The following is a 144,179-nucleotide window of genomic DNA, read 5'->3' as shown; positions in this document are numbered from 1 at the left end:
TTTAAGAGGGAAAATGAGTCACTACTTAACTTGCTGTTTCTGTTTTGGAATGTTGTCACAATATGACAATATTTTATCCACTTTATATATAGTAATATATATAAATGTCATATTCCAAAGGGAAAGCCATCCATGCTGTGCAGACTGCTCAGTGCAGACGACTCAATCGGCTGAGGATACCTTCAGGAGGATGTCAGCAGAAGAAACATCCACGGCAACAGACTCCTCCTCCGGGGCCAGGCCGTCCCGGCCAACCAGAAGCCGCGCCTCCATGGCCGCTCCCACAGCGATCACCTCATCCGGAGGCGCCGAGTTCAGCAGCTCCACGTCCGGGAACATCTCACGGATCATTTGTTGGAGGCGAGGGATCCTGGACGATCCGCCACAGAGAACCACCTAAAACAAAAATGGCCGCCCAACTGCCAGAATTCAGATTTACAGATGCTGTAAATTCCAGCTTGTTTACCAGCTGGTAAACAAGCTGGTTTTTCAGAGTGGAAAGTTGAGTGGAAAGAGAAATGGTGCTAGAAGCACTTATTAGGATCCAACTATGCAAACAATCAAAGAACTGTGTGAAACTGTGAATGCCTCGCAGCATGAACAGACCAAACACCTAGCTAGGTACTAGTCAGGTTTAGCAGTAAACGTCTTAAGCGCAACTGATAGCCAAACAAGGTCATTTTTCCCTAATTGATCAAAATTAATATAATCTTTGAAGTACATCACAACATTTTATTTTTTCTTTCAACATGAAGCTGTTATTTTTTGATGTGTTTTGCATGAAGCTGGGCCTGGGTCAGCCTGTCTCACCTTGTTGATGTCTCCAGCAGAGAGTCCCGCCTCGTCCAGCAGCGACCTGATTGGCTGGATGCTTTTGTTGAACAGTGTGGAGCAGAGCAGCTCAAATCGAGCTCTGTGGGAAACGAACCAAAAGGTCAAAGCATAATGAAATGAAACAAATATAAACTTTCCCACGACGCCCTCGCTGACAGCTCACCTAGAAACGGTGCACTCAAAGTCTACGCCATCATGCAGAGAATCAACGAAGCAGTTGGCTGATCCCAAGGAGGACAGAGAGTGCTTGGCCATGTCTGCACTGTTCATGAGCTTCAGCAGTGCCCGCGGGTTACTGCTCACATCGTGTTTAAAGGTTCTGCACAACAACACAGACGGCTTAGCCCAGTGAAAACCAGCTTGGTTCAACGCTGTGCTACTGGACCCTCAACTACTGAGAAATCATTCCATCCTGGAGGCCTGGACTCTATTAAAGTTTTACATTTTACCTAGTCGCCAACGTTTGCCTGTGATGTATGTAGTGCACCAGTTTACCAGAAATGGTCTGCGCTGTGAGAGAAGGGTCCATTAAAATGAGGCAACTGTTAATATTAATTTAATATTTGAAAGTGTAACCAACAGACTGAACAGCTTCCTTCATTGCCGTCACTAAAACTACAGGCAGACTACAATTCTAAAACAGAGCAGAAAATCAACATCATTCACTCCTTCTGTTTACTGTTTAGAAATTCTACCATAGGGAATCCAAGTGAGTAGGAGAAAGCCCAAACTGTTCTGTAAACCAGAATTTTTTTTATGGAATTGCACAGGAAGGCACAGGCTAGCGACATCTGGCTGCCATGACGGATGAGAAAAACTGTCCAGAGAAAAGAGGTTCCTGGTATCTAAAGCAACTCTCCTACATTATACAGATGCCCTCTGGAATTATGGGAACATCTCCAGTCCTAAGGACCTGGTGGTGATGTTGAGATGCAAGTTCTTATTGATTTGAAATATTTCTGTTATTAGCTTATTAACCCATCAAGATTTAACCTTCAACCTTAGCAAAGATACAGACCCACATTTTACAAATTATCAAAAAGATAATTATTTTGGTCATAAGATTCTAAAAGTGAAACTAACACTATAAAGATTCACTATCCTATATTGCTGGCCTGATATAATATTTTGAGTTTTCATTTCAGTAAGTGTTTATTTCAACATGAGCAGAAATAAACACTTGATATGCATCATTCTGATCAAAGGAACTTCAAAATAAAAGCCATTAACTGAACGTTCTTCTCTGTGTTTAATGGACCTGACTGGTGTTGTTGTTTGTGACGGCAGCTACCGTTTGAACTCTGAGGCCAGGTGCTGGGCCAGGGCCTGGGTGAAGCTCTCCCCCCCGATGCTGTGGTCCGTCCGGGTGGTGACCACCCGCAGCATCCCTCCGTTCACCTGCAGCACCGTCACACTCAGGGACGTCCCTCCAAGTTTATACACCAGGACGTGACTGGGACAAAACCACAAGGCCAAACATCAACACACACTCTACCCATGAGGAAGACGATCCATTTAGAATTCAGATCAGACTCAGTTAGCTTAACCTCATCAGAACTCAAGTCATTTCAGCACAGCTCAGATAAATGAAGAGGCTGAGCAGCAGCCAGTGACGCCCGAAGCAATTTAGCTTTTAAGAACGACTGTGGAGGGACCCTCACTGGCCACTTTATTAAGTACCCCTGCTTAATTGCTTGTTAAAACAGATGTCTAATCAGCCTTTTGAATTTTCCTCTGTTTTCCAGGCGTTCTGCAGACGTTTCCACCCTGTACCTGTTCCCAGAGGAGTAGTCCTGTCCCACGTTATAGGCCAGCAGAGCAGCAGCGGGTTCATGGATCATCCTCAAAACATGGAAGCCTGCAGCTTCAGCTGCCTCTCTGCAAAACAACATTTTGAAGCATATTCCAGAAAACTTCCAGACTGTTTTGCCAGTAGGCAAACAGTCCCACATTTAACTGCTGTAGATTTAACTACAGCAGTTAAATCTACTGCTGTCAATTAAAGAAAGATGAACACCATGAATTTGTCCCCCGAAGCCATAAAGCTTGGTGAAAAACAGTAATGAAATGGAAATTAATGAAGAAAAAAAACAAAATTCTTACCTCAAACTACGCTTCTGAGCATGTGCAAACTCAAAGGGAACAGTAATAACGGTGTCGGTGACATCAGAGCCCAGAGCTGACTGAGCCGTTTCTGGGGAAAAGCAAAGGAGTCAGTTGATTGGCTGTTGGGTACAGACAGGGTGCGTTTAATTTACGCTACCTTTCATCTTCTTGAAGATGAGCTTTGCAACATCCTCTGGTGCCACAAGCTCTGTATGCTCTCCACAGGTGATCTCATAATATGGCATCTGTTCTCTGTTGATAACCTGCACATACCAACCACAAGTCAGATGGAGTTTCAGCTTTGTCTTTCTTGGCAAAGCAATTTTAGGAAAGAAACCAAAGTCCTATTCCAAGTAGAGAGTGGCAGAAGACATAAAAATAACGATAAGTAAAAAATTTATCACCAGTCAAAAAAAGAAGGAAACAGGTGAATGTGTGCCTGATGATGGGATGTTTTACATGGCAGTAGCTAGCATAGCACAAGTCAATTGATGATAATAGATGATAAAACTGGTCTGTTGTTTCTTTTAATGTTTTTGTCACTCTAGCTCTTATGTGGGTTGAAGAGTGGCATATGATGGAAAAGTTTAAATAATGAGAAAAATCAATAACCAAAAAATAAATACACAAATAGACTTTTTTCTCTTAATGTGGCTGCCACAACGTACCTTGCATTTGGTCTCTGCTTTATTTGTTTGTGTCACAGGATCATCAAACCTAAACCATCAAGACACAGAAAAGAACTCTATTATTGTCCAGAGCTGTTGTCAAGAAGCCGTTCTTCCCCCCAGTCCAGCTAAATAAAGCTCGTTACATAACCTTCGCTGAAAAGACGACTTCAAAATGTTCAATAAATATTCATCACAGAAAATTATTTGTCATTTCTAAAGAACTGCAGGTTTTTTTCTGTTTTAGGCTTTTAAATAAACAATATATATATATATATATACACTGCTCAAAAAAATAAAGGGAACACTCAAATGACACATCCTAGATCTGAATGAAAGAAATATTCTCATTGAATACTTTGTTCTGTACAAAGTTGAATGTGCTGACAACAAAATCACACAAAAATCATCAATGGAAATCAAATTTATTAACCAATGGAGGCCTGGATTTGGAGCCACACAAAATTAAAGTGAAATAACACTACACACTGATCCAACTTTAATGTAATGTCCTTAAAACAAGTCAAAATGAGGCTCAGTATTGTGTATGACCTCCCTACAACGCCTGGGCATGCTCCTGATGAGGTGGCGGATGGTCTCCTGAGGGATCTCCTCCCAGACCTGGACTAAAGCATCCGCCAACTCCTGGACAGTCTGTGGTGCAACGTGACGTTGGTGGATGGAGCGAGACATGATGTCCCAGATGTGCTCAATCGGATTCAGGTCTGGGGAACGGGCTGGCCAGTCCATAGCTTCAATGCCTTCATCTTGCAGAACTGCTGACACACTCCAGCCACATGAGGTCTAGCATTGTCCTGCATTAGGAGGAACCCAGGGCCAACCGCACCAGCATATGGTCTCACAAGGGGTCTGAGGATCTCATCTCGGTACCTAATGGCAGTCAGGCTACCTCTGGTGAGCACATGGAGGGCTGTGCGGCCCTCCAAAGAAATGCCACCCCACACCATTACTGACCCACTGCCAAACCGGTCATGCTGAAGGATGTTGCAGGTAGCAGACCGCTCTCCACGGCGTCTCCAGACTCTGTCACGTCTGTCACATGTGCTCAGTGTGAACCTGCTTTCATCTGTGAAGAGCACAAGGCGCCAGTGGCGAATTTGCCAATACCGGTGTTCTCTGGCAAATGCCAAGCGTCCTGCACGGTGTTGGGCTGTGAGCACAACCCCCATCTGTGGACGTCGGGCCCTCATACCATCCTCATGGAGTCGGTTTCTAACCGTTTGTGAAGACACATGCACATTTGTGGCCTGCTGGAGGTCATTTTGCAGGGCTCTGGCAGTGCTCCTCCTGTTCCTTCTTGCACAAAGGCGGAGGTAGCGGTCCTGCTGCTGGGTTGTTGCCCTCCTACGGCCTCCTCCACGTCTCCTGGTGTACTGGCCTGTCTCCTGGTAGCGCCTCCAGCCTCTGGACACTACGCTGACAGACACAGCAAACCTTCTTGCCACAGCTCGCATTGATGTGCCATCCTGGATGAGCTGCACTACCTGAGCCACTTGTGTGGGTTGTGGAGTCCGTCTCATGCTACCACGAGTGTGAAAGCACCACCAACATTCAAAACTGACCAAAACATCAGCCAGACAGCATAGGTACTGAGAAGTGGTCTGTGGTCCCAACTGCAGAACCACTCCTTTATTGAGTGTGTCTTGCTAATTGCCAATAATTTCCACCTGTTGTCTATTCCATTTGCACAACAGCAGGTGAAATTGATTGTCAATCAGTGTTGCTTCCTAAGTGGACAGTTTGATTTCACAGAAGTTTGATTTACTTGGAGTTATATTGTGTTGTTTAAGTGTTCCCTTTATTGTTTTGAGCAGTATATATATATATATATATATATATATATATATATATATACACACACACCTCACTGATAGTTGATACTGCTCAAATCTGTTAGATACATACATTAAAAAAGGAAGAAAAAAGTGATTGCTGTAGCTTTATAGGTTTATAGGGAAATTAATGTGGGAGATTTTGAGTTTTAATTCATTTAATAATAATTCAGATTTTGGCCTGCAGGTCTGATCAGAGCCATTGTTCTACTGAAGCTACATAAGCTGCAACAAAACACTCCTCTGGTGACCTACCTTCTCCCCAGAACCTGCTTCACCTTAACAACTGTGTTGGCTGCGTTTCGGACCTGACCTTGCTTTGCTGCTATTCCCACAATCTGCAAACGAACAAACAGCCCACATGGAATCAGCAAGACTGACACGGCTTCAGAACACCAGAAAAGACACAAAAAGGATTCTGTTGGCAATAATTTTAGGAGAGTAAATAAGATTGAAATAATGAAAATCAGATTGAAATGACTCACCTGCTCAGTATCTCTGTAGCCCACCACAGCTGGAGTGACTCTGTCTCCTGCATCGTTAGCCACCACATCAGCACGCCCATCCTAAGACACACATTTTACTACATTAAAACAAAAAGTAAAAACAGGAAACAAAGAAGACATCCTTATGGGGTCCGGCAGGCTTATAACACACTGGGGAGACCCTGTGTCAGAAGTGTAGCTTGAGTATATGACAAGAAATAATCTGATGACAAAAATACTTTGATACAATGAGGTTTTATGAGCTTATTGAGCTAAGCTTTTGAAACCAAAGCAAGGGGAACAGGGTAGAATACTTTGACAGGAGACAGCGACAGTAAAGAGGACAAGGATTTGAAAAGATATAAGAGTTAATCAGCTCTAGGGACCAAGAGGAGCCCTTGCCTGCACACTGCTGGATAATGTACTAGTTGCACATTGAACAGGATTATGGACACATTGTACACATGTAGTGGCTGCTGGTCATCTTCTACACGGATGTTATTCAGTCTGTCCCCTTTTTGTCCAGAACTGTGTGGTTTGGCTCATCCACAAAGAGGACAAGTCCAAACTGTAGAGACCAATCAGGTCTGCAGAGAGGGTCAGCAGGACTGACCAGCCCTCCATCCAGGACTGGAACAGGTCAAGGGTCAGGCAAAGGAAAACTTGCATCTCTGCTAACCCCACACATCCCGGACAAAAACTGTTCAGATTTTTATTTTCAGGCTGACGCGATAGAGTAAAAACCAGCCATTCATTATTTCTAACACACATATACATACATATATACACAGACATATATATATACATGCATACATACATACGATATACATATATATATGTGTGTGTGTGTGTATGTTAAATGCATTCACTGAGAGCAAAGCAGAACTGGAGTCAAATTTCTTTTGTGTGCACAAACTTGGCAAATAAAGCAGATTCGGATAAATATGTATCTGTTATTACAGGTAGTTTAAAAGTATGAATATGAATGTGTAGATCATATAACATCATCATATAGATTATAGACTAATCATACATATATAAACAGTAATAGTTCGCTGGAAGCTGTTATGGATAACAAATTATAGGTAGTAATATTTACAGACAGCTTATAGGTAGAATATATAATCAATCAAATAAATGAGGTAAATGATCAGATTTAAGAAATATTCACTTCTACCTAACTCCTTATTGAACTAGAAATGAATGATTTTTAGTTTTCGTCAACTTCAACAACGAACCTGGATTTATTTTTTTAAGCATACATGTTTCAAAATTAAAAAGTTATGTCCTAATTAAGAACACATTACCATGATAAGCTAAATGCCTTATAAAAAGGAAAGGTAATAACGTGACAGACTCTGAAGCAGTGACTGACGGCACTACCCTCCCAACACGGCGACCTCGTCGACGTGTGGAACTGCTAGCGTGTAGACATTATATAACTCCCCTCTGAGCTGAACTTGGCGGGTCTTCCACAAACCTGGACCCCCTCGCTCCTCTCTGATCTTCTAGCCTCTTGGTTCTCCCAACTTATCTTCTCCTCTGAAAGACCACTAGACTGCTGCTGCTAACGAATACATTTTACCACGACGCCATCCATCATTACCGGAACTGACATCACTGCTCCTCCTCTCCGCGAACAGCAACGTGAAGCTCAGCTCTGAAAGATTTTAAGTGGTAAAAGACTGCAAGCCGCTCACCTTAAACACGGCCACACAGGCACAAGTATAACCAAAATGAATCCCAATCGCAGACATGCTGGAAAACATGGACTTCCTCTTCTTCTTCTTGAGGAGTTTATCGGCGGTTTAACTTGCACTACCGCCTCCCTCTGGTTTTGTTGTGAATTACTGCCCACGTGCCACTTACATAATCATTGTACATTCCTTGTCTTTCCACTTTAGTATTCTTTATATTATCTTAGTCTAGTTGCCTTTAATAAACAATAAACGCAGCATCTTCCTCTCCCTCTCATATTCACTGGATGTTCTGCTGTTTTGTTTTTCATTGGCTACTTTCCCATAAGTAGTTTCAAAATTAGGCTGCAGTCAGTGGCCAAAAATCTACACACCCATGTTAAAATGGCAGGTTTGCAATCACAAAATGAGTAAAATATTTTTGAAACGTTTTGCACTACAGTGCAGAATTAAAATTGATTTTCTTGAAAATAAAGTGATTGAGGCAGCATTTATAGCAACTGTAAAATCTGACCTATGTTTGGACTTTTCTGATTCAGCCAAACTTCCTGAATTATCAAAAATATTTACTACATCTAAATGTTCAACATGTATGTTAGACCCAGTCACTGACCGAATTATTTAAGGAAGTATGCCCTTTGATTAATGTCCAGAATTTAGATATGATTACTCAATCCTTATATATATACCACAGGTTTTTAGGATCGGTGTCATTGCATGTATTTATGAGACAATACAGCTATAAGGCAAGCGAATGGATCTAGGCAGTTCATTAGCTTGATTTCAGGTCTTCCAGAGGGGCTGAGAGTGAATACATCATGGTGGCTTCATTCATGAAGAGCCTTGTCAGCGACGGACTTTGGCTCGCAGAGGATCTTACATGGTGAGAGCACTATTATAATATATTTTTGTGTTTTGGCCTGATTCCTTATAAGGCAAAGAGAAGATTTAAGCTTGTTATGTGTCAAAAATATAAATGGAATGAGAAACAAGAAAAAAAAATCCTTTAAAGTGACAAAGTTTGCATTTAGTTCGTTGAACCACACAAAAGTGATTAAAATGCTTTCTGTGGTTGTGACAAAAGACACCAAATGAAACAGCTTGTGGGTTCATTTGCTAAAACCTCTCACAGTTCTCATGGCACACGGTTCTGACAATATTCTTGTCTTTTGATATTTCCATGAAGACAAAAAAATATATAATTTTGATGTCTGAAAATGTTTTTAACTGAAATTCATGTTTTTTGTGGATTGTTTGATTAAATGCCAAGATCAATGTCAAGTAGACACTTTTCTGTTCTCACTGGCCGACTGAGACACATAATAGTGAACTTTTACTATGGCCATATGTTACACTTAACACCATTATTTTGTGCTCAGACTAGAACTTGCCACTCAAAGATATGATGACACATTATCCAAAGACTGTACATAAAGAAAACTGATTATTGTGTTCGTATTGGTTCTTTTCTGACCACATGAACATGAACAGTCTCTGGTGGAAGGTGGAAACACTGCACATATTTCTTCTCTGGTGAAATGACAGTAATATATTTTTTCTAGTAATGTTTTTATGTAATACAACCATACTTCAATAAATTGTGCATTTTACATGACATTTGTAAACATTTGTGCTGCCACTGCACCCTTACATTATGCCCATTGTTTTTCTGGAGTTTTGAAAGTGAAATCAAGTATGAAGTACACAGTATGCCAACTACCTGCAGGTCTTCATTCATGACAGAACTGAACAAATTATAAGTGAGGCTACTTCATGCCTGATAGTTGGCAAAAGGAACGCACAGTAAGTCAGAATATACATTGTTTCTTTATGGCGTATTTCCATTTCAATGCTGATGTAACAGAGTCCAACACAACCTCTTTAACAGTGTTCCTTTTAGCACCCATGCTCTGGAACAATTCGACACTTCAGGATTTTCAGGTAATTCTGAATCTTATTTGAATCACGACGAAAGCAATAGAGGAGATCGTAGTCGTTCATGAGTCGCCATTCTGCCCTGTCGGATGCCAGTAGAGCCTCCGGGGAAGCCAGGTTACCAAGAGAACTGCTTATTACTCCCAGCATCTGCATCTTAGGCATAAGAACACACATTATTACTTCAACTTTCAAACCAATACCAAAATGCTCTTATTGATAGTAAACCACATATAATACAATCATAAAAGCTTCTTAGTGTCTATTTGGGATACTGAACAACTTTCTTCAAAAAAAATATCACGTTCAACTCATCTGTCTTCAAAAAACATGGTTTGGGAAAAAAACAGGTAAAGTAGTCTACAGCTCTGGTGATCAGGTGGAAGAGATGAGTTAATCTCAAGAACTATCAAACAGTAACAGCTACAGTATATGCACAGAAGCATTTTGTTCTAAAATAAATGACTTTAGGAACCAAAAACCAACAAAAACATAAACCATGCAGTGCCCTCTATGAGAGCTCTCATAAGAAATACAAAGCCACAGATCCAACCTTTTACCCCCAGAACTATTTTCACCAGGTTCCTTTGAAACTATTTATATTCCATGTAGATATAGTTTCCTTTGTCTTGAAATATCAGTGTTTCAGTGATTTACGTGTGAAAGGTTTTACTATGTTGTCTGAATGACTAAATGTGCTAAAGAAATTGAAGAAATTATATTGATAGAACATAACTTTAGTAATATGTTAAATTATGAAATATAAATCATATATGGTGATCAATACAGTGATTTCCTGCTGGTAACCTTTAGTATGTAAGCAGCTTTGGATAGTTTGCTTACATTATTGGTATCTATCAGAGTCTAAAAAGTGGTTGAAAAGGAATAGAATCAATTTTCTTTTCTTTTTTTTTTGGCTGTTCAGCACTGTGTGGTGCCACATTCCTCAGAGTCCTTTGCTAAAAATGCTTGCCATCCTACAACTGAGTTCTAAGAGACAGAAACAGAACCTTCAAAATGTTTTATCTGGTCGGGTAAGTTTAGCTTTTTGGGTGGATGTTTCTGTTTGCAGCATGATGTGCCACATTTATCTTAGTTTTTTTCTTTTTTCATTTTGCTTGGTTTTATTGTCACTGGGTTCAGTTCAACAAACATAACCAATGACCTTCAAATCTCCCAATGACTGCCTGATCGGAATAAGAACGTTGGGAACAGGTTTACCCGTCATGTAAGCTAAGACTAGACTGTCACTTCCATCAGTGAGCCAACCATTTCATTTCACAAAACATGCACTCACTATTTCTGTTCTGTCTTAGAAGTTGAACTCTGAGAGGTTGGGTTATTCTGAAACTTTGATATCAACCATTTTCCTTCCCTTCAAATTAATGTTTGGTATTGGAATTCATAATTGTCCACAAAGTCTGGAGAAAGTAGCAAGATACCTAATTCATTGTAAATAATATTTCAAATGTTCATTATTTGCTCATAAAACCTTCCCCTCTTTCTCCCACATCAGATTGCGTAGAGTAGAATTATTGATGCATTAGTCTATTTTTTGGTGGTTTCTGTTCTTTTTACTTATTTATTTCATTGGGACAGGAGTGTGATTAATGAGAAAATAAAATATCCTGTTAATAAAAAGGTTCCTGGTCTATTTTAGTGATGTTAAATAAATCTTAATTTGATAAGTATAAAGAATCTCCTTACTTCTCTCAATCTGTAAAAAGGCAGCTCAGAATCATTCATCTTGGTTTGTGATGTAGATTATGTGCAGGCATGTACCTTCTCAACCACTTTCTGCACACCCCTGTGTAGTTCATGCACCATGTCACTCATTTCCAGAGACTTGTTTGAGCTGAAGTTGTTAAATTCATGGTGCTGAGCCATGTTCTGATGAAAATGCCACAGAGGTTCCCGCCACGCAACCAGGAGCTTCAGAATCACCTCGGTCAGTTCCTCTCTCTGCAGAGCAGCAGGACATGTGGAAACATGATAAGATACAAAAGTCAGGAGGGCTTGTTCATCGTCACAGCTGTATGCAGTAACTGCTTAAACCGCTGCATTGAAAATCAAAGGGGGAAGTAGCACAGTTGTGTGTTGCAAAAGGTAATAACTGAAGGGGAACCCAAAAGGTTACATGACGTTTCACTATGATGTAGACAGCTGATGTCAGGAAGAGGAAATAAGTTCCAGAAAGGTTAACTCACCGCTATTCTCTGAGCATTCTCTTTGCCATTTGGAGTTAGGATGGTAGACGTGTGGCAGTTGCGACTGACCCGGCCAATCTGGTTCTTACTGGGAAGGAAGTAGAGTTCCTGATGGAGTAGACATGAATGAGAATGTCAAAGGTCAGGCTTCTTCTAAATGCCATCTGTGGACAGAGTACGCAAGTGATTAATATTAGTGATGCTTTCTGTTTGTGTGTATATGTACATGTGCATCACTGAATAATAGCAAAAAGAGCAATGGAAGATGGGTTACAGAGAGCATTTTGCATATTGCAGTCTATGGTGCTGTACCACAGCAACATATTACACAGAGATGTATTCTGCTCCTCTCAATGCTTTTCTAAACCTGCTGAACTGACATCATTAGTGATGTTTGGTCCTTATGGCCCTCATGACTGGAATAAAATAAAAAGGATGGAAGAAAATTACTGCAGCTAAAATTTAAGTATTGTCTGTTTTTTTTTCATACCATTAGCTTTTGGTATCTTTTCCAATTTTATATTTGTCTTATTATTTTCACTAAACTTAATTTTATTTTCTATTTTGTAATTTATCTACCTGTGATGTGTTTGTTGCAAAGCACTTTGGTCAGGCGAGGCTGCTGTAAATGTGCTACATAAATCAACTTTGACTTGACTAGAATACATTCAGTCAAGATAATCAATTATTACTATCAAAATTCAATTGATCAGTATTGCTAGTTTCACTGCAGTTTAGAAAAGCAGCATGGTATGCTACAAATACCCTTCTGAATATAATTTGAAGTGTGATCTGATGATGTCATTCTCAAATAGGCAAATATGCAAACAGACCCTTGACACTGGATTTAATTCTCAGGTGTGGGTGAATGTCTCTCTCTGTTTTGAAAGGCATGCTTTTTACTCATGCACAAAGTGTGACTTCATTCCATCTACTAGGTGAGATTAGATTTTTTGTTACAGACACCATCAGCTTTGTTGCAGCACCCATAAGAGCATTACAGTTATGAGCCCAGTATGGTCAGAACTGCATCAAATTCTCTAGTGACAACAAGGTCTGTGTTTAAAAAAAAAAGAAAAAAAAAGGTCTGTGTTCCTATGTGGAGTTTCCTTGGCGATGCCTGTTGCTGTGTTAGTCTGCCATATCAGCAGATTTCTCTTATCAGCTGATGGTGAGCCCACTGGGACCATTTTCAAACAAGTATGAGATCTGGAAAGCACTGCAGATGGCATCCAGAAGGTTAAAAACTTATATAGGTCATACTGTCATTCAAAAAATTACCATATCGATTAGCATTTGTTGTATTCTGTCTTGTTGTCTTTGATCACCTAAGCTATATTTTATGTTTAAATGTGCATATAGCTAAAAGAACAGCTGAGATATTTTTGATTTACTTGCTTAAAGGTTATTTTTCCAGATCTCTTAGACTACTTCATGTTGTAAGCAGGTTCTGTTTCAGTCAGTTTTTGATTTCACGGGTCCAGCTGTAATCAGGACTGGGAGTGACAAAGAAAACTGAAGTTAGTTTCCATTAAATGTAGTTAATAATAGTAAATTGAGCAATGAGGTCATTCCTTTTTCATGTAGGACCAGGTTGGTTTGGACAACTAATTTTCTCAACTACATAAAATCAGAACTTAAAAAAGAGGTTTTGGGATTTACTCAGGTTATTAAAATTAATTTACAAATCTTAAACTTTTAAACATGACTAAAAAACAAAAAAATGAAAAGAATTATGAGGGGGAAGATACTGTGTATTTATTTAATCCTTCTCTAACAAAACCTTTATAGGAATGATAACATGTTTAGTTCCCCCTTAAAGCAGAGTAATGTACTGTATGTCCTAAAATCACTTCATAACTTCATTTAAACCTTCTTTTTAAATTATTGGCAAAGTAAAGTTCACCAGCAGACCAAACTGTATAATCCCAACCAATCACTGGCATAGCCAGCATTACAGGACTGTTACATCTAATAGATAGATTGAGTAGAAATGCACTCTGGACACAACTAATACACTTAGAACGACAGAATGCAAGTATGTCAAAGAGACTCTGGTACAAATCATTAAAAATCCTCAGGAAATAAGAAAAAGTCTTACAAATTCAGAGTGGAGGTCATTTGAAATGCCATGCATCCTGGCTGAGTGCTGGATGACCCGGTCAAACAGGTTGGCCAGGGAGAGGAAGTGGCATCCAGTCTGGCCGTTGGTGCAGCTGGATGCTGCTCTCATGCTGCTCAGCCTGCTGCAGAGTGCCAGGTAGATTAGCACCACCAACAAGGGGGACACTAAGAAACGTCAAAGAGAGAGAAAGATGAGGAAAAACAACAAAGACTGGAATATTAACAAAATTCACACCACAGTGATCCTCTGAGAATATGGACAGTGAGTAAATGAATTAATTGATATATTTTCTCCATATTTTCCATATTAAAACCTAAATTTGCCTCCTTTTTTTCAAAATATTAAAATGGATTCTACAGAAAGCAGCAAAAAAAGACAAAACCTCATGCAGTAACGGACTGGGAAATTAGACGGGATGTGAAGAGACAGACAGAAATCTTTTTCATGCATGATACCTGCCTGGTCTGATGTGTGCAGACATCCTGTAGATGCAGAAGAGTTTCCGTCTCTGGAGCAGAACTGAATGCTTCAGTTTCAAGACAGCAGGAGCTTTATATGAATCCTCACTGATAATTTGGCTGGTAACCAAAAATAAGGAGGGGGATGTTAAGAAAGGATGGGGAGGAGAAGGAGAATGGGGGCATCTGAGTGATCAGTCAGATCACTATGAGCCCAACCCTAAGAACAATGAGTCATTTTAGTACAGTATCTTTTGTGATCTTATTATTTCCAGTGGTTGGAAGCATTGTAATCATGCTTTCTTTCTTCGTCCTTCATGTCCTTTAATGTCTGTCCCTCAAACTCACACAGTATGTATGATGCATACAGGTTAATATCCTATGGCCTATGTTTTTATTTTAATGCTTATGAACTTTGACCTAATGACCCTGTCTGAGCCCAGAGGTAGCTATCCTGGACTTGTTTTCTGCAGCTGAAAGAAATCCAGACTGTCTGTAATTCTGTCCTTGGTGTAAAAATGATGACAGAACTGTACTCTGACCTGTTCATGACTATCTGTACGTACACTCTCATATCATGTACATATTCATAAACCTGATGGTTGTGTATGTATATGTGTGTGTACCATGTATTTAATACTTCGTGGGGACCATTTTTCTGACACATATTACTTTGTGGGGACCGAAGCCTGGTCCCACAAGGAGAAATGCTGATTTTGGATTAGGGTTTAGGTTTAGGACTAAGGTGTGAATTGAGTTCAAATTCAAAGTTAAAAATACTTTATTAATCCCAAAGGGAAATTAAATGTTGTAACTCATTGATTTAGATTCTTCAAAAAGTTATTGAAGATGGTGATGGCTGTTGGCAGGAAAAATCTGCAGCTGTCTGTACTGCACTGAATCTGAAGAAGCCTCTGACTGAAGATGCTCACAATAAGTATACAATAGGTTTATTCCTCTGCCTCCACCAACCACACCACTTCAGTCTCCATCCAGGTCCCAACAGGGCACTCTTTCTGGTTTGTTGTTCTGTGTCTCAGACAGGAAAATGTTTTGGAGTGAAATACTTGCATCTACCCCAGAGCACAAGCAGGTCAGCCATGTTGGTACATTTGGAGGAAGAAGAGAGGAAGCTTTCAACTCTGAGACGAGTATCCAGGAAACTTGTTTTTGAGATCTTGACTAATCCGAGCTACAACAGTGCTTTGTCCACAATTCAAATCAGTAAACCCACCAGCCCAGCAGTTCTCTCTTTAAGCTCTTTTTAGAACCCTTTCTCCTTTCTTTCCAAAATAAAGCTTTACTTCATTATTAGGCCCGAGCAGCAAAGCGCTGCGAAGGCCTATTGTTTCTGTACTGTTTCTTATTAGGCCCGAGCAGCAAAGCGCTGCGAAGGCCTATTGTTTCTGTACTGTTTCTTATTAGGCCCGAGCAGCAAAGCGCTGCGAAGGCCTATTGTTTCTGTACTGTTTCTTATTAGGCCCGAGCAGCAAAGCGCTGCGAAGGCCTATTGTATCTGTACTGTTTATTATTATTAGGCCCGAGCAGCAAAGCGCTGCGAAGGCCTATTGTATCTGTACTGTTTATTATTATTATTATTATTATTATTCTTATTATTCTTCCACCCAAATGAATTGCCTTTTTGGGGGCTTTATCATATTCAAAAACTCACCAAACTTGGCGGTCGCGACTAGAAAAATTCAAAATTTTGAATTTTAAGGTTGTCACAAAAATCGCAAAAAAAATTGCTCAACGGCGGCAACTAGCAATTTTCTGTTGACACAATGGTATGAACGTACTTCATCGTAGAGATATGAAATTTGGTACACTTGTAGAGCTCACCAAAAGACTCAGAACTTACATTTAATGTTATAAGCCAACTATCACAGGAAGTCGGCCATTTTGTATTGAAAGTCCATTTTTTACCTCGATTTTGACGTTTACAGCCTTCGTATTTGATCGAACTCCTCCTAGGGATTTTGATTGATCGGCTTCAAACTCGGTCAGTCTGATCATAAGGCATGTCTGATTTAAAGTTATCAAATTGGTGAGTTTTGGAGCATGTTGAAGGGGGGTTAGCAGGGGTCAAAGTTCACCTACTCGCCATGAAACACGAAACTCTTATAGTTCCTATACAAAAACACAGAGAGGGACCAAACTTTCATTGATTGATTGTCATCGGGTGTCCTAAAATACCCTGTGGTGAAATTATTTTTTTAAGTAGGCCACGCCCCCTGAGAACAGGAAGTGTCATGTTTTACTGTGAACGGCCGCTATCTTAGCCCTTTGACCTAATCAACATGAAACTGTGTCCAGAGACAGAAGACATGTTGGTGTGTTGAGTAATCCAACCCCGACCGGCTGCGATGAAGCAGGTGGGCGTGGCGGCGTTGTGAACGCCGTCGAATTTCGTTTGGCTCTGAATTCCACAATTTCGGGCCCCGCTCCTCCTAACTCACTAGGATGGATCCTTATCCACCCACCGACAGGAATTCATAACAAAATTTGGTGGGCGTGGCCTAATTTCTCTATAGCGACCCCTAGAGTATTTTAAATGAACAGCCCCATGCCATGCTTTATCCTAGAATTACGAAACTTGGTACACATGTGTATCTTGTCAGGACGTACAAAAAAGTCTCTTGGAGCCATGCTCTAAACCCAACAGGAAGTCGGCCATTTTGTATTGAAGGTCCATTTTGGACCTCGAGTTTGACGTTTACAGCCTTTGCATTTGATCGAACTCCTCCTAGGGATTTCGATTGATCGGCTTCAAACTTGGTCAGTCTGATCATAAGGCATGTCTGATTTAAAGTTATCAAATTGGTGACTGTATGAGCTTGCTGAAGGGGGGTTACCAGGGGTCAAAGTTCACCTACTCGCCATGAAACACGAAACTCTTATATTTCCTATACAAAAACACATAGAGGGACCAAACTTTCTGGGATTGATCGTCATCGCGTGTCCTAAAATACCCTGTGGTGAAATTATTTTTTTACGTAGGCCACGCCCCCTGAGAACAGGAAGTGTCATGTTTTACTGTGAACGGTCGCTATCTTAGCCCTTTGACCTAATCAACATGAAACTGTGTCCAGAGACAGAAGACATGTTGGTGTGTTGTGGATTCCAACCCCGACCGGCTGCGATGAAGCAGGTGGGCGTGGCGGCGTTGCGAACGCCGTCAAATTTCGTTTGGCTCTGAATTCCACAGTTTCGGGGTGAGCTGCTCCAAACTCACTAGGATGGATCCTTATTGACCCGCCAACAGGAATTCATAACAAAATTTGGTGGGCGTGGCCTAATTTCTCTATATCGCCCCCTAGAATATTTCAAAAAATCAGCCCCAAGCCATGCTTTAGCTTAGAATTACGAAACTTGGTACACATGTGTATCTTGTCAGGACGTACAAAAAAGTCTCTTGGAGCCATGCTCTAAACCCAACAGGAAGTCGGCCATTTTAGATTGAAGTTCATTTGACCTCGATTTTGACGTTTACAGCCTTCGTATTTGATCAAACTCCTCCTAGGGATTTCGATTGATCGACTTCAAACTTGGTCAGTCTGATCATAAGGCATGTCTGATTTAAAGTTATCAAATTGGTGAGTTTTGGAGCATGTTGAAGGGGGGTTAGCAAGGCTCAAAGTTCCCCTGTGATCGACTGTGTAATACAAAGGGCTTTGTCATGTGTAGGGCAATGCTGCCCTCTGGTGTCGAATTACTGAAATAATGAAACTATTTCAGTAATTTCAGTAATTCGACACCAGAGGGCAGCATTGCCCTACGGAATGACAGTTCAATGTTGAATTATAGAGGAAAAAATTAAATAATTTGTAATTCTAACACAAAAACTGACAGAGACACCAAAGTTTGAGTTATTGATCATCCTCGGGTGTAGAATAATATCCAATGGTTAAATGATGACATCACGTAGGCCACGCCCTCTGACAACAGGAAGTCTTGTATTTTACTGTGAACGGTCGATAGCTTCTGCACCAAACTTTGCACGAGTGACCCTGGTGGGATCCTTGACGACCCTATGTCATCATATTATGACGTCATCTAAGCCCCGCCCCCTCAGAACAGGAAGTGCCGTTTTTTTACTTGGAAAGCTCCGTTTATGGCTCTCTTGACCTAATCAAGATGATTCGGATGATAAACTCTGTCAATGCTCGCTGCTGGCTGAACCGTGTGGGCGTGGCCAAATGGCGAATATCAGTCCCTCGCCATATGCATACGTTTGGCTCTTATTCAGGCATGGATCATCCGATTGGCGCCAAACTGGATATGTATGACCTTTGTTCACCTCTAAAGAGCCCAACGGGTTTGAAATGTAATTTGGCTCCACTGCGCCCCCTAAGTTAATACATGGGTTGTATCTCCTCGACGCATCGACCGATCTGCGCCAGATTTTTCGACAGTCGTCGGGGAGCGCCGCCGAACGCATTCACGCCTGTCGCCCGGTGGACGGGCGGGGAAAACGCGCGACAGCTTCTGCGGCGGCTAGCGGGCGGCGATGCTGGAAACTGCGGCAGAGCTTCTGCGGTGGGGAGCGGGCTGCGGCTCTGGAAAACGTGCGAGAGCTTCTGCGCTGGCCGGAACCCCCGCGGTGGCCAATAGGCCGGAGCGGCGCTTGCTGCGAGGGCCGCCCGAGGCTGCTTGCAGCTTTAATTATTATTATTATTATTCTTATTATTCTTCCACCCAAATGAATTGCCTTTTTGGGGGCTTTATCATATTCAAAAACTCACCAAACTTGGCGGTCGCGACTAGAAAAATTCAAAATTTTGAATTTTAAGGTTGTCACAAAAATCGCAAAAAAAATTGCTCAACGGCGGCAACTAGCAATTTTCTGTTGACACAATGGTATGAACGTACTTCATCGTAGAGACATGAAATTTGGTACACTTGTAGAGCTCACCAAAAGACTCAGAACTTACATTTAATGTTATAAGCCAACTATCACAGGAAGTCGGCCATTTTGTATTGAAAGTCCATTTTTTACCTCGATTTTGACGTTTACAGCCTTCGTATTTGATCGAACTCCTCCTAGGGATTTTGATTGATCGGCTTCAAACTCGGTCAGTCTGATCATAAGGCATGTCTGATTTAAAGTTATCAAATTGGTGAGTTTTGGAGCATGTTGAAGGGGGGTTAGCAGGGGTCAAAGTTCACCTACTCGCCATGAAACACGAAACTCTTATATTTCCTATACAAAAACACAGAGAGGGACCAAACTTTCATTGATTGATTGTCATCGGGTGTCCTAAAATACCCTGTGGTGAAATTATTTTTTTAAGTAGGCCACGCCCCCTGAGAACAGGAAGTGTCATGTTTTACTGTGAACGGTCGCTATCTTAGCCCTTTGACCTAATCAACATGAAACTGTGTCCAGAGACAGAAGACATGTTGGTGTGTTGAGTAATCCAACCCCGACCGGCTGCGATGAAGCAGGTGGGCGTGGCGGCGTTGCGAACGCCGTCGAATTTCGTTTGGCTCTGAATTCCACAATTTCGGGCCCAGCTCCTCCTAACTCACTAGGATGGATCCTTATCCACCCACCGACAGGAATTCATAACAAAATTTGGTGGGCGTGGCCTAATTTCTCTATAGCGACCCCTAGAGTATTTTAAATGAACAGCCCCATGCCATGCTTTATCCTAGAATTACGAAACTTGGTACACATGTGTATCTTGTCAGGACGTACAAAAAAGTCTCTTGGAGCCATGCTCTAAACCCAACAGGAAGTCGGCCATTTTGTATTGAAGGTCCATTTTGGACCTCGAGTTTGACGTTTACAGCCTTTGCATTTGATCGAACTCCTCCTAGGGATTTCGATTGATCGGCTTCAAACTTGGTCAGTCTGATCATAAGGCATGTCTGATTTAAAGTTATCAAATTGGTGACTGTATGAGCTTGCTGAAGGGGGGTTACCAGGGGTCAAAGTTCACCTACTCGCCATGAAACACGAAACTCTTATATTTCCTATACAAAAACACATAGAGGGACCAAACTTTCTGGGATTGATCGTCATCGGGTGTCCTAAAATACCCTGTGGTGAAATTATTTTTTTACGTAGGCCACGCCCCCTGAGAACAGGAAGTGTCATGTTTTACTGTGAACGGTCGCTATCTTAGCCCTTTGACCTAATCAACATGAAACTGTGTCCAGAGACAGAAGACATGTTGGTGTGTTGTGGACTCCAACCCCGACCGGCTGCGATGAAGCAGGTGGGCGTGGCGGCGTTGCGAACGCCGTCAAATTTCGTTTGGCTCTGAATTCCACAGTTTCGGGGTGAGCTGCTCCAAACTCACTAGGATGGATCCTTATTGACCCGCCAACAGGAATTCATAACAAAATTTGGAGGGCGTGGCCTAATTTCTCTATATCGCCCCCTAGAATATTTCAAAAACTCAGCCCCAAGCCATGCTTTAGCTTAGAATTACGAAACTTGGTACACATGTGTATCTTGTCAGGACGTACAAAAAAGTCTCTTGGAGCCATGCTCTAAACCCAACAGGAAGTCGGCCATTTTAGATTGAAGTTCATTTGACCTCGATTTTGACGTTTACAGCTTTCGTATTTGATCAAACTCCTCCTAGGGATTTCGATTGATCGACTTCAAACTTGGTCAGTCTGATCATAAGGCATGTCTGATTTAAAGTTATCAAATTGGTGAGTTTTGGAGCATGTTGAAGGGGGGTTAGCAAGGCTCAAAGTTCCCCTGTGATCGACTGTGTAATACAAAGGGCTTTGTCATGTGTAGGGCAATGCTGCCCTCTGGTGTCGAATTACTGAAATAATGAAACTATTTCTGTAATTTCAGTAATTCGACACCAGAGGGCAGCATTGCCCTACGGAATGACAGTTCAATGTTGAATTATAGAGGAAAAAATTAAATAATTTGTAATTCTAACACAAAAACTGACAGAGACACCAAAGTTTGAGTTATTGATCATCCTCGGGTGTAGAATAATATCCAATGGTCAAATGATGACATCACGTAGGCCACGCCCTCTGACAACAGGAAGTCTTGTATTTTACTGTGAACGGTCGATAGCTTCTGCACCAAACTTTGCACGAGTGACCCTGGTGGGATCCTTGACGACCCTATGTCATCATATTATGACGTCATCTAAGCCCCGCCCCCTCAGAACAGGAAGTGCCGTTTTTTTACTTGGAAAGCTCCGTTTATGGCTCTCTTGACCTAATCAAGATGATTCGGATGATAAACTCTGTCAATGCTCGCTGCTGGCTGAACCGTGTGGGCGTGGCCAAATGGCGAATATCAGTCCCTCGCCATATGCATACGTTTGGCTCTTATTCAGGCATGGATCATCCGATTGGCGCCAAACTGGATATGTATGACCTTTGTTCACCTCTAAAGAGCCCAACGGGTTTGAAATGTAATTTGGCTCCACTGCGCCCCCTAAGTTAATACATGGGTTGTATCTCCTCGACGCATCGACCGATCTGCGCCAGATTTTTCGACAGTCGTCGGGGAGCGCCGCCGAACGCATTCACGCCTGTCGCCCGGTGGACAGGCGGGGAAAACGCGCGACAGCTTCTGCGGCGGCTAGCGGGCGGCGATGCTGGAAACTGCGGCAGAGCTTCTGCGGTGGGGAGCGGGCTGCGGCTCTGGAAAACGTGCGAGAGCTTCTGCGCTGGCCGGAACCCCCGCGGTGGCCAATAGGCCGGAGCGGCGCTTGCTGCGAGGGCCGCCCGAGGCTGCTTGCAGCTTTAATTATTATTACGATTCTGCCCCCCCAAAGAGGCGCCTTTTTGGGGGCTTTATCATATTCAAAAACTCACCAAACTTGGCGGTGGCGACTAGAAAATTTAAAAATTTTGAATTTTAAGGTTGTCGCAAAAATCGCAAAAAAAATTGCTGAACGGCGGCAACTAGCAATTTTCTGTTGACACAATGGTATGAACGTACTTCATCGTAGAGACATGAAATTTGGTACACATGTAGAGCTCACCAAAAGACTCAGAACTTACATTTAATGTTATAAGCCAACTATCACAGGAAGTCGGCCATTTTGTATTGAACGTCCATTTTTTACCTCGATTTTGACGTTTACAGCCTTCGTATTTGATCGAACTCCTCCTAGGGATTTCGATTGATCGACTTCAAACTTGGTCAGTCTGATCATAAGGCATGTTTGATTTAAAGTTATCAAATTGGTGAGTTTTGGAGCATGTTGAAGGGGGGTTAGCAGGGGTCAAAGTTCACCTACTCGCCATGAAACACGAAACTCTTATATTTCCTATACAAAAACACATAGAGGGACCAAACTTTCAGTGATTGATCGTCATCGGGTGCCCTACAATAACCTATGGTCAAATGATGACATCACTTAGGCCACGCCCCCTGAGAACAGGAAGTGTCATGTTTTACTGTGAACGGTCGCTATCTTAGCCCTTTGACCTCATCAATATGAAACTGTGTCCAGAGACAGAAGACATGTTGGTGTGTTTAGGATTCCAACCCTGACCGGCTTTGACATAGCAGGTGGGCGTGGCGGCGTGGCGAAGTGACCTGTAACGCCGTTGCCATACGTTTGGCTCTGAATTCCACAATTTCGGGCCCAGCTGCTCCAAACTCACTAGGATGGATCCTTATCCACTCACCGACAGGAATTCATAACAAAATTTGGTGGGCGTGGCCTAATTTCTCTATAGCGACCCCTAGAGTATTTTAAATGAACAGCCCCAAGCCATGCTTAAACCTAGAATTACGAAACTTGGTACACATGTGTATTTTGTCGGGACGTACAAAAAAGTCTCTTAGAGCTATGCTCTAAACCCAACAGGAAGTCGGCCATTTTAGATTGAATTTCATTTGACCTCGATTTTGACGTTTACAGCATTCGTATTTGATCGAACTCCTCCTAGGGATTTCGATTGATCGGCTTCAAACTCGGTCAGTCTGATCATAAGGCATGTCTGATTCAAAGTTATCAAATTGGTGACTGTATGAGCTTGCTGAAGGGGGGTTACCAGGGGTCAAAGTTCACCTACTCGCCATGAAACACGAAACTCTTATATATCCTGCACAGAAACTCACAGAGACACCAAATTTTCAGTTATTGATCAACAATAGGTGTCCTAAAATACCCTGTGGTGAAATGATGACATCGCTTAGGCCACGCCCCCTGAGAACAGGAAGTGTCATGTTTTACTGTGAACGGTCGCTATCTTAGCCCTTTGACCTAATCAACATGAACCTGTGTCCAGAGACAGAAGACATGTTGGTGTGTTGAGGTTTCCAACCCTGACCGGCTTTGAGATAGCAGCTGGGCGTGGCGGCGTGGCGAAGTGACCTGTAACGCCGATGCCATACGTTTGCTTCTAGATTCCACATGTTTCGACCGAGCTGCACCAAACTTGGCTTGAGTGATGCTGGTGTGATACCTGAAAATTCTATGTCATCAGATTATGACGTCATCTAAGCCCCGCCCCCTCAGAACAGGAAGTGCTATTTTTTTCCTTGGAAACTTTCATCTATGGCTCTCTTGACCTAATCAAGGTGATTCTGTGTTGGATGACAGATAGGAAGTTGGTCTCGCTTGCTTTAAAGTGCCAAGAGTTTTCAATGGCGGCAACGCCGTTCGTATACGTTTGCCTCTACATTCCACATATTTTGACCGAGCTGCATCAAACTTGGCCTGAGTGATCCTGGAGGCTTGCCCGTCAATCCTACGTCATCACATTATGACGTCATCTAAGCCCCGCCCCCTCGGAACCGGAAGTGCCGTTTTTTTCCTTGGAAAGCTCTGTTTATGGCTCTCTTGACCTAATCAAGGTGATTCTGTGTTGGATGACAGATAGGAAGTTGGTCTCGCTTGCTTTAAAGTGCCAAGAGTTTTCAATGGCGGCAACGCCGTTCGTATACGTTTGCCTCTACATTCCACATATTTTGACCGAGCTGCATCAAACTTGGCCTGAGTGATCCTGGAGGCTTGCCCGTCGATCCTACGTCATCACATTATGACGTTATCTAAGCCCCGCCCCCTCGGAACAGGAAGTGCCGTGTTTTTCCTTGGAAAGCTCTGTTTATTGCTCTCTTGACCTAATCAAGGTGATTCTGTGTTGGATGACAGATAGGAAGTTGGTCTCGCTTGCTTTAAAGTGCCAAGAGTTTTCAATGGCGGCAACGCCGTTCGTATACGTTTGCCTCTACATTCCACATATTTTGACCGAGCTGCATCAAACTTGGCCTGAGTGATCCTGGAGGCTTGCCCGTCGATCCTACGTCATCATATTATGACGTCATCTAAGCCCCGCCCCCTCGGAACAGGAAGTGCCGTTTTTTTCCTTGGAAAGCTCTGTTTATGACTCTCTTGACCTAATCAAGATGATTCGGATGATAAACTCTGTCAATGCTCACTGCTGGCTGAACCGTGTGGGCGTGGCCAAATGGCGAATATCAGTCCCTCGCCATATACATACGTTTGGCTCTAATTCACACATGGATCATCCGATTGGCGCCAAACTGGATATGTATGACCTTTGTTCTGCTCTAAAGAGCCCAACGGGTTTGAGATGTAATTTGGGGAAAATCCGCGACAGCTTCTGCAGCGGCTAGCGGGCGGCAGTGCTGGAAACTGCGGCAGAGCTTCTGCGGTGGGGAGCGGGCTGCGGCTCTGGAAAACGCGCGAGAGCTTCTGCGGTGGCCGGAACCCCCGCGGTGGCCAATAGGCCGGAGCGGCGCTTGCTGCGAGGGCCGCCCGAGGCTGCTCGCAGCTTTAATTATTATTACGATTCTGCCCCCCCAAAGAGGCGCCTTTTTGGGGGCTTTATCATATTCAAAAACTCACCAAACTTGGCGGTGGCGACTAGAAAATTTAAAAATTTTGAATTTTAAGGTTGTCGCAAAAATCGCAAAAAAAATTGCTGAACGGCGGCAACTAGCAATTTTCTGTTGACACAATGGTATGAACGTACTTCATCGTAGAGACATGAAATTTGGTACACATGTAGAGCTCACCAAAAGACTCAGAACTTACATTTAATGTTATAAGCCAACTATCACAGGAAGTCGGCCATTTTGTATTGAACGTCCATTTTTTACCTCGATTTTGACGTTTACAGCCTTCGTATTTGATCGAACTCCTCCTAGGGATTTCGATTGATCGACTTCAAACTCGGTCAGTCTGATCATAAGGCATGTTTGATTTAAAGTTATCAAATTGGTGAGTTTTGGAGCATGTTGAAGGGGGGTTAGCAGGGGTCAAAGTTCACCTACTCGCCATGAAACACGAAACTCTTATATTTCCTATACAAAAACACATAGAGGGACCAAACTTTCAGTGATTGATCGTCATCGGGTGCCCTACAATACCCTATGGTCAAATGATGACATCACTTAGGCCACGCCCCCTGAGAACAGGAAGTGTCATGTTTTACTGTGAACGGTCGCTATCTTAGCCCTTTGACCTCATCAATATGAAACTGTGTCCAGAGACAGAAGACATGTTGGTGTGTTGAGGATTCCAACCCTGACCGGCTTTGACATAGCAGGTGGGCGTGGCGGCGTGGCGAAGTGACCTGTAACGCCGTTGCCATACGTTTGGCTCTGAATTCCACAATTTCGGGCCCAGCTGCTCCAAACTCACTAGGATGGATCCTTATCCACTCACCGACAGGAATTCATAACAAAATTTGGTGGGCGTGGCCTAATTTCTCTATAGCGACCCCTAGAGTATTTTAAATGAACAGCCCCAAGCCATGCTTAAACCTAGAATTACGAAACTTGGTACACATGTGTATTTTGTCGGGACGTACAAAAAAGTCTCTTAGAGCTATGCTCTAAACCCAACAGGAAGTCGGCCATTTTAGATTGAATTTCATTTGACCTCGATTTTGACGTTTACAGCATTCGTATTTGATCGAACTCCTCCTAGGGATTTCGATTGATCGGCTTCAAACTCGGTCAGTCTGATCATAAGGCATGTCTGATTTAAAGTTATCAAATTGGTGACTGTATGAGCTTGCTGAAGGGGGGTTACCAGGGGTCAAAGTTCACCTACTCGCCATGAAACACGAAACTCTTATATATCCTGCACAGAAACTCACAGAGACACCAAATTTTCAGTTATTGATCAACAATAGGTGTCCTAAAATACCCTGTGGTGAAATGATGACATCGCTTAGGCCACGCCCCCTGAGAACAGGAAGTGTCATGTTTTACTGTGAACGGTCGCTATCTTAGCCCTTTGACCTAATCAACATGAACCTGTGTCCAGAGACAGAAGACATGTTGGTGTGTTGAGGTTTCCAACCCTGACCGGCTTTGAGATAGCAGCTGGGCGTGGCGGCGTGGCGAAGTGACCTGTAACGCCGATGCCATACGTTTGCTTCTAGATTCCACATGTTTCGACCGAGCTGCACCAAACTTGGCTTGAGTGATGCTGGTGTGATACCTGAAAATTCTATGTCATCAGATTATGACGTCATCTAAGCCCCGCCCCCTCAGAACAGGAAGTGCTATTTTTTTCCTTGGAAACTTTCATCTATGGCTCTCTTGACCTAATCAAGGTGATTCTGTGTTGGATGACAGATAGGAAGTTGGTCTCGCTTGCTTTAAAGTGCCAAGAGTTTTCAATGGCGGCAACGCCGTTCGTATACGTTTGCCTCTACATTCCACATATTTTGACCGAGCTGCATCAAACTTGGCCTGAGTGATCCTGGAGGCTTGCCCGTCAATCCTACGTCATCACATTATGACGTCATCTAAGCCCCGCCCCCTCGGAACCGGAAGTGCCGTTTTTTTCCTTGGAAAGCTCTGTTTATGGCTCTCTTGACCTAATCAAGGTGATTCTGTGTTGGATGACAGATAGGAAGTTGGTCTCGCTTGCTTTAAAGTGCCAAGAGTTTTCAATGGCGGCAACGCCGTTCGTATACGTTTGCCTCTACATTCCACATATTTTGACCGAGCTGCATCAAACTTGGCCTGAGTGATCCTGGAGGCTTGCCCGTCGATCCTACGTCATCATATTATGACGTCATCTAAGCCCCGCCCCCTCGGAACAGGAAGTGCCGTTTTTTTCCTTGGAAAGCTCTGTTTATGACTCTCTTGACCTAATCAAGATGATTCGGATGATAAACTCTGTCAATGCTCACTGCTGGCTGAACCGTGTGGGCGTGGCCAAATGGCGAATATCAGTCCCTCGCCATATACATACGTTTGGCTCTAATTCACACATGGATCATCCGATTGGCGCCAAACTGGATATGTATGACCTTTGTTCTGCTCTAAAGAGCCCAACGGGTTTGAGATGTAATTTGGGGAAAATGCGCGACAGCTTCTGCAGCGGCTAGCGGGCGGCAGTGCTGGAAACTGCGGCAGAGCTTCTGCGGTGGGGAGCGGGCTGCGGCTCTGGAACACGCGCGAGAGCTTCTGCGGTGGCCGGAACCCCCGCGGTGGCCAATAGGCCGGAGCGGCGCTTGCTGCGAGGGCCGCCCGAGGCTGCTCGCAGCTTTAATTATTATTACGATTCTGCCCCCCCAAAGAGGCGCCTTTTTGGGGGCTTTATCATATTCAAAAACTCACCAAACTTGGCGGTGGCGACTAGAAAATTTAAAAATTTTGAATTTTAAGGTTGTCGCAAAAATCGCAAAAAAAATTGCTGAACGGCGGCAACTAGCAATTTTCTGTTGACACAATGGTATGAACGTACTTCATCGTAGAGACATGAAATTTGGTACACATGTAGAGCTCACCAAAAGACTCAGAACTTACATTTAATGTTATAAGCCAACTATCACAGGAAGTCGGCCATTTTGTATTGAACGTCCATTTTTTACCTCGATTTTGACGTTTACAGCCTTCGTATTTGATCGAACTCCTCCTAGGGATTTCGATTGATCGACTTCAAACTTGGTCAGTCTGATCATAAGGCATGTTTGATTTAAAGTTATCAAATTGGTGAGTTTTGGAGCATGTTGAAGGGGGGTTAGCAGGGGTCAAAGTTCACCTACTCGCCATGAAACACGAAACTCTTATATTTCCTATACAAAAACACATAGAGGGACCAAACTTTCAGTGATTGATCGTCATCGGGTGCCCTACAATACCCTATGATCAAATGATGACATCACTTAGGCCACGCCCCCTGAGAACAGGAAGTGTCATGTTTTACTGTGAACGGTCGCTATCTTAGCCCTTTGACCTCATCAATATGAAACTGTGTCCAGAGACAGAAGACATGTTGGTGTGTTTAGGATTCCAACCCTGACCGGCTTTGACATAGCAGGTGGGCGTGGCGGCGTGGCGAAGTGACCTGTAACGCCGTTGCCATACGTTTGGCTCTGAATTCCACAATTTCGGGCCCAGCTGCTCCAAACTCACTAGGATGGATCCTTATCCACTCACCGACAGGAATTCATAACAAAATTTGGTGGGCGTGGCCTAATTTCTCTATAGCGACCCCTAGAGTATTTTAAATGAACAGCCCCAAGCCATGCTTAAACCTAGAATTACGAAACTTGGTACACATGTGTATTTTGTCGGGACGTACAAAAAAGTCTCTTAGAGCTATGCTCTAAACCCAACAGGAAGTCGGCCATTTTAGATTGAATTTCATTTGACCTCGATTTTGACGTTTACAGCATTCGTATTTGATCGAACTCCTCCTAGGGATTTCGATTGATCGGCTTCAAACTCGGTCAGTCTGATCATAAGGCATGTCTGATTTAAAGTTATCAAATTGGTGACTGTATGAGCTTGCTGAAGGGGGGTTACCAGGGGTCAAAGTTCACCTACTCGCCATGAAACACGAAACTCTTATATATCCTGCACAGAAACTCACAGAGACACCAAATTTTCAGTTATTGATCAACAATAGGTGTCCTAAAATACCCTGTGGTGAAATGATGACATCGCTTAGGCCACGCCCCCTGAGAACAGGAAGTGTCATGTTTTACTGTGAACGGTCGCTATCTTAGCCCTTTGACCTAATCAACATGAACCTGTGTCCAGAGACAGAAGACATGTTGGTGTGTTGAGGTTTCCAACCCTGACCGGCTTTGAGATAGCAGCTGGGCGTGGCGGCGTGGCGAAGTGACCTGTAACGCCGATGCCATACGTTTGCTTCTAGATTCCACATGTTTCGACCGAGCTGCACCAAACTTGGCTTGAGTGATGCTGGTGTGATACCTGAAAATTCTATGTCATCAGATTATGACGTCATCTAAGCCCCGCCCCCTCAGAACAGGAAGTGCTATTTTTTTCCTTGGAAACTTTCATCTATGGCTCTCTTGACCTAATCAAGGTGATTCTGTGTTGGATGACAGATAGGAAGTTGGTCTCGCTTGCTTTAAAGTGCCAAGAGTTTTCAATGGCGGCAACGCCGTTCGTATACGTTTGCCTCTACATTCCACATATTTTGACCGAGCTGCATCAAACTTGGCCTGAGTGATCCTGGAGGCTTGCCCGTCAATCCTACGTCATCACATTATGACGTCATCTAAGCCCCGCCCCCTCGGAACCGGAAGTGCCGTTTTTTTCCTTGGAAAGCTCTGTTTATGGCTCTCTTGACCTAATCAAGGTGATTCTGTGTTGGATGACAGATAGGAAGTTGGTCTCGCTTGCTTTAAAGTGCCAAGAGTTTTCAATGGCGGCAACGCCGTTCGTATACGTTTGCCTCTACATTCCACATATTTTGACCGAGCTGCATCAAACTTGGCCTGAGTGATCCTGGAGGCTTGCCCGTCGATCCTACGTCATCACATTATGACGTTATCTAAGCCCCGCCCCCTCGGAACAGGAAGTGCCGTGTTTTTCCTTGGAAAGCTCTGTTTATTGCTCTCTTGACCTAATCAAGGTGATTCTGTGTTGGATGACAGATAGGAAGTTGGTCTCGCTTGCTTTAAAGTGCCAAGAGTTTTCAATGGCGGCAACGCCGTTCGTATACGTTTGCCTCTACATTCCACATATTTTGACCGAGCTGCATCAAACTTGGCCTGAGTGATCCTGGAGGCTTGCCCGTCGATCCTACGTCATCATATTATGACGTCATCTAAGCCCCGCCCCCTCGGAACAGGAAGTGCCGTTTTTTTCCTTGGAAAGCTCTGTTTATGACTCTCTTGACCTAATCAAGATGATTCGGATGATAAACTCTGTCAATGCTCACTGCTGGCTGAACCGTGTGGGCGTGGCCAAATGGCGAATATCAGTCCCTCGCCATATACATACGTTTGGCTCTAATTCACACATGGATCATCCGATTGGCGCCAAACTGGATATGTATGACCTTTGTTCTGCTCTAAAGAGCCCAACGGGTTTGAGATGTAATTTGGGGAAAATCCGCGACAGCTTCTGCAGCGGCTAGCGGGCGGCAGTGCTGGAAACTGCGGCAGAGCTTCTGCGGTGGGGAGCGGGCTGCGGCTCTGGAAAACGCGCGAGAGCTTCTGCGGTGGCCGGAACCCCCGCGGTGGACAATAGGCCGGAGCGGCGCTTGCTGCGAGGGCCGCCCGAGGCTGCTCGCAGCTTTAATTCCATATACTCTTTCCGCTTACCATACAGACTCAGCATGTGCATCATAATGTCTCAATCCTTTTACACTCTGTTGCTGAAGGTTTGTTGTACTAAAAGGATGTCATTACTTCATTAAAGACGATTATGTGATTCAGTCTAAAAAGCTTCATCTCATAAAAGCATTGATTTGTTTGGGGGATTGAAAGCAGTACATTATCAGGGATGTTTGATAATTGATTGCTGATTCCTCATGTGACCAAGCTACATGTGCAGACAAACCACACTTAGGCTTCCATGGAAAGCTGTGTTGTCAGGCAGTTCTTCTCATGTTGTCATTTTTAGACTGACCTGCAGAGTTAAGGGGTCAAAGTTTCATTCATGAATGCCCATAGGACACTACAGTCACTGGATCTGACCTTTCAATCCATATTTACAGAAACCAAGTTTTTCTGGTAGACAAACAATTAAAGAAACCTTATTGATGTGCTGGAACAATGGTGATTTGAAAGATATCTTTTGGTTAAAATCTTTCCTGAAATAAATTGAGTCTCAAATACTATACTAAAAGTTTATAAATGTTCAGAACTTTGGAGTAAAGAGTAAATTATTGGAGATTGTGAAATGTTTTGCTACTTAGAAACTGAACTTCCAAAGTTGTCTTATAAACAAACACACACACGCCCCCACGCCCACACACACACCCCTACATACACACATACATACACACACGCACACACACACACATACATACATACATACATACATACATACATACATACATACATACATACATACATACATACATACATACATACATACATACATACATACATACATACATACATACATACATACATACATACATACATACCAACCAAGGGCGTAGGTTTGGTCTACGCTTTGGTGGGACCTTACAACTTACTAAACTAATCAATGTAGATTTTCGTTTATTTATTTTGTTTTTGTTAAAGAATACATATGTTTGTTTTTTTTTTAATTAATATGGCAAAAATTGGTCGGGACTATTTTATATCCCTTGAATATTGGTCGTGACATGTCACGACCGTCCATACCCAAACCTACGCCCATGATACATACATACATACATAGAATAGAATAGAATAGAAGTACTTTATTCATCCCAGCAGGGAAATTACTTCGCAGTTACAGCATAGAGACAAGACAAGACAAGAGACAAGACACAATAACAACGTCCGGTGTGTTGAGTCTGGAGTTTGGCTGTGGCAGAGCTGATGACGTCACAGGCCACCGCTGCATCAGCTGATGGGGGAATGTAAACAGCGATCAAAATGGCGGATGTAAACTCCCTCGGTAAATAACACGGCCTCATTCCCACAGCCAGAAGTTCAATGTCCGGGCTACAAATCTGTTCCTTCACGTTAACATGACCGGGATTACACCACCTCTCACTCACATAAAGTGCAATCCCGCCGCCCCTCTTCTTCCGACTCTTGGAATAGTCCCTGTCCCCGCGCACCAAGGAAAATCCAGGGACCTCCACGCTGTAGTCCGGAATAAGCGAGTGCAGCCAGGTTTCCGTGAAGCAGAGATACTGCACTCCCAGTACTCCTTCTGCTTTCTAACCAGCGCCGTGAGTTCGTCTGTCCTATTTCCCAAAGACCTCACGTTCCCCACAATAATTGCCGGTATCGCTGGCCTGCGCCGTCTCCTCTTCTACCTCCGTTTAACTCCAGACCCGCAGCCCCGTCGTCTCCTCCGTAACTCCTCCGGGACCACAGGCCCGTCTCCGGGCAGCAGCAGAGGCCCACACAGCGCAATCAGCCGTTCACGCGAGCAAACAATGCCGCTACTCCCCTCGGCAAGGTTCTCCGCAACCAAGAGTATAAAAAGTAGCAGAAGAACGCGGAGAACATCGACAGAACCACATCCAGCCATTGTAGAAAGCCCAACGGATGATCCATGGGTTCTTCAAGCACGGATACATACATACATGCATACATACATGCATACATACATGCATACATACATACATACATACATACATACATACATACATACATACATACATACATACATACATACATACATACATACATACATACATACATACATACATACATACATATCTTTTGTGAAATAAAGATGGTAAGATGCAAAAATGTGAAAAGAAATGTCTTTTTCGGCCTCGTCATTATCTCTGATGAGGCCGCTTACAGGGAGGAGGTAGACCGTCTGGCTGAGTGGTGCGACAAAAACAACCTGCAGCTGAACACCGAGAAGACCAAGGAGCTTATCGTGGACTTTAGGAGGAACGCTGACCCACATCCACCCATCCACATTAAGGGGACAGTGGTGGAGCGTGTGGACAACTTTAAGTTCCTGGGAGTCCACATCTCCGAGGACCTGACTTGGACGACCAGCTGCTCCAAACTCATTAAGAAGGCGCATCAGCGCCTCTTCTTCATGAGGACCCTGAGGAAGAACCACCTGTCCTCAGAGATCCTCACGAACTTCTACCACTGCACCATTGAGAGCATCCTCACCAACTGTATTACAGCTTGGTACGGGAACTGCTCTGTCTCCGACCGGCAGGCGCTGCAGAGGGTGGTGAAAACTGCCCAGTATATCGCCGGGGCACCGCTCCCTGCCATCAAGGACATCTACAGGAAGCGGTGTTTGAAAAGGGCCGGGAAAATCACAAAGGACTCCACTCACCCAGCACACACACTCTTTTCCCTCCTGCCCTCTGGGAGGCGTTACAGAAGCCTACGGACCAGAACCACCAGGCACCGGAACAGCTTCTTTCCCACATCTGTCACGCTTTTGAACGCCTCCTGACATAAAACATAAACTATAAGGACTGTACTCCCCTATCCTCTCATACAACAATAACACATGGACTATCCTCACACACACACACACACGCACCCACACACACACACACACACACACATCACTGACTGTTTTCTTCACACACACATACAACCTGTAAATTTTATCTGCCATTACTTATCTATAATCCATTCCCTAACATTCTTGTATATTATGTATAATCTGTGCATATAGCTCCCATATTTATATTTATACACAATATCTATATCTCTTGCTATAACCCCTTATAGTCCATACATACATAGTCTTGTACATCTGTAAATAAATATTTATATCTCGTAGAGCACTTCTGGATAGATGCAAACTACATCTCGTTGCTTGTACTTGTGACAGTGCAATGACAATAAAGTTGAATTCTATTCTATTCTATTCTATTCTATTCTATTGTTTCATAATTGGTTACTGTATTATATTTTTATAATGTAAAGCACTTTGAACTCATTGTTGCTGAAATGCACTCTGCAAATAAATCTGACTTAAATATTGCTGTTAATTTCTGAGAATGTGACTCCCGGTAGTTGGAGGGTGTTAGTCACAAAGTCAGTGCTCCTGCCATAATGAACAACTTTCCTGGAAGAGCTGGGAAGACTGCCTGTTGATTATTTATTAAAGTGTTTATGCTGTTATGTTTGCTTTATATTTCTGTATGTCACTGACAGGTGGACAGTGCCAGACAGATAGTCATCATGTAGATAATCATCGGGTAAATCTTCCATGCATTTGGACTTATGTTTGTTATTAGTTTGTAATAAAAAACTCATTTGACTCATCCATAGTGTATTCTAGAAGCTGAAGGTTGGCATTTTGGGTCATTCAAATCTAACGAAAACATTTTTCTCCAGCCGATGCAATCTGTGCCAGTAGGTAGATCAACACCTGTTTACTCTAATAAACAGACTATGTTGACATTTTATTGTGTGCTTTGATGATTTTTGAAACTTAAAAATTGGGTCTCCAAAGTACCCAATTGGTGTACTTTGATGTACAAAGTACATCAGTGTACTTCCCTCTGGGTGTATTATGGGGGTTTTGTTCCTTTCTCTGGCTGAGTCTGATTACGTTGACATCGCCAATGTGCTTTCATCTCTGCTTATGTTTTCCAAACATGTACTTTTCATTGCTTTTCACGTTGATCTGGATATTCATCCTAGCCGAACGGATTTGCACATCATCTTTGGATATTATTTAAGTGTGCTTCAATTCATAATACAAGTCAATAAAAACAAACAAAACACTGGCTTTCGTTCTGCTTTCATACCACCCCGAAGCGGCAGGGGGCAATAATTTTAACATTCGATTTGTACTCGCCAGAAAGACAACGTCACCGCGGTAGATTAAATGGAAAATGGCTGCAGTTACAGAGGAGCAACAGAACTCCCCAATGAGAAAAAGTAGCGACCAGTTAAAAGAGAAGGTTTCTCATAGGAATGGAGGAGTTCCTGGTGATTTGGGGGAGCAGGAGGACTACGGACTTTCTGGAGTCATGGAGAAGGAGCAGAGCGACATCCTGAAATCCTCTAGGAATGTTTGTGAGCTGCTGGAAAAGATCCGAGAGGAGACCGAAGCTTTGGAGAAGCAGGTCGGTTGGCTCAACTCTGAGTAAACACAAAAGTAAACACAAGTTTATGACAATATAAAATCCAATGTGAATGTCTCCTTTTTTAATTCAGGTTGTGAATGTTTGCAGTTCTGGTCCTCCTAAAGTTGCAGCAGCTCTTTCTGCTGCAGTGGAGGTCAGATGTTCTCTGGACGAGCTGCTGCAGAGAGAGCAGCGCATCTCCAACAGGCTGCAGCAGGTAGAGCTCATAGAAACAGCGATAGACATAGTTTTAGGTCAAAGTGTGCAAAGGTCAGATTTAAACCTGAGATTATCGTGTGAACAGTTCCCACTGATTAATGCTGCTTTTTCACCTAGAAATCTTACCACAGTCTGTCCAGTTGGTTCTATGTATTTTCGTTCTGTTTTTTACTAATGATTATTTCAGCAATCGGTTATTTGACGATTAATCAATTAGCTGGATAAAACAATTGCCTCATTCTACAGATTTGTCGTTTAACCACTTAAGCTTTTTCTACATATACATTATAAGAACTAAGTTAAAGATGCAAATAAACAAATAACCCAGTTGTTTTTTGAAAATGATAAAATAGTCATTTTAACTGCCTAAAAAGCAATAACTGCTTTCTTCAGTGAGTTTGAACCAGGTGAAGTTAAACATATTTACAGACAAAGATGTTTTTATTTTAAATGCAAAATGTTTAAATATTGTTTACAGTTCAGGGTTAGTTACAACTCTGGATGTGTAGTTTTTTTTTTAGTCTGCACATTCCAGTTAACGATTAATCAATTACTAAATTATCCATCTATCCATTTTCTTACACCTTTATCCTGTTGGAGTCATGAGAGGTGCTGGTGCCTATCTCCAGCTATCAATGGGCGGCAGGTGGGGTCACCCTGGACAGGTTGCCAGTCCATCGCACATAGAAACAACTACTAAATTAATTGAGGACTACGTAATTAATTGACTCATCATGATTAATCATTTCAACCCTAGTCGTGTTATGTGTGTTTTGTGATGTTTGTATTTATGATGATCTTGTTGCTCTTCTCTAGCACCTACAGGGGACCAAGCAGTGGATGGAGGATCTGGGCCAGACATGTAACCATGTGGACTTCATAGAGAGATCCATGAAATACCTGAAGTGTCTTCACCACATAGAGGAGCTTAGGTACAGTAAACCAGGAGAGATGGTTAAGAACCTGGATTAGTCATTAAATACAAGGAGAGTCAGCCTCTTTTAGACTAGATCCAAAAAGTTCCTTTTTTTTCTCGTCGGTCCACAGAATATTTTCCCAGAAGTCTTGGGGGTCAACAAGGCTCTGTATTAGAGACAAAGAATGAATATTATGGTACTGTGCATGTGGGAGAAAACATTGTGTGTGACTTTGTCTCCTGATTGAGTTTAGGAAACAGTTTTGTGCATCACATGTAAGGTGCATGTGTGTGGTGTCTGTGTGTGCTGCTGTGTCCACAGTGCTGCAGTCCAGCAGTCTCTGATGATCAACAGTGTGTGGGACGCCATAAAGGGAGTAGAGAACATGGCAGCCCTGGACTGTGGTCTAAACCAATCCCAATGTTCCCATCTTTGTGACTTTCTCTGGAAAACTCTTTGTTTCTGGCATAACATCATCAAGGATCGACTGACCAGGTAGCTCTACCTCAAAGCCCCGATACTCAGGAGGTCAGATTCTTCAGAAGTCTGATTCTCCTTTTTATTTCTGTCACAGTGATTTTGAGAAAGTGTTGGCTCAGCTGCAGTGGCCCATCATCACACCTAACCAGTCAGTGACGACGCCTGCTAACTACCAGGAGCTGAGCAGCCAGCTGGAGGGACTGCTGTTGCAGCTGCTGGCTCTGCAGACCTCGTATCCTTTCACATGTACAGAGCTGCTCAGTACAAGTCATTTTAACTGCTTAATATTACAGAATATTACATCAAAAACCACTGAATGCAGAAATGTGGGAAAAGCGTGTTTAATACCTGGTTAAATGTTGTTATTGTCAGAGGTACTTTTAGCCTGACCTCATCAGAACTCTGATTTATTGAATCCGACTGTATCTTACATTTTAATTTTAAGTTTGAGTTTGACCATGAAGCAGAGCCTGAACTGAGTAGAGATTGTTCATCTCAACATGGCACACAGGTCAGGTAAATACGTTGGGTTGTTAGGAAAATGAGGTATAACTCAGAGTAACTCCAGCCTCTAGTTGGCAACAAAGGCTGCCAACTAGAGCAGCCTTTGCATATGGAATATGAATCATAAGTCAACTTGGCTGCATCAAAACCAGTTACATCCGAGTCTGAGAACTTCCATTACTGAGACTCCAGGGGGCGCCATCCACCTCTTCATGGCATAGCAATCCTCTTAAAGTAGCTGGACAGCAGTCCAACTTCCTTGTGCACACTTTTCTGCCTAACTTTTTTCTTTCTCTCAACTTTCCATACATTCCGGTCCACTTCTCTGTAAACAGTCAGTTTCTTTAGCAGTGGGTGTTTATGACTGACTGTCCATGTAGAGGACTAAATAACCTGTTGTACATCTGTCAGTTCATAAATGTGACTATAACAAAACATTTTTTTAATAATAAATCTTTTATTGTTCTTAAGTAAAAATGTAATTTTATAAGAATTTTTAAAATGAGTTTTGAGTTTAATTTAGCTAGTAGTAATAATCAACAAAACTAATGCTGTGTGAGTGTAAAAATCTCTCTTTTGAATTGATTTGAATGAATAAATGAACATTCAGTGATATTCTAATCTATTGAGATTCCCCTTTAACAGACTTAAATTATTAAATGCTACAGTAAGTAATTCAGCTATTGTTCCTGATGCTAAGTTTAAATCATAAAGCCTTTAGTAGAAACACTGACTGCAGTCAGCTTCCATCAGGCCGTTGGTTTCTGTAACCGCCCCTCAAAGCGATGACCTCATATCTCAGAGGGTTTCAGCCTCCACTCAAGGAGCGCCGCCTGGCTCTTCATCCACCCTGTCCCCCGCAGCACCGTCCCTCTGTCTTCCCATTCAGATCATGCTGCAGCCGCTCAGCAAGAGGTTCAGATACCACTTCTATGGAAATCGCCAAACCAACTCCATACACAAGGTTTGTCCTGCACTGAACGCCCAACGCACAGCGGAGCTGATGTCATAACCCCAACTCCTCTCCCTGGTTCCTTCATGTGACATTTACTCTCAGAATGAAAAGTAAAATAAACTTGAAGTCTTCCTCCTTAATGACCTATATGTTTAGAAGAAGTTCTACCAAGTTGCTTCCATATTTTTTTGCTGTTGCTTTGTTTTCTATTTGTGAACTGTAAGCTAACTGTGAGACAATTTCTGTGGATTGGTTCTAATCTTCCTGTCAGTTATTTTCTTTCCATCTCGACCTACAAGTGTTTCTGTGCTTTGAAACTGGAGTTTAATTGACTTTTTTTTTATACTGCAGCTGAGTTTCACTTACATATTTATAATTAAAGAATCTTTTTTTTTACTGTTGAGGAAATGAAAATGCAGTAGACTGAATATAATAAAAGGAGTTTTAATGTTAATATGCCTTTCAGGACTCCTCCTTTAAACACTTTCCTGTTTGGTTTAGTACCTTCTTTAATGAAGCACTGTGTGTGGGGAAATGAGCCGTTTTAGTTCAGCTCTACACTAACTAGACTGGTTCCCTGCTTTAGAAGAGTCTCATGTCTATGTGTGTTCCAGCCAGAGTGGTACCTCACTCAGGTCCTGAAATGGATGGAGAACAGCGCCACCTTCATGGAGGAAAAGATTCAGCCAGTCTTTGACCGGTCCGGACAAACCGTCAGTGCCAAGGTATGTTGATTATAAAAGAGAGAAATAAAATGGATCCAAATCTGGCACTGAGATCAGTTCTAGCTTAGCTAGCAGTGCTTACATTAGACATGTGGAAATATTTTCTGAAAACCTAGAATGGAACTGCAGGTACTGATTATAAATGTAATTATTGGGGTGTGCTGTGGTGGCGTAGGGGATAGCACGACCCACATTTTTAGGCCTTGAGTCCTTGACGTGGCCGTCGCAGGTTCGATTCCCGGACCCGGCGATACTTGCCGCATGTCTCTCCCCCTCTCCCTTCCCCTTTCCTGTCAGCCTACTTTTATATAAGGGACACTAGAGCCCACAAAAGACCCCCTGGAGGGGAGGAAAAAAAAAAAGGAATTATTTATTCCTCTGTCAGACCGTTGTTGTTGGTCTCGCTGAATTTAAATGTTTTTAATGGTTGGACTGCTTGATTGTTAGATGTCATACAGCTAAAACTGTACAGCTATCTACTCTTGGAAAGTAGATCTTTGATCTCAACAAGTCGTTTCAAAAATGTTTAAATATATTTATTTTAACTTTAACACATGATCTTTTTGTTATTAATCTATCCAAATTAAAACATTAAAGTTCAAGTTCTTGTTTTGCCTAAAATTATAATGTATAACTTTAGGTTTTAACATCAGAAAGTTTCATCTACAAATCCTCTGAATTTAGAAAAAAAGGAACAAAGTCTCCTGATGGGTGAGGAGAGAAGCAATTTGTTGGCTCTGTCTGCCTGCAGGTGGTGCTGTGTCAAGGCCTGGTGTGTTTAGTCCAGGAGAAGGTAGCCAGTGATGCCTCTCGAATGCTGTATGATGATGGGCTCTTCTGCCACCTAGTGGAGGAGGTGCTGCAGTTTGAGAAGGACCTGAGAAGCCATCATTCCTACCCGGCAATGCTGCCCGCTCTGCTCCACATCCTGCTTGATGACGCCTTCCTTCAGAAGTGGCTCGCCGTGGAGAGGAAGAGTGAGTTCTTAGCTGACTGCTGTCCATCAGTTTTTTCCTCTTTCGCTGTGTTTAAAGCCGTATCTCATCACTCAGTGCTCATGTTGCATCCTGTCTATGTAGGAAACAACTCTGACATCTGCTGGAAAATTCTAAATCAAACAGTGATGTACTAGTTGATCATTTTTGCCCATGATTCAGTGATTTTAATGTCTTTGTCCTATTTGTGGTTTAGAGATGATGTTATGAACCAGAACACCAGGCAACATGGAGCGTCCTCCACGTTGCCTGCATAACTACCTGCGCTTTTCTCTCCGTTTGCTCACAGTGGCTGTGGAGAAGATGGACGCTATGCTGTCAGCTGAGGGAGCCTGGACATCTCAGTACAAAGACATCAGTGACATGGATGAGCTGAAGGCACCAGAGTGTGCAGAGACATTCATGACTCTCCTGCAAGTCATCACAGGTATGACTTCATCATGTTTTCACACATAAAGTAGAAGCTGAGAAATGTGTTGGTATGGCCAGGGGTGTGTAAACTCAAAACCTCCTCAAGCTGGTCAGTTATCAGATATAGACTCATCCAGAATAATTTATAATCTGCACAAAGGGTTTTTGCTCATTTTGATAATTATAGATAAGGTAGAAAAGCAACAGGAGTAAGATTATTTTGAAGCAAATCAGTAAAAAGTGTCCCATTCTGTGTTAAATGGACAGTATTATGTAAAATTGACCTTTTTTGTTATACATCATGTTATGTTATTCCCTCATTTTGATTCATACATGCACGTTTGAGAAATCCTTTAATCTCCATGGCAACCATTCAGCTGTGCTAAACTCCTGGCTGGACCTAGCTCCGCCTTCAAAGTTTCCAAGCTTCCTCCTGACAGAGCAGCCCTTCACAGTAGCTTACCCACTCAGCTCCTTCAGACTAGCTAGCAGCAATTAGCAAACACTTGGTGGAACTGCACATCAGCTGAGCTCATTATATAACTACCTCTCAGTTCAATGCTGGTAAAATGTTGTTAAAGGGTTAATAAAGGAGCCATATTGTGATGACTTCATGAAGACGGAGTTTCAAAAAAGCAGGAGACGGAGGCCCAATTTCAAGGTGCTAAATCATCAAGTGACATTTCATATAAGTCATATTTGATATAAATAGCATTTTTATAACAACCAAAAGTAACATAGTTACTTGATTATGTTATAAAATGGCACTGTGGGCCTGGAAAATACATAAATTCTTTAAACCGCTCCTGACCCAGAGATAAAAAATGGATAAAGTTTTGCCAAAACTAAAAGCCACAATAAGCTCATTTGAAAAGAGCACTACAAATGTAATTATAGTATAGATTCCTCCAACAGTTTTTGTCAGCTAATTGTGTTTGGTTGCAAACTTACAGAACGTTATCGGGCCTTGCCCAGTCCTGCAGCACAGCTCAGGTTTTTTGGGCTGCAGAAGGAATTGGTCGATGACTTCCGCATACGACTAACTCAGGTAAGGATGACTCTGGATGTCAGCTATCATAAAAAACTTGTTTCATAACGCTTTGAAAAACATAAAATCATGATTCAGCAAGAAAACTTCACTGGCCTTCGAGAGAATGGGTCAGGAATCAGACACTCTGCTCTGCAACATCAGGAACAACCAGAATGTCCAACATGAATGTCCCACCACAATAAAAGTTGTTTTCTTTTATTCCCAGGTGATGAAAGAAGAGTCCCGCTGCCCACTGGGGGTCCGGTACTGCGCCATCCTCAATGCAGTCAACTACATTTCAACCATTCTGAGAGACTGGGGGGACAATGTGGTATGTATGGGTTTATGTGACTGCAGTTCTAGCAGAAAATTGTGTTCACCTCTTAATGATGAGCTTTTGAGCAGAACAAGAGCAGTAAAATCATCCTGAGTTTTACAAGTAAAGTATTCGCTAAGCATGAAGCCAGAGCTGCAGAGGAATGACGGAAACTGAAGGCTGCAGAATGTGTGACTGCTTCCTGTGTGTGTGCTCCAGTTTTTCCTCCAGCTGCAGCAGGCTGCGGTTTCTCTGGGACAGCAGGAGGTTCTGGGCAGCCTGGAGATGACAGAAGTCGGGCGTCTGGCCTCCCTGGAGGGGTCTCTGTTCGATGGTCTGCTGTCACTGCTGGATCGACTGAAGGGAGACATGTTGGGAAGAATGCTGCACTTTCTAATGAGAGACACGGCTGAAAAAGCCCAGCCATACTGTCAGGAAAGGTGAATCTGTTAATGTGCCACACACAGTCACAAATCTGGTGGTTTTTGTACTGGTTAATGGACTTTTTTTCAATATTTGACCTGGTTTTTATTGCAAATGTTTTTCAAAATAAAGGTTAATCAGAATAGATGGATATTGTGTTTTTTCTCCTGTTGTAGATGGTTGTCCATTCCACCTCCTCAAGACCAGTCTGCCATGTCCCTGTCCAGTTCAGCGTGTCCCATGATGCTTTGCGTGAGGGATAGACTGTTGAACCTTCATCAGGTCCTGAGTGTTTCTCTGTTCCAACTCGCCTGGCAGGGTTTGGCAGAGAAACTGGACAACTTCATTTACCAAGAGGTGAGAGCTGTGATGTTTCTGTTTGTGATATTCACAGCTTAGCTGTTCTCATATGGTGAGAGACTTTACTATGCCCACAGTGCTTCACACTGATGCACTCAGCTGTTTTATTTCACTGTTTTGGACATTTCCTGGGGGACAGCAGGGTGAACTGGTTTTATTGGACTGTACTGGTGGCATAATGCACACAGAAGACCTCATGTTTAGGTTTAAAAAACGAATAATGAAAAGTCTACTACATTTTGACTCTTTATGTCTGTAGGACTAAACAATGGTAGCTTCTTGTTGTCTGTGATTGGAACTGTTCAGAAATGTTCAAAGATTTCAGTAAAGATTACATCATAAACAAAACAATAGCCAGTGTTTGATCACAGAGACGACAAATTACAGCGTGATGTAAAAGTCCTCTGTGCAGATTGTCTTGTGACCAGTGGTGGGAAGTAACGAAGTACAAGTACTTCGTTACTGTACTTAAGTACAATTTTCATGTATCTGTACTTTACTTAAGTAGATTTAATAATGGGTACTTTCTACTTTTACTCCACTACATTTTACAGTAAGTATCTGTACTTTCTACTTCACTACATTTCTACAAAAGTGTTGCGTTACTCGTTACATCCAAGTCGCACTTCTCTCTTTTTGTCCGTTAAAATATGAAGTTCAGGGACTTTAAGGTGGCGCCGTAAAATCCAAGCAATAACGTGACTTAGTGTCTGTTGTCACCCATCGCCTCCCCCTTTACTAGCACGCGGAGCTCCAGACATGCGCAGTGGTTTCCTCTGAGCGGGAGAAGATGTCTAACTAATCGATAATAGCTGCATAAATCATAAGATATGACGACATGTAAAACCAGCAGCGCTTCGCTTTCACAGACGGTGGGACTTTGTCCAACTTTTAGCGTCACTTGGAAGGAAAGCTTAAAGAAAGGTAAGATCTGTGGACGTGATGCTAGCAAAGCTAGCTGTACTGAGACACATGTTGCATCTGCGATGAAAAAAAGTTGTCACTCATGCGCTGAATTATTGTGTGGATTCAGGAACGATCCGATTCTTCTGGACGGATCTTTACTAAGGTTGATGGGACTGAAGCCTCACTGAGAGCCGTTCTTTGTTCTTACACTGCAATAGCTATATATATATATATATATATATATACACACACACATTTATTTAATTGCCGAATAAGTAAAAGTTGAACGTATGAACACAGAGCATGCTCATTGATTGATTTTGTCTCCTGTCATGGTGGCAAACATGCAGTGGGAGGGAGGATGAGAACAGTCATGGTGCTCCTTCTGCTTGTTGCGCCGTTGGACAGTGTTCATAGTGTTGTTGCAATTACAGTTAATTGCTATGTTTCATGGTTTAATGGTGCAGACAGTTGTGGTTTCTGACATGGGCAATATGGGCAACCGCCCAGGGCGTTATTTTTATAGGGATGGCAGGCGACCTCTGCGGATTGTAGCACAGCGATGAAAGCAAAACAGAATGAAATGAGTTGTAATTGATACTGGTTAAATATATTTCAGCTCTAAGTATTTATATCTAGGTGTTTTTATGGAAATGTGGATCTTTCAGATCAATCTGAGAACCAATTTTGATAGGTGCACTTCATTTTATTGTGTCATGTAGCGCAGGGCGCTGGTCTTGGTCTCGTGTTCAGTGGTCTTGACTACAACTCTGCTACGTGGCTCCTCGATTGCATGTCTTCCCCCCCACACCTTCGTTCCATCCCCTTTCAGTTGGATTTCTTTCTAAATAAATGTCACTAATGAAGTTCATGCTACGTTAGGACAGGAAATAAGATGTTTCCATCCCTGAAATTATGATGCATAGAATCACATATCTAAGTTTAAACTCTTACAGAGAATAAACACAATAAGAACATGTTTAATCTGTGACATTGTTTATTAAAATGGCACATTTATGATGTATTCAAATTAAATACTATCGGCACACTTAATGATATTAGCGATTAGGTTATGTATTCAGCAAGTACTTTTACTTTTAATACTTAAGTATTTTTAAAAGCCAGTACTTTTTTACTTTTACTTAAGTAAAATGTCAGATCTGCAGCTCTCGCTGGAGCGGTTCGCAGCCGAGTGTGAAGCGGCCGGGATGGGGATCAGTGCCTCCAAATCCGAGGCCATGGTCTTGAGCCGGAAAAGGGTAGAGTGCCTTCTCCGGGTCAGGGGGGGTGTCCTGCCCCAAGTGGAGGAGTTTAAGTATCTCGGGATCTTGTTCACGAATGGGGGAAGAAGGGAGCGGGAGATCGACAGGCGGATTGGCGCAGCGTCTGCTGTCAAGCGGGCGCTGTACCGGTCCGTCGTGGTGAAGAGAGAGCTGAGCCAAAAAGCGAAGCTCTCGATTTACCGGTCGATCTACGTTCCCACCCTCATCTATGGTCATGAGCTTTGGGTCATGACCGAAAGAACGAGATCGCGGATACAAGCGGCCGAAATGGGTTTTCTCCGTAGGGTGGCTGGGCTCTCCCTTGGAGATAGGGTGAGAAGCTCAGTCATCCGGGAGGGACTCAGAGTAGAGCCGCTGCTCCTTCACATCGAGAGGAGCCAGTTGAGGTGGCTCGGGCATCTGGTCAGGATGCCTCCTGGACGCCTCCCTGGTGAGGCGTTCCGGGCACGTCCCACCGGGAGGAGGCCCCGGGGAAGACCCAGGACACGCTGGAGGGACTATGTCTCTCGGCTGGCCTGGGAACGCCTCGGGATTCCCCCGGAGGAGCTAGAAGAAGTGGCTGGGGAGAGGGAAGTCTGGGCCTCCCTTCTGAAGCTGCTACCCCCGCGACCCGACCTCGGATAAGCGGAAGAAGATGGATGGATGGATGGATGGAAAATGTTAATGTGGTACTTTGACTTTTACTTGAGTACATTTTTGCCTGTGTATTTGTACTTTTACTTAAGTACATTTTTTGAGTACTTTCTCCACCACTGCTTGTGACAAAGTTATGAACTTTTGCAAACAACAACAGTCCAAGATGTCAATGTGTAGATTTTGTAAAGCTGGCAGAGCCATACCCCACCAGACCTTTATCTTTATTAGTTTCAAAAGGTGAGCAGAGAGACACAAGGTGGAGCAGAGGGTTGTTGTCTCATCTGCCCTCAATAGACGTGGGGCCTGGTTTTCGGGTCAACTATACAGCCTGTTCCATCCGTCTCTCCGCAGGCTGTATGTCTGGGTCAGAACTCTGTGCTATCTGCTGGGCTGGGACATCTTGTCTGAGCCAAGAGGCTAGTTGCTTCTTCTTTACATAACAGAAAATGTTTGAAGCCAAGAGCGGTAGTCCAGTTTTATCAGGATTATGTCCATTGGCCTTGTGGAGTGATTTTCTTTCCCAAAACATTTAAATTCTTAATAAATTCTATTGAACCGTCAGTGCAGGTATTTTAAGCCACTTATTAGAGGGGCAGTATTATATATTTTCTGGGCACACAGAAACATACATCAGTCATGTTTTTTATTATAGCCCATTCAGCAGAAGGCAGTTCAAAGTGCTTTACGTTATAAAATTACAAAGTCATAAATGCACCACGTGATAAACCAGAAAATATTACATTACAAGCAACTCTAAACAGGTTGGTTTTAGCCTTTATTTAAAGGAACTCAGTATTTCTGTGGTTTTGCAGTTTTCTGGAAGTTTATTCCAGAAAACTCTGTGGTGCTTCTATGCACCACAAATTCCAGATCTGGAATTTGTGGTGCATAGAAGCTGAATGCTCCTCCTCCATGTTTGGTTCTGGATGCAGAGCAAAACCAGAAGACCTGGGAGGTCTGGAAGGTTGATTCAACAACAGCAGATCTTTATAAACTAACAGTATTTTAAAGTCTATTCTCTCAGTGAATGACTGTAGAACTGGGTGATGTTCTCTATTTTCTTGGTTTCAGTCAGAACTCTAGCAGCAGCGTTCTGGATCAGCTACAGCTGGAGGGTTGATTTGGTTTTTTTTTCAGATAAACTTGTAAGACTCTGTTGCAGTAATCAATGCAACTAAAGATAAACACATGGCTGAGTTTCTCTAGCTCTTGCTGAGACATTACTCCTTTAATGATCCTCAGGTGATAGCAGGCTGACTTTGTAACTGTATTTTTGTGGCTCTGAAGGTTCAGGTCTGAGTCCATCACTACAGCCAGATTTCAGCCTGATCTCTGCTTTTCAGTTGTGATTACTGAAGCTGTGTGTTATCTCTACATGGTCCAAAGATAATAACTTTAGTTTTGTTTCTTTTCAGCTGGAGAAAGTTTTGGCACATCAACACATTTATCTGTTCCAAGCATCTGTTCAGTGATTGGATGGGTTCACAGTCACCTGTACCATCTGCATAGATATGATGATTAATCTTATATCCTGTTATAACCTGAATTAGCGAGAGCATATAGATATTGAATGAGTGGGGTCCTAGGCCTTCAATCAGAAGTTGCCTATTGACACAAATAAATCCCTGTTTTTTCTGTAAGATCAGAGCCAGTTGAGTACCAGAGAGTCCGACCCAGCTCTCCATTCACTTCAACAATATAAGATAAGATAGGTCCAACAGAACCATCACTGTGGTTCTTCCACAGTCTGTGTTTATGTGAATGTTATTGAACACTTTGACGAGGGCAATCTCAGTACTGTGGTAATCATGGAAACCAGACTGAAAGAAATCAAAGCGGTTTGTCATCGTTGGGAAGCTGTTAACATCTTTAAGTGCTTATTAGTGCTACCAATAATTTCATGAATTGTTTCTGTCTGCCAGGTTATTTTGTCTAATCACTTCAGTGATGGTGGAGCGGCTCAGCTTCAGTTCGACATGACCAGAAACTTGTTCCCTCTGTTCGGCCATTACTGCAGAAGACCTGAGAACTTTTTTAAGCAGTAAGTGTTTGACAGCGGCTCGGCTTTAGCCCTAACGCTTTGCAGCACAACGTCCCACTGACCGGGATCCAGAGACGGGAAAGGGCAAGAGGGCCAACATGAGATCTTCCTGGTATCATGACAGTTAAATACTAGAGCTACACAATGCATTAAATCGGCATCAACACATTACCAGTGCGTTTAATATCATAGTTGCAAAGGGCTGCTTGAATGCAATATTAAGAGGGACTATATTACAATTGTCAGAGCCTGTTTAGTCGGTTATTATTGCTAAAGAAAGAGGGCTAATCACAACTGATGTCAGTGTTACAATTTTCTGGAATCATATAGCCCTACTAAAAATACTAGTGGTTCACCAACTGCAGTTTTCTGGCTGATTGCCGAACTTTAAAAACTCTGACCTCCCGATTCAGTGTTTTTTTTTTGTATTTAGTTTGTATGAAAAGTTACTAAATATAGCAGCTAAGTTAACAACAGCGGGGTGACTGATTTTAACTGCAGACATGATCTGGCAGTAGTCTGTCAGTCGGCCCTGTCTCATGGCAGAGCAGCCACTGATTGTCTGAAAATCAGCCACTGATTTTCAGACCTTTGTGAAAGATTGATTTCTTTGCTTTTGTTTGTTGATAAATGTTTTTGTGGAACCAGATGTAACTGTTTTTTTTTCCCGTCTTCCTTTTTGTCTTTGCAGTGTGAAGGAAGCGTGCATTATTTTGTGTCTAAAGGTTGGCTCTGCCATTCTCCTAAAGGATCTCCTTAAACGCTCTGAGCAGGAAGCAACAGACTTTGAAGATCCTTCACCAGAGTCTGCTCTGAATGAGTTGGGAGTTTTCTGTTTGGCACCATGCGATGTGTTAATCCTTCTCAACCTCAAAGCTTTACTGCCAGGAATATAACAATGGCTGACTGTATTCCTGTTATGTGGAGCATGGATCAGATGAGCTGAAAGACTGGTGTCTCATTCTATGTATTTTCTTGCACTCTTAAATCCAAAACATTGGTTCTTACATTAGAATTAGAGTTAATAAATTCAGATTCCTCTAAGGTAATGTTTGTCTTTGAGTCTTTTTGACATGATGGTGGTTGTTTCACTTATCAAACTTCATCAGAGCAGGTTCACAAACCAATATAACAAAGGTTGTAACATCACAAAATGAGGACAAAGTGAAGCGCTGTGAATACTTTCAAGAAGAACCGTATGAAATGCACAGTGCAGTATTTGCTAGCATTGCCTTTAACTGCCTTGGTTAAACTTTACGGGGGTTCCTTCCTCACGCTTGTCCCATTAGTTTGCAGGATTTCTGACCCATCTTAATCTTACTCTGGCTTTGAGATGGCCTCGCCAAAACATCAACCTTGTCCTTGGGCCACTCTGCCTGAACGACATTCTCCATCTGGAATACCCATTGGTATCCTGGCTTTGACTTCATAGCTGATGTCTACAGATGTCACTTCAATGTGTCCACATAATGTTCTTTCCTCAAAATGCCTATTTATGAATCTATTTTATGAAGTGCACCAGTTCCTCCTGTAGCAAAACAGCCCCACAACATGATGCTGCCACCACCATACTTCAGTTAGAATGGTGTTCCAGGCAACAATCATCCCCATGTTTCCTCCAAATGTAACAATGGTCATTATGGTCAGACAGTTCCACTTCAGTCCCATCACATCAGAGGACATGTCTCCAAAAATGAAGCTCTTTGTCTCTATGGACATTTGCAAACTGCAGTCTGGCTTTTTGCTGTTTCTTTTGGAATAATGGATTCTTCCTCTGGTTCCTCTGGTTGGATGGTTGGACATTCCAATCATGTCTATGAACAGATGAATGCTTCACCTTCAAGGAAAATTGTTCCCAAGGATGAACCAAACTGGTGCAACTCCATGAGTCTCTTCCTGATGTCTTTGCTGATTTCTCTTGAATAGACTTGTGTCGAACCAGAAAGTAAAGTGTTGCAGCTGTGGCTCCAATTAACTCAGATGTGACTTCTGGGTAGTCCCACATTGCTTAAAGAAACAGTAATCATTCTACATGTAAACTCTGATATATTCTTTTTCCCATTATTATGGCTTTTAATGAATAACACAGGTCATTCTAACCAACCAAACTTTTCTTGTTTATGGTCTAAAGTTAATTTAGACATTGAGAAAAATGTCAATGTCTAAATGAATGAAGAATGTGTCTTCATTCTATCTACTTAAACTGGTTGCAACTGTGTTAAAATATGTAAATATATATATATATATATATAGATATACTCCTTCTAGCAATACACTTAGTCTTTTATTTCTCAGTTTATTTCATTGTTTTCTTCAGCAGACATTCATTTTTAGGTAAGCCCAAGCTTCATATAAGCCTGGCAGATTTAGGATTAAAATAATCTTTTTAATTTTATCAACATCTTTCTTCTGACTGCAAGTAATATTAAGTTTTTACAGTGGCCCAGCCAGAGTTCTGACTTGAGTCTGACCAAGAATCTGTGGAGCGAGGTAAAGATTAGAATGATGGCACAGATTTATTTTAACCTCAAGATAAATTATTATTGTACCAGTGGAAAAAGACAAAAAGCTATTCACTCATTATAAGAAGGGTTTAATTGCTGTAATGTTGATAAGCATTTTCTTCCATTGATTATTGAGATGCTAATTTTACTAAAATGTAAATTATATATTTTTTATGAATCCTCATTTTAAATTGTTGAACAATCTTTTCAGATAGCCCTGCCTCATTTTAAATAGGGGAAGGAAAGGGTTGTGAATAATTTTGGGTACTGTACATCCCTACAAAATAAATATTTTTCACGAGAACGATGAACTTTTTTTTTTCTTTCTGGTGGTGGCTCTTTTGGCTGATTTTATTATTATTATTATTATTATTATTATTATTATTATTATTATTAGTAGTAGTAGTAGTAGTAGTAGTAGCATAAATAATTTATTAATAATCAAATACACAATATATTCTAATGTAGGTGGCAGTAATGCAGCTTTGTGTTGACGACAGCAATAGATAAGGAAACGGACGAAGAAGAACGTTTTCAGACATTTTTTCCTCTCCAAAGATGGCGTCGACGCAGTTAACAGATGAGGAGCTTTTTTCCCAGTTGAAGTGCTTCGGTTACACTCCTGGCCCAGTCACAGAAAACACACGTCCGGTGTATTTAAAGAAACTGAAGAAGTTTCGCGAGGAGCAGCAACAGCAGCGGGGTAAAGGCCGAGTCAGCGGGACGAGCAGCAGCAGCATTGGGGCACCAAGGCCAGTTAGACATGACGTCAGGCGCCTGAGCTCCGGCAGGAGACCGGGCCTAAAGTCCTCTGTTCTCGGCTTCAGCTCTGACGAATCTGACGCGGAAACGCCACTGAAAAGAAAGGGCCTGGATCACATGAAAAGACCCAGCCGAAGCCCACACCTTCAACAACAACAACAGCTGAAGATTAGAGCAGCTACGCCTCTTAACGAGGCTAACAAGAAGCAGTATGGCGTTGGGACTGCTCTGAAAAGCAATTCATTCCCGAGCCCAGACGGACAGACAAGTGCCTCTCTGGGTTGGGAAACTGGTAAAAGATCTATGCATGATCCTGAATCCAGGGACGAAGACGTTAATGATGAAGTGCAGAATTCCCACCCGGTTAATGGTCGCAGCGCTGCTCGCCTGAACACAAGCAAACTAGCCGGAGAGTACTCAGACTCGGACGAGGAGGAAGTTGGGGGCCCTGGAGGCCCAGAGCGAGACCGGAGGAGTTTGGAGCTACGACGGATTTACACAAGCGGACCGTTTGCTACGCTTGTAGACGGCAGAGGGTCCCGGATCGGAGGAAAAAACTGTGCGCTTAATCCGCTTGGGAACAGAGCCATGGCAGGCGGCAGAGAGGAGGATGAGGAGAGGGGGAAGAAAGGAGACCTGGATGCATCGGGAGGTTTACGGAGCCACATGCTTCCCAGGAAGTCGATCTACGTGTCCCTCGGCGAGGACCACCGGAGTAACACCGGGGAAAACAACCATGTTAACAGCGAGGAGGGGGCGTCCGGCAGCAACATGCTGAGACCGCGCTACCGCGCTTCCTACAGCTCGACCCTGAGCCCTCAGGGGGGCTACTCTAATCACATCCCCGTCCAGAACCACTCATATGGCCCGGGAACCCAGAAGAAGAAGCCAACTGCCCCGGAGGATGAGCTGCTGCTGCAGTTTAAAAGAGAGGAGCAGCCTTCCTCCGGAAGCTTCAGCGCACACTACCTGTCCATGTTCCTGCTCACCGCAGCCTGCCTCTTCTTCCTCCTGCTCGGCCTCATGTACATCCGCATGAGGGGCTCGGGATCCCCGGGGGGAGACGGTGTCAGTAAGTGTCTAAAATGTTTCATGTTGGCCCATCTCCATCCGGCAGAGAGGGACATATTACCAGCTGGAGTGAAAGAGATTTAAATTTAAAATACACCAGGATTACTGGCTTCAATTAGTAATCACAGCAGCTTTTTGTTTTTCCTATCAGCTGGGGAGATCCAACAATAAAATCCAGTTATTACACGAGGCAGGGCATTTACATAAATGTATAAAACTTATTGATGTTGACAGAAATATAAATTGATAATCACAGGGGAAGGACATTTACTGTACCACTTTGCAGTATACATATACAGTATATACATGTATATATAATATATAGACTAAGGTGAATTTAAAATGAAAAAGTGGTGTAGTTTATGAAGTATACTACAAATACAGGTCAACAGGAATACTGAAAAGTAATTTCTTTTTCTGTATTTTTTCAATTCCAAAAGTGAAACTTGTATATAATATATGTTAAGTTCACTGTTTAGTATTGTATTGTGTGGTTGATTTATAGCTTACAGCTAACAAAGATCGTAATAACTGCTTGTGACCACCTGCTGCTTCACTGGAGGAATCTTCAGCTCTTCTTCCAGTGATTCTTCTTCTTCTGCCTCTGTCAGGTTTTTGAGCATCGTTTAAAGTTCTGTAAAGTTTTCATCGGCAACACTTCATCTGGAGTAGAAAGTTCTTGTATCTCGACATAATGTAAAATCTGAATGTGTGTCATTGTTGATGGTGTTAGTTATGTCTCTCAGGTTCTGTTGAAGTGATGCTTCAGGCTCTGGCTGGTGAAATGAAACCCAAATAATGGCTAACAAGGAGAGTCAATTCTGTTTTCCTGCAGGACCAGGGTGATTTGGACAGATGCTTTCTCCTAACAGTCATCATCTATAAACTGATTTTTGTGTTTATTTGATCTTAAAATGACTTTTTATGATGTGAAGCAGGACTTGATGGCTCTCAGTGAGAGACTGGATCTGGGCTCACCAGCTTAGCGATCAAAGTTTTCATGTCACGTAAAAAGTTTCCAGAAACATTTACACGAGTTGTTTTTATTCTGAACACATTTTAAATAGTTCTGGTTAACTTTTGATTTCATCTTTTTATCTTCATTAATCCTTGCTTGTCTCTTTGCTGTAGTTAAGAGCCACCCGTTTGGCAGCAACTTTGACTCCTCATATGTAAGTATCATTTCTTCCTTTATGACATATATTCATATATTCAGACATCCACAATGTTAAAAAGTAAAGATTAACTTTTTACTTTGGTTGCAATTTGATTGGGTTTTTTGTTTTTAACTTGTTTTTACCACAAAAAATGTACATTAGATGTGTAAATGACAGTTAGTCCATCCGATTGGTCAAATATATTAATATGCAAACTATGAATGCACAACAAAACGTCGTATCTAAGTTTGCACTGATTTCAGTTTTTTGGCTGATTACCAACCTTCAAAAAACATGACTGATTTTGTTGTCTGAAAAGTTGCTAAATATGGCAACAAAGTTGCTGAGTTTGCCTCAGTATGGAGACTGATGTTAACAGCAAGTTGAGGCGTGACCTGTTGGGGAGGAGGGCGGTTTCTGTCATGGCAGAGCTGATTTCCACTCCTTTTCACAGCACAGATCAGTTTTTCATCAAGTATTGATTGCTGATCTGACAAACTGAAGGAAATCGGGGTCGATTTATTGAATCCTAAGAAATATTGTGCTCAAGCAGGCTTTGCTATTGCATTGTTTTTACGTATCTGAGTGTAAAATCATCTGATTGGTCGGACCACCACCACCTCCAGCTGACCGAGCCAATGAGCTCTTTTAACCTCTGGCTAAAAAATCTAACACTGCTGGTGTTCAGGATCAGTTTGTGTCATAGGCATGTCGGTACAGAGCTTATATTACAAAGTTCTATATGGTATGCTGCTATAGTAACCAAGTGTTCCTTTTTTTCCCAGAGTAAGACAGAAAAAGACGTGATCCTAAAGCTGCTGCTCAGCCTCCATGATCACCTGGCCATCGTTGCTGGTAGATATGGACTCATTGTTTAGTTTTAGCTTCATATGAACACATGCTCCATAACACACAGACAGCCAGTGCTATTAAAATCTGTCTCAAAACTTTGACTCCACAACAATAATGTGCCATGAATCCTGAGTTCTGTTCAGAACAAAATTTTCAGTTCCAGTTTAGGATTTATTAACCATGACTCATACTGCCTCCTATGAGCATCAGCTGTTATGAACTATATGATATATACATCTAAAGAATGTACTTTAATGTAAGCAGTTACTCAGTTGTAACTCTGGTGTTGCTTCACAGGTCATCATGACTGTGGAGAGCAGCAGTATGCTAGCAGGAGTCTGTCCAGAGAGCAGGTCACACAGTATTTACTGGTAGGTGACATGAATCAGACGCTGACTTGTGGTCAGATTTTGCTCTGATTGAGCATCAGAAGCTTACATTGGAAGCCATCAGAGTTTGACCCTGGATGGACTCACTCGTCTTGGTTTTAACTGTGTGTTTTTAAGGCTCAGAATGGAGACTTTAAAGACTTCATTGACGTCTCTCTGGAGTGGATCATCCGAGCTGGCCAGGATGTTGGTATAAGGTGAGGATGTGGAGAAAATGTTCATGTGACTGTTGCTATAGCAACTCATCTTTAGCCATCATGGGCTGCTTGTGGGTATAAATGTATGTTGATGTTTAAAGTTATATTAAAAGAACATATAAGGGGGTAATGGCGTTACGATACCCGTTCAGCACTCATTGTTTGCAGCCTGGCTTCTGACAGACTGCCCCAGGGCAGTCATGGCTATAATCCAGTAGCTTACCACCATCAGTGTGTGAATGTGCCCTTTGAGATCTCAATTTGGTGTAAAGAGCATTATAAATAAAATTAATTATTATTATTATTAGCGGTGGGCTTTTAAGGAACCTCTCCCTCCTTCTGTATGGACCGAATATTTAATTGACTATTATAATCCCAAATTTTCTATAAGTCAGAGAGTCTGGTATTTATTTTATGTCACCAAGTGAAATGTAAACAAAGGCAGAAGTGTCGACTCCAGCATAACAGACATGAACATCTCCTTTGTCTATTTCAAAATAAAGAACCTGAACGTTGAGCTTGTTTGCATAAAGAGCGGCCATGTTTGTTTATTCATCATCATGTTCCTCATTCAACATGTTGGCGATCATGTTTTCTCTGGAAAAATGTACTGACATACGGAGACCGCCATCCTTTGCTAATGATGACAGACTGCTGTTTGCAGCAGCTCTGCTATGCTGAAATGAACGTGGTAGTGATCACAACCTGAGATTCAGTCAAGAATCTCAGGAAACACTGACTTCTTTTAAATCTCAACTAAAAACCCACCTGTTTAGAATTGTATTTGAAATGTAATCAATTACAAATTTATGGATGGAACTTGACTTAATGCTTTGTTTTGATTATTGATTCTATATTGCATTGTGTTTCTGTGTTTGTAATGATGTAAAGCACTTTGAAATGTCTTGCTGCTGAAATGTGCTATACAAATAAAATTTGATTGATTGATTGATTGATTGAAGAATAATCCAGTCCAGGATTAACCATTTTAACTGATGGTAATGCCATAAAAATTACTATTTTATCTTTTGAGAGATGCCGGTCTCATTACTTATTAGAAACCAACTTATTGGTTGAATAAATTTCAATCTAAATCTGCCAGCGGTATGAATAACTTTGCTAGGAGAGATTGTGGCTGTACAGCATGCATCAGTTAGGTGTAACTGGTCTGTTCTTTAATCTCTTTTAAGTGACAAATGTCCTGTATCTGTAAATAAAGCTCTGGAAACCATGGAAACAATAGCTGCACAGGCAATTATTTCATACTGAAACCACAACAGATAAAGTATTTTTGGTGTGAACATGTGATGGACTTGTGTGTTTCCAGGCTGAGTGGGCAGCGAGCTGACGACCTAGTGACAGATGTGTCTGAGATCTCTTGGTTGGAATCCACGCATCCCAGGATGCCGTTCACCTGCCGCTTTCGCCGAGCTTTGCTCACAGTCATGAACAAAGTCCTGGTTGTTGCCGTTGGTGAGTGGACCCAAACGCATGGAGTTCTGGGAGGTTCAACGAAGGTCAAAGTTATGCAAGTAACATCAGATCTAAAACATGTAACACTGGAACAATAGGAGCAGTGGTCTGCACCGCTAACCGACAAGTTAGCTATGATAACTCTGAAGGGCTAATCATAAACATTAGTTAGTATTATCAACATGATATTTAGTGGAAGCTCGTTCTAAAACGCTAACTTCAACCATCTTCATACCATGTGTCAATGATAAAACATGTGGGACAACATATGGAGCCAAAGTGAGACCATAAAGTTTGTTCAGTAGAAAAAGTTTGAAACTGAAAAAGATTTGAAACTGAGAAAAGCATTTTTGAATATAAAAAAAATCTATGTGAAATTTAAAATGTTGAAAACTGCTTTTCAGATTCAAGGTTTTTATTTTTTGAGTTTGATTTTTTTTTTCAGTTTCATACTTTTGGCTGTGTTTTGGGTGATGAGGTGTGGTATGACAGACAGCTCACTACCATAGCTGGACAACATAGTCCCTGATGTTGCATTCAGGGACCATGAGAACTGGTAATGTCCTTTAAAACATCATCAATATTCTATGTGTTGGTTTTGAAAAATCCCCTGTTTCACTGATATAACCTGCTCATGTCAACACACCACACAAATATCTGTGGAAAAAAATATGATGTTGACAAATTTAATTAACTGCTGTTGATTTATACTTATTGACCACAGTAGGGCTTTGGTCAGAAAGCACACTGGACTTCAAGAGATTTTTTACTGTTTACTGTAAAATTACACAGTAAACAGAATAAACATCATTTGCTGCTCCGCATCAGAAGAGCATGGAATTTGAATATCTAATTGAAGGATTCTTAAAGTGAAACTCACCCCCAAATCAACCTTTTTTGCTGATAGACCATCTAAATAGGCTACTTAGGTGCAAATTTTCTTGAACTGATGACTGTCAGACTGACTGCAGTGCTGAGGAAGGATGAGAAGCTAACGGAGGCTAATGGCCGCTCTCGCTGCTCGCTCAGGACAGACAGGCTGCAGCCGAGCTGCACAGTGATGTCACAGTAAAAGTCTCCACAAACATAGAAAAAGACTCTCTAGATTTATCAGTAGCTGTTATTTTGAAAAAAGGCATTAGAGGAGCCTGAAAAATTGATAAATACAGCTGACAGTGGATAAGCTGACAACAGTGAATCTGATCACAGCCCACTAACCCCTCCCTCATCCCCACACTCGGCTGTGTTTTTTGGCTCCATACATGAAACAAAAACTAATCAACAATTATCGATAAATTGATACGAAACACTTATATCGTCCAGCCCTACTTCACAGATTCCCTGCTTCCACAGCCCACTCCCACCAGGATCTGGGCTAACTCCCACCCTGTATTTTAATACATTCTTATTTGTATCAGGTGTATTGCTGAGTGAACTTAACATGAAAGCGTCATGTCTGCAGTTGTAGGCTTAGTGTGCAGTGTGGTCTGCTACGTGAAGTATCGCTGGAGGAGAGAGGAGGAGGAGACGAGGCAGATGTACGACATGGTGGAGAGGATCATCGGTAAGATCAGCACACTTCACGTCACAGGTTGAAGCAAAAAGCAGAAATCAGTGTAAACTGTTGTGGTCCAGATGTGTTAAGGACCCACGGTGAGGCGTGCCAAGAGAACCGGGACCTGGAGCCTTACCTGCCCATCCCCCATGTCAGAGACTCTCTGGTTCAGCCCCAGGATCGGTGAGTTCCAACAGCAGCAGCGGTTAACCTGGCCTCTAGAGACCAGGTTAACCGAGTTGCTCCTCAGGAGGAAGATGAAGAAGGTTTGGGAGCGAGCCGTGAAGTTCCTCTCAGCTAACGAGTCCAGGATCCGGACAGAGACGCAGCAGATCAAGGGAGCAGACTTCATGGTGTGGAGGTGGATCCAGCCGCCCCTCAGCTCTGACAAATCCAAGATGTGGCAGGGGAAAGGTACCATGCTGCTGCTATTTATTTATTTTATTGTATTTTTTGTTTGTTGCTTTTAAGATTCAATAGTTGGTGTTAAAGCATTGTCAACAATGTCTTCCACTGACATAATTACCTGGTAATATTTTACATTTCCTGTCAACGTAACATTTTTTAATACAAAAATCTGGCAACCCGACCAACAGGCTTAGCAAGTTTTCTGGGTAAAACCCTGACTTAGATGATCTCAGTTACAACAGCAATTCATTTCCCTCTTTTGATAAATAGTTATTTTGAATCAACCTGTCAGCCTCCTCAGGGTTTGCCTTTCCTCATGTTGTCACTTCCTGTAGAGACATATAACAGGAGAGCATGCAGAGACATGCTGCTGCCAGCCTGATTCTGTCAAAGTTTTAGAGCTGCAGCAGACCGCTGCATGGCGGCTGATTTACAGCCAGGAAATGAATGCTGGTCTCATGTTTGTATTTTTCCCAGCATTCCCTCTGGATCGGAGGAATTCACCACCCAACAGTCTGACTCCCTGTCTGAAGATCAGAAACATGTTTGATCCAGACATGTAAGTACCACCATGATTGAACTACCGAAGGCTCTCCAACCCCAACCTGTGTGCAGATTTTCAGTGGGGGCGGGTGTGTGTGGGGGTGTGCGTGCCTGCGCAGGGAGGTTGGTGACAGCTGGGACTTGGCCATCCAGGAAGCCATCCTGGAGAAATGCAGTGACAATGACGGCATCGTCCATATTTCTGTTGATAAGAACTCTAAAGAGGTGAGCTGTGTGGTGTCATTAATTCGTGTTGGTTCTGTGGTTCTGAAGCGGGTTGGTTCTGTGGTTCTCTTCCACTTACTGTGTGTTTCCACAGGGCTGTGTCTATGTGAAGTGTCTTTCTGCAGAGCACTCAGGAAAAGCCTTCAAAGCCCTGCATGGCTCCTGGTTTGATGGTGAGTTATATGCATTAAGTAGTGTGTGTGTGTGGGGGGGGGTGTGTGTGTGTGTGTGTCTCTGTATTATAGAGTGATGTGTTTGCCTGCAGGTAAGCTGGTGACAGTCAAGTATCTGCGTCTGGACCGGTACCACCAGCGCTTCCCGCAGGCCCAGGGCTGCAGTGTGCCCCTGAAGGCGTCCAGCCTCCACCAGACCCCGGCTCCCTGCCCGCTGCAGCACGGGGGCCCCAACTCCTCAGGCTTCTCCTGAGAGGGCCCCTCCCTGTATCATAGAACTGTGGCCCCACAGCGAGGCGGCAGCACAAGCTGTTCAGTGGTGCAGAGTTTTTAAAAACATCAACTTTATATTTCAAGTGTCATAGAATTGAAAACAAAGCAAAGTGAGTATTTATTGTTATCTTTGTTCTCTTCCATCGCTCATTGCCACAGTGGAGTTATATATGTATGTAAGCTTTCAGTGCAACACTGTCATTGTTCACTTCTGTTTATCACCGCCTCCATCCTGGCTACTGGAAAATGGGAATCCTTCTGCACAAGCACAAGCTTTCCACCGTGGTGTGTGTGTTTCTGTTTGTGCGTTTCTGTGTGTGTGTCTTTGTGAGAGAGAGAGAGGCTGATGATCTGAGCACACATCCTGATGCTCCTGTCAGCAGACTGAGTGCATCTGCAGGAAAACCCTGAGATTATGCAACAGCAGCATTCTAGCATGTTGGGAAACCTCCATCATTTCTTTAGCTCCATCTGACCTCCAAAAGGGGCGGAGTCTGTACCACCTGACTCCTCCGTTCACCCACACTCACAGTACAGGATTAGATTAGATTAGATTAAACTTCCTGCTCCACCAGAGTCAGTGTGACTCCTTCTTAACCACAATGTCAGCACTCTGATGGAAGGAACTGAACTGAACTCCATGTATCCCACACACTGCAAGCATCTGAAGCATTGGAAGCTTCCAGTCTCCTGTTTCTGCTGCACCTTTGTACTCCTAAAACATGACGTGAGCTGATGCTTGTTTTTAATGCAGATAATACAGTATCAGACTCAGTTTTTGCTGTGTAAAATTGTGCATATAGTTTTCATATTTTGCGTTTGCTTGCTGCAGTGATGGTTTGCTGCAGATGATCCAACTGTGCCTTAAATTGTGCTTTTTTTTTTTGAACTGGCACTGCTTTAGAGAATGTACCGGATATAGAAAATATTGAAATTGTTTAGAGGAGAAATGAGGCAGACGTATAGTTCTTAGTTTGGAAACTTGGAAGTTGGCGTTTTGTAGAAGTTTCCTTTGATATTAAACCAAAAGGTTCTATTTATTTTCATTTTTAATGAGGGTTATGTACTATTTTAATGTCACTAGACCTGTTGTATGTTTTTCATTAATGATTGACACTTGCTTTGTAAGGATTGTCAGGATGTTTAAGACAAAATAAAGTGAACACTTTGAGAAATAAATGATCATTTAGAGCTTGATGCTGGACCATCTGAACGCTTACAAAGGGTTGGACATTTTTAGAGGAACTCCTATATGAATATTGTGTTTCTTTACTGCATCCCATATTATGCTGGCATTTATGGCTGCAGATAAGTTCTTCTATTTAATCAGAATTAGAACAGTTTATCTGTGCAGGACCAATTGATGTAATTTCAAGTCACTTGATCATCAAGTTCTTATTTATTGATCCAATGGGTTCTTACAACTCTCCATCTTCATAAGCCAAAGAGCCATTTTTGCCTAACCCTAACCACAAATTTCACATTCTGAAAAAAAAAAACCTCCCAGTTTTTTATATAATATAGGACATCGTCATCTTTAAAGAGCCATCATTTCTGGTTATAGTTCTTAAAGAAAAACCAAATTGTCCAGGAGATCTACACATTTCTTCCATGGGATCCGAATATTTATAAAAAATATTGTTGGGTTGAAATCCAAAGCAAATGGAATATGAAAGGACAAGCCTGGGAAGAAAACAGTCAAAGCAGAGACTTGTTTCCAGGGAACTCTAAATTCTGAGACACCACTGGTCACTGGCAGGTCTTTGACTAGACGTAAAACACCTGTGGAACTCTATGGCACAGCGGTCCATACAGAAGACAAGGAACCTCTACAGTCAACCCAGAAGATGCCACTGGTGAACCCATACCAAACAAAAAAAATAACTTGCTTTTGCAACCCTGCTGTAAATGTTATATGTGCAGTCAATCTTTGAGGAAAATGATCTTCTCTTAGTTGTTTGAAGGAACATATAAAAATGCTATTGGTAATTTCAATGTTGAGGAAATTCAGTACAATTATTCAATGAAAAACTGATAAAACTTGAATTTATTACATTCATATTTGGAAACATTAGTTTAATTGTGGAGATCCAAAGGGCCTCTCTGGGCCACAGTGGACAATCCCTGGCATTGTGTCATTAATTTTCCAGCAATTCCTCATTCTGAACATGCATGTAGTGACAGTGGAAAAGAAAAACTCCCTGTTGACAATAAGAAACCTGAGCCAAGCTCAGATGAAAAACAGCAACCAGGACTGTTTTCAGAGAACATGAAGAGTTTCTCACTCTTGTACGGTAGGTGGCAGTATGTACATAGAGTTTAAAAGTGTCTGTAAATCAATATTTCTGCTATTTTTGATGTTGCTGCTGCACATAGAACATGTATGATGAGCACAAATCCATTTGAGCATATGTACTTTGGTGAAGATATGCTTCTTTACCAAAGCGGAAGCTAAACACATTTGTGCCCATATAAGGTAATGTGTTGGTGCCTTGACATTCGGCTCACTCAGACTCAGCCTGTTGGTCAGAAACTCTGTGTCTGTTCATCCGAACTCCACCTGATATACCGCTTTAAACAAGGCTTATCAGCCGCAGATACAGGACGTTTACCAACTAACATCGTGCTGCTCCTGCTTCTGCTCTTCTCTGGTATGATTTTTGTCTTGTTTTACGCCGAAAACTAGCTTTGTAGAGCAACAAACCGGGGCGTTTTATTTAACGATTAACATTTGTAGTAAATGACTATTTAATCAGTATTTCACATTTTTGTCATCAATTTAATTGGTGATAACACTGCAATAATTTAAAATTTTATTATGAAACCCGGAGCTTGAATACAGGCAGGGACCTGGTTGTCCTGGTGTTCAGGATCTGTTGGTTGTCCAGATGATCTGCTGAGTCGAGCCCGTCTGAGAAGGGCTTTTTGTTTATAGGCGTTACTTTTCAGGAACCGTTCTACTTGTCAGACAATAAATGACATCGTCATGAGCACAAATGAAATATGTCCCGTATGGTTACACAGCAGTTCCAATAGACCCGTCCTTCCAATATGACTGCGGTGTTAAAGTACGTAACTTAGCCATAAAGTCTAGCCAAGCTACGTATTTATGGTTTCTACCATGACTTCCCCCGCCCCCAACCTTTACTATAAAGAGTATACTGTACAGCAGTTTCGTGAAACAGCAAGTAGCTGCTCGAGGCTTAAAGACTGGCATGATAATACAAAAATGCAAGCAGGTTTTTGCAAAATAAACATGACTGTTTATAAGACAGCTGTGACTTTAGAGGCCAAGACAAATAGACATTAAGCCCTTTCTGACCCTAGAGAAGCACATAGTTTGCTGCCCAGTAGCCAAAAGTGATGCTGAAACAATAAAGACTTTTCTTATGCAGAGGAATAAGATAAGAATTCAAATAAACTCAGTATATCTGAAAAGAAATTTTTTGCACAAAAATGTAATTGGCTAATAGCATAGCTTTTTTGTGTATTTATCCCACATGACAATTTTAACAGCCATTGAATTTTTTCCCTTTCAAGGTGTTAAAAACTTGGGCTAAGTTATTGTTTGAGATGTAATGAAAAAGTATTTTATATACTGGTGATTTTCTACGTTTCCCTTCTAACAAAGAATAGAGATGTCTGTAAGCTTCAGCTTAGGTTCACCTCAACTATGAGAGATGGGACCTAAGAGTAAAATCCAGAAAAATAACATTGATTTGATTTTCCAATTATTAATTGGTGTTTTGGTCTATGAAATAAGCATTTGATACAATAGAAAATGAGAACTTAATATTTGCTACACAAACCTTTGTTTATAATTTCAGATCAGATATTTCTTGTAGTCAAAAAATATCTGACTACAAGAATAGTCAGATATTCTGAATATTCTTGTTATATTGATTGCAATATACTATTGCAATCAGTATATATTGCAGTATACTATTGCAATCAGTGGCTTTTTGGTCCACTCCTCAGATCTTCTCCAGATCTCTTAGTTTATTATTAATATATTTTTTTATGTATATACAAAAAATAAAAACTTCCTTCTATTTTGCCCGATGCTGTATACAGCCTGGGAAGGCATCGCATTAAAAGGACTTTTAAACCATAGGAGCAGAATTTCTCTATTTTCAAAACACAACTTTTTAAAACTTTAGTGCATCTGCCTCTGGTTCATGCCAGACTTTTGTCAGGTCTAAATACCTATTAGAGACAATTTAAACAAACACAGGAAAGACAAGAGAGTTAGATTCTTTGTACTCGCGAGGAGAACGGACAGAGATGTGCTTTCAGTTACAAATCTCCTACCGCTCTGAAACACATCTGTCCGCTCCTCTCTTTTTATTACTCTCAGAAACCCTCGCACATTGGGCGCTTGCAACTTCATCAGGGGAGGGGCAAAAACAATTTATCACATAGTTGCAGCGCTAATGACTTTTACTATTTAGACACATGTTATCTACACTCTAAATCCCTCTGCTCCAGTGAGTACCAGACACGGCCGGCATTGAGTAAAACAAGTTGTATATCACACAGGAGAGCAGAGTTTATTGCTGGACAATAAACTCTGCTAGAAGAGTTGTCTCCGCTTCACTGCTGGCTTTCTCAAGGAAGTCACAGGAAGGAATCAAAGTTATTTAGCACATAGAAACATTATCTAAATGTAACTACAAGGCTACATGATACAACGAATATTTGATAATACTAATAATACAATTTACCCAACAACTTTATATTGTGATGAGAAAGCCACTGAATGGATGCTTCCCAATCGTCTGATTGTGGGTGCATGTAAAAATCTCACAGCTGAGCTTTTCTGGGAAAATGATTCATACTTCAGTTTAGTATCTCATGGTGTTGATGAGCTTTGGTAGATTACAGGACTGACCTATTAGTGTATATGAACACAGTGAGGGGAAAAGAAATCTGCTTTGCAACACTTCAGTTCTTTTTCCTGTCTAATGTCTCAGAAGTGATCAGTATCTCTCTGTCTGTAGCGTCACAGGTTTATGGCTGTCTTCCTTAGACATGGGCTCCTCTTGGCCTTGCATCGTACCCTTGGGCAAGCCAGCAACACAGCCTACCCCTCTGCTCTGCCTGCAGCTGTTCTAGGTAGAGTAATAGATTTAAGTGCGAAAATATGCTCTTTGTTTACAACAATGTGGACTGTAATACTTTTACATAACAGTCTAAAATGACAATATTAAAACATGAAATAGTTTTCCTAGTTGAAGCTCCGACCAGCCGGTGCTGAGAATCAGGAGTAGAGCTGGGGAATCTTAAATATTTCTAAAATAGGAACCATACTTTTATAACAAATTTATGTCAGATCATGATTTCTTGGTTAATGTCAAGTTGTCATAACAAAGACATTTTGAATAATGTCAACTTTGTATTAAAAGTGTCATGATTTACCGAATGACACTTTATGACAACAGTCATAAATATTCATGAAGACTTACTCATGTTCATGACAGGTGTTATGTCACGTTTATGACGGTGTCATGACAGTCTTATTCCCAACCTGTCAAATAAATTGTTACCAAACGTTTCAGTAAATATCTACATTTTTCTCTTTCCAAACTTTATTTTTTATTTTGGCACCAATCTGAAGTATCATTTTCCCAGGCAGAGCTCAGCAGAAGGTCGCACTGCATCAGATTACAGTAAAACATCAAAATAAGGAGATGAAGTAAATACTTTACCTTAAAGGAGCCAAAAGGTAACCAGCTTTCTGCTCTGTTTTTTCCCAACATATACAATCATACTCCATTTTATGAATTGCTATTATTTTTTAATTTTTTGATTAACAATTACAAAGATTAGATCATCATCAAAAAAACAAACAAAAAACAACAAATGTGCAGTTATAGTTGACAGAAACGGACAAAATTTATATATCAATTTTAACTACAATCCAATATTTAGTCCTATTGACCAAAAATTAAGTTAAGTATTTAATTATGGTTCACAGAAGAGAGAGCTATAATAGATACAGCTGTTAAGGTAGAATACATTCTTTAACTAATATTCAATTCATCTTATTCATATTGAGCCAATTCACAACCAAAGCAGATTGAATCTCCTGATCAGTGTTTGTAAGCATGTAAACGCAATTTTATTGGACTCCAAGGATTTTCATTTTATGATGAGAAGATTTCTTAGAGAAAACTTTTAAAAAGTTATTTTTGAACTTGGATCTGATAAGTCTGCACAATAATGCATTGTCAGCACAAAAACTGCTGCTGCCAACCGTTGTGTACGTTTCCACTGAATGATGACCAAACCATAGCTGGAAGTGAGAAGGTAAGATCAACAAAGCCTGGAAACAGAATCAATCTTCATGGTAAACCATGAACAAATAAGTGACTGTACCATTTTCTGTGTCCTTTTTAACCAATCCTCTTCAGAACCTTCATCAACACTGTGGATTTCAGTGATCCAGCAGCCTGGTTTTGGTTTCTAATGCTGTTCATGATCCTGTTTTCCCTTGTCATTCTGTCCCTCATCCAGTCCAGACCTGGGTTGTGGCCCTGCTGAGGGCAGGTTGATTCTAGTGCTGTGTTGGGCTCTGCCTTTTCTCCAGCAACCATGTCGGGCTTCAATCTGCTGCATCTAATAACCAAGAGTCAGCCTGTGCCTCTGAGGTCCTGCAGTCTCCCCTCAGGTCCACTGACTGCGTGCTGTGTGTCTGATTGGCTCTCCCTCGCATTAACACGTTAACGCATTGCTGGAGTGGTGTGCTGTGTTTTGGTTTGTTTTCTAATCAGACTGATCTGAACTAACCATTTCTAGCTTTTAATTGGTCGTTTCAGAGAACAGAGATCTTACCTGTTTGTTCACCAAACCAAGTCTAAATGAACCGACAAGGTTAATTGTTAGATTTGGATTTTTTTGCCCTGAATCCTTCAACATTAAAAGATCCTGATTAAAGAAAATCAAACAATTTAAGAATCTAAAAAGCTGAATAAGAACGCAAGGCAATTTTACTCATTTGCTGCATTTCAATTATAATTTATTGTTTGGACAAAGTCTAGTTTCAGGCTTAATTTAAGGCAACAGTAAATATTTAGATGGTAACTGATGTCTTTTGGCCTCTTGACAAATTGATAGAGATGAATGTCTGCACAAGAACAGCCTCTAAAATCAGAAGTGACCAGCTATATTGATCCAAGTTCTGACTGTAAACAATCACAAACTAGCATCTTCCAAATATTCAGACAAAATGTTAAACTAGTTGTTCTAGAACCATCAACGCCATTCAATGCTGAACTTTTTCTGGCACTAACCCGGCACTAATCAGCACCTAGACTAACAGTTGACTTTGTAAAACATTTTCCATATTTGTCTAACTAATTATACAATTTGAAGAGCGTGTACGTACAGGCAGAGACCTTTAAAATTGCCAACTTGAATCTGATCCAAGAATAAGGAGGGAGCGAAAGATTAGGGTGATTGCAAGGAGGGCCTCCAAACTCAGAGGCTTGGAGAGCTCTACCAAAGATGAATCATCAAAACAGCAGAGGAAACATGGAAAAAGCTGAGCAACAAGGAAGGGGTTTTATCTGAGTCAGGTTTGTTCCTTAGAGACTATGTTTTTTGCAAGACTGGCAGAATGAATCTGGGTTGACTTGACAATTTGTCAGGTTTGCTGGTGGAGTCGAAAGCTAAATATACTGGAGAATTGCAGAAGAAAGTCCGGGCTGTACTTCAGTCTCTGGCATTGACCATATCTCTGCAGAAAGAGTCAGAAACCCCAAGGGAGCAGCATGCTTCATACTGCAGCAGGACCTGCAGCCCATCATCCAGTCTGCAGGAAAAGACAACCACATATAATACCAATATAAAATAAAATGAGAAGAACCAGTGGATTTTCTCTGTTTTCATTTTGACAGAGATGCATGTCAAGACAGTTAAAATTTGGGTAAAACCCAGTATTGGTGTACTTTAGGTTTTAGTTGTTCTTAGTATGAATCAGAGGTTTTAGTCACGTGATTTAAATATTTTGTACATACATTATATGTTCTTTTAGGATTCAAATAGCGCTTGTGATTGTGCCAGCACATAAGATATTTTGTTTTTAGAATTTTTTGAAACTTTCTTTTACTATCACTTCACCAGTATAGGCTACAGCCTGATCTTGTATGATGAAACAAAGACTGCTTTGAGGATGTTCTCCACCTGGCTGACTAACCCTGTCCCGAAGAGTCGGGGTTGGCCACATCTCTGAGGTAGTTCAGCTTGGTGTTGGGGCCCAAAGGGCAGAGAGAGTTGCCTGGTTCTGGATACTAACACCTGTGTAACATTGCCGGTACTTCAACTACAAGGAATCCCACTTTTCATTATCTTTTGGGAAGTCTATTCCTATCAAATGGAGAGAAAGATTGGTCAAATTTTTGAAGACTGATGTAATTATGAACCTTGTCTGAATATTGGATATTGCATTTTCTTTAGAAGATTGTAGATATGAGCTATGAAAAAATCTTAACAGGCAGATTCTCCACAGATAATTTGGAGTTACGTTATTCAGAAAAATCTGTGAATGTTGACTCTGTAGGAACACTGAGTAGGTCTTCTGGATTCCTGTGCATCCAGAGGAACTACATGGGCGGATTTAGCATCTTCCTGACATTCTCCGGTGGGAACAGTTCAAACCTCTCACAGTGGAGGTCTTGGAGTTGAGGGTTGGGTATCCTGGCTCTAGCTTGGGCACTGTATAGGGCCCTGGAGGGACCCTGGAGGGGACCTGGAAGGTCCAGGGAGGGAGTTCTGGAAGCAGAATGTAAGTCACATTTAGAACACACTGTTTAAACAGGAACTAAAGGCCAGTGTTGTATAAAGTACTGAAATCTCAGAGTCAAGTAAAAGTACAAGTACCTCTCCAAAATATGACTTTGGTAAAAGTCGAAGTCACTGACTGAAATGTTACTTGAGTAAAAGTCTTAAAGTATTTGAAACTTCTTGTACTTAAGTATGGAAATTACTGTAAAAATGGATGTACTCAAGTAATGTAATGAAAAGTACAAGTAAAAAGTAAAACAAAGCAAATGCAGTTTGAATGACATTTTTTATATTTTGGTAAACTTGTCAAATACACTTAAAATAATGTACACAACCAAGTGCAGGCAAAATTAAACCTGCTAATAGATATACCTGCAGGCATCATTTAGTTAAGAAAATTAGGTGCTTTACCTATAGCACAAGGTTAACTTAACCTGCTTTACAACTGAACCAGCTTCTTAGTATACCCTCCAGGACAGAAAATACAAAGTTTTTGTAAGCCTCAAGTTTTCCCTTCAAGTAAGGTCAGTGCTGAAAATGAGAAAAATAAATAGTACAGAAAATGCGGCCAACATGAAGAAAAAGAGCTGTGACGATTACTCTACTTCACAAATCAGTGAATCAGTCAATGCTACAGTCAGTAGGTGGTGCACACAACTGGTCATTATGCAAAAGGAAAAAAGAATTGGGAGGGAAATGCAGCTTATTGGCATCTGTAAACCTGGTTTTGAACTTGCATGCCTTTCCTATATTCGTTAAATTTAGTCTAAATTGCTATCGCTATGGCTTCTGTCCCCCCTTGAACAGAGGAGTCTAGGTAGCCTGCTACAGTCAACATTAGGCCTAAGCTAAATACACCACGTGTGGAACTGAAACAATGCCAAACAAAGTTCATTTATGGTCAAGATTTCACAATACAGTAGTGCCTAGTGACCAAACTATAGTTACTGACACAGGAGGATTATAACCATTTCATAAGAAGTTACCTCGATGTGTTTCTTCAAGTTGGACGGGGAGTTTTTGTAAGATAGAATTTCCATGTGACTGCTACTGATTGCGAGACTTGCTTTGTGTTTAATGGGAGAAGCGAAACAGGTGTATCCTAATTAAAAGTAAAGAAATCAAGAAATGGCAAAAAATGTGGAATGAAGATAAGAAAGGAAGAAGATTATATGAAGTACAAAAGTCAGTTTGAATTCGAAGCATTAATGAACGAAACAGAAGAGAAGAAATAATAATTAGTAGATTAAGAGTAGGTCATACCTACTTAAATGACATGCTTTATAAAATAGGGAGGAAAAATAATGATAAATGTGAGAGATGTGGAGAGAAAGAAAATGTAGAACACATATTGATGAACTGTAAGTCAAATGAACTCGAAAGGGAAGAATTAAAGAGAATAGTTAGAGATATGGGGCATGAATGGAATCTTAAAGGTATATTAGGAAATGAAGGAAACATAACAGATATTCACAAATTAAGGAAAGCATTGTTTATTTATCTTAAGAATACAAAATTAAAAAGTAGAATTTAATAGATATGAAGTAATGCTTCTACACACTCATGTACAGTAGGTGGCGGTATGCACCTTAAAGTTGCTTGTGATCCGCCATAATAGAAAAGAAGAAGAAGAAGAAGTATCCTATTGGTGGTGATGAACAAGCCCAGGCAAGCAGGCTACGGACTTTGTTCGGTAGCCTACTTGCTACTTGCTAATCAGTAGGTGGGTCAAAACACTTGCGTTTCTCTCTCTCGCTTTTTTGTAACGAGTAACTAAACCACACATTGAAAATGTATCGGAGTAAAAGTACGCAATTAAGTTCGGAAATATAGTGAAGTAAAAGTGAAAGTCATCAAAAATTTTCATACTCCAGGAAAGTATGAAGTACTCCAAAATATACTTAAGTAAAGTAGTGAAGTATTTTTACTTCGTTACTATACAACACTGCTAAAGGCAGTATAATTGTCATCATTGTAGATACTTCTGATTGCATAAGCCATCTAATTTAACATTTTGGATGCTGCCTCCCATGATGTAAAGCCAAAGTACAGTTTGTATGGACAGCAGATTTTGTTTGTGAAACTGTATTGCTCTTATTACCCTGCTGTCCTCTTAAACCATGTGATGTTGCTTTTGACTTGTCTGGCCTAGGATCCAAACATTACACTTCAATAGTGGCTACAGGGAAGGTGGTCTTTATTTACTTTTAAATTCAGCGTTTACTGGTGAGGTCAACCTTTAACTAGACCAAACTTTCAGCTGCGTAATGAACTGCCTGGCTTTGCTGCAGCTTGCATGCACCAAGTCACTTTCTTAAATAATTGTCTAGCTGCACATTTTTTAAATTTCTGTTTAGTTTTTTTTAATAGGACGTTCACAACACTGCAATGTATATAAAAAATGTCTATGTGCAGGTTGAAGGAAGTGATAAAAATCTCTAGTGCAAGACCAATTGTAACATTATGGCTATTTTTTTTATTTACTGATCAGCCACATCTGGAAACCAATGAACAACATAGTTTTATCCTAATGCAACAATGTCAGAAATAACATGAAATTCTTGATCCAAACATGGTTAGCCTGCAGTCTGCTGCAGACCTACAGAAACACACACCTCATGTAGCGCGTGGGTGTGGGGGTGCGTGTGTGTGTGTGGTGTACCCATTGCTCATCCTGCTGAGGTTTTACATTTTGACACCTACTGCATTCGGAAGACAATTAGTTGCACTTAGTTTTATATTGGGATTTTAGCATTAAGGGGCCTGAAATCACACACACACACACACCCCTACACATCACACTTTTCAGATTTTTAAAGGTAAAAAGCTTTGGATTCCAAGGTATTATTTTTCTTCCACTTCATATCAATAAACAATTTCTTGTTAGGCTATCACCCAAGTTCTAAATAAAATATGTTTAAGTTTGTACTTCTAAAGTGATAAATGTGGAAAAGTTGATCATGTGAACAACAAACTCGCATCTTATAAAGATCTGCTGCCAGCGTCCCAGCAGGTGTTCTCAGCAGAAGGTTTTCAGTTTGCGGCTGATCAGTGGATAAGATTCAGTGTGTGATGCTTTATATATACAGTACAGACCAAAAGTTTGGACACAGCTTTTAATTCAATGAGTTTCCTTTATTTTCATGACTATTGACATTGTAGATTCACACTGAAGGCATCAAAACTATGAATAACACATGTGGAAATATGCACTAAACAAAAAAATGTAAAACAACTGAAAATACCCCTTATATTCTAGTTTCTTCAAAGTAGCAACCTTTTGCTGTGATTACTGCTTTGCACACACTCTGCATTTTCTTGATGAGCTTCAAGAGGTAGTCACCTGAAATGGTTTTCACTTCATAGGTGTGCCCTGTCAGGTTAATAAGTGGGATTTCTTGCCTTATAAATAGTCATGAAAATAAAGAAAACCCATTGAATTAGAAGGTGTGTCCAAACTTTTGGTCTGTACTGTAGTTAGATAAGCAAATCACATATTGATTCTTCTTCTGGGGCTTCAGAAGAAATCTGTAGTGAACTTTTTTCCTGTCTTCATTCGCAGGAGCCTGCAGGAGTAAGAAGACCTGGCCAGTGAGTTTCCCTCAGGAGGAACTGAGGAAACGCCTCACCCCAAAGCAGTTCCATGTCACTCAGGAGAGAGGAACCGAGAGGTCGGGAAGATAGAGCTTTGGTTCTCTGCCATGTCACAAATCAGTCTTTTTTTTATTTTATAATTGCCCTGGAATAGATCTCATGTTTCACTGCGTGCTTGAATTTTATTCCAATAGATATTTTGCAATTGGGTGAAGCACAGGGTGGAAGTAGAATCTGATTATATTATATTAGCCTGATAATAATCCTACAGTGCTTGGTACCACATTACTAACTACTGAATCATTTTGTGCTGTTATTATTTATTAATACTTCCTTTCCCACAGTGCCTTTACTGGGGAGTTCACATACCATAAAGATGAGGGAACCTATCACTGTGTTGTCTGTGGGGGCCCTCTCTTCAGGTGAGGAGCTCTGTACACCACACCTGACTGCCCATGTGTTTGTGCTTGCCCAACAGACGGATTAAAGCTCACAGTACAGTTATAAAAAATCAGTTAAATCAGAGGATTATTTTTGTAACAAAAGATCATAAGACAAAACAATACCATTGCTATATATGAGCTATTTTTGTTTCCTTTTACAGCTCAGATTCTAAATTTGACTCACAATCAGGTGAGTAGAACTTCTGTCAGATTTCTGTCTAACTGTCTGAACTCCCTCATTTCCATCTGTAGTTATTTATTTTACTGCTCAATAACTGAATCTGATTCATATAAAACAAGCTGGAGCTCTAATGGAGCCTTGTTGTGAAGCCTCAGGTGTCATATGTGACTCATTATTCTAGATATATGGTATTAATATGCCATATGTTGATAAAGACAGAAGTGTGAAATGTAATGTGGAAGGAGGTGGAGGTTTTTATCCCAAGATTCCTCTTGTGTTCTTAAACAAACCGTGTGTAGGCTGGCCGTCCTTCTTCGACCTGCTGAAGGAGGAGTCCGTCTCTCTGGCTGATGATTTCTCCTACGGCTTACACAGAGTGGAGACTACCTGCAGCCAGGTGAGCTGCAACACACCACTTTATTTATCAAGTTTCCTTAAAGTTCTTGTAGTAAACTCATTTACTTCATAAAGTAAATCAGTTCAAAATCATTTTTAGCCTAAATCCCACTTCATCCCTCACCCTGACGCTGTGTTTGTGGGGTGGGGTGTGTGTGATGAAGCAATGTGTGTAAATCTACGCTCTCATATAGACCATCAACATAAAGACCAATAACTATTCTAATTTCTAGTTGAAAGTGCTTCAGTATGTTACAGTTTTAACATACATACTTATTATTAATAAACAGAAAAAAATAGTATTTATCAAATACAATATTTCTCAATTTGCAGTGCTTGTATGTATACCATCACAATTATAATGAGAAGATTGTCCAATAGGTATGCACAGTTATGTCCAAAATGATTCATACCCCTATTAGATTTACATTTTAGTACTATTTCAATTAATCTTTAAATTCAGCCTACATTTTAATTTAGCATACAACAATTTTTTTGCAATGGAAATAATATCGATGTTTTGGAGCTGCGCACTGGCAGCTGAAGGACGAACAGCTTGTCCTGCTCTCTCCCGTCTTTGCTGATAACTTTGCCTGAGCTATTTTTAAAGTGACAGTTTTTATAGTTATATTCACATTTTCAACATCATAACTGGATTACTACAAACCTAAGGACTGGGGGATTTTCTTACTTTTATTTTTACCTTACTTTTCTTCATCTCCAAGTTGAACCAGGATAAAATGCCTCCCGCCGACCCCAAGAACATTAGCAGTATTATACAACGACTTCAGTCTATAGAAATGAAGATCAAACAGCTGGAGGTGAACTTTGAAATCAACGCTAACTGTGGAAATCAGACAACTCTTCCTCAAATCAACGGAGAGGTTGTACGCCTCGCATCAAGCAGCTCACCCTGGAACGCTCTGGGTGCCAAGCCAAAGCAAAAGTCTCACACCGCAGATCCGATGAGGCAACTGACAGGGAGAACCCCTCACCTGGACGAATCAGCGTGGCCGGCTCTGAGCCGAAACCCACCTTCAACCTCAACAACTGCTCCACCAAAGAAAAACAAACAAGCAGCTGCAACCAAAACGGTTCCACCGACGCCGCTCCCAAGGACAGAGCGACCAGCCCGAGCCTCAAAACATTCTAACTCTGTGGGAATCCCACTGAAAAACAGATTTTCTGTACTCCAGCCTGAGCCTCTGAGTGAAACCTCGCTTTCAAACATCAACAATGAGGCAAGACCAACACATCCACCCCCCAAAGCTCCAAAGGACAAAGCGGCTACCAGGAAAACGAAAGGTATGCCAAGAGTGCTTATTGTTGGAGATGAGGCAGTAAATGGAATCAGTCACGTTTGCAATCCCAAGAAAACGAGAGTGATTTCTTTTCCTGGTGACACTGTATCTGATTTAACTTGTAAAGTTCTTTCGCTAACCGCTGATCAGCCAGATATTGAGTCCTTAGTTGTGCATGTTGGAGCCAACGATGTGGCAAAGCAGAAATCTGAGATTCTAAAAATGGACTTTAATATTCTTCTGAATATTAAAGAAGAATATAGTTAACTTTCCCATTTTAACTATGGGAAAGTTAAAAATGAAGTTATTTCTCAGTGGTCCAATTCCATCACCTCAATGGGGAGACGAAAAACACTCCAGGCTGGACATGATAAACAAATGGCTGATTAAAACCTGCTCTGCCAGCTCAGTGACCTTCATCGATAACCTCTGGATCTATTGGCAGCGCTTTCACCTTTTTGGAAGAAGCGGACGGAATCTTAATAAACATGGGATAAAGCTGCTCACTGCAAATCTTTTTCACTTTATCAACAAGGACAGCAACGTGATCATCGCTTCAGAAGAACAGGCTCAAGGATTTCTGACTAGGAAGAAACCGTCGGCTTATCAGAAACAAACAGTTTCAAAAGCAGCTGATACAACATCGACTGGAGACGGAGCGACTGGTTCCCTTCCTCCTTCTCCCCCCCCTCTCTGCTCACCCACTCATTCACAGGATTCACAAGATACACATGGAGAAATGTCTTCTGGACCGGAGTTTCTTAAATTTACAGATGGAATGAATCAACAGGTTGTACTTGGGACGTCTCTCCTTAGCGCTCACGTAGCAGACCTCACTTCATTTAAGCCACCTGACTCTAACGTCCCAGAGGATCCATCACTCTGCGTTTCTGAAGTCTGAGGCCGGGGTCCAGACTTTATCTTTACACCCTTCTTGCTCCAGAATGTGTCTGGCCCCTCGGCACTGCAGAACAGGACATTACCTGTCCGGATAACTACAAGAAAATTTACAAGAAACAGAAACATAAAATACAGGGGACCTAATTCAAACATCAGATTGATCCCCTGCCTAAAGGAACCTCAGACTGAAGATTTCTTGGCCTCCAAGTCACTTAAACTAGCTCTTTTAAATACAAGATCTCTCTGTGCTAAAGCTCTATTAATTAATGATTTCATCACTGAGCATGATATCGATGTTATGTTTCTGACAGAAACATGGTTGAATGATAATAATGAATCGATCGTACTAATTGAATCTGTGCCTCCTAACTACAATTTCTTCAGTGAGAATAGAAAACACAAAAAAGGAGGAGGCGTGGCTTCAATATTTAAGAATACCATAAATTGTAGTAAAATCTCTTTGGGTCACTTCACCTCTTTTGAGTATCTTGGAATTGAGGTTAAAGGCCACAAACGAACTTTGACAGTAACTCTATACAAAACTCCAACTTTTGTGGAAAATTTCTTTACTGACTTGAATGAACTTCTATCTGTCATATGTATTGATTATGATTGTTTATTAATTGTCGGTGATTTCAACATTCATGTTGACAACCCCCAAGACAGAGGGGCAAAAAAGCTCGCTAATATTTTAGAGACTTTTGGTCTAACACAACATGTCAAACAAGCAACACACACTCAAGGACACACACTGGACCTGGTTATCAGTAAGGGTGTGAATATTTCCAATGTCTCTGTAACTGATGTTGCCCTGTCGGATCACTTCGCTGTTATCTTTGAAAGTTCTTTATCTTTTAACTCACTTGGACAAACAGCAACCCTCACAAAACGTTCTCTCACTGAAAACACAGCAGAAACTTTTAATCAAATCTACTCTTCTTCCTCACCCTTAAGCTGTAATGATGTAGATAAGTTGGTAAATGATTTTCAGTCTAAAGTCTCAGATATTATTGATTCCATTGCCCCAATTAAAATGAAGGTTTTGTTTGGTAAAAAGAAATCTCCATGGAGAAATGCACAAACAGTTAGATCTGCAAGACAACTCTGCCGTAGGGCAGAACGAAAATGGCGTAAAACTCAACTCCACGTTCATTGTGACATCTATAAAGAAAGACTACGTAACTATCATTTAACACTAAAACATGCAAGAGAGGCTTTCTTTGCAGATGTCATAAACAAAAACATTAACAATGTTCGGGCTTTATTTGCAACAGTTGACAGAATCACAAACCCTCCTGTGACGTTACCGCCTGAATTCCAATGTATTGCTGCCTGCAACCAGTTCTCCAGCTTCTTTTCAGAGAAAATTCAAAAAATCAGAGCATTAATCTGTACATCCACTATAAAGTCAGTACCAATGCTGTGCCCAAACAAAACAAATACAGGAAAAATGACCCAATTTCAACTACTTAATTATAAAACCCTACAGGAAATTATAAGTCAACTAAGCTCCAGTTCCTGCTGTCTGGATGTTTTACCCACACATTTCTTTAAGAAAGTCCTGCCTGTTATTGCTGCTGATCTGATCCAAATAGTAACTCATCGCTCTCGTCAGGCGTTTCCCCCCAGGCTTTGAAAACAGCAGTAATCAAACCACTGATAAAAAAGAACAATCTGGACAAATCACTAATGCAGAATTACAGGCCGATCTCCAACCTCCCATTCATCAGCAAAGTTATTGAAAAAGCTGTTTGTAAACAATTAACTAGAAACAAACAGTTTCTAGTTAACCAACTATAACTAACTATAACCAACCTCTTTGACTCCTTCCAGTCTGGTTTTCGTGCTCACCACAGCACAGAGACCACCCTCGTAAAAGTGTTCAATGACATCCATATAAATACGGACTGTGAGAGAACCACAGTGCTGGTTCTGTTGGACCTCAGTGCAGCTTTTGACACTGTTGACCATGACATATTACTGAATCGACTGGAGAGTTGGGTCGGACTCTCCGGTCCAGTGCTTAACTGGTTTGAATCTTACATAAAGAACAGAGATTTCTTTGTTTCAATTGAAAACTTTTCATCAAAGAGGTCAAAGGTCACATGTGGGGTACCCCAAGGTTCAATCCTAGGGCCCCTTTTATTCAATATTTATATGCTCCCATTAGCTCAGGTTATAACAGGAAATAATATTAGCTACCATAACTATGCAGAAGACACACAGCTCTACATTACGATGTCACCAGGGGACTCAGAACCCATCCAATCACTGAACAGATGCTTAGAACAGATAAATGTGTGGATGTGCCAAAACTTTCTCCAGCTGAACAGAAACAAAACTGAAGTTATTATTTTTGGACCTAAAGAGGAACGATCTAGAGTCAATGCACTGCTTCAGTTATTACAACTGAAAACCAGCGATCAGGCCCGAAACCTGGGAGTAGTGATGGACTCTGACCTGAACCTCCAGAGCCACATAAAGACAGTTACAAAGTCGGCCTTCTATCACCTGAAGAACATTTCCAGGATTAAAGGACTAATGTCTCAGCAAGATCTAGAGCAGGGGTGGGCAATCCTGGTCCTCGAGGGCCGGTGTCCTGCAACTCTTAGATGTCTCCCTGGTCCAACACACCTGAATCCAACAGCTGAATCACCTCCTAAGTGCAGTCAAGTTCTCCAGAGTCCTGCTAACGACCTCATTATTTGACTCAGGTGTGTTGAAGTAGAGATGCATCTAAAAGTTGCAGGACACCGGCCCTCGAGGACCAGGAGTGCCCACCCCTGATCTAGAGAAACTCATCCATGCGTTCATCTTCAGTCGTATTGATTATTGCAACAGCGTCTTCACAGGTCTGTCCAACAAATCAATCAAACAGCTGCAGCTGATCCAGAATGCTGCTGCTCGCGTTCTCACTAAAACCAGGAAGATAGAGCACATAACACCAGTTTTAAAGTCCCTCCACTGGCTCCCTGTAGCTCAAAGAATAGACTTTAAAATACTGTTGTTAGTTTATAAATCACTGAACGGCTTAGCACCACAATACATTAAAGATCTGCTTTTATTGTATCAACCTTCCAGACCTCTCAGGTTCCGGTTCTGGTCTGCTCTGCATCCCCAGAACCAGAACCAAACGAGGAGAAGCAGCTTTCAGCATCTATGCACCACAAATTTGGAACAAACTTCCAGAAAACTGTAAAACAGCTGAAACACTGACTTCTTTTAAATCTCAACTGAAAACCCACCTGTTTAGAATTGTATTTGAAATCAATTACAAATTTATTGATGGAACTTGACTTAATGATTGATTCTATATTGCATTGTGATTCTGTGTTTGTAATGATGTAAAGCACTTTGAAATGCCTTGCTGCTGAAATGTGCTATACAAATAAAATTTGATTGATTGATTGATTGGAATGGCTCAGTCAAAGTAAATCCTAACTGGAATCTGGACTGGAGATCTATGGATTGAACTAAAGATGAGGGTGATGGTAAGGAGGCGTTAAAACCTCACAGACTCATCCAACATTCCAGCATTTGCTGTAATGATAAAAAAAATGTTCCCACCAGAAAACTACTTCTTGGTTGAAAATAAATCATTTTCTCTTCAGTTTGTTGTGTTTATGTAGTTCTGATTCTCAGCAAATGTTTTCTTCAGACATAAAGTATGCTGGAGGTTCCACACAGGTTGCTCAGTGCTGCTGAATGTCCCTGTGTTTCAGTGTGGAGCTCATCTTGGTCACCTGTTTGACGATGGTCCAAAACCTACTGGAAAGCGTTACTGCATCAACTCTGCTTCCCTGGCGTTTCAGGCTACAGGCCCGGCTGAGGGCGGAGCCTCGGCCTCCAGCGGCGCTGCCACTGGCGGGAAGGTTGACCTATAGGAGCGCAGCTGGCTGCCTGCCAGCAACGGTTAGGGAAAGTCAAAACAGCTCATTAAAAAGATGCTTTGTTTTTGATGTGCTGACCGAACGAAACACCAATAAAGTTAATGAATGTAGCTAAACTGACATATTTTGACAGTCTTTGAAACTGTAATCTGAGGTAATGGTGATATACCAGAGCACTAGAGGGATAACTCATCTGCTGATTTCTACAACATAGCCGTGGTTCCCATAGTAACCAATCGCAGTCACCAGTCACAGTCCCTTTAATGCTTTAATGAAGATCCTTTAGGTCTCTGGTGTGTTTACAGAAAGGAAACGGAAAAATACTTTTTAAAGGAAGGCTGTAGATGCTCAGTATTGGCATTGCAGTATGCTCATGTAATGTTTTTCAGGACAAGTCAATGCATCATGAGTTTGAGAGGCAAGTATTGATGAAGGAGTTTTAGGTTATGTTACATGTACCATTATTCTTAGCATAAGTCACTTAAAAGTAGCATTTTTCCTTGTGTACCCGATTTTCATCCTCTGTAATATTTGAATAGATTTAAGTCAGGAAATGTTTTATTTAAACTCTATTTCTCTATCTTAGCTGTGCTAGATCCACATGCTGTACTCTCTTTTCACAAATATATCCATATGTGTCTAACAACAAGCCTTCCAGACAGATTTAGCTAGCGTTTGACATTACTGCAGGAATCTGTAGAGTGAGGTTTGAAGGCAGGGTTTTTGGACGGACACAACAGCAAAGATGATGAAGCATCTTTCTTCTGGCGTATATCCATATGTTCACTGGATATGATGTGCGTCATCATATGTTCAGATCCACATGAAGACAGTCTGTCTTCAGCTGTGTTAACATATCCAGTCAGGGTGAAGAGAAAGGAAACGAGGTTCAACCAGCAAACACTTTTCTACTCCGTTGTTTAAACACATAATTATAATTATGCTTTAAAACAATCCTAAGCCTTCTCTGAGTGAGTCTGTCATACAACAGAGTCTTCAGTCAGAGGCCTCTTAAGATTCTCTGTAAATTCCAAAAAATCTTGAATTAATGTAAGTTACAACAACATTTCATTTCCCTTTGGAATCAATAAAGTATTTTTGAATTTTGATTCGAACTTAAAACATGAGTAGAATCTGTTAACAGCCAGATCTTACGTTACAGAACCTTAAGTCTTGGCTTTGTTTGTGCCATGGCTGCAAATTGTGGATCTGTAGGTTTAGTTACGCTGAATTTCTCTGATTTGTATTAGATTAATTCTGAATGATATTGCACTGAGAAGAGTAATGAAATATCTATGCAAGTTTTTGATTTCAGTGTGAAGCATATTGGAACACTAATGGGTTTTGAGCTGCCTTTTTAGGTCAGAAATATTTTGTGTTTTGATTTTAAGTGTAGCCACTTTTATCTTTACAGTTTCATCTGAACACCTCATCAAACTGGTGAATAAAATATATTCATAAAAAGTCTCACACTCTTATTGCTATTTAGTACTTGACTAATTCCCAGGGGAATTTGTGAAGTGTTTTTATTGTTAAATAATGTATTTTCTTGACCTCCAGACATCACAGTCGGCTCATCAGACAGAAAATGACTTTTTAAAAATCTCTCTGTCAAGAAACCTCCCGAATGATCCAACCTTAATAAGAAGCTGTTCTGTTTTGGAAACTTATATAAACATAATTTCTCTCCAACCACTCTTTTAGGTCAGTCAGGTCAGCTGGCTTCTGCAGGCATTGCTGACTGTAAATGTTCCCCACAAAACATGAAAACATAAACATGACTGCATAATATTGATTGTAGTACTTTTAAAGTTTGATTTCATACAGTAGAAGCAATAAGTTTACATGCACTGATTGAAAACATATCCACATTTTTTCACTGTTTGAAGTTGAAGCAGACCAAACAGCTCTTGTTTTATGTCAGTTAAAACGACCAATCGTTTCGCTCAGGAAGGAGACTGTTCTGTGTGAGTTATAAACATTTTGGTCCAAAATGTGCAGATAGGTCCAGAACAAAAACCAAAGATCTTGTGAAGAAGCTGCTGAAGCTGGTAAGACAGAATCATTATTCACAGTGAAACTGTCCTGCACCAAACAGGTACAGGACAGAGAGGAAGAATCCATTACTCCAAAAGAAACAGCAAAAAACCAGACTGCAGTTTGCAAATGTCCACAGGGACAAAGACCTTCAATTTATGAAATGGGTATTTTGATAACAGGATAACAGGCTAAAGATGAAACAAGACAAACAAAAAAAGCATTATTTGAAAAAGGATTATGATGCACTACACATGGGGCTATTTCCAAAACTGTACAACTGTCATAGGCTATGGTTATAGGCGATCCTTTAACAGAATCCAAAAAAAGTTTGTTGTCACCTCTCATGACTTGAGAGAAATTAATTCCTGAAAATTAGATCCTGGATCAGCGTTAGAGGTACTCTGAGAGGTACTAATCAAAAGTACAATTAAGAAATATTTGTTTTTCCTAATTTTAGGAAACTTCAAACTTCATTGATATAAATAAGTGAAGTTTATTTCAGCAACAAGGCAGTTCAAAGTTCTTCACATGATATAATCAGGAATAAGAATAAGAAGTCATAAAATGTTTAATATGATGGTTAATTCCTTTGATGCTTTGTACGGTATAACTTTGGACATGTATCAATACTTCAATAAAGATTTTGAAAAAAAAAAAAAACAAACCCAGTTGTGTACTGTATTGTACGGAGCCCCCTAGGGGACATGGGGAATTTTTTTTCTTTTGCGTTCCCTCGCAATACTTTTGCGTTACCTCGCAAAACTTTTGCGTTACCTCGCAAAACTTTTGCGTTCCCTCGCAATACTGTACTGGTCAGTTATGCAGCATAATTGAACACTGTAAGCCTTTCTTACGGTGGGCGCCGTACTTTATGCTTTAATATAAGGTTATGTGAGGTATTTCCATGAATGTTAGTATCTTTTTGTGAAATATCTGAAGTTTTATATCTTTCTTTAGGATAGAAAGGCGCCACAAACCTACGATATAAACAGAAACTTTCCGTAAGTAGGAAAGAAATAAAAATACATCCTAATTTGGACTATTTCTGAGTTATTATCGCGGGTAATAAATCATCTGACAGTTTTGATTGTGTCTCTGTTGTGTTCGTAGTCTGAATGGTTTAAAGAGCTGCTTTCAGTGCCGCTCCATCTTAGCCTTAACAGACATAAACATACAGTAAAAAATCGATTTTCAATTTGTTTTTTGCACCAAACAGTTAATAATAATAAACAAGTTTTCACTGAGGCTCTGTAAGAGTCATATGAATGAAAAAAGTAATTATTGATATGACAGGAGCAGGCGGCTTTGACACTTAGTGTGTCGACGTGGGAGTGACGTCACCAGGTATGAATGGGAAGGATACTGGCTTTGTGTGTATTAGGAAGCGGGTGAGCGGGGCGGTCAGTCCTTGCAAAGTTTGGAGCATGATCATCAAAATGGAATAAATCGATAATTGTGACAGAACAAAGAAAAGGTTTGGAGTTGATTGATACACAGACAGATGAGATTCCCCGAGTTAACCCAGTGCGGCCCTTTACCATCATTACTTTGTTGTGTTTTTAATAATAAAAACTTGTTAATAATAAAAACTGTTTGGTGCAAAAAACAAATTGAAAATCGATTTTTTCCTGCATGTTTATGTCTGTTAAGGCGAAGATGGAGCGGCACTGAAAGCAGCTCTTTAAACCATTCAGACTACGAACACAACAGAGACACAATCAAAACTGTCAGATGACTTATTACCCGCGATAATAACTCAGAAATAGTCCAAATTAGGATGTATTTTTATTTCTTTCCTACTTACGGAAAGTTTCTGTTTATATCGTAGGTTTGTGGCGCCTTTCTATCCTAAAGAAAGATATAAAACTTCAGATATTTCACAAAAAGATACTAACATTCATGGAAAAACCTCACATAACCTTATATTAAAGCATAAAGTACGGCACCCTCCGTAAGAAAGGCTTACAGTGTTCAATTATGCTGCATAACTGACCAGTACAGTATTGCGAGGGAACGCAAAAGTTTTGCGAGGTAACGCAAAAGGTTTTGCGAGAGAACGCAAAAGTTTTGCGAGGGAACGCAAAAGTTTTGCGTGGTAACGCAAAAGAAAAAAAAATCCCCATGTCCCCTAGAGGGCTCCGTAGTATTGCCATCTATCGCCCTCTCGTGGAGACAATTCTTCACACGTGATCGGTCACGTGCTGGTCCAGAGAAAGGAGAAGTTTTCCTGCCAGCAGCCCGGTGGAAGTGTCCCAGCAGAGCAGGTTGGCCTGGGCCTGGAGGTGAGGACTCTGCTGCCGGGTCCCCTCACACATCTGTCGGTAAAAATGTCAGCCAGGAACCCCGGAACTGACCTCGGTAAGTCAAACACTCCCAGTCCGGCTACGACTTTCTCATAAACACGTGTCTGTATAGAGTTGTCATATAAACCGAGCTTTCGGTCCTAATTCTGAGGTTCTCAATCTGTGGTGTAATATTAGAATGTTAAATAAATTAGCGACGTGAGAGTTAAGTGAAGAAGTGTGAGCATTCCAGTTTAATGAGTAACAGCGGGTCAGTAACCTGCAGGATGACAGCTCTAAACGTTTTTTCTCACCATGCAGAGTGTACATTTAGATTTATTTTCTGAACCGGATATTTGAAAATAATAATAATAAAACAGTTTTTAAAGTAAAATGTAAACAAACTGATGCCAGTAGTAATCTTTCTTTCTTGCCTGCAGACCTAGAATGGTTGTCCAAAGTGAGGGTGAACACTCAGGCTGTGCTGAAGAGGGCTCAGCACATCCAAGGCCTGAAGCTCCCTAAGAAGCAGTGGCAGGTTAGTTTTTCCATAATGCATGCTGTGCTGTAAGTGTTCAGAAGCTCTTCAGTTCCCGTGTTCACCATGCAGACGGCCTGGCTGTTGAAGGCGGCTTCCTTCATCGATTTGACGACGCTAGCTGGAGATGACACGCCTTCCAACGTTCATCGCCTGTGTGTGAAAGCCATCCAGCCGGTCAGATACGACCTGCTCAGGAGGATGGAAATGCATGACAAAGGTTTGCTTTGCTCAGCGCATCAAGATCACCAACAGTATTCACTCATCTGCCTTCACATGTATAGAAACTTGAGTGGCATCCCATCCTTAATCTGTAGGGATTAATATGACATCAGCCCCCTATGCTGGTATAACAGTTGCAGCTCTAGTGGAAAGGATTTCCAGCAGGGTTGGGTGTGTTTTCATGGGAACTCTTTGACTGTTTATTTGTGAGGTCAGATGCTGATGTAGGACAAGAAGGCCTGCTATAAAGTCTGTGTTTGTCTAAGTGTTTTCAGGCTGAGCTCAGGACTCTGTGCAGACCTCTTAAGTTTTTTCACACTCAACTATCTCATCTAACATATAAACATATAGTTTGGTTGAATATTTTCATAAAAAATAAAAAATATATGTTATAGCCTACACACATTCAGAGGGAGGTTTGCTGACTGTCAGCTGTCCAGCCATAAACACTACTTGCTAAAGGAAGCAGCTGTTCAGAATGCTGAGTCCACTTTTAAAAGATACACAGCAGCAGACCTGTAGGCTGTAGATGATGACGGGTCTGGTCATGTATCAGTTCAGCCTGCAGAGGGAGCCACAGCCCGGTTTATCAGCCTAACTGGGTCTCTTGATGTGATCCAGGGTTAACCACAGCAGCAGTGTGTGTGTATCCCTCTCGGGTGGCCGATGCTGTCAGATCACTAAAGGCAGCTAACTCCAGCCTGCCTGTTGCCTCAGGTGAGTCTCCTGGAATCTTTTTACACTTGCTCTGTACAGGTTAAAGGTCGTGGATGTAAGTGTGTGTGTGCGTGTGTGTTTCCGCTCCTTCCTAGTTGCCACTGGTTTTCCTACGGGGCAGACGCCCCTGGAGACCCGACTGCAGGAGGTCTGTATGGCGGTGAGAGACGGCGCTACAGAGATTGATATCGTCATCAACAGGACGCTGGCTCTGACAGGACAATGGGAAGGTAGGCTGCATCAGAGCTGCCTTAGCCCAGAAAAACATTCTGCAGTGTGCAGTGTGATAAACTTCAGGTCCAACCAGGCTGAGAGAGCGGCCATCAACAAAACCACTCCACAAGATTAAAAACAGAAGCAGCTTATATATAAAGTGAGTCTGAAAAGAGCAAATTCAACAAAGGAAGTAAGTGGTGTGTCCTTTTTGTGCTCAGGAGAGTTCGCTGTTAGAAATGCAACAAGAACTTTCTAGAATTGGAGCAGATCTCTTCCGTTAGTTCTCACTTGTTCACTTTCTAGATTTTCTTCATGTTTTTTTGCATGTTTGGACAGTCCATCTGGATACTGTGCAGATGGAATGATTTTTGCTCTTATTTGTTCAGGATCACCCTCTGCTTCTTGCTTTACTCTAAATATTTGACCATTCTGACAGAGTGCAAAGTAACAAAAGTCAGTTGTTACCCTGACAAGGAGGGTCAGAGGAACGTCCCAGTTCCTGATGTTATGGAGGAACTGGGACTCTTGTTGGAAAGTCTTTGAGTACTGTTGTTTGGCCGTTCTCTCTTACTGAACCTATACTATAGTGTAAATGTAGCCTAAGTCAGGGTTTTTCTGTTTCACACACAGTACCCGGTTAGCTAGTGTGTGTTGTTTCCAGCATGTTGTGGTGTGGATCTAGAACCAGGCGGTGGTTTATGCATTGTTCCAGCACATCTTCTTCCACAGTGTTTTAGCGTGTGTCTGAAGGTAAGGGTCCCTTTTAAACACAGTGCCTGAAAAATCAGCAGCTTGTGTCAACAGAAGTGGGGGAAAAGGTCCACCAGCATGATAGCTGTGATGTTCAGGAGCTCTTCTCTAGCGTAAGATCTCCCAGAACTGTGGAAATTCATAAGACTAAAGGAGGAAGCCTTATCAGTAGTCTGTCTCTTCTGTCTCTGCAGCCATGTACAGAGAGATTGTCCAGTTTCGAGAGGCCTGTGGTGACGCCCACATGAAGACCATTCTGGCTACTGGAGACCTGGGAACCTTCACCAACATCTACAAAGCCAGCATGGTGGCCATGATGGCGGGTTAGTCCCACAACACAATTTTCTTTGTAATTGTGAAGATGACAATTAGTCTGTTGTTATGAAAATGCTGCAAAAAAGACATTTATTACTCAAAAAACACTGGAGCTCAGTCACCTGATTCCCAATGACGATTTTACCTAAAAATTCAGATTTATGTGTCAACTGAAATATATTCAGCAAACTTGGTGTAGGAGAGAAAATCGGTTATTGTGTGTGGATAATTCAGAGTTTATTAACAAACACCAAAATGTATTAATCATAAGTTATGAACCATTTTTGGGAATTGCAGAAGGTTCTCTCTGATACTCCGGCTTCCTGCCACAGTCTGAAACATGACTGCTGCGTTAGTCTCATTCATAAGGCGACTTCTCAAGGTTAAGGTTGATTTGATTAAGGGTATGACAGTGAATTTGTGCTGAAAGTCTTTTTCATACTAATTTTGACTCCATAATTATGCACTCCATTGTGATGCTGTCATATTGTGATTGTAACATTATAAAATGTGAGAAAGTTTAAGCAAAATGAATTCAGCAGAACTGAAACGTTTGGACTCGCCCGATCTCTGCTTAGCTAACCATCACATGATGAGCTGATTACAGAACCAAATTATCAGGGACTCCGTTAGATAGAGCTCATTATTTTAATGCATTGCTTTTGTCACCTCACTCGCTTCTTAATCTGCCACTGTTCCTATAAATTGAACATGAGATTCCTGAAATTAAATGATAATTTAACCTATTAATCTGTGATGTCTATTTAACTCTACTGTCCTCTCCTAGTATTCTTGTGCCCACCTAAATGAATGGACCTTTCACCCCCCACCCCCCACCCCCCCTTTACTCCCACACACACATTTAATACCCATTAGCCATTATCTGGTAATTAAGATTCCTCATAACGAATCTCTAAGAATATTCCAGATTGAGAAAAGCGAATGAAGGCTACAGAAAAAAGACCTGAATGGAAAAAGAATTTGCGGAACACGCCTTTAATGATCTAGGAAATGTTTAACTTGTTCTGCTCAGCAGCAGCCAGATGAACGCTCATTATAAATCAGGGTGAACGAAGATGGAGAACATTTTGTGTGCTGCTTGCAGTTTGTGAGGATCTATTAGAGAATCATTTTATCATCTATTTTTAGCAGGAAAGCCGATAAAACACAAATTGTGAAGGAGGACATAAAAAGTCTGAGCATGGGGATATTTTTAATTCATGAACATGTAGATATCGTCTGTCAGCCGAGAGCAGATGTTCATGTCTGCCTGCTCACTGCTGGACGTCCTGCACACCTTAAGCTGTGCAGAGGCTGGCAGACCAGTCACTGCTGGAGCTACACTGGAAGGAGCTACTTCAGGGTCTACAGTTGTTTGCCATTTGCACCGGTCCAAAACAAAACCGGAGTTAAGTGAGCATGATGGCCTTTTAAAGCGTGAATAAGATGAATATTTAATCCTCACTTCCAAGCACATATTAATCTCATGAATCAGCTGGAATATTATGAAGAGCCTGTAAATAAACATGAAGCCAGCAGCTGACTGCAGTGTAGCAGAAGCAGCAGTGGTTTATTATCTTAATGCTGACTGTCATTGTTGATCCCAATAGGTTCAGACTTTATCAAGACCTCTACAGGGAAGGAGGCCGTCAATGCTACTTATCCTGTTGCCATAGTGATGGTGAGAGCTATCCGTGACTACTTCTTGCGCACCGGCCACAAGGTAGAGTACTGCCTGTTGTTATGGATCTGTATGTAGAGTTTACTGTATACAAAGTAAGAATCACATGTAAATGTATAAAAACTCCTTGATGGAAGAGGGTTAAGATTGTTTACTTGTTGAAATAAAGATGTACTAATTCTCCTGTAACTCAAACATCTGGAAGAAACGTTTTGGCTTGCGTCAGCCTGAACATGGTGTCCCTTCAGTCAAACACGGGGGTGGCTGCGTTATTCTGTGGGATGTTTTTCTTCAGCAGAGATGGGGGGAGATGGATGAGGCAAACATCAATTTCCCCACTCAGGGATTAATAAAGAACCAATCTGAAAGGGGTGCAAAAGGTTTGGATCAGCTGGACAACAAGCTGCATTATGACGGTCCATATCAAACCATGTTCATATTAGAATCACCGCTGGATAGGGTTCATGTTATCAAAGTTCTTCCAGACTAAGCAAGTGAGAGTAACTGGTGCTTACATTTCACCTTAATCTATAAATGAAGTCAGAGAAAAGAATAAGTGGAGAAACTGATCTTACATGTGGATTTAAAAAATGTTTGTATCATTTTGTAAGCATATGTCATGGTTTAAAGATGAAAGGTATGCAGTAAATGTTTGTGGGGTTCTGTAGTGATATATTTCTGAGCTTTGTGTGTGCGTGTTCCTCCAGGTGGGCTTTAAGCCAGCAGGGGGAATCCGGACAGCCCAGGAAGCCCTGGTGTGGCTCACACTGATCAAAGAAGAACTTGGTAACGATTGGCTCCACCCACATCTGTTTCGCCTGGGAGCTAGCAGCCTATTGGCTGACATCGAGAGACAGGTGAGAATTTAAATCACATCGTTACTACATGCTTGCTTCACATTTCCAACATTTGTGCAACTTGTGCAGGTGTACCACCATGTGACGGGGCAGTATGCAGCTTATCATGAGCTGCCCATGGCCTGAACACTAACATGTGCTTCAGAAATTATAAAGGAAACATCCAGTCATGTCTGTTTTTAATTCAAGACCAGTGTTTTTTAGACAATAACTTGTGATGAGTTACCAAAACTTAATAAATCTTTAATTTTAGTTCTGAGCTCTGGTGATTATTTCCATCTTTTTTTAAAGAAGCTGTATGTTGTCGTGTAAAACAACCTGATCAGATTGTTTTCTTCCATGCAGAATGCAACCCTCTTATATAGTAAATCCAGAATATGTAGCAGATATAGACAAACAAATAGTGACTTGTGTTCCATTTTTAACCTATTTATGTATATGCCTTGAAAGTTAGTATTAATTTAAAGCCATAATAACTGCTGTGATCAGACACCGGCTCCTCCTGAACCCACTGGACTCGGAACATGGAGATTGAGAATGAAATTTACCAGATGGAAAAATAATGTTTGCTCTGGTTACAGATGAACAAATGATAAAAATGTGGTCAAAATTAATAGAGTTTATATTTATACTAACCAAATTAATGTCAATGTTAAGGAAAAGCATTTGGAATTATTAGCATTTTTCTGTAGTTATGAGGACTAAATCTCTTGGCAATTTATTCTGTATCAATGCATTATACTTATAATAGGTTTGCTTTAAAAAAAGGCAAAAAGAAATGGAAGGATTGGCCATTGGTCACATACTGGTCAGAGACCATCAGGTAACTTCTAACTTGATGTCATTTTTTTGAGGTTTCAAGATAAAAATGGACAAAAAAAACCCATTAAGCCCAAACTTATTGATACCTGTTATGGTTAATTGTAATCTGTTCATTTTACTCACACTTCTTCAGCTAACACAGGTAGATCTAAAAAAAGATTTTGTGAAAAGTCCAATATGTTTTGTTAATTTCTGAGAGAAGAACGTGCATATTTTTGATAAAGTGCAAAGAAATAAAATGACATCTGACTTGTTTAATGTTTATTAGGACACTCAAAGACTCTTTACAATAAAATCAGCCCATTCCCTCTCACACACATTCATTTGCTGATGAAAAATATTGGTATTCATTTTACATTATTCTTGTCTTTTAGAGATGTCTGTATCATTTCCTAACAAACTTTTTGTTTGAATGAAAATCATTTTACATCTTAAATCTACATGGGGTATGAATACATTTGGGCTTATCTCTGGTTGGTCCACACAGGCCTTCAGCTAACTCTCAAGCTAACGCTGTTTTAATAAGTTTTAATTCATTCAGTAGTTTTTTGGACCATCACACATGGCAGCAATTTATGGCAATTTTTTGTTACCATCAATGCTTTGTAATAAAGAAACTAAATAGATGAGTAAGAGTTCAGCCCTTCTGTTCTTCCCATTAAATACACAAATCATAATCTTTCCTCTTAAGATTAAAATGTTCCTTTTTTTATTTTGAAAGACTTTTAGTCTTGCTATGCAGCAGTTTTAAATTCAAAAATTATTTAATTGTGTATTTAATATGACAATTTATATAAGAGGTTAAAATATAAATGAGCTACTCAACAACCACAGCACTTAAACCACTGAGTTCAGGAGTTCCTTACAGAGATAAATTATCTTGATAAATTTCGGATAAAAACACTTTATTCCAATAGTTTCACTTCTCTGAGGTGTCAGAATGATCTAACGTTTAACCTGGAGAGGATTTTAAAGCTCAAAGCAGCACATTAAAATCTAAAAAAAGGTGATCCTGTAGGAGCCAGCTGTGCCTGATGAAAAATGGACAACGCTCTGTCTCCCTCGAGTTTGCTCTATTTATTAATTGGTATGAGTTCTAAATCTGGTCTTGAGGACTCTGTATGATGAAAGATCTAAAACGGATATAGGAATATTTTAATCAAAGGGCTGAAAGATTTCTCATTTTTTCAGTCCCTCTCATTAATTTACAATCACAGCACGTTGGTAAACTAAAACACCAGGATTGTAATTAGGTTTTTTAAAAAACACCACTGTGTAGAACCCAAATCCTTGAAATTTCTTTGCAGATAACAAAAACAGGGACATTTCCCCTGCCATTTGCCCCTAAAACAGGAAAAAAACAGATGAGTTTGTGAGAATGACTGAGACTTTAAGAAAAATGATCAAATCAACAGAGAGACAAACTACTATGGATAAAAAAATAAAGAATTAAATGGGGTACATTAATTACATGGAAACTGTTACTAATCCACATGCAGGTTGATTCTAACTGTTCTCACATGTTTGTCAGATCATTATGTGTGTTAGTCTATAGACTGATATAGACTAATACATTATCACTATAGTGATATCTGTGTTTGACCTGCCCTGCATTCTGGATCTGTGAACTTTTTTCCTGGATAACTCGGCAGCACTCTCAGGGTTCTTTTGTCTGTTAAAAATCAAAGTAATCTATTTTTATCTGAGGACTGAATGTTTTGGTTTTAATCATCACCTCCTGACAGCAGTGTGAGGAAACATCCTGGGTGGGTCTGGCACTGTTTGTCACAGAAGGCTAAGAGAGATCCTCCCTCAGCCAGTGAGCTGTAAAATGGCAAGATGGTCAAAGAAATGAGAGACCTTGTGATTTGAAGGAGCCTGAAAAATGATCTATGAAGCTTTACCTGTTTCCAGGGATGGGACACAACGGTGACTAAAGGCTGCATACAGCAGCCTTCACGGTAACTTCACTTTGCCATTTCCAGTGACCGGCCGTGGGTTTCACTCCTCTTAGCAGCCAGTCACCTTCATGTAGATGAATGCATTGTTCATTATCCGGCCTCTGGAATACAGAAGGTTATTAATGTCATTTGATCCAAAATGAAGGCAGTCTCCTCAAATTGTGACTAAAAATGACTTTCTGTCAGTCACTTGGAGTCCATGTCAGCAGTTATTGGTCAACAGGTGGGATGTACATGACATGAAAAACAGAAATAGACTTTATATAGTTTTCTACATATGTGCAACAGTGAAAGTGGTAAATTCCTGATTCATAAGGATTATGGATTTATTATGTTTAGGAAAAATTTAATCTTTGTTAAAAATCCACAACATGCTAAGAAATCAGAAATGAGTGTTGATAATTTGAAGTTTACAAATGAACTCAGTGTTTCTCAAACACCGGGAGCCCTCCGGGGTGCAGCACGGGGTCTTTGGAATGCCAAAGGGAAGCTGAGAAAAATAAATAAATAAATAAAAAAATCTAATAACTATTTTCATAATTTATAACTATTTTTTATTATAAAATGTAATCTGTTTTTCATTCAGTACTGAAAAATATATATGAAACTAATGTATTAAAATGTCACGTTCATCTTTCTGATTGGCTGCCAGTCATATTCATCCAGATGCTTTGCTCCACAAGCTCTGAGCAAAGCAGCTGAAATGAATCTGTGTTGAAACCATGTGGTGGAAAGACAACGTTTAAAAAGCATGTGCCTGTTATCCAACTGTTCTCAACCCGAGTGACATGCTGCATTAGTTGTCTCCAAAAACAGAGAACATGTGTTCTGGTCCTGGCTTCAAAGCTGTCACTCCAGTCTGCTCTGCCTGGGTTCAGGAACATTTTCATTCCAGGCCACAAAAATTCATTCTAAGCTATCTAAAGACAGAGTAAGTCAAATCTGAATATAATTTAATGTTAGCTGCACGCTTTGAAAGATATAAAGATAATAGATGAAATAGGACTATTTATTTATTTTGCGGGAAAAAGCTTATTAATCACTGACTTCATTCTCAAACACAACCAGTGGAGCAGGGCTTGTTAACGCCGCTCCTCCTAGTGAACCTGGAACACATAGAACAACAGATGATGTTTATGACAAAACAGAAGACCTGCAGCATGTTGCTTTTTTCACTGAAGCAGGATATAACTTATTATAATAATATACATTATAAAACTGCAAATGAGATGATTGTGTGCTGTGACACATTTTAAAGCTAAAATGAAATGACAAACACAATTTCTGTCAGAAAAATAATCTTTTCATTGTGCAAAAATAAACTTCTTCTGTATTTTTGAAAGGAACAGGAGTTATTACTCTGAAATAACAAAAAAAACAGACAAAAAAAGCTATGGTTTTAATCAAGGGTTGCACCACAGCATGCTACAAAGCCTCAGGGTCCACAAGGTCCTACGGTAGCCTGGTGAAAGCCTCTCTGAAAAGGCAAGGGGGGAAAAGATCACCAGGGAAACCAGAAAGTTTAATCTGATCAATAAAGAGATTCAGAACTGTTAAGAGACAATGGCTGAAACTGGCTGAAGGCAGCAGAGCAGGAGCCTGAAACAGAAGACTCTGCTGTCTGGAGTGTTGCCTGCTGGACCTGGCTGTGGTGGCTGAGGAGACTGCCTGACTGAAAGTTGGTGTATTTAGCATAATGCCTTACAGTTTCCTTGAAACATTTAGAGCAGAGGAATTGGGACCTTTTTATTCGCTTTTTGTCACTTTACAAAGATTACTGAAGAAGTTTGACAATGACAGAATTAGAACAGGGGTTCTCTCAGCTACATCGACACCACAGGGAACATGGCACACACGAGTCAGAAACAAAGTTTACTTTTGTTGTCGTTTGGAAGAATGGGGCCACATGAAAACTAATGCCACCAAGAGAAATGTGAAGAGAACCTCCTCATCTTTGAAATGGAACCTTGGAAAACTTCAATAGCAGCAGATGTCTTATGATCACCCTGTAGGGCTTTAGGGAATATATAATTCAGTAGCAGAAGAAAGTTTGCTTCTGGTTTCATTCTTCCTCCACTGTTTCTACAGCAGACAGCTGTCACTGGAAAAAACTCTTTTTGTCTTGTCTTGTTTGATATTTTGAAGATAGTTACAATTTGGTTGAATACAGAGATGTAGTTACATTTTTTTTTTTTTTTTAAAGAGCATTGATGTTAACCCAAAAGCAGTTTCACTCCAGAACTATTTAATAAATAAAACAGTAAGATCTCCATAGGTAAGGGGAATGCACTTATCTAGAATCAGCACCTTGAAGGTTGGAATATCAATTCACACAAACTGTCTTGTTCTGCTCTCTGCATACAGAAGAGGTTCACAGTCACTGGATAAAATGACCATTTTTTTGTTTTTTGTCTTTTAATGAAGCTAAAAATTCCTGTTTTTATTTAGTTCAGGGTTATCAGTCCTCAGTCTGCTTCATGTTGTGGTTCAGGATGTCAGTGCTGACGGGCCATCATCTGTTCCTGCTTCGCTGACCTGCTGGAAGAAGACGTGTTTCACTGACGACATTGACTCTCTCTTACCAACTTCATTCATTGTTTTCTTTTAAGTAGCAATTGGGCTAGATTATTATTTGATTAGTTGTCACCTGATAACTGGTAGATGAGAAGACAATTGAGGAATGAATGCCATTATTATTTTTTGGAAAATGAAAAGTGAGCTCATCAGTATGCAAGTAATGTTTAGGATGTCATAAAAAAATTGGATTTCACTCACCAAAGAAATACCAAGAGTCATGAGCATTAAATATTAATATTTAAAGGTCATGGATTTAATGATCCTTCATAAAAAGAAATATGGAAAGAGCCACGCTGAGCCTGGATCAGATCTGATCAGACGTTAGCTGGATTTAAAATGGATGCTGGATAGACGACCTGAATGGAGCCACGGAGAGCCTGGTGCATGTCAACAATGACAGAAATATTATGAGCTGTTACAGCTACTGAGGCAGAGAGCAAAATTTATCCAGAACAGAAGCCAGAAGTCACTTCTGAGTGAACTGAGCAACATTCATACCCCAGTATGAATGCTCCATGCTGCTTCCCTCCTGAACTCAGCCTCACACCTGCTTCCTCTTCCTCATGCAGCTGCTCAGCATGACGAGGGTCAGAACAATTCAGTCATCTGTGTTCCAAACTGAAAGATGCAGTGATTAGATGTTTTACCATTTTTATTGCTTTTACAAATACAACAGTGTTACAACAACCCCTGTAGAGTAGAATAGAATAGAATAGAATAGAATAGAATAGAATAGAATAGAATAGAATAGAATGTTCCTCAGTCTAACTCAATTGTTGTTTATTAATTACTCGTACTCATACACAGCCATGGGATCATCATTTGATGGGCGTACTAATCTTATTGTATGTATACTTCAGGAATGAAACAAGAAAAAAAACATCCTCAAACATTTCTCTCTGAAGTCACCTCGACTTAATGCCAGAAAATAACAACAGAACCTGTCGTCGCCGTACCAACGGTGAATGTTCATATCTCCTTGCATTCTATGTGGCAAACTGAGGCTGAGAGAGACCGAGTGTCCATGTGCAAACATTTATGAAAGGTTCAATGCAGCAATTTTCTCTGCATGCTTGACTTTGAAAACTGAGACCTAATGGCCACGATGGGCATCTGTTAAATGTTACTCTGCTGCATCAAAGAGAAGTCTAATAAACCAAAAAACTTTCCCTGACTGTGGAATTCAGACTTGCCTCATTATTAATTTCATGCATCTTTTCCGTGCTGGGAAAAAACATGAAACATATTGATCAGTAACTCGTTGAATGTTTCCTCTGAATGGAATCATTTCATTGTGGTGTTAGGGGCTGAGTGGTGTGTTGTCAACATGACATACCAGGCATCAACGTTAGAATGCCTGCCAGTCTTAATGAACTTGGAATGGTTTAGAAAGAGTGTTCCCAAATTCTTCCACAGTCCTGTGAGACTAACTGTGAAGAAAGCTTGATAAGCAGAGATGATTGCCGCCAAGCAATCTTTAAAAACAAAAGACTCCTATATACAAACCCACGCTGAGTCAGAAGTTGGACAACTTCTCCTCTGTCCCGATGCAGCTCCAAACATCACATTCATAAGGTTTCAAATCTAACATATTTTATTAGATTTGATCGGTGATCCATCTTCACTCAGGTAGTGAACCCCACAACAAAGAAAACCTCAATAAATTAGAATATATTGAAAAAGTTCTATATTTTTTGTCTCTCATTTCAGAAAGTGAAACTTGTTTACAATAGAGTGAAATATTTCAAGCCTTTAATTTTGATGATTACAGATTACAGATAATGAATAATGGCTATGAATATAAATAATTGATTTGGGCAATTATTCATTAAACTAATAATTTAGATCAAAACCTCTAATAAAACACAGATCCACAAATAAAAGTATGCATGACTATTAAAACAGCACATCCTGTGTTTTCAGCTAACATGTCCAGAGAAAAAGAAATGATGATAGAAATAAATGATTACAAAAAGAAATAATTTATTTCTATTTATAATTGTTCGATCAGGTCAGTTCTGAGCATCTCGATTTCTGAAGCGTTTGGTTTTCTCCAGCTGAACAGCAGGTTATCGGACAGTTAGCTGAACTTCAGCCACAGTTAGTTTGATCAGAGTATCATTGAACTGGTTAATCAGAACTCCTCTACAGTCTTGTGCATGGATGATTTACTCGTTATTACTGGAACATTGCTGGTTTTTATTCAGCCGTTCAGACAGCTGTAGTATTCAGGAACATTACTCCCATCTCTTTGAAAGCTCCAAGATGAATCTCAGCATTGGTTTGTGTTTTTCCCCTGCAAGGGGAGCAGGGAGTCTGTGGAGCCAACACAGACTTCAGGGTCAACTGGAACATGAATGATACTGCTAATGATGTGTAACTTGCTGCTAATGGCTTTTCTAAGTGCTTCTGTAAACTGTCAGCCTTTTAGTGGGCTCCAGCAGGCAAGGCTAATTTAACATTATCAAAGAGTTTTTCTTTACCATGACCAACACTATAACATCATATTTTCTTGTTTTGATGTCTGAACATTTTCATTTTCCAAATCTTTTTTTTCCCTCTACAAAACAAATTTATAAATTTTTCTACTTCACATTCTCTAAGTTTTCTCCGCCTTCTTTTTACATACCCTTTCATTTGCGAGATTGTCAGTTATCTTGTTTTTAGATGTGCTAAATTTAATTTCTGTATCATATTGACCACTACAAGTACTTTGTAGTATAGCTTTGTGAGTATTTTTATTTATAAAAACCTTTCAATGGCAATTCTTGGTCAACACATAAATTATGAACCTGATTGCAGAGAAAACCATTATGTTCAGTAGACATTAATATCTGTCAGTCAAGTGGAAAAAAATTCCAGTTGTGCGAAACTGAGAGGATTAAACTGACAAATCTTCTATCAAGCAATAACACACAGCTTGGACAAAAGAGAACTCATCCTATGGCTCAGTTAGTTTCTTTAATTAGATCTCCAATTAAGAAATAACAAAAAGCTTTCAATAGCATTAAATAGATCAAACACTTTCCCTCTCCTCTTTGTGTGGAACACAAAGAAATTCAATTAGCTTAATTAGCTTGGGTATTTTGCTCTTAATACAATTTAAGAATTACTTTCAACAAGTTGACAGTAAAACACCAATCAGACTAGAGCAGTAGCGATTTGTTCCTCATGTACTGTTTGAAACAAAGATCAAGCTACAGTCAGCAGGTTAGAACTGAGTTAAGTAGCAGTAAGGACCAGTCCAGTTTAGGTGTAACAACAAATCAGCCATGGGAATGCAAATGACTGGATTTACAGGCAGCAGAGGTTATAATGGCAGCAGTTCTAGTGTGATCAGACACTCTGGAGTTTTAGGGTAAGCTCTGTCAAACTTCATCAGGTGCAGGTCATTATGTTCCTAGAACTTAACTGGTGCTAGAACCCACTAAACAGCAGTTCTACTTATTTCTAAAACACTGTCTGTCCCAGAGCTCAGAGCTGAGCCAGAGGACAGAGCTGCTGCTGTTAGGAGCTGCAGCAGCTAGAGGGTTAGAACAATTAGGGTAGGGTAAGGGATAGGGTTAGGGTTAGTTTTTACATACTAACCCTAACCCTAGCCAATCAGCAGCAGCTAGTCAACTGCTGCAGATTGGCTACTGTTAATTGGCTACTACTGTTGGATCTCCCTTAAAAGAACTGTAAAAAAGAAAGAAAAAAGAAAAGCAAAAATGAGTTATATTTTTAATGTACAACCACAGACTGACATGCTAACATGTTGAAATGAAGTTTGATGTTCTGGAAGCTGGAATGGTCTCCACTGCTTTGACCATTTGACAAGTGTTGGTTGTTAAGGTGAATGTTCCTCTGCAGAGAGAAGCTAAGTTAATTGACATAAATCTTGTGGTGAACAGGTCACACGCATCTGAAAGGGAAGAGGTCTAAATATTTTGACAGTGAACAACAACACCTTTTTGAGCAACAGATGCACAGAAGGCTTTTTAAAATAAATGACATATAAAAAGCAGTCAGCCCTTCGCAAGTGAGTCTCTCATTGTACAATGTGTTCAAAGGTCTCCATAAGGTTTATGTCAGCTTAATTTAGTGTGAGAGAAAAGGTTTTGATAAACACAAAAATCATCTCTATGGAGTCCATTTCCAAATCCAGGCTGTTCTAAAAACACAGACCAGTGATTTTCTAAAGGTTTTTCCTCTGGTACTCAATAACTCCACTCTATTCCTTCTCATTTTTCTTATCTGTTGCTGACAACTGTTGGCTTCAAAACACTCGACCCATTAGTAAAGTTTTTGACCAACTTGTAAACATCTGGTTATTAACACCTACACCCAGAGGCCATGAACACATAGACGCAGTGATAATTGTATAGATTTAATGAACACAATGCTTTGCTTTATCTTCTTCTGTAAACATATTTGACTGTTAAAACGTTAAATGCTTATGTTTCTTTACCAATCAGTTACTAAATCTGGCGTTGATGAAAAAGGAGAAGGTGGAAAATCACAGAAACTATTGAAATGAATTATAACAAACTCAACCCTTCTTCCTTTAATGCTACGTTTTAGATGTTTTACCCTTTTACTGCTTTTACAAATTGACCAAAAATACAAAAAGGCTTTAATGTCAAAGTGAAAAGTGATTTCTGACAGCTACATAAAATGATACAACAGAAGAAGTGATTGCATCAATATTCACCCTTTCAGTGTGTATTTATCAGCTGGCTCTCTGTGTGGATCACTCTCAGGCTGCACTTCTCCTCCATTCTTCCAGATAAACTGATCCAGCTGTCAGCTTGTTTAAACACCTGCCACGAGTTTTCTATGGGACACATCTGGGCTTTGACTGAGCCTTTTTACAACATCCCCCTTTTGTCTTCAGAACATTTACCTTCTACCTTTACAATGAGCCAGGTCTGTTACCAATAAGCATCCCCACAGCATGATTCTCCCACCACCGTGCGTCACAGTGGGGATTGTGTGTTTGTAGTGATTAGTCACTAAAGAACTTTCTTCCATTTGGCCATGGAGTCTCCCTCATGTCTTTTGGCAAACTCTAGTCCAGCCTTAATCTGACTTTTCTTCAGTAGTGTCTTTGTCATTGGAACTTCCAGAAAGCTCTGACTGGTGAAGAACCAACAGTCAGCGTAGTCATGGTAACCTGGTGTCATATTCCTTTCTTGATGATTTAACTTTCTTATGTTTTCAAGCATGACAAACAATGTCATGAACCTGTTCACTTGTAAATGTGAGTGGAGGAGTCTGTTTTGGAGATTTTGAGAGTATGGATGTGATGACGTGTGTGTGTTTTAAATTTTTTGCATGATATTTAAAAAAAATTTTATTGCATGTTTTTAGTGTTTTTATAGTGTTTGCATCCACTGTGGACTCAAACGAGACAGAAATAACAATTTCCCTGAAGGAGAATCCCAAAGGCATTAAAAAAGTTTCTATCTATACCGATATTTTTCATTAATATAGCTATTTCAAAGATATTATAACGACAGCGAATAGTCTGTGTTTGTGAATTATTTTGAAGATGCGGATGCTGTACTAGTTCAGCTTCCTGTTGTGATTTTTGAAGACTGACTGGACTTACTGTGGCATCCGGCAAAAACAGAATCTGTTTTGATTTTGGTTGTCCGGACGCAGTGTAACTGCCTGTGATGGGTGTGTATTCACTGAACCGGACGCAGTGTAAATTAGGAACAAGCCACATTAGCTCAGTGCCTATAGGCACTTGAAATTAAATATTTTTACATAATGTGAACAACTGCCATGTTTCACTTTTTTGAGAGTATAAATGCTCTTGCACTGTATATTTGCTGGTGTTTTTAGTTATGTTATTTGCAGAAATCAGTTTTGACTTTGACATCGGAGGATTTATTTTTTTTATTTATAATGATTGATTTGTAAGAATAGTAAAAGGGTAACACATTTAAAGGAGTGAAAAGTTTTCAAAAGGTACTGTATTCAATGTTTTCAGAATATTACCAAAACAATATTTGACAGCTAGTAAAAATTTGAGTTGAACTTTCTTAGGACAGGATTACAGACAGCAGCCTGAGACAGGAGCAGGATGAAAAGGTCAGTTTTTAAACTTATTAAAGGATCAAAGTGTATGAACCACAAAGAGTGTAATGAGAGCAGGGAACCTTTTACCTGCTTAGTCATGAAGTTTTTTAAAAATAAATAGCTGTGATTCAGGTTTGCATAAACTAATCTTGTGTCAAGTTTAAGTGTTTGGATCCTACAGTCAGGCGGGATGCTGTCTGTTACTGAGTACAATGAAACCAATGAACTTTGAACCAGGAACAGAATTTGGTTAGCGATCACTCTCAGGGCAAAGTTAGTTTATTCTTTGTCAGGTAAAGAGAGCCAGCATCCGTCAGAGAGAAATAATGAAATATACAAACATGTGAATTTACACCAGCCTTTTTTTTTTTTTTTTTGCCACATTGTCTTTGTGGCCATTCTGTACAGTAGAGTAAGTCCCAGTTTATGTACATGTTGGGTACAGAACGTGGACAGGAGGCAATAGTGCATTTTGTTGTGTGATTGCATGCTCTCCTTCAGTCTCTTCATTTCACTTCTGCTCTTTCTCCTCTTCTGATTGGACGATCAGCGGACTTGTGGAGCATAGCCCTCCTTCATCAGCCCCTCCTCATAATCAGTCTGGCAGAGAATCATGTTGTTCTTCAGGAAAAATTTGTCTCCCACACAAAACCTGCAGAGAAGCAGAGGACAGGTGGCACTTAGATGATCACCAAAGCATGAGTCCCGTCATTAACGTTCCACAGTGGGCCTGACTTACTGCTACATTAGCCAGCTGAGTCTGGTGCTAACTCAGCCTCAACTATTGTGACCTTGATTGTAATCACTGTGTATGACTGGTAGCATTATGCTACCTTTCATATGTGACATTTTTACTTCTTTCTCTCTGCAGCTCAGTCAGACTGTTAGTTCTAATTCCAGCTTGCAGGGAGTTTTTGGTTGTAGTCAGGCTCACAGCCGAGCAAGGCAGAGAAATGCACACTTCTATTTCGGAGGGAACAAGAGTTGAATTTATTTCTCTCATTATTTTATTATTCTGAATATCTCTAATGATTGCGCCAGTTTTAAATGATTGCGATGTCCATAAATTATGACTTTTATTTAATTAATTGTGATAGTAAAGACCTTTCAGTCTAAGGTTAGACATCTTTGCTATGCACAAACCTACAATGTGCAGGACGTTCCAGGAAATGATGAAGGCTTTAAAACCTTGATGATATACATTTATCCCCCTGATGCATCCCTGAAATCGTTTTCTCTATAAGCTCTCCTGAGGAAAAAAAACTGGTTTTTGTGTGCACAGATTTTATCATTCAGGATTTCACAAAAATCTGATGAAATCTGATAAACATTAGAGCTAAAAACTTTAAATAAAATGTCTGCTGAACATTCTAGGGTCTAAACCATTTTTATTCCAATTTTCTTTATTGAATTTTAACAGCTTGACATTCATTATTAATCATTAGGACAATAAAAACACAGTGATCACAAATAAGAGATACAGAGAGAAAAAAAATGAAGCTGGTTTCTCTGTAAACCCAGCCCACCCTGAACAGACCATGATCCGGGTCCAAGCACAAGACTAACAATTAGAGATCCAGCCCCTGGAACTACACACACACCAACACTACATACACCAAAACACCCACACATGTTCTAAACGAGACAGGAAATGACAAAAGAAAAATCAACAGTAAATAAATGAAGGAATAATAATACTCAATAAAAATAAACAAATACTAAAAATGATGGAAAATTTATAATAATCAAAATATATAAATCATAAATGAATACATAGGATAAAATGGCCCACAGATAGTCTAGTTTTCCTCTGTATTAGGGAGCAAAGTGATAGTGCCTACTAAAGACAGAAAATGTTTCCAGGTCTCCATAATTTTGTTGGCAGAGCCGATGAGTGAAAGTCAAAGTTTTCCAGTAGAGAACTTCTCTCACCCAGTGGTCAAGAGACAGAGGGATGCTTAGTTTCCACATAAGTAAAAACAATCTGAGAACCAAAGGAGTGTTGAACAGACCTTTTTCAATCTGATAGGTAGAAGCAGAGGGTTTTTGTTTTCCATCCATTTATTATTTGTATCTTGGTGCCTTCTTTATCAAAAGCTTTTACTCATGAATGTCTGATCTTGTGACTCTCATATCACATTAATAAACCTGACAGTGATTTTTACCTGACACTGTTTGGCAATCAATATTTTTCCCCACAAGACTTTCAACTACTGTATGGACAACATCATCCCAACCATGACGTGTTTAACAGCTGAATGACAATGACAAGCTTTAAAATCTATCTGTACATACTGTATGTCACAGTTTAAAATATATTCTTTCTTATTTTACTTGCTATTGTTTACCTTTTCTTCTTTAAAACCCCCAGCATTCCTAATTCCTGACAAACAGCATAGGTTTGATTCTGTTCAACAGAATTAGTGTGAGGATCCAAGTTGTCCAATGTGAAGTTTTTCCTGTCATCAGCACTGACCTTTCCCTTGTGCTGTCACCCAGCTGGGTTTCCTGTGCCACCATCTACACTGACCTTGACCCTCCAGCTCTTCTGTGGCCTCTGGTTCTTCAGGGGGAAAAAGGGCTGGATGATGAGGCTGGGCGACAGCTTCATCGATTAGCTGTCCCCAGGGCTGATCTGTGGCTAACTGCTTACAGGACGGATCCTCATATCTGGCGCCTCCACCCTGTCCTCTATCGCCTCAATATGCTCTCTGTGTTTGGATTTAAGAATGCAGGAGTTCAACTTTTAATGCTAAGGTAGAGGATGCTCAGATTCTGGATAATTTAAAGACAAAAGTAGCACATATAATAAAGTGACAGATAAGTCCACTATACATTATATTTTTAACAAATATGAGTCATCCATCCTAATGTTATGAACAAAGTGGGCAAAAGGAAGAGAAAATTGGGTCTCTTCTGCACAAGAAATGAAACATAATTATTGAAGCTTTTCATTTTCTCTTCTTTTTGAAGCTGGTTTATCTGAAAATGTTTCCTCCACAGGGTGCCAGCAAAGGGAAGCATGATAGCATTAACTGCTAATAAATAAATGTTAACATTCTTATGCAATGCTTGACTGGTGGAAGAAGAGTTGACGAAATCAGATAATTAACAATATAAGGTTTCAATTACACATGTGAAAAACTGACATGTTCATTCAAATACCTGTCAACACTAAAGAAACTGGGTCTGTCATATCATATTGTTTATATTCTATGGTTTCTGTTTTCTTAGCAGTATTGATTTCTTGTCTTCTTGATGTGTCAGGTTCTGTTGAGTCCAGTCTTAGGTCCTTACCAACAGTGTGTCTGACACACTTGTATTACTTTTATAAAATCGTTACCTAGGTGACTACAGGTTAAAAAAAAGAAGCTTTTTGGCTAATTCTTTTAAACTTTTTAAAAGTTTAAAAGAATTAGCTTTTTAAACTCATGAACTATCACAGCTTTTATTAAATTACACTGTTCCTTTATCCCCTTTCAAATAAATAAACCACATCAAATCAAGAATATTAAACAGTGAATGTCTCGTTTCTAAATGACGGCCTTCCCTTGAACAAACCTTTTCTCTCTATGATCCTGGTTCAACGCCTTAGATTCATTAATATCAGTACATTTCTGGCAATAATATTTCAAAAGATATCAGTCTTAAATGATCCCAAACAGACACACACCTCCCAGAAGCAACTCTTTGACGTTTGGCTCAGAGCCTGTGAAAATCCATCAACACAATCCGGCCCTCACTGATGACATCACAGATGTTGATTTAGAAATAAAATACATGTTTCATTCTTCCTGTCCTTCTAAACACTGCGAGCAAATAAGAACTGTAAGAATGAACGGTTCAAATGTAATTGAAATAATTTGTCATCAGATGATGTTATTGTGGAGAGAATCTCTGGTAATAAAAAACTGAATGAATTAATTTGATCTGCTCTGCTGGTTTATTCATTGGTGCCCCAGTTCTTCCTCGCCTCTATCAGCATGTGAGGATCGGTGGGAGCAACACACTCCATGCAGCAACTTACCTTTGATTGCAGAGCTGGCATGCAAAGCAGTCCAGGTGATAGACATTTTCTTTTGCCCTCATCACCATCTCGAAGGCTGGAATCAGCTTGCTGCAGGCTGCGCAGTTTCCTGTTACACCAAACAACCTGAACCACAAACACAAACAAGATATGACTGAGTCCAAAATAATACTAAAAAGCAGAAAACATTAGAAATGTCTTAATTATTCCAAGGTGGAAAGAACACTCTCAGACAAGTTTGAAAGCGTACAAATCATTTGGAAAAAACTGAATTCATCACAAGATCAATTAGAATGAACTAAACGATCACTTATAATGATTGTTGAATTATTGATCAACATACATCTGGAACGTCTGCACAGCGTTTCACTTTTTTCACATTTTGTTATGTAACAGCCTCAATTGTAATCAATGAATCTCTTTTCTCACATTTCTACATACAAATGATCCATCATGACAATTTCAAGAAAAAAAAATCATTTTCAGTCTTTTGCAAATTTACTAAAAGTGGAAAACAGAAGAAATAACATTTATGTAAATATTTACAGTCTTTACCACAAAGCTAAAAAATTGAGCCAATTTCACTGATCATTCCTGAGATGTTCCTACAGTTTAAATTGAATCCAACTGTGGGAAATTCAGTTGATTGAACTTAACCTGTAAAGATTCACACCTGTCTCTATAAGGTCTCACAGTTTACAGAACAACAGGAAGTGTTAGTCAGAATGGATAGAAAGATGAATGCAGCAATGGAGACATCCTGAATGAAAACCTGCTGCAAAGCGTCTTGACCTCAGACTAGAGCGACGCTTCATTAGTTCAGCAGGACAACAACCCAAAGGAGAGGCTTCAGAACCTCTCTGTGGACATGCTGGAAGGCCAACCCAGAGTCCAGACTGGGATCTGACTGAAAATCTCTGAAGAGATCTGAAGACGGCTGACAGACAACGTCCATCCAGCCTCATGGAGCTGCAGAAGAACTGCAGAGAAGAATGGACCAAACTGCCCTAAACAGAGGTGAGCTGAGCTGCTGGCATCAAATTCAAAAAGAACTGAACTGCCAAAGGTGGATCAACACAGTATTAAGCAAAGGCTAAGAATATGTTCATAAATGTGATTTCTTGATTTTCTATTTTTAATGAATTTGCAAAACATTCAAAAAATCCACACTGTCACAATGGAGTATTTGAGAGTAGAATTTTAAATAAAGAGATTAATTTAATACAATTTGGAATAGACCACTGTAGATATACAACAGCTCTCCTCACAACTGAAGGATAAATGTGTTCACATGATTGATGGATGGATGGATGGATAATAGTTTGAATATGGTTGCAACATAATAAAATGAGGAAAAGTGTGAATATCTCCAGACGTACTGTAACTTGGGGATTTTCTGGTAACTTCTAGACTAAAAACAATTAACCGTAGCTTGTGTTAATTGATGCTGAAGCAGTCCTTCCTAAAATATTCAACAGGCTTTTCCCACAGTTCATATTTTCTTCATAATAATAGCTGTAAAAACACATTTTCAAAAGTGTCTCTTTTTTTTTCTCAAAATTTCAAAACAATAAATGCACCACTCAAAACTGGCATACATTAAAACTTTAGTTAGAAACAATTAAAAATATCTTACATCATTTTAAATTATCTTATGTTTTAGGCCACAATTAAACATGATTTTTCTTCACAGAGCACAACACACCAAATGGAATCCTATTATTATTATTATTATTATTATTATTATTATTTTATTTTATTTTTTAAGCTTGTGAGCTACAGCTGGCACCACACGTAGAAGAAGATGGAACATTGCTTTCACTGCTCCATGCAAAATGTGAACATTCACTGAGTATTGGGGCCCGTACTAAACAGCAACCTGGATCTAGCAGCCAGATAACAAAATCATAAAGCAAAATAAGCTATTAAGCAAAGTTCTTTAGGCTCTTTTCACAGCCTGTGTTAAAATGACAAAACTGCATGCAGCTCTGAGAGCCTGTAGAGAACACGATCTGATAAATGATCTCAGGGTGTGGGATAGTCAGGGCTGGTTATTAACCTCCAGAGAGCATGTAACCCAGAGGCTGGAGAGGAGATGGATTTCACCTTCAGAAATCCAGACACAATTATCATTGTTAGCAAAATTCAACACAATATGGGACAAATCTTTAGACAGGGGTGGTTGGCAAAAGTAGTTCAATAGTTCAATGGTAAAAATTAACAGGTAAAAATGTAACTTATGTACTTGTATAAATTATAGATTTTTATTCAATATACTATGCAATAAACTCTGAGAACAAGAGGTGGTCAAATTTATTACAACTGGACAGGCAGGCAGTGCAAGACACTCCTTTAATGCATGCTGACCCACCAGCAAACAAAGCTAAAATATTTCAACCCTTAAACACACATTTATATCAAAAGTAAAATAAAATAAAATATAAAAGGAGGTCATTCAGTTATTCAGTTCAGGTGTGCTGGACCACAGGTGGCCCAACTTCCCCTAGATCAGTACTGAGGGACTCTGCAGTGTGTTGCTTAGTAACATCCACAGTTTAGGACTTTCCTACCAGAACGGAGAAGTGGTGATTCCTTGTAGTTAAAATCTCTTCTGTAATTGACAAAACAGCTTGACGAAGCTGAGATAAAATTGAGGGTTTCTGAAGCGACACACGCCAGTGGCAAATGAAGCTGTAATGCACAATACCTTCTGGGCCATTCTCTATTCATACCTACTGACCGTTCAAAGCTCTTTCAGTTTTGGAAGCACATTCACCAAACTCACTAACAAAGCCACTCTAGGTTTTGTGTCTTGCTCATACAGGGAAGCTGGAATCAAACCCACAACCTTCACATTACCAGATGACTCTTCCCAGTGAACCACAGCTGCCCATGGACTGACCTGCTTCTATGTCTGGCGTGCAGCATCACAATCTGCATTTATTTACCTTCAGCATGTTGATTTGAAAATAAAATACATCTTAATCATTGTGATTTAGTAAAATAAGAAACAACAACAGATTATTGGACAATCTCTAACAAAAAGGGCCAATCAGTGAAGACTTTTAGGTGTGAACTGCTCAGACAGAAGCAGAAGCTGGAGAAAGAAGAAGGTCTGGAAGCTGCTTGCTCCGTTTCTTTTGCCCAGCCCTCACCTCCTGTCTTTCCTGCCACATAAATTGCTCCAGCCTCAGCATGCATTCATCAGCTTCTGCATTAGAATTTGTTTCCTCACAAACCATTGATCATCGTCCTATTACTAGGCAAATGACAGTTAATTACCCACTACATTAACCACCAGGACCCGGGGACTGACTCCCTGTGCCATCAGTCAACATGATGAATGTGGCAAGTTCAGTAATGCATGACCATTCTCCCGTCTGCCCAGCACACAGAGAACAAGCCCCAGATCACACTTTAAAGCATCAAGGGAAAATCTATGGCAATTTGCATAATTACAGACTCAGGGTTAATAACAGACAAATGATTTGTCACATCTCTCATCGGCTTTTTTAATGGAACTGTTGTGTTATTAACCATGCTTGGAACAATGCTGGTGTTCTACATGGAAAGTAGAGAAGGCTTAGCCTGTCCATCTGTAAAAAGATCCAGAAGCAATATAGAAGAACAGATATGAGCAGCATTATATTAGAATTTGATCTAAGAAGTCAATTTGACCAGATAGTCATAAGGGAAGCTAGGGAGGGGGGAGGAGCAGATGTAATTAGTCCCTCTCCACCATCCATGAGATTGTCAATGATTAAACAACTCAAGAGTCAAAGTTATTTCAATTACCACAGGCGTGACCTGGGAATTGTCACTGGGATAAGATTTTCCTCCTTGAGTGCCCTCTCTTATGAGGCTGCCAGATCTACCAGACCTCATCTACACCCAAACACCAATCTGTCCTAACAAGGAATTATGGGATCCATTATGGGATCCATTATGAGAAGAAGGTGATAATATAAGGAAGTACATCAATTATTTTTCCTGTTTTAGTGAAACTCGCTCATGTGAGAATATACACACAAAGGCAGCACAGCTGTGAAATGTTCCACTTAAATATCAGTTTGAAGGTTTCTCCCCAAGTGACTCCAACTTGTTTATGGCTACTTCTGCTACTTCTAGTTAGCTAGTTATTGTCCCTAATTCAAGATTTTAATCCAAAAGGGTAAATATATTCTGTGTCTGAGGAAATGAGACAAAGGAATTGACACAGTCACTCAAGTCACTGTTTACTTGAGTGACTTGTAAAGTGTAAAATTAGCAGAAAATCACAAGAAAGATTTTTTTTCATCTTGTCACATTCCTTGCAGTTTTCATCTTTGTTACCAGGATGTTTAAAGGCTTCTTCATGTAGAAATCAAAAACACAATGCAAAAAGACAAAAACAGTTCCATTTATGTTTTTTTTTTTTTTAAGATCTTTTTTGTATCTTTTCTACATTTTCAGCAAATCAGGAATGAAATATGGCAAAGTGGCCTGCCTACATGCACCAGAGCAGTTTTGCTCTGCAGATGGAATGCTAATTGCTTGACTGACTTTATGAAATCAGAGAATGTCCCCATGTGCAAACTGAAAATCTTTCATAACTGGCACTAAAAACAAAACAAAACATTACCAACATTTCAGAGGTGGTAATGTTGGCTTGGCGTTTCAAAAGAAAAGCCAAGCCAATGGGAAGGTTCTAACAGTGACACAGGGAACCCTTTTATTCCACATGTTATACTCAGGACTGGGACCTCTCATCACCTCAGCGCAACCTGTCAAAGGACCATTTTCATCAATCATGCTGCTGGTTTGAAAAAGCTGATTTTGCAAATGACTTAAAGTGAGGATTCCCTGTTAACAATATTAGAAAGAAGATGAGCGCATACCAGAATTACCATGGTGCGAGATGCACCAGTACTTTCATGCAAAAGTGCAGATGTTTATCTTTACTACTTACTGTGGATTATTGGCTAGGGAAAACTTCTACCATAGTATTTTCTTTTCAAGTCCAAGCTAAAGATCTCGGCCAGCACCGCTCACTGCAAAGACCTGGCAGGTAACAGAGCAGCTGGATAGCAGTGGGTGGGTGTAAAACAGGGTCTCACTGTTCCACCACACTGCCCACTAATTCAGAAGTCATTCAGGGGCTCAGCTCAGGCCTCATAACCCCTCCAATACCATCAATATAAGCAGCTGTAAGCAGGACCGACATCAACCAATCAGGATTTTAACATACTGTTTTCTACATTCTGCCCTGCCCCTTATGCACGCCATGTTGCAGCAGCTCCAGTCAGCCACTCTCCCAGGCTGAGACGTGTTTTTTGCTCATTTGTTCCTGAACCTCATCGCCATTTTGCTTCATTAACCAGGGATACTAATGAAGGCCTGGCTGAAGCTGCCCACTTCAACTAAAGCAACACTTCATCCACATACACACCTACACACCCCCGCGCACACACCCCAACACCCCCCCCCCCCCCCCCCCCCCACACACACACACCCACGCCCGCACACGCACACACACAAATCCAAAGGATTGGTCATAGACATTCAGAGAGACTTTGAGCGGACCCTAGTAGACAAGTTCAGATGATGAAAATCATGTCACCTGGGCAGCAGATCAGATCAGGAGGTATGAATTATGCTTAAAGATTTTCTCTGAGTTATGTTTTTCAATCACCACACAGATATGAACAGGAATAAATAAGAAGAGACATATGTAGGGTTTGGATGAGTTTAGGCAAAGATAATTGGTTCAATTAAACTTGACTGCAATGTTTGCATGTATGACTGGATGAAATTGACTTTGCTATAAAGTGCCTTGAGATGATGCTTTGTAAATTGGTGCAATAAAAATAACTTGAGTTTAATAGAATTTAATTTGACTTCAATGGCTTCATCCAGTCTTCTTAAATTAACAAATAAGGCCAACAGACATTCAGTGACAGAGTTCAGGAGCAAACTGTAAAAATGGTCACTGCTCCGGGAGTTTCAACAATGCTGATTCCATTAACATGTCATTCCAACACCAACTCTCTCAAATGTCAGACAGTGTTAACATCTTCATAATCAGTCCTAGTCTGTCTTAAATTTGTTTTGCAGTATTCTGGCTGTAGTTCTCAACATTGCTATTGTTTTAGCGTAATGTCGTTGGACTATATTCCTTCTGCTATGCTGCCTCCTGTTGGTGACCTTACATGAATGTTCGTCTACTTCAGTCTCCCAATCAAATATGTTAATTTCTTTAGGATTAGGGTTTAACTGTTTTTCTTGTGTCAAATCCTTATAATTTGTTTAAAAACACACAAAGCCTTGAAAGAGGTACATCGGAAAGACAAGGCATTTCAGGTTGCTAGGTCCATATATCTACATATATTACCCATGCAATGGACTGGGAGCCAGTACAGTGTATACCCCACACCCCTTCACACTGAGCAGGATATGTTGGGCATAGAAAATGGAGTGATGCATAAATAGTTAGGATAGAGCTGTTTTAACCTCTCTCATGTCACGATACCAAACTAAGCGTGAGGATTTTTGTGTTCCTTTGTTTTTGTCTTGGTTACCACATACTGGCTCTCTGTGTGTGTCAGTATATTGGTTTAGGACCAGATAACTGTGAAACCAGACCAAACCAGTGTTTGGCAAAGATTGTGAGGCTGAGAGGAGCCGATACTGCACCTCGATGTGTGTCACACAGTAGGATTTCTGTTATCATCCTCTCACATGCATGCAGAAAGGAAGTGACAGCCAAATATGTGGCGGTCCTGCAGCCCCAGAGTGTTTCAGGCAAAACATGTCGCCCATTCTCAACAAGCAATGACTGTGGAGGGACATAAGCACATCAAACAAAACAAAAAGCAAAGAAAATGCCAAGCTCTTTTTACTGTTGCTGCAGAAAGCTTCCTGTTCCTATTTGGAGTAAGAAGTTCTGTTCAAACTAAAACCTTTTTAGACTTTCAGGTGTTCAGGTTGCATTTGCAACAACTCTAAGGACGATTAAATGATGGCCAGACTGGTACAACTCTTCCTCAATCACCATCATCCTGAACTATTGGCACAGGGCAGGATTCTTTCTTATTTACTCCAAATTCTGGGCCTACCATCTGAACGTGAAGCTGAAGATTGAGACACAGCAGAGCAGGAAATATTTTTCTGATCCTCTCCTTGTCCAACTTTGGGGAGCAGTGAACTGTAACCTGGGTTTCCTGTTCCTATGTGGCACCCAGTGTGGTCTTCTGCTGCTGAAACCCATCAGTTTTGTAATGTTTGCCATTCATAAATAATATTCCACAAACCTTGGCTGTAACAAAGACTTATTGAAATTACTGCTGCTCTTATATTATCTAAAACCAGTGTGTCCATTCTTCCAGCATCAAAACAACACATTTTAATTCCCAACAACTACAAGTCAACGTATATTCTCTCTTTTTTAGATTCTTCTCTTTGAACCTGACAGATGGTTGTGAGTGAAAATCCAATCAGATGAGTAGTTTATGACATTCTGTCTGCCACCGACAACCATACCGCATTCAAAGTGACTTAATCTCCTTTCCTCCCTATTCTGATGCTCAGTTTAACTTCAGCACTGCATCGATGTGCCTCATGGCTGATTTATGTTTTGTGTAAGTTAGCAATTGAACAAGTATACAAGGATGCCAGTGACTGTACATGTACAGTATGTATAGTTTGTTGTTAGATTTTTAAGCATTACAAAGAAGTCAAGCTTGAAATCACACATTTGAATTTAATTCGGTCATTTTCTGTTGTGAGTTTCCTGAACCACTTGGATCTGACTGTGACAAGCTGCAACCTGTTTTAACTGCCACCAGGTGGAGCGTTGGATGCACTCTGGACACCAACAACAAAGACAAAGCAGCTTGGATACACCGGTTTGTACATCTTTGTGTGAAAAATAAGCCTGCATGCAGTGGACGGAGAGTTTTTCTTGGAATTACATACTCAGGAAAATGACTCTGATTCTTAAAAAAAGAAAAAGATTGCTGCAAGTCCAACTGAACAGCCATGACATATTATTACGCTATGTTAATGGCAATAAACTGAAGAAACAAGGTGCAACAACTGGAGTCCTGCTTCATGTTTTCATTAAAGTTAGAAAAGACAGCTGTTAAACTAAAGAGAAAAATGGGTTTTCCACAGTAATTAGAAAAAAAGGAAGAAAGATAAGCTTTACAGACTAAACTTGTCTTAAGAAAGAATGAAAAACCTATTTATATTTCAAACTCAATGGATATGACAAAGACATGGGTTGTTTGGAAGGACTTTCAGGAAAAAGCCTTTTCTCCTTAAAAAGTGCATAGCAGCATAACTTTGGTTTCAGAGGTTGAATCTCAACAAACCTCAACAACTTCTGAATAATGTCTGTTGGACTGTTAAGACCAAAGTGGTAATGTTGGCCTGTAAAACACATCAGCATAATTATTTAAAAACCAGTACAACATTCAAGCAAAAACAGCCATTCCAGAAAACAATGATCTAAGCTCAGCAGCATCAACATACCTTCTAATCAAACTGATGATTCTCCTGTGCAAAATTCTGGAATTAGAAATGAATTAGGCAACGGCTGACCTCTAAGTGTGGGAGAAAGTCGTTTCAGAGCAACCGTTATCAAAATTAATCATCCCTTATATTCTTTACAATCTGGTTTTTAGGAAAATATTGTAGGTACTGTTTTTTAAATTTGAAAAATTTACACAGTAAATCACATTAGTTTAACCTCAAAAATTTAATTGAAATCAATCTAAATTTTTAAAATTACAGAAGGAAACGTTTTAAATCCCACAAAAAAACCATACTTCTTTAGAACAAATCTACAAAATATAAAATTGCAGTAATTTACTTTAGTTAGTAAATTACTGATATTAAAGATCTGCATCCTGATTCTGACTTTCTGAATGTTGTCTTGGTTACTGTGATGCCATTGCTTAGAAAGATGAACTCATTCAAGTTTAGAGAAAGTGTCTTGTGCTTCTGTCTAATTGGAAAACGAGTCTTTGTTACAAGAGCACATTTGTCACTGAGAGTTAAGTTTTAACAACTTCAACTTACTTTATCTGGTTAATTTTGTTTTTGGTTCATTTTGTTTTACTTTTGCTATATATGATCTCTTATTTATTTCTGTGCTTTACATTCAGGCCTAATTTTTTAAAAGGTGCTAATATCCATCTCTTTTGTCAGAATTTGATCTATACTCTAAAACATTTTCTCTTTTCTGTACCCTGTAGCAGATTAAAAATTAGTCAAGGCCCAAACCTAATCTGGAAATCCTTGTGAATGAGGAGAGGAGAGGTTAGGTAAGCCATTAATATATGCATAGAAATGACCTCCAGGACATACAAAAAAAGAGTGTGTGGCAAAAGGTTGAATAATCTTTAAACTGCACTTGAATTTAATTAAAACTTACAAAACAGGTACAATTGCCTTTTGGTGAGATCATGTTTTTCTTCAACAGTACACCTAAGCAACAATTTCTGTCCTTTTGATGTCAATTAAGACCCTCTTATTAAAGTCACAAAGGTTAATCTGGAAGGAAAGATGATATCAAACGTGATGGAAAGAAGCCAACGCAGCGACCCTGTGCTGATTAGACGTAGGGACATGATGAAGCTGAAGCTCGTGGGTCTTTTATAAATTTAAAACACTTTTTCAAGGGTTACTGAAATAATGCCAACACTTCTTACAGAGACTGCGATTCAAAGTTAGCAAGAATAACTGATTTGCAATTTATACATTTCTTAGAACATGAGAAATGTGGTCATTAAAAGAAACACATCAGGAATGTTTTTATTAAACGGCTCAATATGTTCAGGACACTAGAGCCATTATTTTATAGATTTACTTCTCCTATAGCACTGCTGTCTTATCCAAGATCCATCTCATCCATTCATTACAAAGAATTGTGTGGCGTTGCATTCCTGAGGGTCAATCTGCGTCAAATACAGTAAGCGGATCCCTGGACTGTTGATTGAAGGCATTTGTAATTTCTGAGTCTATACATTATAAAAACAACTCATCATGTTTAGTATGGATTTATGTGACACCTGCTGCTTATTATTTTATGATTTAATATGAAATAGTGTTGAGAAAACAAATCAGACTTTGACAAACCTGATCTGTTGAAAGAATATGCTGATGATAATGATATCTGCATTATCACTAATCTTAAATTATTTGTTCTTCCTCTGTGAATTTACCTGAAAGCAGCAGCTTGTAACTTTATCCATCAGCCCAGTATGAGACCTGAAAAGTCCCCTGCAAATCTTATCCATCTGCTCTGGCTGTGCCCCCGGCTCAGTACCTTTAGGATGGAGATATTTTCTGCTGTATCTAATGTGGTTGGGAGGAAAATTGACCCGAACCATCTAAGTGCCTTGTTTGGGGTCTTTTGTGGAAGACCCCTTAACTCCATCTCAGGAAAATTCTCTAGCTTTCATGACCATTATTGCTAGGAGAGTTATATTACTTATATGGAAAATTCCCCAACCACAGTCCTTCTTCCACTGGTTTAGAGATATTCTTTACCTTCTTAAACTCTTCTGAGCAATTTACACACTGGATAACCACTACAACTGCTGGCTAGATGAACTAACTTTCCCTGAAAATGAAGGTTCTTCAGAAGTTGTGTTCCGCTCTTTCCCACTAGACTCTTTCTTGCCCTCATGTGGGAAGCAATGCAGACTCACCTCACTAATTTTTATTAATTACTGCCAATAGTGACACATTGTCTAATTCGCACCACTCAAATACAATATGATAAAAAACAACTCCTGGAAAGTTAGCCTTGTTGTGTTTACTCTGTAGATTCCAGGACAGAATGAACCCAATCGCTTCATCAACCCAGCAAGAGAAAAAATGCACAATGGGTGAAAAACATAACAATAGATTTGTAAAAATTCTTAATTACTTCAAAACAATTATCGCGAACACCCTTTCGTTTTAGTTAATAGAAAAATTACAACATATTTAGCCTAACATATTCAACTAATAATGGATCCCTTTAAAGGCTGCAGTAATTAAAACTTTTCACAAGGAACACATGAAAGACTCTGTAACCAATAGCAGACCTACATTTGAGTCTGATTTTTTGTCTAATTTTTTTTAAACGGTTGCTAATCAATTGTGTGAACATTTACACTGTTCTATTTGTTTTAGTCATATTCTTGTTTCTCCGAAAATCTACAATCATCTCACATTCAACATAAGATCACTTTTTCCTAAATCGTGACACAAAGCTGGCCACCAGCTCTGTGCTCAGCTTCATACTGACACACCTCACCAGGGCACAGTCATCACCGTTTCAGTAAAGCTGAGGAGAGATTTTCAAAAGACCAGGTGTTCACACTGACAGACTAGTTTTTGTTTTTGTACTCAATTACATTGAGTGAATATGACTTGAAGTGATGGTTAAAAAAGTTCAAGTTTAGTGACACAATAATAATGACTAATAATCTGTTTTTAAAAACAGACAAACATTCTAAATAATAAGTACTTTTGCAGCAAAATGCGCAAAAAATGCATCTTAATTTTTAAGATGCATTTTAATTCTAATCTAATTCCATATTTAATCCAATTAAATGAATTCCGGTATATTGAGTCACATTTCAAATCAATTTAATTATTTTGTAAAGTTGTTCACATAGTAAAAATTATATTCATAAAATAGTAAAACATTTGCTGTATTTTATGTACACAAAGAAAAAAAGACAAAAAAAGGCAAGCAGTAGATTTTAGACTTTTACTGATGAATTAAAATATGAAGCGGAAGATCTGAGAGCTGCAAGAGGAGGATTAGATAATTTCATTCCTTGGATCAAATCAAATTACACATACGGCTGTGTGCCTCAATAAAACCAATTTTATTTGAGAGATATTGGCAGAACAAATTTCACCATGAGCTGGAGTTTCATACACACTGACTGCATGACTAAGGTCTAACCTGGCCTGATGAAAAGCTTTCCTCCGCTCTCAGTGCTCTGGCAGGCAGATGAAGCAGTGGGACTCACAAAGAGCATCAGTTCTGATGCTCTGCTTCCAGTCCCAACGCATGGACTCCGACTTGACCTACAAGCTATATGTTAAACTTTTGTTATTCCAATGCCAATGACTTTTGCACAAATTATAGAATTCTTGAAATTTAACTTATTCTTTTATGATTAAAAAATACATTATAGCATTTTCCTTGCTCCCGGAAGTACTCTTATTTCTTTTTTGAAAGAAGAATAACTCCTCTGACACAAATGAGGCATTATTTCAATAAAGAGCTTCATTGCTTTAATCATTTTTTAGATGTATCATGAAATAACATATTTCTCAGTCAGGTATCAATAATATCTAACTCAAAGGAGTAGTTGACATTGTTTTGTCTGGCTGCATGAAGCTAGATGGCGTGTTTAGGCAGGGGAATAGAACGGGTTCTTGTGGGGTGTGGTGCATGGAAGCTTGTGTGCAATTATAATCAAGTGGTCATCTACCACTTCTCTTAAGTGATGCAGAGCCTAATTATCAGCATCAAAGACTGCCATGGGATTGAGACCTAAGAGGAAAGTGAGGAGAGAGGGGAGTGTTTTGGTGTTTGTGAAGGATGAAAGAATAAAAACTTATAAAGTGGCAAGAATGACAGGACTGAGTGCCGCATTCTCCTTCCTCAAGTCTCCCTAAAAGCTTAAGCAGGAGAGGCCTTTATGTACGCCAAGTGCTCTATTGTAATAACAAGTTGTAGAGATGGGATTCAGTTGGGACTGGCAAAACCGACACAATCTCTTCTTTAAGGTATTCAACAAGACAGCATCGCTTAGACTTATAATGGTTTATTTGCTAAAGATACAAGTAAAATACTTTTTTTTAATTTAATGTTCCTAATTTAAAAATACAAGCCTAAAAAATATAAACGGTCTTTTACTTCAGTACTGTGAAGAGGTTTTATTAAGGTGAATGGTGTCTAAAGTTTTATTTCTGGATGAGGCCTTTTATTGTTAAGGTTGATCATACTGATACTTTAAACATTGAATACAGAATTTTATCTGAGTTTTATCATTCTGACCACAAACATCCAAGCTAAATGCTTCCTTAGTATTAGCCGCTAGGCGGAGAAGAGAGTTGCTCCACTAGTCTCCCTCTGCAGAGGACAAAACATCTTCAGAACGTCTTCCTTTCACGGCAGTAAAATCCACAGTACAGCTAACACTTTCTAATGTTCAGTGGTCTAAATATCCCTGCCTGACTTCTGAACCAAATATCTTGGGGTGATAAAGGAAGAAGCTAGATTTCTGTTGCTGTGCTAGTTTCCATGTTTAATGAAAACTAGCATACCTTTTGAAACTAGAAAACCTTTTGATTCAAAGGTTTTTCCTTGATCCTGTGAAAAACATGTCTCCCATTTCACAAGGTAAGCTGAGTTGGTACTCATACTCAGTTTGTCCTTTATGACACACATCCAGTGTGCATCATGTGCTGGTTGATTGGCCCTTCTAGATGTCATGTGACTTTTTGGGAAAAGGGAGAAGAAATAGCTTATGAGCAAGACACATATTTCTGAGTTCAGGGCTCCAAGACAACGGTGCCTCCTGTGTTTCCCGTAAGGTATAATTAGAAATTCTGCTGATGGTTTGTGCAAGTCAGTAGACCAAGTTCAGCCTGAAGTGTTGAACAGTTTCTTCAGCTGCAAAGGCGGGATTATTTCTGTTAGTATTTAAGACACAAGAAGTACTCCGCATTTCATGAAAAGATAACTAGGTGTCAGATAAGCAAAGGAGAGTCTTTTCCCGACAGGATGATGGGAAAAGTCAGATAAAAATCTTGGAGCTCTTAGAGCCTACAATGGTTGAGTGATTAGTTGAAGTACGTCATTCCTTATTCTAGACAAAGTCCTATTAATTCTGATCAGTAGAAGTAAATTGTTCTTTGCTGTTTGTCAGATCCTGTTTCTAATACTGTTTCTCATCAGCAAATACTTAGAAATATAGATTAGAATTCTTATTTTTTTATTTTAGTCCATATAGAATGAAAACAATCTCTAAAGAAAACAAATTACTTTGCTAAGAAAAAAAAATCATTTTTGGATGGATGGATGGATGGATGGATGATACACTACTGACAGTAGAAAATAACTTGTGTTAAATTTATAATTACACTTTTATTGTAAAGGCAAAGTACATGATGATTGTTTACTTAAACTTAGTTTATTTAATATTCCACTAACATGTGACTATTGCTTACTGTATTTTAACAAAGGCTATGCAAGAGCTTTCTGGATCTTAATTCAATTCAATTTAGTTTATTTATATAGTGCTGATTCACAACAAATGTCGTCTCAAAGCACTTTACAAAAAAAAAATCATTTCATTTCAATTATACATTCCATTGGATCCTAGTTATCATCTTAAAGCATTAGTGGGAGTTTCTGAATTGTTTGAAGTGAAGTACAGAACATGTTAGAGGTACCAAGTAAAAATCAAGCTCTGGACTTATTGACTATGAGCCTGGTGCCCTTCACTGTGTGGGAGACCATAGATACAGCAGAGCTGGCCTCAATGTCTCAGCCAGGAGAGAAGATGACAAACTACAGCCGCTTCAGTCAGAGCACAGCTACTGGGCCAGAGCTGGGTAGAGTTCAGTGGACAGCTTTTGATTTTAAACCTTTAGCTTCTTGTAACTGAAGTAACTAGTCCCATCTGCATCCAGGAGACTGCAAATGATTCAAGTTTGGTAGAACAACATCCTGAGGCTCAGAATGGTTTTGTTATTTAACTACAGTCCTTTTTTTGGATCTGGGAAAACCCTTGGTCACTCCTCAGACTCCTGAGTCAGAAACCTTGTTAGAAGTACCAAGTTGTGGCTGGTTTTCATGTAAATTAAGTTCTTTTCTCTTTTGGGTAATAATGCCAGCAGTGCTCATTGTGAAGTTCAGGAACATGCCTGTAAGCAGTGCCGTCAGTAGCCAATGCTTTAGAAAAATGGTCCAACGGTCTTGAGAGACCTACTTTGTTTAACCCATCATGAAATACTTTTAGCGATTTACCTTCATTGGTTATCATTAGTTATGACTTAACTAGATGACATTTGCAATGGAAGGGCCAGGTTTCTGGCTGCTGTAGGCTTCCCCCTCCCCATCATTTTTTCTTCATGTGTTCTATGATTTATTCCCTTTGGCATTCCGTTTTATTTCGTTGTATGTGTGGATTACTTGAGCTGTTCCCATCTTCAGATGTAAAATTAATATCACAATTCCCTTCACAGTTATATTTACTGGACAAAAACGAATGTGTTCAGTACTTATTTTCCATACTGTATGGATTGCAACAGGAATAATTGTCATTCTTGAAAAAATCAAGAAGACCAAGATGTTGCCGTAGTTTAATTAATTAAACTTATCATTTGTTTTGAACAAATGATAAACAACACATATACAAACAAGTGAAAGTGTCACCCAGTGTATTATTGTGGAATATCACTTCTGCTGCCCAGAAAGTGAGCTGTTAGAATATCATGACTGACATACAGCAACAATCTTCAGTCAGAGGAATCTTCACATTAATTGAAACACTGACTGCTACTTGAGATCCTTCCTGCCCACAGTATCAGTATCCACAACAGCTCTTTGAAGATACTTTCATGATGTGAGTTACAACAAGATCCAATTTCCCTTTTGGGATAAATAAAGTATTTTCAAATTGTATTTAAATATTTATTTGTTCGGTCTAGGTCATATAACTTGTCAAAAGAAGAAAAAAAAGAAACAACAAAAAAAGCTAAGAATACTATACAACAGTGATGTAATATGGAAAGAAAGAAAATCATTTCCATTAATAAACAGGGCCATAAGATGGATGCAGATTACAAAGTTGATTCTGAGAGTAAATAAGAACATATCCTACAGTGAACCATGCTGTTGTCTGTTAGAGGCGGCTGGTTTCCAAACTGTTATTAAATCCAGTCGTGTTTCTGGGGAGCTTGCTTACATTCACAATTTTTGTAAAACCAGTGTAGAGGAAAATTGAAGTTGGATTAAAGAGTGAATGAATAGATCGGAATAAAGTGAGTTTCTTTTTTTCAAAGGCTGTCTTCAAAATGGGTATTTGGACTTTACAGTTTTCCATTAAAACTGATGCTCAACAGCTTTGTCCAGCCTCCACCTGGCCCTGGAATAAAGACAGACATTGCATTGTGCAGGCCGCAGTACTGCTGTCTCCTTTTTCTTAGCAAATTTCAACCTAGATGTGTCATTCATACTACTGTCCTCCCCCATATTACAAACATTATTAGTTTGGACTTTTCAAATTACATAAACAGTGGAATCCCACCATCACTAGCATAGTGAGTGGAGGCTCTGCTTCAGATGGACCATGCACAGATAGGATGATCTTACTTTAGTTGATGACGTTCAAAGACAGCGGAGCACAAATCAAACTCTGAGAGATCAAACCTGTAATTATGTTTGGAGTTACATGCCTATGAAGGCACACACACACACACACATACGCACATGCACTCCCCCCCCACACACACACACACCCACACATGCAAAACATTCCTCTTTGAACATCTCACTCAAACACACAGGAATTGCAGGAGAATAATGTTTCCCCCCTGTGTTAGTCTTTTCCTGTTTTGTGCCTGTGTTGTGATGCAGGATTACTATTTGGCTGCTGGTTGGATCACATCACTCAGCCCGGCAGACCCCTGAGGAATTATATTAACCCCTGGTTATGTCACGCCTAATAACATGCCACCCTGCTAAGCAGCATGGGGCTGACTAGGAGTACAGATTAAAGTATATAATGAATACCCATCTCATTTATTTTTCCAGTACACTCTGCAAATCAACTAAACCTAATATATTTCCCCTTCTCAATAAGTAAAAATAACAACCGTGGTCGCTACTAACATTGGCAGACATTTCTATATGTGGAAGAGTCAAGAAAATGTAAGATAAAAAGGGTCAAAGATTATTAGAATGAGGAACTATGGCCATATGGTGTTCAGGTGCATCTCAATAAATGAGAATATTACTACAAATGTTTTTTTTTTCCTTCTGAAATTCAATTCGGTTGAATTCAATTGAAAGTGAGGCTAGTGAAATAGGTTCATTTCACAAACAACAATTCTGATGATAGCTTGCAGCTATCAAAACCAAAAAAAAAAAATCTGATATCCAAAACATTAAATGAAGTGTTATGTCATGCTTTACACAATCTTTAAGCCACAACACTGACTTGACTTTTGTTCAGCAGATAATCACTGACATCCTCCACAAAGGAGGTCTTTGCTGAAGAAGCTAAATGTTGTAGTCAAGCACATTAGCGGAAAGTTAAGTGGAACTTTATAAAATAGTGTCACTGTCTTAAAGTGATTGTTCTTGGCATCACAAACAGCAAAGCCAAAAATTGTTGAACTGTTATCACCTAATGAATCAGCTACTATCTTACTTTTGTCTGTTCTGTTCTGTTGCTCATCTTTTGTGTGTTTGTAGAGAAGCTATTAGTAAATGGTAAACTCCTTCTAAGAGTATAACACTTTAACTAATCCACAGGACTCCAAAGTACTATCATTGGTTGGTATCTTGCCTACTGTGGATGATGATCTGACCTAAATACAGAATAGCTTCACACACACATAGGCCAACCAGCAGATAAGCAAAACCCAGGCAAAGAAAAGAATTTCTGTGGTATTGAAATATTTTAAGTGTCGTATTTGTTCTTACCAGGAATGAAAGTAGTTTTAAATTTGTGCAGGTACTATGACGAAAACAGTCACTGGCTCATTGTGTGAACCAAAACAAATAAAATCATAATATTTTACTGTACTGTGGGGTCACTGTATGGATAACACGAAAAGTAGAAGCACTTCACAATGTGGAAAAAATATATATTTTGGTTCTGCCATACAGGGCCATTCTCAAGTAATTAATTACATGTACATTTATTACTGTAATCACAATTTGTCTATTTTGTACCGTAAGTTGTTTAAAAAATCTGAACTTTTACTTTTACTTGAATTTATTTTGAGTAAAGTTACTCTGTTAATTAGAAATCATATCCATTAATGAGTAAAAATATAACATGAAAAAACACCAGAAAAAACAGCACTGTTCTTTCAGCTGGGTTTGTATTAAGATCTCATGGTGTTGCATCAATGGGAAGACAGAGGAGAAAAAAAACATCAAGTTTAGTTCAAGTTAACTTCTGAGAAAAAGAAAAGCCCTTGCTGAATTTAATGCGTTTATAAAGGCAGCAGCTTTATCATACATTGTAAGCTTGAATAATATTTTAACAACAATTGGAAATGTCAATTTTGTCAGATATTTGGGATTATGATTTGCATTGACTAAATTTGAAAACAGAAAATCAGGTGCTTAGTTTGGAGTCAGTCATTTAAAACTATTAAGTAGGAGTAACAAACAGCAGCTGTCATAAGATAATGGAAAATTAATGTCCCATTAAAAATACACATATTTTTTGTTGCTTTTTTATTTATAAATTTGCTCCGTTAAATAAAAACTGTTTGAAACCAACATGTCTTTATTTCCTTTGTGATGAGATGAACTTTGTTTTGCTCATCACAAAGTAACTAAAGTTACATTTTAATGAGGTACTTGTTACTTTTGATGTTAGTAACTCTACTTGTATTTACGTGCAAATGTTTTATCAAAAATAACTGTAGTTTTACTTGAGTAGCCTAATTTTTTGTATCTTTCCACCTCTGCTGGCATGTATGAACATAGCCTGAAAAAATGTGAGAAGCACTGCGTTAGATGGTTATTAATATAGGGTGAGTTTCCACTGAAGACATTTTAAGGAGCAGGGGTAGCTTCATCTTCTCATCATTTCCACTGCAGAAATGATGAGATTTCTAGGCTGCACTGTTAGACCTTTTATTGTAATTTTACAGTAACTTACTGGCAACACTGTTGCCAGCAAGTTACTGTATTTACCATTCTACAGTACCTTTACTGGCAACAGTGTTGCCAGTAAGTTACTGTAATTACCATTCTACAGTACTCTTACTGGCAACACTGTTGCCAGTAAGGCAACAGTACCCTTACTGGCAACAGTGTTGCCAGTAAGTTACTGTAATTACCATTCTACAGTACCTTTACTGTTATGATATTTCACAGTTAATTTTTACTGTGAGTGTGCTTTACAGTTATAACTGCATTACTGTAAATGTAGTTTCTAGTATAATACAGTAATTGTATTTTATAGTAAAGCTGGTCTACTGTAAACTTGTTTCACAACATAATGTCAGAGTTTTACTGCAAATTAAAGTTTACATTTCTTTAAGATAAGAATATTTTACCATAAACCGAAAAATTTCATAAAAGAAATTTTAGTCCAAGTACTGTGAATAACAGGTATTTATTTTCAGCAGATTTGTAGAAATAAAATCCATTTACATATTCGCAATGTCATAAAAAAACAATGTCACAATACAATATAATGTGCTGTAAAACAACAAAACCATAGAACACATTTCCTACATCAGAAGAACTTTTATTCCATTCGTCAAACAAAATCAGTGGGATCCATCTTGTGGAAGCTGAACTGTAAAGAATAAGACAGACAATGTGGGAGGTCATGAGATGGTCAGGAAGTTATCTACATTTTCAAATCGACAGGAAGTTGACAAATTAAGCTGAAGTGACAATGTTCACATGCATAAAATCTTTGTCATAAAGCAGCATTAAGTTGATAATTTGTTTAAAAAAAAAATCAATTGGACTGAAGTGATAATAGAAGCTGCATAAAGAATGAGCAGGACTGGCTTCACTTCAGGTTTTTGGATTGTTTATGCCAAAACCAGTCAGTCAGTCAGTCTTCAGTAATTCAAAAGATTTCAGTCATTTTGTTGGTGCTGACGGATTACTGCAAAGGTGTGCCTAATAAACTGAAAACTGCATAGTATAAAAATACACCACACTTAAACGACTACACACTTAGACATTTCTGTGATTTATTAAGGGATGCAGCGACATCCACTTTTTACCACGGACACAGAAAAGATGTAGGCTACTCTAAAGGGCTATTGTGTAGGAATCACATGGCATTTATAAATAATCATTAAAATCAGATTAAAAAGGCTAAAGTAAAGTCAGAGCATGCAAGATAGGAGGAAAAGACAACAAAATAATAAACATTTACATTTGGTAAAATACTTACCTAGTTGGAAGTCCTCCACTCAAATTCAGCAAGTTGTTGGAAGAAGGTGGTGATCTGGGAGTTGACACTGACTACTTTCTTCTTGACAAGACTTCCCGTCTTGCGGCTTGTACCGACTTTGGCTGTGCATTTGGTACCAACATCTGGATTGATCCTCACAAAGAATCTTTTAACAGAAATAAAATATATTAATTGTATTTTTTAATGAAGACGTACAATACAGCAATCAGCTATGGTTCTTCATCATCAGTCAAACTGTCATTAAATTTAATTCATAAATGGCTTGATGTAGAGTACTTACCGTTGTATCATCTCCACCGTGGTGGATGCTGACACCTGATACTCCAGATTGAAGACATAATATGACCCAAAAAAGACAGCAAGGACGCTGGCAAAGTCATGTAGTTGCTCAGGCTGGAAAAATACCTTCTCCTCCATACTGACCATCCACCGGGTTGCAGACATCAAGCTATTTCCTAAAATAGACAAACCCTTGTCAGGCTAACGCTAGTGAGTAAAAGTACAGACTACCATAACAATTACATACATTGCTACGAAAAAATTATAGTGATAGAAAATATTCCTCTTACCAAGCATGATTACCCTTGGTGTAGTGGGTAAGGTCATTTCCATTTCAACAGACATCTTGGTGGAAGATACCTTTAAAACATAAAAGGAAAACTCTCTTAAATATGAATTACTGGTAGTAATTTATATTTAAAGGGCCAGTTCACCCAGATTACAACAGGTTTTTGAGAACCTCATCCCGGAGACTAGACTAGATTTTACCCCTACATCCTGCTACCACTCTGAAACAGCGGATGTGAATGACAGTTTGTGGGGCTAAATGCATTTTTTAAAGCATTACATTCCACAAGTGTTCAGTCTGACTTCTGCAATGGCGGTGACTCCTGTGCATGTGGGACCTGAATGCAGAAAATGTTCTGAAGGAAGCAGGACATTGCTCTATTCCACATGCAAACCGATAATTAGCTGTGTGTTGATGTTTCTTCACATGACTACAAAATTCTGTAAATTCTGAAGTACAAATGCTGCAGAATTTACACCTGTACATAGTTGCACCTGTTAGTACTGACTTAACTTTAAATTTACAGGAGCATGGTTTAAACATGTGAACAGTCCTTATGTGTAACCAGGGTTGGAAATTAACTTTTTTGTCCACCTGCCACTGTGGCTGAACCAACTCAAAAAATAACAGAAACTACTTTAATGTTTTTCACCTTTGTCCTCATTTACAGACTCTTATACACTATGTTGGAGATGTAATGGTACTTTAGCAGGCTAACCAGCTGTAGCAAGCTCAAAGTTATAGATTAGGTTAGCTGCTCCTCTACATTTCCAGACTATTTTGTGGCTTCAAATATGTTTGAAGAGCTGTCTTTTTACCTGTTGTCTTGTCTTTTGAAGAGATGAAGCTATGTTAGCAGTCAGCAGGACAGAACTGCACAGCCACTTGGAGGGAAAAAGCTTGGGAGTTAAAAAAAAAAGTCATCTGAAGAAAAGGAAAAAAAAGAACAAAGTTAGAAATTCATCCTTGCTGACCTACGTAGCTAATCTGCACTTTTAACATTTGCAAGATCATGGTTTAAACAAATGAACAGTCATTAGATGTAAAAAAAAAAAAAGAGAAGGGGGTGGGGGGGATCAATTATCAGTTAAGGTTATATTGTTCGACAAAGGATGTAGCAACAATGCTAACAGACACTCAGCACTGAGCTAATCTCAACCCAAAGCCGCCCGAGGAAGATTAAGCGGTAAAAGTCAAGCTAAAACCTTCAACGGTAAAATTAGCACCTTAGCTAACGTTAATTCCGAACCAGCTCAAAAAATAACCATCATATTTTCCTATCTTTCACCTCATTTACAGACACGTAACTTATAAGGTTGCAATATGCCAGTTATATAAAACACCAGAGTTAGTAACGTAAAGGTAACGTTATGTTACCAGGCTAACCAGCACAAACCAGCTCATGCTATAATGCTAAGTTTAGCATTATAGCATGATGCTATAAGCTACGTTAACTCCATCTAAAATGTACATTTCCAGACTAGGTTTTGGCTTCAAACAGTTTTCTAAGAAGTGTTTTTTTACCTGTCTTGAAGAGCTGAAGCAGTGTGAGCCCACAGCACGGAGACAGAGCTGCACTTGCACTTGGAGAGAAAAAGCTTCGGAGTTTAAAACAAACGTCATCAGAAAACAGTTGGAAGCGAAGCCACGCTTGATGACGTAGCTAGATAAACTGCATATTAATGTTAGCTAGGATGTGAAAAAACAAAAGTACATTCTCTCTTTCTGCCTTAAAAATATGTTAACCACTAAAGGAGTAAAAATACAGAAACAGGGAACCACGATGAAGCAGCTATGATGACCGTTGGAAATCAAATATAATTCTTACTGTATATTATAAGTACAGTACCACTACTGTAATGTGTAAACAGTAAATTACTGCAAATTCAAAACATACAGTAAGTTACTGTAATACTATGTACTATACCCATAATGCAATGCAAACTACAGTAACTACTTGTAAAGATGTCTTATAGGGTGACCAAACGTCCGTATTTCCCGGGACATGTCCGTATTTCACGTCCTGTCCCGGGCGTCCCGGGGTTTTTTTAGAAAGTGAGGAAATGTCCTGTTTTTTAAATTACCTTCATTGGACCATTATATTTACAGGCACTAGGGCACTGCGCACGGCCCTGCGTGTGACGTAATCCCTGAGCCGCGTCAGTGCGGGCAGCCCTGTTCTTAATCAGAAGATAGATAGCGTGGCTGTCAGTACGCCAACAACATACGAAAGCGCAAATCTATGTTTACCTACTATTTACAAAAGAGTTTCCCCGCTTTCAGACCCCCCCCCCCCCCCCCCCTCGCTACAACGTGTCCTGGTTTTCCCAACTGAAAATATGGTCACCCTATTTATGGTAGTTTTACTGGGCATTTTGTGGTATTTAACTGTAATAAATACAGCAAAGGCTAACAGTGTATGATGACCGTTGGGAATCAAATATAATTCTTACTGTATATTATAAGTACAGTACCACTACTGTAATGTGTAAACAGTAAATTACTGCAAATTCAAAACATACAGTAAGTTACTGTAATACTATGTACTATACCCATAATGCAATGCAAATTACAGTAACTACTTGTAAAGATGTCTTATGGTAGTTTTACTGGGCATTTTGTGGTATTTAACTGTAGAAAATACAGCAAAGGATAACAGTGTGGAACTCCACCCAGAAAATGGCCTTGGTAGGGAGGCAGCACCTGAAGTACACACTCACCTCACAGGAGGGATGCTGCAAAGCTAGTCACTCGATGCAAGATGTTCTTAGACACAAAAACTTCTACAAATAATAAAATGTACTTTAAAAGTGCTTCAAGATTAAATTTGCTGTTCAAAGGAAAACTTTGAATTGAAGTGGAGTTTGAGCTTTGAGCTATAGAATAGAATAGAATAGAATAGAATAGAATAGAATAGAAGTACTTTATTCATCCCAGCAGGGAAATTACTTCGCAGTTACAGCTTAGAGACAAGACACAATAACAACTACCACCGAGTAGTAGTTGTAGATAAAATAAAAATAAAAAATAAAATATAAAATGCTATAAATTGTAAAAATATAAAATGCTGTTAATATAAAAGCAACTTAAGAGCAGTCCTTGCAAAGATTCAAAAAATGCAGATATGTATATGTAAATATATGTACAGCAAGTGTGCCACAGTGCAGTTGTGCAAAATCGGACTGATTAGTGCAGAACAATGATTTAGCTTTTATTGTACAGTGAGATGGCATGTGGCAGGAAGGATTTCCTGTATCTGTCCCTACGACAGAGGAGCTGGAGCAGCCTATGTGAGAAGGTGCTCCGCTGTCTGTCCACTATGTGGTGGAGAGGGTGCTGTTTATTGTCCATAATAGACAGAACCTTCTTCAGTGTCCTCCTCTCCACCACAGTTTCCAGGGACTCCAGCCTTAGTCCCAGTACAGAGCCAGCTTTCCTGATGATTTTGTCCAGTCTATTAGAGTCGCTGGCTCTGATGCTGCTTCCCCAACACACAGCAGCAAAGAAGATGGCACCGGCAACAACACTGTGATAAAAGGTCTCCAACATCTTGCTGCACACTTTGAAGGATCTCAGCTTCCTTAAAAAATAGTCTGCAAAATAGAGTCTAAACATTTCATATTTCTAGCATTTTGTGTCAGTGAACTCCCAATTTACATTCCTCTGAAGCTCATCTTTACTGCTTTAATTATTAAAATCTGAATTGTTATGAACTTATGAGGGATCCTCCCCTTTCTTCTCTCACATAGAGTTTAGAGTCAGCACTAGCTACAGATTCTCCAAGTTCAAATTGTTATTGATCTGAACTTCGGTGCTTTGAAGAGATTCTTCAACAAGTCTGAACAGTGGGAATTATGTTTGTGCATGAATCATTGAGTTGATTATACGATTTTTCTCAAGCCTAAAGTTGCTTTTATGACATTTTAAGCATCATGGTAGGTTGTCACTTTGTTCCCCACTCAGACTCAAACAAGCACAGAAGCAGTTGTTGTTTAGGCATAACAGCCAAAACGCTCACAAGTCAACAGACGTGTTACTGCTTGATTTTTTTTTTCTTCACCTCAGTTGGTATGGATATACAGTTGCTTTTCTTTGGCAGATAGATGCATGCTTTGTTTTGACTGAATCCTAAAATAAACTATCTCCTTTCCGTTTCTAAGCACTTGGCACCATCTAATGGGTGTTTGCCCTTCTCCCAACTCTGAGTCAGACTCCAGCACCAATCCCACTTCATTTGTCATAACATTTTTTGTTATATTATTGTTTACACCATTCCTTTACATACAAGGCCAACATGTTCCATTTTGTAGTATTTGAAAGAAATTGCAAGTATTTTTCTGCAGACTTGCTCAAAAGTCTGCAGAAAGTCTGACTTATTGGGTTTGGAATTACCCAAACCCAATAAGTCACAATTGCTGCAAATTTAAGCCGTTTCCCACCTGATAGTTTGGTTAACTTGGTTTGATTGGTGACCAAAATTGGAACATTTGTTCCATTTTCAGCTTAGGTATATGGGACTTTCACAATTTCACAATCTCTTTCCACAATGCACTACATCAAACTAACCAAACCCTTTTTTCTGTGACTTTCTTTGCCACATAAAATTTTCATCATCTTTTTTTTATGAAAATGACTTAGAACTATCCCAGTCACATTTCTACTGTTTTATTAGGGTAGAAGAAAGCAAAAAGAAGTCTGAAATGTGGAACTACAAGACAGACTTCATCTGTCACTTTGAAAGCACCATGGATTTTGGAGCTGCACTGACTTTATTTTGCCATCAGACTATAAAGCCTCCAATTGAGTTATTGTCAATCGATTAAGTTTATCTGTATGGCGTATTTCAACAACAAAGTGCTCTACATCATAAAAACACAAAAATACAAAGTCATAAAAAACATCAATCAGACAAAGATTGAGAAAACCAGAAACAAACATTACATTTTGATGAGTGCCATCATCGTAATTATCAACAGACATTGAATGTGCTGGTCAGTGCTTCATTTATTATGGTTCAAAAGCAACAGGCAGATTTTTATAAGACGTCTGCACTGTAACTGAAATGGCTCTCATCACTAATGACATCAAAACAGCCATATTCATTCAGGACAACGGCAGTGGTAAAGTCTGTGTGGAGAACGAGACAAATCCAATTCTCAACAGAATTATGGTAGCAACAAAACATTGCTGTTTAAGCCTGAGGGAGTCATAATATGGTGATTGGGAGAATATGAATGGAGATTTTTTTTTTATTCCATTTTTAAAACCCCAAAGGAACATGGAGAAATATCAGTGCTGTATATGAGCTTGTAAGTGAGGAGTTTACTGTAGAAATGCACCCAAACTCACCACTATATACTCTACATTTCATCGGTGTAAAGGAGCCAGACCAGCAACTGCAACATCTTTGCAGGTACATGACTTTTCTCAGTAGGATGAAAATGTCAACGTACAATACATGACATGATCCCTTATCTTTAAAATGTAAACACACCACAACACAGAACATTCAGACACTCAAGAGTTTACCTCAGCAGCCAATGGCACTTTCTCAATAAGAGTATCAAAGCTACTGTATGCCCTTATTTTATTATCATCACTATTATTTTTACCATTTAAAAACCCCACCAAGACAGAAGTAGAGTAACTGCATGCTGGCATCGGTAAAAACACAATGGGTTGATCAGCATATTTATATGATGTTTAAATAAGCCATATTCTAATTTGAAGGATAGTAACACCTGTATATTATATCAAATATTATCTTTCTGTATTTGCTGCAATTGTATGTGTATTCAGCTCATATTTGATTGTTGTGTGAGAGGCGATGATAGGCTCCAGCGGGACAAACGGGAGGAACTTTGCAGTGAACTGTCACATTCAGATCACTGAGGGTTTTATGTCAGAGACACTTTTGTGTTCTGTTGCTGTGTGGACTATTGCATGAGCCGGTTCATAGTGTTACTGTTTAGTGTGTTTTGGGGGAAACATCTCTGAACTGCTGATTTTGTTTGTGATTGGCTGATTCAGGTTATTAATATGTAATATGTACACTGTAATGCCCACAAATAGGTGCTTGCCAACTGCAAATGCACTGAATACGAAAAAGACTTCAAGTCAAAGTGGTTTGTTATTTATGATGTTTTGTTATTTGAAAGAGGAGATTAGTGGAGCTATGATCAGGATGAAAGAAACACTCTTAACTTGTCCACTTTCTAACTATCAATTTCTAAGACTGCTAGTGACATTTTTCAAAACAACAGCTAGTGATAAATCTAGAAACTTTGTTGTTGGTGACAACGCTCTGCAGCTCAGCTTCAACCTGTCTGTCCTGAGCTAGCAGTGAGAACGGCCATTTAGCCTCCATTAGCTTCTCCTCCTTCCTCAGTCTGACAGTCATCAGTTCAACACCAAACCTTCACCAACAGTCAGAGCGGAGCAGATCCATTCCACTCTGTGTCCATATTGCAAATAAATCACACACTTGTAAAGCTGAGTAAAGCTATCAATTAATGCCCACCAGATGCCATGGCAACTCTAACTACTCCAACTCCAGAAGTGAGACGGTTTTAGGCAAACTAAGCAAACTGCACAAAAATTTCAAACTTTGCACAGAAATATAAAGATAGAACCCTAAACAACCTGTTTAAACAGTTTATCAGCAAAACAAAAAGTTGTTTAGGGTTGAGTTTCACTAAGTTGAATTACACCATGTTTCTGTATTGAAGCATGTTGAAATGGAGCTCTTCAGACGTCATCATCTTTCAGTGTTAAAGGCATTCCAGATGTTGCCATTCTGTTTGTACTCTGTTTGTCCAAACATCTGGGCAACAAGTGTGCTTATGAATATTAATGCGTGATCTTTGCCTTTAGACCTACATGTATGACGGACAGAAAATTCAGATCCGAGGTGGTAATAATAATAAAAAAAGAAACAAAACACTGGTCACGTTTTTTCTGAATAAAATTTTTTTTTTATAATAATAAAAAAAAGAAACAAAACACTGGTCACGTTTTTTCTGAATAAAAATTTTTTTTTATAATAATAAAAAAAAGAAACAAAACACTGGTCACGTTTTTTCTGAATAAAAAAAATTGCCAGAATAGAATAAATGTTCAATCACAACAAATCACACTCAGTTCAAGCTCTTGATGTAAAGCAGCCCTGTTAGGTACAAGTTCTTGGGCAAAGTTAATATTCATAAAGACACAGATTTAAATGTTATAACACAGCAACCTCGTATCAGCTCACTCAATTCATTCTGTTAAATCCAAAAAATAAGTAAACTCATGACATAATTTAATTTTAGGTGGTAGTTTTTCTCTCCCAGAAAAACATCAGAAAATTATCTTGAGAACTTTGCAGCCTCAGTTTGCATCACTTATCATTTAACTTTTAACTTTGTTTCCATCCACCACAAATAAGGTAATCGATTCCCCATCATCTGTTCATTAATCAGACTTTCGACCTGGTTAGCTAAATGCCTGCAGAAATCACTCCATAGTTTATGACTCTTTGGATTCATCCTGATTTTCTTCATTTCTTAATGTTTTTCTTTAATCCACTGGATACATCTTATTAAAATGAGGCGTTTCAGATGGACAGCATTCAGCACAATGTGTGAGCAGGCAGAAGAGTTCAAATAATAAAGATAACAATATTACTTAAGACAAAATGAGTACTCTATAACCCACTGCCAGAATTTAAAAAGCAGTATTTATGCTCCATTTTTTAGAGTGAATTTCTATCCCTTATGCTGTTTAGAATTTATGGATTGTTATTGACAAAAGTGATAAAAACAAGGTTTGATGTATTGCAACAAAAAATTTATCAAAGAAAAAAAAAACATGCTCCAAATACTAAATCACGCAACATTTCCCTTAAACAGTGTTTATGTTGCTGTTTCAGGGAGTTTCTGTCTCCTTCTTAGGCTGCTGTTTTAACTGTTATTTCATCACACACATTAATAAAAATTATAATTTTTTAATTCTAATTGCTAATTGTGCCATCATAGACACATACCGTAGTTACGATCTCCTGTTTTGTTGCAGGGAAGAGGAGTGCAGGCTGTGTTAATGAACACTCCAAATTAAGAGATAACAGCATTTAATGCTTACAATGCTTATGTTTTGAATAACAATAAAGCATTATTTTGGTTCAGACTTATTGCTAAACGTGATAGATTTTTGCCATTTTTAATATTTGGAGCTTCTTGTAGTGAGTTTTGTCAGGTTGACCTAATTTCCAGATTAGACCAAGAGAAAAATTATTCCTACAAAAATAACAAACACAGGCACACAAATAAATATACAAAGCAACATCAGATTTTTTAAAAGCAACTAAACACAAATCAGTTTCACTGAAAAGAGCAACCAAAAGCATGCCACTGCAGTAACACGCCAGACTAATCTAGGAAAATTTAAAGGTGTTTTGTAAGAAGAGGCATCTTCATGTTCTTCAATGTGCACATTTAAAAACCCAAATTCTAGATATGTGGAAAATAATTTCAGTGAATTTGCACTTTGTGCGTCGTTTCGAACCGTAACCGCTTTGTGTAGAGCGGTCAGAAGACATCTGCGTTTCTTACCGGAGGTAGTCTCTCCGGCACAGGATGAGGTTGGCTTTGGTGTAGAGCGTGGAGCCCACCTCGCCCAGCCTGCAGTCACAGCAGGCACACTTCAGGCAATCCTCATGCCAATATTTATCAAGAGCCTTCAGCAGGTAGCGGTCCTTGATCTTCCGGTTGCAGCCGGCACAGCCTTTTGGCTTTGCGTCCGGCTGGACAGTGAGCATTTGTATACCTGGAAGCACAGACACACTCATTAAACACTGAAACACTGGTACGCCCTAGAATGCCACTTCACTGTTTATTTTTATTTTATTTCAGTTTGTTTGTTTGTTCTGTTGTTTTGATCCATTTCTTAAAACACACAACAAGACAGTGAGCAGAATTAAAGTCAAGGAGTGGCCAGAGTGTAAAATATTGTTTCAGCTTAACAAGTTGTTTAACAAAAAATAAGTTTATGAAATTCTACTGAAGTTACAGCTAAAATACATCCGCTGTCTTAAGACATTGTGACATGTGGGCTGCTGTGGTGATGCACACATGAATATACTATGGACATTCAGTTTTAATACAATATTAAAAAGCAGCATATTAACAGAAAGATTCTTTAACAAAAAAAATAAATACAATAACTGGTTATACTTAAGTATAGTGAAATACTATATAATCCATAACAAATCATTGGGCTAACATAAGTTTAGTTACAGTTGAATTTGTAAGACTAAAACAAAAACTGAAAAACAGATTTTGTCTTTATTTTCCCTTGGATGTTTTCAGGTAAATCTGATCAACTGGCAAAAATAAAAATGTCTTTAACGACCAATTCATTTAACACCAAAAGGTGATTAAATTAATTTATCTCCTGTAAAATCATTCTGTTGTCTCTGAGTGGAGTAACAGACTAAATGTGTTCCTGCTGGAGGAACTGATCTGTTTAAATCAATCCAAACTCATCCTGTATGGTTTACATTAACACAGCCTTATTGTCTGCAGTCTGACTGATTTCTTTGGGTCACTTAACTCATCCTGTGATTCACTGCTTTTCTACAAACAGCAGTTTTTTTGTTTTTGTTTTTGCCGACTCCACGGCTGCAGCTTTACTCCAGGAGAAAGATTGTTGTGTGAGAGGAACTATTGATCTTAGTGCATAAAGACTGAATTAGAAAATCTAAAACATACACAAACTGTTTCAGGGTGAGTAAACTGAGCGTGTTGAACACTGAAACATAAGATCATTACAAACAAACTCGCAGCTCTGTTTAAACTGCCTTTGAGACCAACAGCCACACACAAAGCCACCACCTCCAATTTGGCCCATTTTAACTTGACCTGATGTGGGTGTGCGTGGAGGGGTGGGGGTGTGTGTGTAAGTGTAAAGAGGCGTGGTTCCAGGCAGTGCTGTGTATTGTTTGGCCTCAGCTCACTGTGGAGAGCCTTTGTTGGCCCTGTGGGTGCCAGGAGCCGCCTCACAATGAGGCTTTAAATTAGTATTCTCCTTCCATTCCCTGAGGAGCACCACAGCCTCACTCCTCTTTGTCCCCCACTCGGCACACACACACACACACGCACAACTTGTTTCTTCTTTAAAATGAAGTAGGGTAGTTTGGGTCACTTTTAATTACACAAAAACCAGCGTAAGGAATTTTCACCTCTTTTGGGGATTTCTTGGAGCAAGTGACTGACGCTAATTTCCCAGCAGGAGACAAGTTGCTCATGTGGCATCTGGTTGTTGATGTGTGTGAAGCAACTTTAATCTGAAAATCACGCAAGCAGGCTAGGGCTGCTTCTCTGTTGTTAACTATCTGGAAATGTCCTTAAAAGGTGCAGAGCATGCTGGTGATCCAGGCTGTTCAAAGTTGTTCTCTACCGCCTAAAAAAAAGTCCGCTGCAGATCTGAATAAAACAAATGTGCACAGGATCAAAGAATTGTGCAACAGGATTTTCAACTCATTTGTTCCGGTGCTGGCTGCTGATTTGTTAATTGGCTGGATTTAGACAGCAATGCGCCTCGGCTGCTGTCCACTAAGCACCGCTGATCCGTCCGCCCTCGTTAGCACTACAAAGTCCTGCTGCTCATTACCAACGAAAAGGGAGAAGGAGTCTGCGCCCTCCTCTTTGCTTTGCGATCAGGAGAGAGTGAGAGCCATGGGCTGGATTTGTTCACTTGGCTTTTATGATAGGAAGGGGAAGTTTGTAATAAAGTGAGACAGAGCAGCCGGAGTCCGGTGGTACCAGGCTGTGGTGCTGCTGGCTCCGGGTTCTGCCCGACACGTCTGCTCCATCCAGCAGACCATCCAGCCATCCAGCTGCCGGGCGATCGGTGGCAAGATGCTGACATTTCACCGTCACTTTAATTACTGTTGCTATGGTAGCCCACAGTAAGTTAAGCCCAATGTCGTGGCGATTGTAATCAGACTCAATTTGTGTTCCAATCAAACACAGCGAACCCCTTATCATAGGTATCAGAACACCAACATCCCGAGTGTGTGCTGTTGTAGACATGGAGGGCTGCCGGTGGATGTGAGGCGGAGGGTTGGAGCAGCAGCAGAGGCAGGTCACGTCACCTTCCAGAGACACGCTGGGAATTCCTCCCAGAAAAACACCGAAACACGAGAAGCGCAGCCTGCGCCGGCGCCCGTTCAATGAAAAGCCAAAGAAAACGTCTTACCGAAACTTTGCTCCCTTTTCTGCATTTGCTGAGCCACTGGAGCACCACCATTCAACCCGAAGCCACCGAGTTCCGAGAGCAGCTGTCTGCGAGCAGCCTGAGACCGGGCTTTGTTAGACACAGAACAATCCAGCACGGCGGCGGAGAGAGGAGGAGAGGCGAAGAGAGGCAAGCAGCGGCCGACTGAGCAGCAGGCGGAGGAGCTGGAGGCGAAGCTGCCGCTGCTCTACGCTCACATGGCGTGTGAGAGCACGTTTATCACCGATCGCAGATGCAGCCTGTGCGCAGAGAGGTGCTGGCCGCAAATGACAGGATGACAAAGAGATGCTTCCCCCCACCCCCTGCGATGCAGAGACCATCTGATCCGGGAACCAGCCTAATCACAGCGGCTCCTGCTGCACGCTGCTTCGCCAATCGGCGCTTTCAACTCGCCACAAGGCAGGGAGGCAGGCTGGATCTCCCCAACCCAATCCTCATCATTTAACACGCTCTGCATTTACTTTGTTCTCATTTGCACACAGGCTACGCTTCATATCTTGCCATCTAAATTAGGAAGCCGGATATTTTAATTTAAAGCAACTTTTCTTTTTTCAGTCACCATTGAATTAGTCAACTGAACATGAACAGGACGGGTGACGAAGTATTGAGGCCTCTTACTGAAACAATGAAGACTACTCTGCCTCCAGCAAATCTTCAAACTCCTGAAATGATTACCTGAACATTTTCAGGATCATGCAAAGACCAACAATGAACCTAAAAGTGTTGGAACCAAAGTCTTTTCTGTTAGGCTGGACATGAAAAGCAGGTCATACTACTGCTGTACAGTGTGCAGCCTGTCTTCTGTTTCCATTCAAACGCATTGCTGTGCTTTTTAAGGGGCTTCTCAGAAAGTGGGACTTCTAGTCTAATAAAATCACCCAGGCGTTTTTCCACAAAAACAACTGATGAGAAAATGTTGTCAAACTTATCCATTCCAACTGGTCAACTTATCTATATCACTTCATTCTGAGATAATCATTCTTCATTCATGGAGATAGAGAATTGAGTAGTTCCTTGCTTTTTTAAAAACAAATCTGCTATTCCTCATCCATTAGTGGCCCAGTTTTGACTATAATGCCAGTGCAGAGGCGCTCACCCACCTCAATAGCCTCCTAGCTTCCTTTTGCACACCCATGGTGTTCTAATGCCCTGATAAATGCTGGTTGTTCTCTTAACGCTCCAGCACAGAGAAGGAGGAGGAGACGGCAGTAGGAGGAGACACAAGTCAATAGTTGGCATGCGGCTTGAGCCTAAACTGCAGCGGTAATAAGATGGGTCATAAAATGCTCTCTGCGTGCTGTGATGAGTGATGACATGCATTAAAGCTGACAGGGTATTACCTGCCAGTAATTAGGTTTTGTCATGGATTGAATTATTTTAAGACTGCCTATCTCGGTAATCATGCAATTTGCTGAGGTGTGTGTGTGCGTGGAGAGTGGGCTCCCACACCTCTCCCGTTTCCCTTCCACCCTTAATTAGCCAAGTCATCCTCTTTGTGAATGGAAGACGGCGACAGAAGGCAACATCAATTGGAAACACCAGCATCCTGCCAGCCACTCAGAGAGAGAGAGGTATGTTTTGTAGGCTAAAAATGTTCATGACCCCAGCTCTTCTCTGTGTCCTAATAGGTCACTAAACCTTACATTCGTTCTGGGGAAATGGATGATGAAGACAGTTCCTGGTCAAGCCAGGTGTGATTTTAGGTTAATACGGAGGAGTAGTGGTGTCCTGTCTGTGTCCTTGCACTGAGAAAAGGGCAGAAACTCCTACCTTGAAATGGGATGCAGCCAGGGGAGCCTAGGGATGCTGCTGCGGATGTTCCTAACTTGGAGACAAACTGTCCACGAGGCAACTTTCTCAAATTGAGTGAATTCCTGATCTTCTAGAGAAAACTTAGCAACCAAACTTAGAAGATGGTTTGAAAATCAGCCAAGCAGACTTGAAAGCACCCTATCAAACAGTACAGATCCTGGATTTTGCTCACAGTCGTTCCATTCCCCCTTTGCTGCCTTCTCTCCTTCTCCCTGCCCTGTATCTCTGTGTCTCTTTGGTTTTCTGACAGGAAAAGCGGTACAATGTTGAGCCTCCCCTTCTATTTAAGCCCCTCTACCAGGTCCCCAGTCGGCAGCACACTCCAGCTCATCCAAGAAGCTGACAAGCACCGTTAGGGAAGGCAGCGCATGTTGCTCTAATGGACCTCATTAAGCACTACTTACAGATGTTCTCTTAACATAATTGATCTGCAGTGAGTTGAGAGGACGGCAACCTATTCCCCAGCCCCCAATTATGGCCCGGTAATTAGATCCCCAACCTCCTGTTCTCTACATTCACCCTTCTAACATTCCGAAATATCAAAGTATCTCTTTCTCTCAAAGCGACCGCCCCCTCCCTCCACCATTTCACCTCCATGTCTCCCCCCTCCTTCCCTCCCACCCACAAGATACTATTGACAGTCAGATGTGCTAACCTTTGTAGTGTAGCCAGACTTGGCAACAAGCTACACTCACTCAAACAGAACTCACTCACTTTTCTTTACCTTCTTTCTCTCTTTGCCTTCTCTCTCCACTGGGACAGAAACAGAGGGAATGAGTGGCAATGATGGAGAGAGAGAGAGAGAAAGAGAGAGAGAAAGCAAAGGGAAAAGTTAGTACTTTCCATATAGGACAGACATGATAATATTCGTCAGGGGAGAACATTTTTTGACAATCATGTCTTTCATTTTAGACAAGGCCTCTGATGGAAATGACAGGTCTGAATAGAATGAAGGCCTGGTTGGGCAGTGTGGTACTGCGAACTACTGAGGTTAGTTCTCATTACTTCCACCCATCTCCAGTGTAGCGGCAGTTCTAAGGTTGAAAACCCTCTGGAACACAGCAATGTTATGTTTATAAACTATTTCCACTCTCTACCTTCACGTCAAACCCTCCATAACTCCAGCAACCCACTGACCCCTCCAAAGCCACCACCACTCTCCCATAATGTAACCTGGGTTAGAGGTCAGAAAGTCTCTCACCTGTACTACCAAACAAATGCATCGTTATGCCTGAACACATGCAGAATGTTCCTGTGCTGAATGCAACATTCTGCATTGTAACTTTATAAAGTGATGCCAGCCTTACAAAAGAAATCCCATGAATTTCACATGTGGTTTCCATTTTCCACATGTGATAAAGTATTTTGTTTATATGATCCATGGTTTATTCAACATGTGATCACATGTTTCTCACATGTGCACCACATACGATCAGATTTTTTCTTTGTGAAGATCTGAATATGTGATTGTACTGAATATGTAAAAGAAAATCTTATTTCACATGTAAAAATCACATCTGAAAATTATGTACCACATAAAAAAATGTACATGTGGTTCATACAAATTCTCACATGTGAATGATGTGAGACACATGTAAAAGCACATGTTTTGTGTGATTTTGGAATGCTTCGTGGTAAAAACCCATGTTTTCAAATCGGATTCACATGTGTATCACATGTGATGCATATGGATTTCACAAATTTTATATATCACGTGTATGATATTTTACTGTCTTAAATGTTTAATTCCAGCTTCCCCCTGCCACATGTAGATGTGCCCATGGGCAAGGCACTTACGCCCAAATTGCCTATCGATCTGCATATCAGTGTATTAATGTGTATTTGTGAATGTGAATGGGTGAATGACACTCTAGAGCGCTTTGAGTGGTCAAAATGATTGGAAAAGCGCTATATAAGTTCAGACCATTTATGCGTTTTATATGTGTATCACATGTTTTCACATGTATATCACATGTCATATGTCATGTGATGGACATGTAAAAACGTGTGATACACATGTGCATCACATGTATATCACATATTTTAAATGTGTTACACATGGGATACACATGTGAAAACATGTGATTCCCATATGATCACATGGGTTTTTACCATGAGGCATTCCAGAATCACACGTATGTGCTTTTACATGTGTCTCACATCATTCATGCGTCATTCACATGTGAACATTTGTATGAACCACCATATGTGGTTGTAATGTGGTACATGGGTTTTACATGTGAATTTCATGGGATTTTTTGTAAGGGCAGAACAAAGCACAGAGGATTCTTAGCTATCATTGATCTTTGCTGTTTGGGACTCTTCAGGTTTCTCATGCAACTACAGTGTGGGAAGAAAGGTGGACAGAACCAGAACTTTCTGTTACTGTTTTTCAACAGCACAGAGTTGGCTTTGCACTTAACAACTCACCTGAGACGTCAAGCTGAATGTAAGCATCACTGGTACACATCAGCTAGAGTCACTCTGCTCCGCTGAGCTCCATAATCTGAAAACGGACAAACTACAACTGAAAACTGAAACTGACGCTTGGCTGTTATCTATCAATATTTGTGTTTCTTTCTTTCAGTAAATGTAAGACTTTGGAGAAACTCTCCTATACAGATAGTGAAAAACAAAAATGTCCACAGCAAACAGCTGGGAGAGGACTACAAAATAATGAGTCATCCTGCTAACACTGTCCATCTTCAGCCCACTAGGGGAGTAAGTGGAGAACTCTGGCAGAAATATTTTACCAGGATGAAGATTGAGATGCAAGCAGGGAGAGTTTCGGCATGCATAGAATACGCTTTCTTCCACAGACCCCATGCATTTGATAACTGGAAAGAGGTTTGTTGCTCTCTCTCCGTGCCTCAATATTGGCACATAATAAGAGTAATTATTTCAAGAGAACAAATTTTACCCCTTGGGCTCCAATTATTTTCATACATTCCTTTGTTTTTCAGTGTTTGATTTATTTCTAATTGTGACAAAAACATGTTCTACTTTTATTGTGAGTGTATAAACAGCACCCTGCTAATTGGTACTCCAGGAGGTTAGGTTATAGATGTAAGATATGCACACTTTGTTTCACTTTTACTCACCTAAACTGACAAAATATGATTAAAACTAATACAATTCATCAGCCACACACAGGAACATACAGATTAGGAGGAATTTATTATTAAAATGTATGTTCTGATAAGTAGTAGGGAAATGGGCATTATTGCCTCCTATTCGTCTGAAGTTAAAAATGAAGATTGATGTTTGAACCTTGAAAAACAGCTGAATCAAAATATTGTGTCTGCAAGGTTGCAGTGAATTTTTATGTAGAGAGTTTCGTACAGACAAGACATGAAACTCCTCTGAATATCCCAAACCCCAATAACACCAAAAATGTAATTAGTTCGATGTTGGAACAAAGGACAGAGAATGAAGTCAAGAATTTTAGTCATGTCTTATTTTCAAGCTTCATATGTGAGTTTCTTTGTTGGAATTTATTTTTTCTAAAAAAAAAAAAATCACAAAACCCTCTTCAGGCCCAGTTGATAGTTTCCCAACCTTTTTGTTCCTGAGAGGTTTTGACCTTACTGCTCCCTGTGTAGAGGACACTATGAACATGTCTTTTTGTTTTTAAACTTGCTGTTGTCAACCCTATTCTTTATGAACCCAGCTTGGACTCCTCTTAGCCAAATAACCATAAGTCTAGTTTTAAAAACATTAGAAAAAACAAACAAAATAAAACATTTAACAGAAACTGTTTGCTTAAAGAGTTTGTGACATCATGATGGCTGCAGACTGGAGAACGTATTGTTTATGTAACAGACTGTAATTTATTCAAAATGAATTGTGTAAATTATCTAAGATGTATTTCTAACTTGTGTAGATTGTTTATAGATGTTTGTCTGTTTTGATTAACACTGTGTTGGTTGTTTGTAAATATTTTGTTTTGATTTAATATTGGCAGTTTTCAATTAGATATTTTTGTTTATTTTGTACCTCATAGGATGTCATAGGTAATCAGCTCAGGCCTTATAAAAGCTAGCAGCAATCAGTTGTTCAATGAATAGCTGGAAAACAACAGCAGAATGCAATTTGATGCGGAAAAGAAACAAAAGACAAATGCTTTTCCTTCCCCCAGTAAAATCATCCAGGGACGTTTGTTTGCTGTTTGTCTTACAAACCCATGTTTTTGTGTCTTAATGTTCGTACATTTTGCCATTTGTTACATTTGATACATTTTGCATTATTTTATCAATTTTGTGGCTTCATCACTTTTATGCAGATGACATTAAGTGCTTCTGCTCTTTCTATAATTTTGCACTTGATTCTTCAAACTGTTTAATACTTAAATGCCAAAGAGAGCATGGTCCAGTCTGGTGACCAAGCAGCAGACTGGACTTCTGAAGTTGGCTGTCCAGCCAAACTTTAGGAGATGAGGTATTGTTTTTGACCAATCAATAACTCTTGAACGTCATTCGAGAACTTTTCCCTATCTGTTTGTATCATTCAAAAATATTTTCAGTCTGAGAAGGTTGGTGTCAAAAGAAAAACTTGAGATGGTTTTTCATGCTTTTTGTTGTTTCATATAAAAAATATTTGTTTTTAGAGAAATCTCATATCTGGGAGGGAAAGTTCCTTTTCCAAAGAGCCGCTTTTATTTTGTGGCAGTGTAAAGGTTTGCAAACCTTCCTCCAGGCTGGAAGAGCTGCAGACGTCCAGTGCAAAAGGTTCTGCTGACGGCCGGAGGATTTAAATAAACTGAAGGTAACTGCTTGTCAGTAAAGACACAATAACCAGCAAAGTTTCATTCCCATCCCTGTAAAAGGTAAGGCTGAAAGAATTTTTGAATGAATTGAATAATATAATAACAACATTATCCAATATAATTTTTCCAAGAATAAAACCTTTTCAAAAGATGCTGCAGACATTCTGGCTACTAATGTCAAGAAAAAGATAAATAGCTGCCTCACTATTATTTCCCATTGACACTTTTCACTCTTGTTCACATATTTCCTTTATACAGACCACATACATAATAATAGCCAAGTTAGTGACTAGATGTTTCATCTTTAAATTAAAAGGAGCACAGATGACTTCAGCCAAGTTTCACTTAAGACAAAGGAAATTAGTTACACCAAACTGGCAGCAACATGAAAGGGTGTTGAGCATTAGCAGTAGGAAAACACAACCATCCTTTTTATATTTTTCTGTTTTCATCACTGCAAAAAGAAAGACTTCTACTAATTAAAGATAAAAGATCTCTATAAGTCCCAGGTTGATTGACGATCACTGAGATGTATGACACCTCTCAACTTGTCATAGAGGAGTTATTTGTACTCCGCTGCGATCCATTCTGTGAGGAAAGACCAGATGTCCCATCTTAATTAGGCCAGCAGTAATGTTTTAATGACTTCTGGCTCATTACAGATGACAGAGGAGTTTTCAGATCTTCCTCTTGTCACTCCTATGGACCTGTGCAGATCTTTCAGCAGGAGTTTTGACACATTTACATCCTCCAATGACAGACCGAGTGAGACAAAGCACCGCTCTTGTACAGACATGCTCATTTAAATGTGAGACAGAGACAAAGAGATGCTGAATCTGTTGCTCACATGGACATGATTCCACCTCCCACAGTATGCGCTCCATGTTGTTCGCTTCATTTATGGGGATGTAGGGACTTACTGTTATATGTATTTTACTCATGGTATGTAAAGTGAAAAAAGTAGGTCATCATAGTTGCGACTTTCTACAGTGTGTGCTTCTAAAATAATAGTACAAAGGATAGGGGGGATTGCTCTCTAAGGTATTTGTGTAGTTCTCTCTAAGGTTTTCAGTCAGACAGCACCTTCTTTTCTTTTTCTCCCCTTCTCCTTTTGTTCGGTGTATTTTCTCTTTAGTTATTCTCTTCTACATTGCCTAATTTTTTTCTTTGTCTTTTGTGGCAGATAAAATGTTATAACATGCACAGAAAATCCGTTTTGCTCCTACTTATTATTTGTCATGGCTTGACAGAATAGCAACAGTAGAGAGCAGCAGGTCAAATATAACAGCTGTTGGATGATGGTTAATCCATCAGCATGGAGGAACAATGTTGTCTACAGAGAACCTTCACGCCTCATACATCCAGCATAGGAACAACCTCAAGGTAAAAGAAAAAGTTTCTGAACAAATGTTGCTTCCCATAATGAGAGTGTAAAATGTTATTAATATTTTAAAACAAGCCCTATTTTTCATCTCTGAAAGCCACTGTGGGGCTTCTTTTCAAAGGGTTTCAGTCAAAACCCAATGGGAAATCCAATTGACTTTAATCTTGCATTCGTTTGAAAATTTGAGCCCATTAGTTAACTTTGCCTTCTATGTGCCGTTTTCATTGCATTTCAATGAAGCCGCTTTCCTGTGGTGGTAAAACACTAATAGTTGCTTCAAATAGCAAATAAAGGAGATAGAGCACAAGCTTAAGAGAGAATAGGAAAGAAGCAGAAATATGAGGAAACAGCCAAATCCTGTTACAAATCAGCAGTTCTGATTTGAAAGTGAACATTTTGTATCACTGGGGAGAAGAAAAGTCTGATTTATTGCTGTAAGGAATACTATCATTGACAACTTACTAACTGATCTAATGAGAACCGATAAATGTTTTGTCAAACCAGTGACTGTTTAAACATATTGTTAGTATAAAGGTGCATAATTAC

General features: G+C 40.1%; 7 protein-coding genes and 1 long non-coding RNA gene across 13 annotated transcripts in view; 4 read left to right on the top strand and 4 right to left on the bottom strand.

Annotated features, from left to right (window-relative positions):
• The window catches only part of hspa14 (heat shock protein 14), an 8,559-nt gene extending 778 nt beyond the window's left edge, over positions 1-7,781 (bottom strand). The window contains exons 1-11 of the mRNA XM_032589420.1: positions 7,647-7,781; positions 5,947-6,027; positions 5,717-5,799; positions 3,609-3,657; positions 3,098-3,203; positions 2,938-3,028; positions 2,608-2,712; positions 2,126-2,287; positions 998-1,153; positions 811-913; positions 181-396 (exon numbers count right to left, since the gene is read on the bottom strand). Coding sequence (XP_032445311.1) covers positions 181-396; positions 811-913; positions 998-1,153; positions 2,126-2,287; positions 2,608-2,712; positions 2,938-3,028; positions 3,098-3,203; positions 3,609-3,657; positions 5,717-5,799; positions 5,947-6,027; positions 7,647-7,715 — 1,221 coding nt within the window. The 5' untranslated portion in view covers positions 7,716-7,781. The remainder of the gene's footprint in view (positions 1-180; positions 397-810; positions 914-997; positions 1,154-2,125; positions 2,288-2,607; positions 2,713-2,937; positions 3,029-3,097; positions 3,204-3,608; positions 3,658-5,716; positions 5,800-5,946; positions 6,028-7,646) is intronic.
• Positions 7,782-9,202: 1,421 nt separating this feature from the next.
• On the bottom strand, positions 9,203-14,192 carry prl2 (prolactin 2). Its single transcript, XM_032588983.1, has 4 exons — positions 13,887-14,192; positions 11,786-11,893; positions 11,361-11,540; positions 9,203-9,734 (listed from the first exon to the last, which is right to left on the bottom strand). Exons 1-4 carry the CDS (start codon positions 14,016-14,018, stop codon positions 9,540-9,542), a joined length of 615 nt encoding a protein of 204 aa, XP_032444874.1. The 5' UTR covers positions 14,019-14,192; the 3' UTR covers positions 9,203-9,539.
• Positions 14,193-35,033: 20,841 nt separating this feature from the next.
• Positions 35,034-48,548, top strand: rint1 (RAD50 interactor 1). Of its 2 annotated transcripts, none has more exons than XM_032588859.1 (15): positions 35,034-35,298; positions 35,390-35,515; positions 36,334-36,449; positions 36,756-36,929; positions 37,009-37,146; positions 38,202-38,382; positions 38,988-39,098; positions 39,850-40,075; positions 40,383-40,520; positions 41,458-41,552; positions 41,761-41,865; positions 42,070-42,290; positions 42,450-42,630; positions 47,381-47,499; positions 48,191-48,548. In XM_032588859.1, the coding sequence occupies exons 1-15, from the start codon at positions 35,065-35,067 to the stop codon at positions 48,393-48,395; spliced, it is 2,370 nt and encodes a 789-aa protein (XP_032444750.1). In that variant the 5' UTR covers positions 35,034-35,064; the 3' UTR covers positions 48,396-48,548. The 2 variants fall into 2 exon arrangements, with proteins under 2 accessions (XP_032444750.1, XP_032444751.1); XM_032588860.1 differs by having other exon boundaries at positions 35,078-35,298; positions 35,407-35,515.
• A 2,013-nt stretch (positions 48,549-50,561) lies between these two features.
• lemd3 (LEM domain containing 3) lies at positions 50,562-60,278 on the top strand. The gene is made up of 13 exons (XM_032588858.1): positions 50,562-51,837; positions 52,968-53,008; positions 53,779-53,848; positions 54,143-54,216; positions 54,352-54,431; positions 55,759-55,904; positions 57,367-57,468; positions 57,540-57,642; positions 57,710-57,873; positions 58,345-58,426; positions 58,530-58,635; positions 58,730-58,808; positions 58,901-60,278. The coding sequence occupies exons 1-13, from the start codon at positions 50,562-50,564 to the stop codon at positions 59,059-59,061; spliced, it is 2,484 nt and encodes an 827-aa protein (XP_032444749.1). The 3' UTR covers positions 59,062-60,278.
• A 1,267-nt stretch (positions 60,279-61,545) lies between these two features.
• msrb3 (methionine sulfoxide reductase B3) lies at positions 61,546-80,037 on the top strand. Of its 4 annotated transcripts, none has more exons than XM_032588863.1 (7): positions 61,589-61,732; positions 64,082-64,196; positions 71,428-71,536; positions 71,804-71,881; positions 72,064-72,092; positions 72,383-72,480; positions 78,403-80,037. In XM_032588863.1, exons 2-7 carry the CDS (start codon positions 64,094-64,096, stop codon positions 78,562-78,564), a joined length of 579 nt encoding a protein of 192 aa, XP_032444754.1. In that variant the 5' UTR covers positions 61,589-61,732; positions 64,082-64,093; the 3' UTR covers positions 78,565-80,037. The 4 variants fall into 4 exon arrangements, with proteins under 4 accessions (XP_032444752.1, XP_032444754.1, XP_032444755.1 ...); XM_032588864.1 differs by lacking the exon at positions 64,082-64,196 and adding an exon at positions 65,598-65,751 and having other exon boundaries at positions 61,611-61,732; XM_032588865.1 differs by lacking the exon at positions 61,589-61,732 and adding an exon at positions 65,598-65,751.
• Positions 80,038-82,757: 2,720 nt separating this feature from the next.
• Positions 82,758-88,440, top strand: dera (deoxyribose-phosphate aldolase (putative)). Its single transcript, XM_032590058.1, has 9 exons — positions 82,758-82,968; positions 83,333-83,430; positions 83,503-83,650; positions 84,274-84,369; positions 84,465-84,599; positions 85,530-85,658; positions 87,261-87,373; positions 88,039-88,188; positions 88,258-88,440. Exons 1-9 carry the CDS (start codon positions 82,938-82,940, stop codon positions 88,312-88,314), a joined length of 957 nt encoding a protein of 318 aa, XP_032445949.1. The 5' UTR covers positions 82,758-82,937; the 3' UTR covers positions 88,315-88,440.
• An 8,050-nt stretch (positions 88,441-96,490) lies between these two features.
• lmo3 (LIM domain only 3) lies at positions 96,491-137,741 on the bottom strand. Of its 2 annotated transcripts, none has more exons than XM_032589905.1 (5): positions 137,443-137,741; positions 132,987-133,200; positions 103,645-103,770; positions 97,143-100,269; positions 96,491-97,071 (listed from the first exon to the last, which is right to left on the bottom strand). In XM_032589905.1, exons 2-4 carry the CDS (start codon positions 133,190-133,192, stop codon positions 100,164-100,166), a joined length of 438 nt encoding a protein of 145 aa, XP_032445796.1. In that variant the 5' UTR covers positions 133,193-133,200; positions 137,443-137,741; the 3' UTR covers positions 96,491-97,071; positions 97,143-100,163. The 2 variants fall into 2 exon arrangements, with proteins under 2 accessions (XP_032445796.1, XP_032445795.1); XM_032589904.1 differs by lacking the exon at positions 137,443-137,741 and adding an exon at positions 135,634-136,576.
• LOC116736985 (uncharacterized) lies at positions 123,913-124,415 on the bottom strand. The gene is made up of 3 exons (XR_004342715.1): positions 124,400-124,415; positions 124,111-124,285; positions 123,913-123,975 (listed from the first exon to the last, which is right to left on the bottom strand). It is a non-coding gene; the product is annotated as an uncharacterized LOC116736985 (long non-coding RNA).
• Positions 137,742-144,179: the final 6,438 nt, after the last annotated feature.

Source organism: Xiphophorus hellerii, chromosome 17, assembly GCF_003331165.1.
Source record: "Xiphophorus hellerii strain 12219 chromosome 17, Xiphophorus_hellerii-4.1, whole genome shotgun sequence".
NCBI lineage: Eukaryota > Metazoa > Chordata > Actinopteri > Cyprinodontiformes > Poeciliidae > Xiphophorus > Xiphophorus hellerii.
This window is presented reverse-complemented; position numbering and strand designations above follow the sequence as displayed.

Coding starts and splice junctions, on each gene's coding strand:
- rint1 (XM_032588859.1), top strand. CDS start 35,065: ATGGCTGCAGTTACAGAGGAGCAACAGAACTCCCCAATGAGAAAAAGT. Junction 36,450..36,755: donor CACCACATAGAGGAGCTTAG/GTACAGTAAACC, acceptor CTGTGTCCACAG/TGCTGCAGTCCAGCAGTCTC. Junction 41,553..41,760: donor TCCGCATACGACTAACTCAG/GTAAGGATGACT, acceptor TTTTATTCCCAG/GTGATGAAAGAAGAGTCCCG.
- prl2 (XM_032588983.1), bottom strand. CDS start 14,018: ATGAGAGCAGCATCCAGCTGCACCAACGGCCAGACTGGATGCCACTTC. Junction 11,541..11,785: donor AGAATGCTCAGAGAATAGCG/GTGAGTTAACCT, acceptor GCTGCTCTGCAG/AGAGAGGAACTGACCGAGGT. Junction 9,735..11,360: donor TGCAGAAAGTGGTTGAGAAG/GTACATGCCTGC, acceptor CTTATGCCTAAG/ATGCAGATGCTGGGAGTAAT.
- lemd3 (XM_032588858.1), top strand. CDS start 50,562: ATGGCGTCGACGCAGTTAACAGATGAGGAGCTTTTTTCCCAGTTGAAG. Junction 51,838..52,967: donor CCCGGGGGGAGACGGTGTCA/GTAAGTGTCTAA, acceptor TCTTTGCTGTAG/TTAAGAGCCACCCGTTTGGC. Junction 54,432..55,758: donor GGCCAGGATGTTGGTATAAG/GTGAGGATGTGG, acceptor GTGTGTTTCCAG/GCTGAGTGGGCAGCGAGCTG.
- lmo3 (XM_032589904.1), bottom strand. CDS start 135,658: ATGCAGAAAAGGGAGCAAAGTTTCG. Junction 133,201..135,633: donor GAAAAGGGAGCAAAGTTTCG/GTAAGACGTTTT, acceptor CTGTGCTTCCAG/GTATACAAATGCTCACTGTC. Junction 103,771..132,986: donor TGCCGGAGAGACTACCTCCG/GTAAGAAACGCA, acceptor TTTGTGGTTCAG/GTTGTTTGGTGTAACAGGAA.
- msrb3 (XM_032588861.1), top strand. CDS start 61,561: ATGTGTTGGTGCCTTGACATTCGGCTCACTCAGACTCAGCCTGTTGGT. Junction 71,537..71,803: donor CAGGAGAGAGGAACCGAGAG/GTCGGGAAGATA, acceptor CCTTTCCCACAG/TGCCTTTACTGGGGAGTTCA. Junction 71,882..72,063: donor TGTGGGGGCCCTCTCTTCAG/GTGAGGAGCTCT, acceptor TTCCTTTTACAG/CTCAGATTCTAAATTTGACT.
- dera (XM_032590058.1), top strand. CDS start 82,938: ATGTCAGCCAGGAACCCCGGAACTGACCTCG. Junction 82,969..83,332: donor GAACCCCGGAACTGACCTCG/GTAAGTCAAACA, acceptor TCTTGCCTGCAG/ACCTAGAATGGTTGTCCAAA. Junction 84,600..85,529: donor TCTGACAGGACAATGGGAAG/GTAGGCTGCATC, acceptor CTGTCTCTGCAG/CCATGTACAGAGAGATTGTC.